The sequence below is a fragment of the Sminthopsis crassicaudata genome, chromosome 4, assembly GCF_048593235.1.
Source record: "Sminthopsis crassicaudata isolate SCR6 chromosome 4, ASM4859323v1, whole genome shotgun sequence".
NCBI lineage: Eukaryota > Metazoa > Chordata > Mammalia > Dasyuromorphia > Dasyuridae > Sminthopsis > Sminthopsis crassicaudata.
Window position 1 is genome coordinate 357,493,947 of NC_133620.1, and position 144,179 is coordinate 357,638,125.

The following is a 144,179-nucleotide window of genomic DNA, read 5'->3' on the forward strand; positions in this document are numbered from 1 at the left end:
ACTTTGCTGTGATTATCCTCAATTTTAATAGTACTTTTCATCCCCCCCACCCTACTGACCAATCTAATAATATTATTCATATTGCTTTATAGTTCTTTCAGATTAAGTCATACTGCATTTATGCCACTTGATATAGTTAGAATAGGAAGAGATCTCTGATTTCATTGGTATAAAGAGAATAAAGGGAAACTCCCTCTATCAATTAATTTATAGTCTTAGAGAATCCCTTAGAGCATTGTAGGTATAAATGACTTGTCTGGGGTCACATAGCCAATATGTGGCAAAGGCAAATTTGAATCCTTGCTTGCTTGCTTCAAGGACTACTCTTCAACCACTATACCCCACTGTCTCCAAATATAGATAACTTAGTGGAAAAAAAAAAGAATATAACTTTACCTATTTCATTTTTGATCATTAGCAAACTGGATAACCTCTTTATACATTATCAATAATCTTTGCACTGGAGGAGATTTAAAGAGGTTTAAAATTTATCATTTGAAGATCACTTATTTAAAAAATAAAGATACCTTTTGGTATAAAAGTATCTTAGTACAACTGAAAGTGCACAGATTCTAGAAATTAAGTTCTTGGTTCAAAGGCCATCTATGACATTACTATTTGTAATAATGTTGTATGATTTTAGTTTATAGTTTTCTCATCTGCAAAATTGAGGCCATTAGATTAAGTAGCCTCTGAGTTCCATTCATGCTCTCAAGCTACGATCCTTGAACAATAGGATCATCTGCCATTTAACTGTTCAGGAGTAGTCCATAATCGGGAGAAGTTCAAGACAACTAGAGACAGACATATATATATATATATATATATATATATATGTATGTATGTATGTATATAGATAGATAGATAGATATATTGATATAGATATAGATATAGATATATAAAAATAATTTAACAATAAATGCATCACTGAGCAAGGGGAGACACATTCATAATAATGATGCCATGGTCTTTTTTAAGTTTATTCAAGAAGTATGAGCATAGAGTTATCTATCCTCAGGGATTATGCAAAGGAAGTATTCTTCATTGAAGCCAAAAACATAATCCCTAATTAGGCCACTGGGTGGTGGCTGAGTTGTAGAGAACTTACTTTGGGCAAGAGCATAAAACTGTAATCAACTATGGTGACTCCAATTCAACTCAATTCATTTCATTTCAATGCAGTTAGCTTTTAGAGGTTACTTAGTTTATTCATAGAGAATTCTCTTGTTATATAGATGCCCTCCTTACAACAATAGTAGGAAACACAAATTTTATTATCATCAGTTTTTAGATAAGGAAATTGAGGTTCAGAAAGGTGTCAATTTCACATTGAGAATAAACATCAACACCACAACCACAAATCTATATTGTAGCAGAGCTAGAGAGATAAGAAAGAAATATAAGACATACTTTTTACCCTCAAAGAGTTTCTAATCTATCTAGGGAGATAAAATGCATAAAGTTTGAAAACAGAAGAATATGAAGTCAATACATAAGCAAATGGATAATTACGTCAAGTTTCTAGAACTTGGAGTTAGAATCAATAACTTATATATCTTGAAATCTCCCATAGTGCGTGGTTAATAATACAATCTTAATAAATTGTTGATTGATCTATAACATGTAGGAATTGAACTAAATGAACTTTCCTCCATAATTATTTTCATCTCTAAATTTATAATTTCATCTCTCTCTCTCTCTCTCTCTCTCTCTCTCTCTCTCTCTATACACACACACACATACACACACACACACACACACACACACACACACACACACACACACATATATATATATAATTTATATTCTTATGTTCTTTTTATTATTTATATTCTTTATTGGTCATTACAAATAACACTTGGGTTTGGGATTAGTTTCTCTGTCTTGGGGGAAAATCTGACATTTGGGTGGGCTGGGTAGATTGAGCAGAAGGAAATACTTGCTTCTTCCAAATTTCACATAGTTTTTAATTTTTGTTTTCTGAAAGGAGAAGATGATGGAGATGGAATGAATTTATCTCCATAATTACTTTTACTGTGTGGGGGCAGCTAGGTGGTGCAGTGGATAGAGCACCAGCCCTAAATTCAGGAGGACCCAAGTTCAAATCTGGTCTCTGACACATAACACTTCCTAGCTGTGTGACCCTGGGCAAGTCATTTAACCCCAGCCTCAGAGAAAAAAAAAAAAAAAAAAAAAAAAAAAAAAACTTTTACTGTGTGAAGTGTCCTGACTTTCAGCATTTTCTGCACTCCAGCCCAATTGGTTACTTGTCTTAAACCCATTGTTCTGCTTTAATTCCTGCTGGTTTTCCAGTAAAAACAGTAAGGCATTCCTTAAATAGTTGGCTGCAAACTCTGTACTAACTACAGGAAGACTGTCTATTATTATATATGACATTCTGTATAGATTGGCATGCCAATGATAGTCTTGACCAACAATGGCTTTTACAATCCCCCTTTTGTTTGGAAGATCTAGAGTTTCCTGTTCAGTTACTTTGATGGCGATGCAGCATTGAACCAGCCTCCCCGCAAACATTGGAATGATAAACTTGGATGGCTTCAATCATATACTTGAAGACTTCCAGGAGCCAGTCAGTGTACAGCATTTGAATGCCACAATTGTACAGGAACTCAGTGCTTATTCATTAGCAGGGTATGTGTGGGCCTCCCCAAGAATGTCTTCCCCATGTTTTTGCTGTCTTCTCTAAGCTGGGCACAGATATTGTCATTTTCTTGGAAACCTTTCTTAAAATAAAAAAATTCCCAAATTTTGTTTGGTCATGAATAAATGAATGCAGCCTAAATTTTCCCATAACATGCATCTTAAACATTCATCTGTTTTTTGAGAATTCTGGGTGTTCAACAATGTTTTGATAATTGCTGCTTAAATATTCAAAATTGCATTTAAGAAACAAAGAAGGAACAGGATTTCCATGACAGGTTTGATTCTTTTTTTGCAAGTGTTCAGATACTTCATTTGGATATAGGTTCTCACTTTAAACTGATGAATCTTAGACTTGTCAGTTTCTATTAAGTCTCTACTTTCAGCTTTATTATTTGATTCCTCTTTGCTGGTTAGTGTTTCTTGACTCATTATTTTTCCTGTTTTTGTTTTTATTGCCTTGAAAAAACATTTTTTTCTCTAAAACAGCAAGGTAATACAGTGCTTCTCAGCTTGGTAAGTTAGAATAAGGAGATCCATAAGCAAGAAACACACAACCTGTGAAAATTACTCTTCAAAAAGGTTATATGACCTGATAAAGTTTTTCTCCAATTAATACTGCTTCCATATCCTGATAAAGAATAATTGCTTGAATATGGTAGAGCAAGATGTTTTCAATATTATCTAAATCATCAATTTCTTCAACAGCTGAATGGACCTGATTCTTGAGCTGGTTCAAGGTTTCTCTCTAATGATGGTTGGTCATTTTTTTCAAAATTTGGCCTCCACTGTGTTCAAAACAATCCTGTAGTCATCCTTGTATCTGATGTTCTGCAGGCAGATAAGGTGCTGGACGCATATAACATAATTTTCAACCATGAATGCTTGAAAAACATTACCTGATAATTCCTTCTCTTAATCAGTGATCCTGGAAAAAGAAACTGCTCTTTCATGCTAATCTGTTTCTTGAAGTGGATTTGAAACTGGTTGAATGGCTGGACAAAATAGATCATTAATGGAAAGATGTTGGAAGGAGATTGGTGGAGCATCCCAGGATCTGTCTTTGGCTCAAGGGGTGGTAGATTGGGAAAAGCTTCATGGAAGAAGTGCTATGTGAATCGGAATATAAAGGAGAACTTCAAAATTTGAAGACTGGAGGGAGAGCACTGCAGGTGTGGGAAATACTATTTTGAGAGTTGGGATTGTCTTACTTTTTCATTTGGACCCAAGTGCTCAGCATATAATTAAGTGCTCAAAAGAAGCTTCATTCATTCATCTTTGAGAATGAATGACACATGTCATTTTTATCATATTTGATAGAAGTGTATCACCAGTAATATAAGATGGAGCTAAAAAAAAAAAGTGAAGGTGGCACAAGGTTCCAGAGAACTTTGCACAGAGGAATGACAAAGTACCTGGAACATAGTGTGAGCTTAATAAAAGTTACTTACTTGATCAAAGTTAAGGCAGCCTTCAGAAGAATGAATTAGAGGGGAATGAGTGGAATTGAGGTGATGATAAACTGGATTGCATCAAATTCCAAAATATGTGAATTGATGAATAGAGGAGATATCACTTTGATTTAAAATGTTGCAGTAAAGGACCTTAAGACCCTCCCATTTGTTTCATAGAAGACTGAAACTGAGTCTCAGAGACATGTCCAAGTCCATACAAGTAGTGAATCTGTATTTGAGCCCAGGTTCTAGGAGCTGAGATGCAGTGCTGCTCCCCACCTCCCCGGACTTCCAAGAATGGGTGCTAGAGAGGTCACATAAGTCTCTCTACCTGAAATATTTGCTGCAAGGGTACTCCAGCTGCTTCCTTTTACAGAGGAAAAAACTGACAGTCTGGTAGTGACCAGGTAAGGCTGGGCATGAAGTTGAGGCAGTGAGTGCAACAGTAGCCTGATCTTATGACTTTAAATATGGTGTTTTAATCAACATTGCCAATTACCATTTCTTTTCCTCCTCTCCACTCCTTTCCCTTTCCCCCATCTCTTTCTCCTCTCTTTTCCTTCCCTCTTCCCATTTCCTCCCCCTCAGTACCTGGCAAGTAACTGATGTTTAGCAAATTCTTGGTGATTGATCTAGTTCAACCTCACTCTCTGTTTGTCCATCTCCCCCTCTCTTCCCTATTCTTTCTCTCTTTGCCCTCTTTCCTTTCTTTCTTCTCCTTCTCTTTTTCTCTCTCCTTTTTCTGTTTTTCTCTACTCCCCCTTCTTCTCTCCCCCTTCACTTTGTTTTTTTTCCTCCTCTCCTCTCTTCTCTTCTCTTTTCTGTTTTCTTCTTTTCTTCTCCTCCTTTCTTCTACCTCTCCTCTTCTTTTTTCTAATATTCTCCCTTCTCCTCTTGAAGAAAGAACCCCAAAACTCTAAAACTCCTTGAAGTAGAAAATCTTCAATTCTTCCTCTGTGAGGGATCCCACCTGAGGGATACAAGAACAATAGCTTCATTCTGTTGTTATCTAGGTGGGGTTGGTTCAGTCCTGAGCTAAAAGAATTCCAACCCTATTCAATTAAAGCTCCTCTATTCAATTTAATTCCACCCACCAGCTTCATTGGGAGGGGGAGCAGGCCTCCCTTGCAGCCAAAGTCCTTCTTATAAAAATGACAATTAAAAATTCACTTCTTTGCAGAAGTTCTAAACATGCCAGGTTATGCCATGCCATGCCATGTCATTCCAAGGAATCCTCTGCCCACTGGAATAATATTCTTTTCCAGTGCTACCCTCTCTCCCTTACCTATTTCTCTAATGAGACTTTATGCCTCTCTGTCAGAATTTTTAACCTTACTTCCCAATCCCTATAATAAACCTTTTTTTTTTTTAATGAATCTAGGTTTTGGGGTTTATAAATTCCTTTACAGAGAATCCCTACACTGCCAGAAGGGGGTTCCCCAAACTCCCTACCTTTGTGTGAATCTGAAGGCGTGTAGGGGAGCCATACTTCTCCATTTGGTTCTCTGAACCCTGAACCAGCCACTAGATCTTATCATTTAACTCCCTGACCACCAGAAACCCTAATCTCATTTTGGTTCCCTAAATCTAGATCTTATCATTTGGCTCCCTACAAAAGGGAACCCCAAAACCTAAACCTCATTATATTTTTGGTTCCCATACAGGGAGCCCTCAAAATTGGACTTCACCTCATCACTCTCACCTCCTCTTTTCTCTTCCCCTCTCTTACCTTCTGTTCTCTTTCTTTCTTTCTTCTTTCCTTTCTTTATTTCTCTCCTTTCCTCCCTCTCTTCCTCCATCCCTCTTTTTCTTCCTCCCTTCCTTCCTTTTTTTGCTATAGTCATCATGAGTATAATTTTCACATTTCTGTATATTTTATTCTATATAATTTCGTTAAAATCATCATGTGGATACCTTGATTCTTCATATTAATTGCCCCTTTTTGTTCAATAAATAATAATTATGCATCATCGGTATGCAACACTCTTTGTTTAGCCTTTCCCAGTTAATGATATGTACCTTAAGGTTCTTATTAATTGTGTGATCCTGAGTAAATCACTTAACTTCCCTGCTTCATACTTAAAATGGGGACAGTAATAGCACCTATCTCTTAATATTGTTGTGAAAGTATAATAAATAAAATTTGTAAGGACTTTGTAAACCTTAAAATACTATATAAATGCTAGGTAGCTATTATTGTTTTAATGTTGTTTCAAGTTCTGTGCTTCTGGCTTCTATGGATAGTCTAGTGTTTGTGAAACTTTTCTTTTTGTCATATGACTAGTAATGCAATATTTGTGTCAAAGAGTAGGCATTTTGGTCACTTTCTTAACATAGTCCCTAATTTCTTTTCTAAATGATTGGACTAATTCACAGCTACACTAACAGTGTATTTATTACTGTCTATCTTTTTGCAACCCCTTCAAAATTGATTATTCCCATCTTTTATCATCTTTGCCAATCCTATTACTATTTTCTTTTACCTTTTCTGAATACTGTTGTCTATGAAGTTAATACAAAGGACATCTTGTTACTTGACTTTGCTAAGACCATCTTATAATACAGCTTCTAGTAAATATAAAACATGAAGCCTTTATGAAAGATGTGAGCATTCAAATAAGAGCACTTCTCTATATATTGATTGTAAAAATATGAATAAGGGACAATCACTGGAATTAAGACTCTGAAGTTTCTCTATCTATATTAATTCTATATCTTCCACCTTTAAAAATACAGGACAATTCCTGAGAACAGTTCCTGAGAAAACACTACTTTTCATTGATTCACCTTTCTGAGACAATGGCTATATTGCATTTCAAAGAAGGCATGTGAATTTTCATGAGATATGGCTACTATAAGGAAATTGGATTTTATAAATGGGAGTTTATCAATGACCCACAAAACAAAAACTACCATTCCTCAGAGCTTATATGTCTGCTGGTGGTTTTGCATCTCTACCTCTTAGATCTTATTTTTTCCATTTATGAAAGAATATTCTTTAAGGGAGTCTGTTTTGGCTGTAATGTTCTCTCTAGATACTTCATTTCAGTCCATTTGCATCCTTTCTAAAATTTATTGTTGTGGAGTTTGGTGTATATTATTTTTATCAGCATTAAATTTACCTTAGTATATTAGAGCAGAGAGATTGGAAAAACTAGGTTTTAATTCTTAGCCCATTAAAATATCCTTAATAAACACAATTTTCATTATGTATTAGCACCAGATGGATAGCTATAGTCATATCTCTGCATAATAGACTTTTTAGAATTTGTTTTTCTTTAATTAAAAAAATAACATTTGGTTTCTTTACTCTAAATATCTGATTTTCCTAGAGTAGCAGAATATCTATGCAGTTTGATCCATTTTCATTGTTATTTTTAAATTTAAATTGGAGTTGAAAAAATCCATTTGCAGACAATGGCAAAATTCTGTTCAGCACAATTCAATTCATTTCAACATATTCAGTTTAGTTTAATTCAGTTCAATTTTATTCAATTCAATTCCATTCTATGGAATTCAATTCAATTAAACAAAACTTAATTGTCTGGTATCTCCAAGATTCTATATCAAGCTGGAGTCAGAACCAAGACAAAAATGAAATCTTTCTTATTCTTATGGATGTTATATTGGTGGGGGTTGAGGTCCCTTTCTAATTGCCCAACTCATGGCTGACCTTGATTCACAAATCCTGGTCAAAGGCACCCTTTGAATATCCAGGCCCAGCCCCACTATCAGTTCAGCTTCCCCCACCCCTCACCTGATCTGAGCTAACTTAAAAGCCCAACAAGAACTTGGAACTGCCCACAATCTTTTGGGTATAAAAGAGGTGAGCTGGAACTCCCTTTTCACAGGAGCCCTCCCAGCCAACACATGGTATCCTTCCAGCCATGTAGGGGTTCCTGCCCACCTAGCGGCCACCTCTGGCCCTGGCATCTTTCTAACTTAACTTTACTTCCAAATTCCTACCATAAACCTTTTATTTATCAATCTAGGTTTTCAGGTCTGTAAATTCATTTTACAGGGGACACTGTGCCTCATGGGATTATCTTACTATCTATGCACCAAGAAATGGGGTTCCCCCTTTCCTTTCCCTCATTAATATTATATTGGATTCCTGATTTTATCAGTGGGTTATTTCTAACACTGGGTTTAATGCAGGGGTGTATTCCAGACCCAGAAGAATTGTTGTCCTGAACACACTTCTTTACCTTACTTCTTTGATCTTCTCTCTAGTAATAATCAGATATTCCTATTTTTCCCTATTTCAAGGGAGGCATATTCTGAAACCATGAAGACTGAGTAGGATAGAAACCTGTAACTAACTATACATGCTTAGTTCTTACAATAAGTGACTGAAGGAAAAAAAAGAAAAAGAAAAAGAAAAAGAAATGGATGTTGCATATTGAAAAAAAGAAAATACACTCTGATTTTTTTAGATAAACCAGTATCTGCCACCAGAACATGTTCTTAGTGTAAAATCCACTTGTTCAGTGAAAACCTTGTTTTGTTTAGAAAAAATCTGAGCTTGAGGGCTGTCAGAAATAGTGCATCATCATCATCATTTGTCAAAAAACCCAGGAAGGAAGACAGACCTGTTGAAATCAAAAAAGGGGTATATGAAATTCTCTTAGATTTAATGTGGAGGGAAAAATAAAAAATGCAAAACTCAACAAAATATTCCTTAACTTCTTTTAGTAGTTATATTTGTAGCTACAACTTGGGGCAACTTAAGAGATAAGTGAAATCCTGCAACCTCTGTGTTAATGACTCCTCACCACAGGGCATTGAAACACTTCCTTATAGGTTCTCTCAATCACGTAAATTCTTCATATAACTCCCCTCTGGAATTTTATATTCTATTTAGCTTGCAACTAATGAACATCACTACTCTTTCATTTCATTTCTTCTCCTTTGAGATGTCATCTGGCCATGGTTTAGACATATTGTGTCTGCTTTGTAACAAGGGATTTTGTCAACTAGCAATTTTTTTGCTTGTTTTTGGATTCATGTTCATAGGTTCATAGAAGCATAGATTTCCAGCTGGCAGGGAGGAACCTTAGCAGTTAACTCATCCAAACCTCTCATTTTATAAATGAGGAAAATTGATGTCCAGAGGTTAAGAAATTCATTCAAGGTTACACTGATGTTAGTGCTAAGATAACACTCAGATGCTTAACTGTGGACAAAAAAAATTATAAGAAAATGATTGGAATAAAGATAACTTGGGTTGAACTTCAGTTATATCAGTGTTTTTCCCCTACAAGATATATAGGAGATATTATAGCTTTTGAAAATTTTCTTATAGTCATTCTGAATAGGAAATCAAAGTTATCCAAATAGTCTTGCTTATTAAAAATCATAGTACTATAAGTTGATAATATTGATATTAATTGATATTGAATATAAAATTCTAGGAGGGGAGTTATATGCAGAATTTGAATAATTGAAACAAGGTGTTTCAGTCCCCTGTGGTAAGGGATCATTAACACAGAGGCTGCAGAATTTCACATATCTCTTAATTTGTATTTAAAAAAAAAAAGGAAGCATGGCAAAGTAGTGCCAGAATCACAAAATTCTAGAATCACATCCTGCCTCTGACAACTACTGTTTGGGTCACCTTGGGCAAGTCACAACCTTTCAATACTCTGTGGAAAAAACAGGTATTGATCTGAATTGTAAATGGAAATTTGTTCATTGGATATTCCCTGTATCAAGGACAATGTAGATCTAATAACAACAATTACCATAGTAATGACAATAATGAGAATGATCATGGAGACATTTTCTGATAATCTCAAATGCTGTATTAACATTAAAATCTATTCAATATTTATTATTAAGCATTTACTTAATTTCAGGCACTATGTTAGGTTATTGGAATGCAAAGATAAGTTCTTTTGGAATTGAAGGCATCTATTAGATTTCAAATCTGAAATTGTCCATTTCTCTATTTTAACAAATCCTGAAAAGACTTCTAACAAGATACAACTGAACCAAGAGATGTATTTTATTATTAGGAGGAAACATGATATAGCAGGGAGAACATTAAATCTGAAATCACTGAACTTGGGCTGTAATACAGTCTCTGCCACTTGTTGATTTGGTTACCCTGAAAAGAACATTACTTAGTCTCTATTGATTTTAATTTCTTCTTTATAGAAATTTGTTGAGAGTGAAGTAGGACTCTTCCAAATATGCCCTTTTGACTCACTCCTCTACCCAGTATTAGCACTGGCTCCCCAGAGGGGGATCACTCACAGGGTTTAGAGGTAATCTTGTGGTTACAGTCTATCCTATATTTTCTTCTACTTAGGCTATTTATTTTAATACACATTGCTTTATGAATCATATTGGGATAGAAAAATCAGAACAAAAGAGAAAATCCATGGGAGAGGAAACAAACAAACAAACAAAAAAAAAAAAAACAGAAAAAAAGAAGTGAACATAGCATGTATTGATTTACATTCAATCTCCATAGTTCTTTTTCTGTATGCAAATGACATTTTCTGTTCAAAGTCTATTGTAATTCTTTGGATCACTGAACCATAGAAAAGAACCAAGTCTTTTATAGTTGATTGTTGCACATTCTTGCTATTTTTGTGTATAGTGTATTTCTGGTTCTGCTTATTTCGCTCAGCATCATTTCATGTAAATCTTTCCAAGACTTTTAAAAATCAACTTATTCATCATTTTTATAGAACAATAATTTTACATTATCTTCATATACCACGACTTATTAGTCATTCCCAAACTGATAGGCAATTACTCCCTTCTCCCTCCTCTTCCCCTCTTTGCTACCATAAAGAGCTGCTACAAAGTTTGTACTTGTAAATCCTTTCCCCTTCTTTATGATTTTCTTGAGATACAGACCTAGTAGTGGCCCTGCTAGGTAAAAGGATATGCACAGTTTGATAACTCTTTGAGCATAGTTCCAGATTGCTCTCCAGAATTTTTGGAAGGCTATCCTTCTAAGACTTAGTCCACAAACTCCCATCACTGCTCTTTCCTTTAATAATCAGACAGTAGAATTTTGTCAAAAAAAAAAAAAAACCCAAAAAACAAAAAACTATTTTTCTAAATACATCTTATTTAATGGCAAAGTAAGAGCAGTAGTTAAAAAGTTTTCCCCCTAAAACATGGGGCAAATTCTCTCATAAATACTCACAGAATCTGTAAAAGCCAGGGGAACATGTTAGAGTTAACATGAAGTTGAACATCCATGTTAGATAAATCTATAGGGAACTCAAAAGTCCATAATCACAGAGTCTTACTGGCCTTTATTTCATTGGACAATGCACTCCTCTGCTCAACTAGGTTGACTTCTTGCAAACTATAGTCTTTTCAATGGAATAGCATTTCAACAGAGCTTCTCTTTATGTATTTCAATGTCTTCTCTGGATAGGTCAACCCAAAGGATGTGTTGGGTATATAGGGTTGCTTAGCTACTAAACTACGTCCTCACTCCATTTGTTTGCTGCACTTGTTTCCCTCCAGAGATGGCTGCTGCTGTGTTTGACTAAGTATGTTGCTTAGATGTATGCTGAACATACTACTGCTGGTCAGAACAGGATTGGTTAGTTGAGTCTACTGCTGCTAAATTGGACCAAGCAAGTTACTATTCCACAAAGCTTCTGCTTCTGACTTAAAACAGGCAAGTCACTGGGCCAACAGACCACTGAGCTATTCTTAGGACAAAACATCTCTATTGATTGTTCTATTCAGTTCCCAGGGCTTTACTATTTCATGTGCAGATAGTCTTTTATCACCTTCAGCCACTGGCTTGACTAGATGCACTGTATTCTCTTTATTTGGAGTATACCAGGGCTCTTTTTATCTGTATGAAAAGTACATCTATATGATATTGTGTTCTTTCAATTAGGTCAGTAGTTTTAATCGTGGTTTCATATAAACTTATCTTTCTTAAATCTCAGAGCCTCATCACCAAAGTTTGTGAGTCCTATGTGACGAGGTGGAAGAAATTTATACTCTTCCAGTTGACCATTATTCTTGATTTAGCTTTGGACTCTACCTTTACTTATGGTGATCATTCAAATTACATTTCCCATAGTATGCTGGCTCTTATGCAGATGATTGACTACTGGTAAAAGTACTGAGTAGTGTGAACTTGAGGCAAGTTCATTTCCCATTGACTTCTTGATATACAAAAGAGCTATGCAAGCTTCAGATCCTTTCTAATGTATGGACTATTTCCTTTGAATCTGAAAAGGTTCCTTTTTATATTTTAATCTATTTTTAATGATTGTGACTTTTAACTTTGTTGATGTCTAAAAAGGGCACATTTGTTTAATTTTTAAAAATTCAACCTTTACATTAATTGAGTCTAATTTATTCTTATTTGGAATTAGTAAAGCTTCCCTATTTTATCTCAAAATCTCAGTTAATACTACAGATTTTATAGGTGGGATAGACAGGAGTTGTAGTAACAAATATTTCTAGAAGTAGAGATTTTAACAATAAGAATAAGGGGGGAAACCCCCAAAACATTTAACATTTTTTTTTTATTATATATATATATATATTTTATAATATTATCCCTTGTATTCATTTTTCCAATTTACCCCCCCTCCCTCTATTCCCTCCCCCCGACGACAGGCAATACCATACATTTTACATGTGTTACAATATAGTCTAGGTACAATACATGTGTGCGAATATCACTTTCTTGTTGCACAATAAACATTAGAATCCGAAGGTACATGCAACCTGGGCAGACAGATATTAGTGCTAACAATTTTCATTCCCCTCCCAGTGTTTCTTCTCTGGGTGCAGCTACCTCTGTCCATCATTGATCAACTGGAAGTGAGTTGGATCTTCTTTATGTTGAAGATTTCCACTTCCATCAGAATACATCCTCATACAGCATTGTTGTTGAAGTATACAGTGATCTTCTGGTTCTGCTCATTTCACTCAGCATCAGTTGATTTAAGTCTCTCCAGGCCTCTCTATATTCCTCCTGCTGGTCATTTCTTACCGAGCAATAATATTCCATAACCTTCATATACCACAATTTACCCAACCATTCTCCAACTGATGGACATCCATTCATCCTCCAGTTTCTAGCTACAACAAAAAGAGCTGCCACAAACATTTTGGCACATATATGTCTCTTTCCGCTCTTTAGTATTTCTTTGGGATATAATCCCAGTAGTAGCGCTGCTGGGTCAAAGGGTATGCACAGTTTGATAACTTTTTGGGCATAATTCCAGATTGCTCTCCAGAATGGCTGGATTCTTTCACAACTCCACCAGCAATGTATTAGTGTCCCAATTTCCCCACATCCCCTCCAACATTTGTCATTATTTGTTCCTGTCATCTTAGCCAATCTGACAGGTGTGTAGTGGTATCTCAGAGTGGTCTTAATTTGCATTTCTCTGATCAGTAGTGATTTGGAACACTCTTTCATGTGAGTGGATATAGTTTCAATTTCTTCCTCTGAGAATTGTCTGTTCATATCCTTTGACCATTTATCAATTGGAGAATGGTTCGGTTTCTTATAAATTATGGTCAGTTCTCTATATATTTTGGAAATGAGACCTTTGTCAGAACCTTTGTTTTTAAAAATATTTTCCCAATTTGTTACTTCCCTTCTAATCTTGTTTGCATTAGTATTATTTGTACAGAAACTTTTTAGTTTGATGTAATCAAAATCTTCTATTTTGTGATCAATAATGATCTCTAGTTCTCCTCTGGTCATAAATACCTTCCTCCTCCACAAGTCTGAGAGGTAGATTATCCTCTGTTCCTCTAATCTATTTATTATCTCCCTCTTTATGCCTAAATCATGGACCCATTTTGATCTTATCTTGGTATATGGTGTTAAGTGTGGATCCATATCTAATTTCTGCCATACTAATTTCCAGTTTTCCCAACAGTTTTTTCCGAATAATGAATTTTTATCCCTAATGTTGGAATCTTTGGGTTTGTCAAAGATTAGATTGCTATAGATGTACCCTTTTTTGTCCTTTGTATCTAATCTGTTCCACTGATCTACCGGTCTATTTTGTAGCCAATACCAAATGGTTTTGGTGACTGCTGCTATATAATATAGCTTTAGATCAGGTACACTTAGACCACCTTCCTCTGAGTTTTTTTTCATTAGTTCCCTTGCAATTCTTGACCTTTTATTCTTCCATATGAATTTTGTTGTTATTTTTTCTAGGTCATTAAAATAGTTTCTTGGGAGTCTGATTGGTATAGCACTAAATAAATAGATTAGTTTGGGGAGTATTGTCATCTTTATTATATTCGCTCGGCCTATCCAAGAGCACTGAATGTCTTTCCAATTATTTAAATCTGATTTTATTTTTGTGGCAAGTGTTTTGTAATTTTTCTCATATAATTCCTGACTTTTCTTTGGTAGATGGATTCCCAAATATTTTATACTCTCAACATTTGTTTGGAATGGAATTTCTCTTTGTATCTCTTGCTGTTGCATTTTGTTAGTGATATATAAAAATGCCGAGGATTTATGTGGATTTATTTTGTATCCTGCCACTTTGCTGAAATTTTGAATTATTTCTAGTAGCTTTTTAGCAGAGTCTTTGGGGTTCTCTAAGTATACCATCATGTCATCTGCAAAAAGTGATAGTTTGATTTCCTCATTTCCTACTCTAATTCCTTGAATCTCTTTCTCGGCTCTTATTGCCGAGGCTAGCGTTTCTAGTACTATATTGAATAGTAATGGTGATAGTGGGCAACCTTGTTTCACTCCTGATCTTACTGGGAAAGGTTGCAGTTTATTTCTATTGCATATTATGCTTACTGACGGTCTTAAATATATACTCCTGATTATTCTAAGGAATAATCCATTTATTCCTATACTCTCAAGAGTTTTTAGTAGGAATGGATGTTGGATTTTGTCAAATGCTTTTTCTGCATCTATTGAGATGATCATATGGTTCTTATTAATTTGATTATTAATATGGTCAATTATATTAATAGTTTTCCTAATATTAAACCAGCCCTGCATTCCTGGAATAAATCCTACTTGATCATAGTGTATTATCTTGGAGATGATTTTCTGAAGTCTTTTTGCTAATATCTTATTTAAGATTTTAGCATCAATATTCATTAAGGAGATTGGTCTATAATTTTCTTTCTCAGTTTTCGATCTACCAGGTTTAGGTATCAGTACCATGTCTGTGTCATAAAAGGAATTTGGTAGGACTCCTTCATCCCCTATTTTTTCAAATAATTTATATAACATTGGGGCTAATTGTTCTTTAAATGTTTGGTAGAATTCACATGTGAATCCATCTGGCCCTGGGGATTTTTTCCTGGGGAGTTGATTAATAGCTTGTTCTATTTCTTTTTCTGAAATGGGACTATTTAAGCAATTTATCTCCTCCTCTGTTAATCTAGGGAGCCTATATTTTTGGAGAAAGTCATCCATTTCACTTAAGTTATCAAATTTATTGGCATAAAGTTGGGCAAAGTAACTCCTTATTATTTCTCTAATTTCCTCTTCATTGGTGGAAAGATCCCCCTTTTCATTTGTAAGACTATCAATTTGATTTTCCTCTTTCTTTTTTTTGATCAAATTTACCAAAGGTTTATCTATTTTATTGGCTTTTTCATAAAACCAACTCTTGGTTTTATTTATTAATTCAATAGTTTTTTTACTTTCAATTTTATTGATTTCTCCTTTTAATTTTTGTATTTCGAGTTTAATTTTTGGTTGGGGGTTTATAATTTGGTCTTTTTCTAGCCTTTTAAGTTGTAAGCCCAATTCGTTAATCTTCTCTTTCTCAATTTTCTTCAAATAAGCCTCTAAAGATATAAAATTTCCCCTTATTACTGCTTTAGCTGCATCCCAAAGATTTTGATATGATGTCTCATCATTATCATTATCTTGGGTGAAATTGTTAATTGTTTCTATAATTTGCTCTTTCACCCAGTCATTCTTTAAGATGAGATTATTCAGTTTCCAATTACTTTTTGGTCTATTTACCCCTAACTTTTTACTGAATGTAGCTTTTATTGCATTGTGATCTGAGAAGAAGGCATTTATTATTTCTGCCTTCCTACATTTAATTTTGAGATCTTTATGTCCTAATATATGGTCAATTTTTGTATAGGATCCATGAACTGCTGAGAAGAAAGTATATTCCTTCCTATTGCCATTCAGTTTTCTCCAAAGGTCTATCATACCTAGTTTTTCTAATGTTCTATTTACTTTTTTAATTTCTTTCTTGTTTGTTTTGTGGTTTGATTTGTCTAAATCTGAGAGTGCAAGGTTGAGATCTCCCACTATTATAGTTTTACTGTCTATTTCTTCTTGCAGTTCTCTTAACTTTTCCTTTAGAAAGTTAGATGCTATACCACTTGGTGCATATATGTTTAGTATTGATATGGCTTCATTATTTATGCTACCTTTCAGCAGGATATAGTTTCCTTCCTTATCTTTTTTAACGAGATCTACTTCTGCTTTTGCTTGATCTGAGATAAGGACAGCTACCCCTGCTTTTTTGGCTTTACCTGAAGCATAATAAGCTCTGTTCCAACCTTTTACCTTTACTCTGTATGTATCTCCCTGCTTTAAGTGTGTTTCCTGTAGACAACATATTGTAGGGTTCTGCTTTTTGATCCAATCTGCTATCCGTCTCCGTTTGATGGGATCGTTCATCCCATTTACATTTACAGTTAAAATTACTAATTCTGTATTTCCTGCCATCGTATTATCCCCAGATTATACTTTTTTCCCTTGACCCCCCTGATCCTCCTCCCCGATATTTAATTTACAGACCCCCCTTGTGACGCGCAACCCTCCCTCTTTTTTTTTTTTTTTTTTTAGGATCCCTCCCCCCTCCCTCCAAGTCCCTTCACTTATTCTCCTTTTCCTTTCCCCTTTTCCTCTCCCCCCTTTTAATGAGGTGAGAGAAAATTCTCTGAAAAACAAATATGTTAATTATTTACTCTTTGAGCCTCTTCTGATGAGAGTAAGATTCACACAATGATTCTCCCCCTCAACTAAGTTCCCTCAGATATGGTGTATTTTCTATGTCTCTTCCTGGGATGTAGTTTCCCTCTTTTTATCACTCCTTCCCCTTTTTCTGAACCGACCTCCTTCCCTTTACCACACCCCCCTTTTTTTCTTTTATATCAGTAAAATCAAATTATCCTTGAGTATTTTTTATATACCCACAACAAAGTTACAGTTCTCAAGGGTTCTGTGTACCTTTTTCTGTTTCTCTTCAGTCTTGTGGATGTAGATCAAATTTTTTGTTTAAGTCTGGTTTTTTTCTTAGAAACATATAGAATTCCTCTGTTTCATTGAATGACCATCTTCTTCCATGGAAAAAGATGCTAAACTTAGCTGGGTAGTTCATTCTTGGTTGCAGTCCTTGATCTTTTGCCTTTCGGAATATCAGGTTCCAGGCCCTTCTATCTTTTAATGTGGAGGCAGCCAGATCTTGGGTGACCCTTATTGTGGCACCTTGGTATTTAAATTGTTTTTTTCTAGCTGCTTGCAGGATTTTCTCCTTTGTGTGGTAATTCTGCAGCTTAGCCACAATATTCCGTGGTGTTCTTTTTTTAGGGTCTATTTCAGAAGGGGTTCGATGAATTCTTTCCACATCTACTTTCCCTTCTGTTTCTATTATCTCTGGACAGTTCTCTTTGATAATTTCCTGTAAAATAGAATCTAGGCTCTTTTTTTGGTCATAGTTTTCTGGAAGTCCAATAATCCGCAGATTATCTCTCCTAGATCTATTTTCCAGGTCTATAGATTTTCCCAGTAAGTATTTGACGTTGTTCTCCAGCTTCTCATTTTTTTTGTTTTGTTTGACTGATTCTTGGGTTCTCTGTGAATCATTCATTTCTATTTGTTCCATCCTGACTTTTAAGGAGTTATTTTCTTCTTTCACAGTTTTTAGTTCTTTTTGTAAATGCCCAATTTCGTTTTTAAATGAATTATTTTGCTCTATTGAGTTTTTTTCCATTTCCCTAATTTTTTTTTTTTGAGAATTATTTTCTTTTTCCAATTCAGAAATTCTATTTTCTTGAGACTTTTTTATCTTTTCCAATTCAGAAATCCTACTTTCCTGTGTTTTTTTAACCTTTTCTAATTCACTAATTTTGTTTCCCTGCATCTCCTGTGAATTCTTTATTTTTTCCAACTCCAATTTCAGGACATTGTTATTCTCTATCATAACTTCCCTTTCCTTTCCCCATTTTTCTTCGATCTCCCTCAATTTCTTAAGAGCTTCTTCTAGGAGAGAGTTATGTGATGGGGGGCAGGAATCGTTCCCCTTTAGGTTGTTATCTGATTCTCTGCTGTCAACTTCCTCGGGGTTGGACACCCGCTCTTTCTCTGTATAGAAGGAATCTATGGTTTTTCTAGTTTTTTTTGCTCATACTTAAAAAATAATCTTTTGGGGTCTGTCTCTGGGGTAGGAAATTATTTACTTCTTTACCAGCTTCCTCCCAGACGGGATGGATGCAGCGGCTCCTGAGCCTGAGCTAAGAGAGAGCTCTGGGAGAGAGTTCCCCACCCCCTCCCTGGGAGTGCCTCAGAGGTGATTAGCACTACTGTGCTTCGAGGGCGTAGAATAGTGAAGACAGCAAGAAGCCCAGCCTATGTGTCCGGGTGGGGAGTGGGTGTCTGCAGCAGGTGACGTAAGAAGCCCCTGCGCTCAAACTGGAAGTGTCTGCCAGAAATCGTGGTCCCTAGTTCAAAGGTTCCGCTTCTCTGGGACTTCCTGGAGCTGAGTTCCACTCCCTCCAGCTAAGCTAGGCAGTGTGTGTTGCCTTGGGCCGTATCCACCCACTTGTCAGTCTCTTAACTATTCTCAGGAGGTAGCTGAGGCCACACCCCCTGGTGCCTGAGTCACCCCCAGGGTCCGGGGAAAATCTAATCTGAGTTTTAAAATATTTTGGCTTTCTCTTCTGAACTGCTAAATAATTAGCAGAGAAGAGCTAACAGCTTGTGCCAGATTCCTTTACCTCAGTGGCTTCTCTGATCCCAGAGCCCCTCCCAGCGCAATGGGCGCAGTGTGCCCCTACCCCACTGTCTGTGCTGGTCTTTCTTATTCCTCCCCTGAGAACTGACCTTTCCTGTTGAAACTCCAGATTCTCTTCAGCTGGTAAGTCGTGCTTCCAGTCCTTGTGGTATCTATCAGTCCTGAGCTAATTTTGAGACTTAATTTATCTAATTGGTTGTGAGGGAGTGAGGACGTTCACTGAGTCGTGTGTTTCCTCTCCGCCATCTTGGCTCCGCCCCAACATTTAACATTTTTAAGATGATATGTAAAATTATCCCTATGCATATCAAATGAGAAATAATTTGGTTCTTTGCCAATTATATATTATGTCATGTATCATATTGAAGTAGAAAAACACAATTTTTGTTATTTTTCTTTTAAGAACTTGAGTATTTTCAGTTTAGGCAAAAACCGATAAAATGTGTGTATCATCTTATACTTCTATAACAAAACAAAGAATAAATAATCTTCTCCAATGGGCTGACTGCATTTAAAAGAAATGCTTTTCTCCCTTCTGCACATGAATGAAGTGTCATCTCTCTCATAACTTAAATCATTGTCTTTAGGAGTTTGATCATCAGTCAGTTGCATTATTTTATACCCTTAAAATAATTTTTTGGCTGAAAACTAATACTGATGCTTTGGAAATAAACTTTTTAGCCTGTTCCCTCAGTCACATAGGCTTATAAATAATCATAATCTCAAAACATGATCATTTTAGAGACATGGAAAGTCAATAAGCTTATAAGGACTTTTATATTATGAATTTAGATTGATATATCAGTACTGTTTGACAGGAAGAAAGGGGAATTACATCTCATTCCACATGACTCATTTAATGTAGTGCTCCATTTGTACAAACTTTAAGTCATTTGTCAAGAATTCAGGTGTCAGACTTTATTAGGGCAAGGAAGCCAAGTTCTAGAGCTGCATTCTAGGTAGAAAGGCAAAAAGAAATCAGGCTACTTTTGAAATGGCAAATCCAGTCTCCATTTTATTGAAGCTAGAAGAAATCAGCCCTATACAGAGGTATGAGTAGGGCCAAGATGTTACATATGGTTTGCAATTTTCCTCCCTCTTAAAATTGATCATCTGCCTAAGTAGCATAATTATGGAACAAGTCTTGTAGGAGATAGGCAGCGACCTATGTGAGATTCCTCATCCTGAAAAATACAGCTCATTGATTTTCAGATGGCTGTTGACAATTCAGAAACAAATGCTTTAATAAAGCAAGTTGTTTTTGAATGTTAACATAATAAACATGATAGGCAGCTCTTTATAATCAGAGGCTAATCATTATTAATTCCTTTGACATTCAAGTTGCTGACATTAATTATAACAAATGCCTTCAGTAGATGTCTAATACAGTCCAGAACTCCACAGCAAACCCATTGTCATTTGGAACTCAAAGTGGTACATTTGCTGTCAAGTATTGCTCAAAGATCTAATTTCCTGCATCTTATTAATCAAAGTGAATATATGATTTTGAGGAGATAAAATCGGGAATGTTTTGAAATGTTTGATCATTTTGGCCTAAGCTATCCTTTTGATTTTTTTTCCTGAGTAGGGAAGAAAGCTATTTGAACTTCATAAAATTTTAGATTTGATTAGACTAGACTTTTTATCTATGAATCTAAAGTCCATTTACATGCATTTTAAAACACTTGTGTATTAGATAACTAAAGACTATTTTTTTTCATTTTGCACATAAAAATGGACAAAATGAGGTTTGAGAACATCTGCTCACCAATTTTCTTCTTTGCTTTTAGAAATAAGCAGAAATAAAGCTCATTTTTTTTCTAAAGAAAGAAAGAAGCAAGTATTTATTAGGTGGGCATTTATTAAGAGGGCAGGGTGGTAGAACCGTGGATAGAATGCTGGGCCTAGAATCAGAAAGACCTGAGTTCAAATCTAGATCCTGGGCAAGTCACTTAACCCTGTTTGCCTCAGTTTCTACATCTGTAAAATGAGCTGGAGAAGGAAATGGAAAATTTCTGCAGGGTCTTTGCCAAAGAACACCAAAAGGGCTCACAGAGAGTTGGACACCATTGAAAACTGACAATGTGTGCTTAGTCACTATGCTAAGCATTTCACAAATACTCTCAATCAACACAACTCTAAAAGGTAGGTGCTATTATTACTTCTACTTCATAGCCTAGGCAATGGAAGTGTCTTGCTGAGATAAAGTAAGAAAATTCTGAGGCAAGATTCAAATTTAGGTCTTTCTGACTCCAGATTTAGCACTCTATGAACTGAGTTACCTAAGATTCTTTATTGACCAAGCTCATCTTTTCTTAATTCTAAGGGTGTAGGTTATTGTTGTTGTTATTGTTTCTTTTCTTTTTTTTTTTTTTTACAATAATATGAATAACTTTTTTTTTCAGTTCAGTAACTATCCAAATCCAAAAATTTACATTTAAATCAAATTGCTTATATTTTCCTTGGAGGAACACATTATGTACACAGGTAAACCAATTACAAATATCTAAGAAAATCAATTCAAAGTTATTTTACTAGGGGAGCATTAAGAGCTAGAGAAATTAGGAAAGGATCAAGAGTCTAAGAAACAGAGATTAGTGGTTAGAGTATTCTAGATATAGGGTACAATGTATACAAGGATAGAGTGGGGGGATGGGTGGTCACTTGAGGGGGAACATCAAGTATGTTAGGTGGACTGGAACACAAAATGCTTAAGGAATGCTCACACTGCCTGGCTGTTTGTTGCATACAAGTTTTGTTTCTGACTAGATTATAAACTTCTTCAAGACAGTGGCTTTGAAAGGCAATATAGTATAGTAACAAGAATATTCTTGCTACTGAACATGAGGTCAGGACTATTCCCATATTTTCTATCTTTGGTAAACCACATGCAAACATTATATTGCTTCCATTCATCCAGTTAGCATTTGCCAGGTGCTATATTAAGCACTGGAACTACAAAATTAAAACTGAAACAAAATTACTCCCTCAAAGAGCTCTCATAATAATTTACCTCAGTTTCCTCATCTGTACACCTGAAATACTCATCTGAGGCAATATTTTAGTGGATAGAGTGCTGAATCTGGAGCCTGGAAGACCTGATTTTTAAATAAGGCCTCAGACACTCACTAGACATGGGATTCTGGGCAAGTCATTTAACTTCTGTTTATCTTTGTTTGCTGGAGAAGAAAATGGCAAACCATTGCATTACCTTTGCCAAGAAAACCTCTTATGTGATCAGGAGTTGGACACAACTGAACAACTAAACAATATTACTGACCTCATAGAATTCTTATGAGAATAAAATGAGTTGATGTGTTCTTACATGAAGATCCTTTTAAAAGCACTACTCATTTTCATAAATTAGAAGTTGTAGTCTTTTGTGTTTTACAGGTGAGGTCATTGAGACCCTGAAGAGCTTATGATTTGCCTGTAAGTCAGTTAAGCAACAAGTATTTACTATGTGCCAGCCAACTGTGCTAAGCACTGGGGATACACAGAAAGGTAAAAAACAACAACCACAAAAAAACCTATAGTTAATTTACTTTTTTTTCAATTAAAGCTTTTTATTTTTGTATGGCTAATTTTCAACATTCACCCTTGAAAAACCATATGTTCTAAACTTTCCCCTTTTCATCATATAATCTTGCTATTGCTATGTACAATGATCTCATTCTGCTTATTTCACTCAGCATCAGTTCATGTAAGTCTTTCTCAAGGCCTCTCTGAAATCATCCTGCTGATCATTTCTTACAGAACAATAATAATCCATAACATTCATATACTATAACTTATTCAATCATTCCCCAACTGATGTTCTCCAATCAGTTTCCAGTCTCTTGCCATCACAAAAAGGGCTGTCACAAACATTTTTGCACATCTCTTTGGGACACAAATCCAGTAGAGACACTGCTGCATCAAAGGGTAAGCACAATTTGTTAGCCGTTTGGGCATAGTTCCAAATTACTCTCCAGAATGATTGAATCACTTCACAACTCTACCAACAGTGTATTTAGTGTCCCAGTTTTTCCACATGCCCTCTAATATTTGTCATTAAAATTTCCTGTATATCTTAGCTAATGTGAGAGGTGAGTAGTGGTATTTCAGAGTTGTCTTAATTTGCATTTCTCTGATCAATAGTGATTTAGAGCACCCTTTCATACGATTAGAAATGGTTTGTTTCTTTATCTGAAAATTGTCTGTTCATAACCATTGACCATTTATCAATTGGAAAATGGCTTGAATTCTTATAAATTTGAGTCATTTTGATGGGGGTTGAGTTGCCTTTAAGATTCCTTTCTAATTGCCCAACCTATAGCTGACCTTGATTCACAAATCCTGGTCAAAGGCACCCTTTGAATATCCAGGCCCGCCCCATTATCAGCTCAGCTTCCCCCAGTCTTCACCTGATCTGAGCTAACTGAAAAGCCCTCTGAGAACTTAGGGGTACCACCCATCATCTTCTAGGTATAAAAAGGGCCAAGCCGGAGCCCTCTTAGCAGGATCCCTCCTAGCCAACACATAGTATCCTTCCAGCCATGTAAGGGTTCCTGCCTGCCCAGCAGCCACCTCTGGCCCTGGCATCTTTCTAACTGAGCTTTACTTCCAAACTTCTACAATAAACCTTTGATATATCAATCTAGGTTTTTGCGCCTGTAAATTCATTTACAGGGGACACTGCCCCTCATGGGATTATCTTACTATCTATGCGCAGAGAAATGGGGTTCCCCCTTTCCTTTCCCTCATTAAATACTCTACATATTTTAGTAATAGGGCCTTTATCAGAATCCTTGAATGTAAAATTTCCCCCAGTTTATTGCTTTCCTGTCTGCATTGGTTTTGTGTTCACAAAACTTTTTTTTTAACTTAATATAATCAAAATTATCCATTTTGTATTCAATAATTTACTTCATTTCTTCTTTGGCCACAAATTCCTTCCTCCTCCACAGATCTGAGAAGTAAATTATTCTTTGTTCTTCTAATTTTCTTATAGTATTATTCTTTATGTTAAAATCATGAACCTATTTTGACCTTATTTAGTATATGGTACATACAGTTAATTGCTTAAAAGAGTTTTCAGTCTAACAGGGATGATGACAGTCGTGACAATTCAAATAGCTATGTATATAGATGGTAACATTGAAAATAAAGTTAATCATATAGAGAAGTTACTATGCCTTGGGGGTAGGAAGGCAAAAAATTCCTGTAGAAGATATTATTTGATCTGATTATTGAGGAAAGCCAGGCAAGCAAAGAGACAGAGATGAACAGTAGAAGGAGAAGATTCTATGTATAAATGATAGCAAATACCAAGTCAGAATTTGTAGTATAGATTATAAGAAAAAGCAAGCAATGCAGTTTTGCTGAACTAAGGATTTTTTTCTTTTGGAATAAAGTGAAACTTAGAAAACTAAAAAGGTAGGAAGACGTCAGGTTGTAAAGGGCTTTAAATGGGAAAAATGACTTTATACTCAATCTTATAGGTAATAGGGAGCTACTGTAGTTTATTGAATAGGAGTGTGATGTGGTCAGGAAAATCACCTTTGTATCTGTATGGAGGATGGACTAGAACAGGGAGAGACCTCGGACATGAAGAGCAAGTAGAAGACTTGCAGTAGGCTAGGTGAATGAAAATAAAAACTAGGATAATGATTGTGTGAGTGAATAGAAGGAAAAACAAATGAAAGCTGTTACAAAGATAACCTTGACAACGGTATGTGAGAGTGCAAACAAGATATGGCTGAGAAACTGCTTGTACCTTTAATGGTAGTGGGAAAATTGGGAGGAAGAGAGGGTTTGGGGAAAAATGCAATGGATTATGTTGCCCGTGGGAAATGTAATTAAAGATGTCCAAAAGGCAGCTGATAAGGATATATAGGAATTCAAAGAGTAATTAGAGCTTAGTATATATACCAGTGAATCATTTGCAAGGAAATGATAATAGAATTGATGAAAGCAGATGAAGTCAAAATATAAAGAGTGAAGAGTAGATGGCTTAGGTTAGAGCTTTGTGGAGCATAGACAGTTGTTGATTAAGACCTAGATGAAGAGCCAGTAAAAGTTTAGAGAAGTAGAAGGAGAAACAGAACAGACTAGTGTCAAAGATGCCAAAGAAGAAGCATGTGTTTACCAAGAGATAGTGAAGTGAAGCCAAGATGGCAAAATAAAGGTGGGAACTTACATAACCTCTCCCCCAAATCATTCCAAATTCCTTTAAATAATGATATTAAACAAATTTTTGAGCATCAGAACATCCAAAAAGAAGTAGAATATTTTCCAGATGAAGGCAACCTTCAGAAGGTCAGCAGAAAAGGTCTATGGCAATAGGGTAGGAATCCAGCACACAGTCCCATTGTAATCCATGCCAGCACAGACCCAATCCTACCATCATCAAAGCAGGACCTCTGGGAATCTAGTGCACAATCCCAGCACAGGCTGGACCAGCATAGCTCCAGCTACAGCCCCATTGCCAAGAAAGCATGGTTTTGTTGTTTTAGTATACAATATCTTACAACTTCAGTGGGGTAGAAGAGTTTTAGGGCAGAAAGGAATGCTTGTGGTCAGCTTTCTAGAAGGATTTCTGAAAAAAGCTTTAAAAAACCCCTGAAGGTTGGGACAGTGAACCCTTCACCATGGAAATAGAGCCCTGCTTGCACAAAGAGTTAAAAACCAAGTAATAGACTAGAAAAATGAGCAGATAACAAAAAAAAAAAAAATTCTGACACAGATAATTACTATGGTGCAAGGAAGATCAAAACACACCTTTATAAGAAGATAACAAAAAAAGCAAAGCTCCTACATCCAAAGCCTGTAAGAAAAATAAGAATTGGACTCAAACCATGGAAGAGCTCAAAAGAGATTTTGAAAATCAAGAAAGGGAAATAGAGGAAAATTTAGGAAAAGAATGGAGGGTGGCACAAAAGGAAATACAAAACCCTAATGAGGAGAAGAATTCCTTAAAAAAGCAAAATTGGCCAAATGGCTAAGGAAATTAAAAAAGCTCATTGAGGAAAATAATTTCTTAAAAATTAGAATTGAGAAAATGGAAGCCAATGACTTTATAAAGACATCTAGATACAGTAAACCAAATCCCTTTCAAAAAATGAAATAACTGACTTGGAAAACAGATCTAGAAGAGATAACTTAAAAATTGTTGGTCTACCTGATCAGTCTTGATCAAAAAAAAGATCCTGAACATGATGTTTCAAGAAACTATCAAGGAAAACTGTCCTAATATTCTAGAAGCAAAGAGTAAAATAAAAATTAAAAGAATCAGCTGATTACTTCCTGAAAGACATTCAAGATGAAAACTCCCAGGAATATTATATTCAAAACCTGGAACTTCCAGATCACAGAGACAATATTTCAATCATACAGAAACAATTTAAGTATAGTGAAGCCACATTCAGGATAACACAAGTTTTAGCTTCTTCTACAATAAAGGACTGGAGGGCTTGGGACATGATATTTTAGAGAGTAATGGATTTAGGATTACAACCAAGGGTCACCTACCAGAAAAATTGACTATAATCCTTCAGGGGAAAAGGTGGTCAAGTCAATGAAATAGAAAATTTTCAAACATTTGTTATGAAAAGACCAGAGCCGAATGGAAAATTTGATTTTTATATACAGGACTCTGGAGAAGCATAAGGAGGTAATCAAGAAAGTGATACCATAAAGGATTTAATAAGATATATCCAGTTCCAGTCATACTAGGAGGATGATATGTGTAACTCCCAGAACGTTCTCATTATTATGACAGAAGGAGTATATAAACACACACACACATAGATATAGATATAGATATAGATATAGATATAGATATAGATATAGATATAGATATAGATATAGATATAGATATAGGTAGGTAGATAGATAGATAGATAGATAGATAGATAGATAGATAGATAGATGCACACACTAAGGGCACAGGTGTGAATTGAATATGAAGGGATAGGGATGAGAAGAATGTGCTGAGAGAAAAGGAAAGGGGAAAGTAGAATGGTGTGAATTATCTGCCATAAAAAAGGCCACAAAAAGCTTATTTTCCCAGACAATGATTACGAGGAGAACTGCTACTCAAGATCTAAGAATGAATATGCTGCGGCCAACCCTTGTGGTTTTTATGAATAAAAGCCCTGCCTTTGCCTAGAGAAGCTAGGTTTAGCTTCTTAGAAGAGAATCATTTTTCTCACCCTGGTAGTAATTAAACTTCTTTTTGATCCATGACTCTTCTTTCTCTAGCTTTCTCTGTTTGACATGTTAGAGGCTGATCCTGCTTCAGGCTGACACCTTATATAGAGAATTAAAAAGAATGAGTTTTAGAATAGATCATTGATGATGATGATGTTCAGGAATTCCAATCTTGTCTAATTCTTCATTACCTCATTTAAAAATTATTTTATTTTCCCCAGATACATGTCTTCTTAGTTCTTTTTTTCTGTATGCAGATGGCATTTTTTTGTCCTAAGTCTATTGGGATTGCTTTAAATCATTGAACCACTGAGAAGAACCAAATCTTTCATAGTTGATCATCACATATTCTTGTATTAGTACCATTTATTGCTGGATGTTTGTTTCATTCAGCATCAGTTCATATAAATCTTTCCAGACCTTTCTAAAATCATCTTGTTCATCATTTTTGTAGAACAATTATATTCCATTACCTGCATGTACCACAGTCATTCCCCAATTGGTGGGTATCTAATTATTTTCCAATTCTTTTCTGCCACAAAAAGAGCTATTATAAATCTTTTTGCACATGTGGTTCCTTTTCCCTCCTTTATGAATTTTTTTGGGATACAGACCCAGAAATAGCACTTCTGGGTCAAAGGGTATACACAGTTTTAGAACCCTTTGGGTATAGTTCCAGATTTTCTCCAGAATGTTTGGATTATTTCACAATGTATTTCACACAACAATGTATTAGTGTCCCAGTTTTTCCACATCCCGTCCAACATTTATCTTATCTATTCCTGTCATCTTAACCAATTTCAGAGGTGTGAGGTGATATCTCAGAGTTGTTTTAATTAGCATTTCTCTAATCAATAATTATTTAGAAAAATTTTATATAACTATAGATTACTTTAATTTCATCACCTGATAATTTTCTATTCATATCCTTTGACCATTTATCAATGGGGGAATGAATTGTATTTTTATAAATTTGACACAGTTCTTTATATATTTTTAAAATGAGCCCCTTATCAGAAAAATTAGCTGTAAAATTTTTCTTCCAACTTTGTACTTTCCTTTTAACCTTGTTTCTGTTGGTTTTGTTTATTCAAAAACTTTTTAATTTACTTTAATCAAAGTTGTTTTTTTGCCTTTCATAATGTTCTCTAGTTCTTCTTTGGTCATAAATTACTCCCTTCTGGAAAGATCTGACGAGTAAATTATCCCTTGTTCTCCTAATTTGTTTATGGCATCATTTTTTATACCCAAATTATATACTCGTTTTGACTTTATTTTGGTATGGGATGTAAGGTGTAGATCATGCCAAGTTTCCAAAATATTATTTTCTAGTTTTCCCAGCAATCTTTGTCAAATAGTAAGTTCTTATTCCAGAAGCTGGAATTTTGGGGTTTATCAAACATTAGATTGCTATGGGTCTTGATTATTGTATCTGTTCCACTGATCCACCAATATTATTTCTTAGCCAGTAACAAATGATTTTGATGCCTGCTGCTTTATAGTTTTAAGTTTTGTACTGCTAAGCCACCATCCTTTGATTTCTTTTTCATTAATTTCCTTAATATTGTTGACCTTTTCTTCTTTCAGATGAATTTTGTTAATATTTTTCTTGTTTAAAATAATGTTTTGGTAGGTTGGTTGATATGGCACTGAACAAGAAGACCAATGTAGGTAGAATTGTCATTTTTATTATATTAGTTTAGCCCAGCCACGAACAATTTTTATATTTTCAGTTGTTTAGATCTGACTTTATTTGTGTGAGAAGTGTTTTATAATTGTGTTCATAGAGTTCTTGAGTTTGTCTTGGCAGGTAGCCCCAAAATATTTTATTTTATTTTATTTACAGTAATTTTAAATGGAATTTCTCTTTCTATCTCTTGCTGATGGTCTTTGTTAGTAATATATAAAAGTATAAGTTACTCATTTTCTTTTTCTAAAATGGGACTATTTCAGTAATTTATTTCCTCTTTTGTTAACCTGGGCAATTTATGTTTTTGTAAATATTGATCCACTTTGGCTAGATGGTCAAACTTGCTGTCATACAAAATAGGTCCAAATTATGGCTTTAATTTCTTTTTCATTGGTGGTAAGTTCATCTTTTTCAGTTTTGATGCTTGTGATTTTTTTTTCCATTCACATTTCTGATCAAATTAATCAAAGGTTATCTACTTTGTTGTTTTTTTCATAAAACCTCCAATTAGTTTTATTTATTAGTTCAAGAGTTTTCTCAATTTCACTTTTATTAATCTCTCCTTTGAGTTTCAGAATTTCTAATTTGTATTTAATCTGAAGGGGTTTAATATGTTCTTTTTCTAGCTTTTTTAGTTGCATGCCCAATTCATTATTCTCCTCTTTCCGATTCATTGTTTTTCTCTTAGGGGAAATAAAGTTTCCCCTAAGAACTGCTTTGGCTGCATCCCAAAGAATTTGGTATGTTGTCTCATTATTGTCCTTCTCTTGAATGAAAGTATGGATTGTTGATGTGATTTGTTGTTTGAAGCACTCATTTTTTAGAATTAGATTATTTAATTTCCAATTGATTTTTAGTCTATTTTTATTTGGCCCCTTATTGTATATAATTTTTATTGCATTGTGATCTGAAAAGGAAGCATGTATTACTTCTGCCCTTTTGCAATTGATTGTGAAGTTTTTTATGCACTAATATATAGTCAATTTTTGTACAGGTGCCATGTACTGCTAAGAAAAAAGGTGTATTCCTTTCCATCCCTATGCAATTTTCTCTAGAAGTCTAACATGCATATCTTTTCTAAGATGCTATTAACCCCCCTGTTTTTTTTTTTCTTGTTTATTTTGTGGTTATATTTGTCTGATTCTGAGAGGGGAAGGTTGAGGTCCACTAGTAGAATAGTTTTGCTGTCTATTTTTTCCTGTAACTGGTTTAAAATTTTCTTTAGGAATTTGCCTGCTCTACCACTTTGTGCTTCATTATTTACAGTATACTTTATCAAGATGTACTTTCCTTGCTTATCTCTTTTAATAAGATCTATTTTTACTTTTGCTTTATCTGAGATCAGAATTGCTACCTCTGCTTTTTCACTTCAACTGAAGCATAATAAATTCAGTTCTTGCATTTTAATTTTATTCTGTATGTGTCTCTATGTCATATGTGTTTCTTGTAAACAGCATATTGTAGGATTCTGTTTTTTAATCTACTCTTTCCATTTTGAGAGAGTTCATCAAATTCCCATCCACAGTTATGATTACTAGCTTTGTATTTCTCTTCATCCTATTTCCCCCCTGTATATATTTTTGTCCTCTTTCCAATCAGTCCTTAGTCCTGTGTTTTTTATCCACCTCACCTACCACCTATCTACTATTAACTCCCCCACTCTTAGTAGTGTTTCTTTTAAACCCACATCACCCACTACCTTGTCTTTTTTCAACCCTTCTCCCCTTCTCTTACCTTTTTCCTTAAGGTTTCTGCCTTCCTTTTTATCCTGAACCTCCTTTTTCTTTTCCTCTTTCTTTTTTTTCCTACTTCTTTATAGGGATAGGTAAATTTCTATAACCAACTGAATGATTAAATTATTCCCTCTTAGAGCCAAAACTGATGGGATCAAACTTCAGACAATGATCATTCCCCTCCCTTCTTTCTTGCAATTATAATAGATCTTTTGCACCTATTTAAGTGATCTAATTTTCCCATTATATCCCTTAATATCTTTTTCTTTGATGTCATCACACCAGAGTTTATTCACAGCCATACCCTCTGTCCATGCCATGCCTCTCTCTGTCTGCCCCAGTGATAGATATACTTCTCAGGAATTATAGATATCATTTTTTCCATCTAGTTATGTCCACAGTTTAACCTTTAAATAATATATAAATTTCCCCTGTTTATCTTTCTATGCTTCTCTTTAGCACTGTATTTGTAGACTAAATTTTCTATTTAGTTCTATTTTTTTTTAAATAGAAATGATTGAAAGCTCTTACTTCATTGGAACTCCATCACCTTCCCTGAACGATTATGCTGAGTCTACCTGGGTAGTTAATTCTTGGTTGTAACTCGAGGTACTTTGCCTTCTCAAATATGGCATTCCAGGCCCTCCAATCCTGTATTGTAGAAGCTCCCAGATCCTGGATAATCCTATTTGTTTCTCCTTTATATTTGAATTGTTTTTGTCTGGAAGCTTGTAGTAGTTTTTCCCTTGAGATTGTAGTTTTGGAGTTTTGCAACAATGTGCTTTGGGGTTTTCTTTGTGGGATTTCTTTCCAAAGGTGATTGATGGATTTGTTCAATCAGTATTTCCCCTGTTTCTAGAATATTGTTCCCCAGATGCATGTAAACTTCTTTTTAGTTATATGTATGCATTAATTTTTAATATATTTCCATATGCTCATGATGGGAGAGAAAAATGAAAATAAAAGTGAAAAACCACAAGAAAAAAAAGAAGGAAAAAAAAGATGAAAATAATATTTGTTGATTTACATTCAATTGACCAGTTCTCTCTCTTTCTCTCTCTCTCTCTCTCTCTCTCTCTCTCTCTCTCTCTCTCTCTCTTTGAATGTGAATACCATTTTCCATACCAAGTTTATTGGTATTGCCTTGTATCACTGAACTTCTGAGAAGAATCAAGTCTATCAGAGTTGATTATTACACAATACAATGTTTCCCTGGTTCTGCCTATTTCTGTATCAGTGCAAGAAAATCTTTCCAGGCCTTTCTAAAATCATCCTTTTCATAATAGAACAATAATATTCCATTACTTTCACATACCATAACTTATTCAGTTATTCCCTAATTGATAGGTATCCACTCATTTCCCATTCCTTGACACTACAAAAAGAGCATTTGCACATCTTTGCACATTTGTGTGCCTTTTTCCTCTGGGATTTTCTAGGCAAATGATACTAGAGTAGTTTGTCATTTCCATCTCCAGCCCATTTTGTGGATAAGAAAATTACAGCAAAAAAGGTTAAGTAACTTGCCCAGAGTCATGCAGCTATTAAGTATCTGAAGCCATATTGGAACTCAGAAAAATGAATCTTCCTGATTCCAGGTCCAGAACTTTATGCACTGCATCAAAAAATCATTAAAATTGGCAGTTAAGGAACAGCTAAGGGGCACAATGTTTAGAGAACCAGTCCTGAAGTCGAGAGGCCTTGAGTCCAAATCTGACCTCAGACACTTAACACTTCCTAGCTGTGTGACCCTGGGAAAGTCACTTAACCCCAATTGTCTTTTCAGCAAAAAAAAAAAAAAAATGGTAATTAAGTGACGTAGGTAACTTGGGATAGAACATATTTAGTTGAAGCATGAGGACTGGAAACCAGATTTCAGGAATTCAGAAACTAGTGAGGGAGGATAGAAAAACACTGATAGTAAAGGGATTTTGATCATAAGAGGAAATAAGGTTATAGGATGATTAGTATTATGGTCTGATGAAATAAGTTTTATTTTAAGGGTAGAAATGTCATGAAGAATGAAAATTAGTGTGAAAGTAATATATTAGAAGAGAAAATTTTCTGGAGAAGATGGGAGGGGATGCAGCAAGAGAATATGTAGAGAAATTTGTCTTGGAAAGAAAAGAGATAACCTCTTTGTGTAAGATAAGTAGTGTAGGAAGAAATAGTGGAAATAGATGTCTGAGTGATTTAACATCAAGGGAAGGTGGAGCAGAGGTAAATGACCTCAATATGTGTGTGCATATTTAAGTATGTAGTATAAGACCTAGTATTCCATTAAGAGGATAAGGAAAAGCAATGCCATGGGAAGGTTGAGTAAAGATAAAAAAGTTTGTTTATATTTTATATACACTATATATACAATATACATTTTATATATACTATATATACACTATCTCCCTCAACTAATAGTGAATTGTGAATTAATTAGGGAAATTTTAAAGTTTGTCTAGCTGTATTGAGAGCCCTATTGCAATCATGTAACCAATTCATAGTGGATCCAATTGTGATTTCTTGATTTTATCACATTATATTAAGTAGCATGTGAAGAGAAAAGAAGGAAGGGAAGAGTGGACATAGTTCAAGGCTATGATCTGACAAGATGTGATGACCAATAGGATAATGGTAAAAAGAGATTCCTATGCAGACGACTATGAAGAATTGAACTTACTCAATATATGTTTTTTTTCCAATAGTATTTCCAAATATATACAAAGAAAGTTTTCAGTGTTCACCTTTGTAACATCTTGTGTTCCAAATTTTTGTCTCCTCCCTCCCTCTTTCCACCTCCCTGTGACAACAAGCAATCTGATACAGGTTAAACAGGTACAATTCTAAACATATATCCATATTTCTCATGCTTCATAAGAAAAATCAAATTAAAATAGAAAAAAAAAAACATGAGAAAAGAGTACATAAACAACAATAAAAAGATGAAGATAGCATGATTTGATTCACATTAAGTCTCCATAGTTCTCTCTTTGTATGGTGATGACACTTCCCAAATCTATTGGAATTGCCTTGAATAACCTCATTGTTGTAAAGAGACACATGCATTACAGTTGATCATCACATAATCTTGTTACTCTGTACAATATTCTCTTGATTCTACTCACTTCATGCAATATCAGTTTATGGAAGTCTTTCCAGACTTTTCTGAAATCAGCCTTCTCATCATTTCTTCTTTTTAATTGTTAAAGCTTTGTGTTTACAAAACATATACATGGGAAATTTTTTCAACATTAACCCGTGCAAAATCTTTTGTTCCAAATTTCCCCTCTTATCCCTCCCTCCCCCAGCTGGCAGGTAGTCCAAAACATACTACATATGTTGAAATATGTGTTAGATCCAATACATGTATACATATTTATACAATTATCTTGCTGCACAAGAAAAATCATATTAAGAAGGAAGAAAAAGAAAAACTGAAAAAGAAAACAAAATGAAACCAAATAACAAGAGAGAGTGAGAATGCTATATCTTCTTCACACTCAGTTCCCATGGTTCTCTCTCTGGGTATGGATGGTTCTCTTTATCACTGAACAAGTGGAACTGGTTTCAATCATCTTGTTGTTGAAGAGAGCCATATCCATTAGAATTAATAATTGTATAGTCTTGTTGTTGCCATGTATAATGATCTCCTGGTTCTGCTCATTTCACTTAGCATCAGTTCATATAGGTCTCTCCAAACCTCTGTGAAATCATCCTGCTGGTCGTTTTTTACAGAACAATAATATTCCTTAACATTCATATACCATAATGTATTCAGCCATTTTCCCATTGATGGACATCCACTCAATTTTGAGTGTCTTGCCAATACAAAAATGGCTGGCACCAACATTTTTGCACATGCAGGCCCCTTTCTCTCCTTTAAGATCTCTTTGGGATCCACTGCTGGATCAAAGGATATGCACAGTTTGATTTTGAGCATAGTTCCAAATTGCTCTCTAGAATGATTGAATCTGTTCATAGTTCCATCAACAATGTATCAGTGTCTCCATTTTCCCACATCCCCTCCAACATTGAACATTATCATTTCTTGTCATTTTAGCTAATCCGACAGGTGTGTAGTGGTACCTCAGAGTTCTCTTAATTTGCATTTCTCTGATCCATAGTGATTTGGAGTACCTTTTCATGTGAGTGCAAACAGTTTCAATTTCTTCATCTGAAAACTGTCTGTTCATTTCCTTTGACCATTTATCAGTTTGAGAATGGATTGATTTCTTATAAATTTGAGTCAATTCTATATATATTTTAGAAGTGAAGCCTTTATCAGAACCTTTGAATGTAAAAATGTTTTCTCAGCTTATTGCTTCACTTCTAATCTTGTCTGCATCTGTTTTGTTTGCACAAAACCTTTTTAATTTAATATAATCAAAATGATCTAATTTGTGATCAATAATGATCTCTAGTTCTTCTTTGGTCACAAATTCCTTCCTCTTCCACAAAACTGAGAAGTAAAATATCCTATATTCTTATAATCTGTTTATTATATTCTTTATGTCTAGATCATGAACCCATTTGTACCTTATCTTGGTATATGGTGTTAGGTGTGGGTCTATGCCTACTTTCTGCCATATTACTTTCCAATTTTCCCAGCTGTTTTTGCCAAATAGTGAAGTCTTATCCCCAAAGCTGGTGTCTTTGGGTTTGCCAAATACTCGATTGCTATAATGACTATTTTTTTTTGTGAACCTAACCTATTCCACTGATCAACTTCTCTATTTCTTAGCCAGTACTAAATGGTTTTGGTACTGCTGCTTTATAATATAGTTTTAGATCTGGTAAACTAGGCCACCTTCATTTGATTTTCTCTTCATTAATTCCCTAGAAATTCTTGAACGTTTGTTCTTCTAGAAGAATTTTGTTGCTAGTTTTTTCTAGTTCAGTAAAATAATTTCTTGAGAGTTTGATTGGGATAGCACAAAATAAATAGATTAGTTTAGGTAGTATTGTCATCTTTATTACATTCACTGAACCTATCCAAGAGCACTTGACATTTTTCCAATTGCTTAGATCTGACTTTATTTGTGTGGAAAGTGTTTTATAGTTTTGCTCATATAATTCCCAACTTTCCCTTGACATATAGATTCTCAAATATTTTATCCTATCAACAGTTATTTTAAATCGAATTTCTCTTTGTATGTCTTGCTGTTGGATTTTGTTAGTGATGACTAAGAATGCTGATGATTTATGTGGACTTATTTTGTATCCTGCAATTTTGCTTATTTGTGGATTACTTCTATAGTTTTTTAGTTGATTCTCTGGGGTTTTAGTTGATTCTCTAGGGTTATCATTTCTTATAGAATAACATTGTATCACTGAATTCATATGCTATAATTTATCCAGACATTCCCCAAATTATGAGTATACACTCAATAACCAGTTCATTGTCACTATAAAAGGGATGCTACAAACATTTTTGCACTTGTGGGTCAATTTAAGGGGATCAATATTTGGAATGGAGACAGTTTACTTAGCTTAGTGAGGAAAGTTCTGTGAAATAACTGAGGGGTGAAAGGACAGGAAATCAGGCTGGACAAGGATGAAGAACAGGTCTTGGCAGCTTTAGGCAGAGGGAAAGATGCAATGGTAAAAAAAATCTATATCTATAAATATAATCTGATAAAAGAATTTCAGAATTAATGAACATAGATGGGAATGATTGTTTTTTTCTTCTTTGTGTTTCTTCTCCTGAATCAATGAACATCATCCTTGTGATGGAATTATTTGGATTTGGAATCAATTCCAGGTACTGGAGAGGTCAAGACATCTGAAGACCAGTGAATAGAGTTGATTGGCTTAAGGGAACCTTCTGCTTTGGAGATCTGACTAGAAGGAACTTAGCTCGCTAGCTAGTCTAACCAGAATACATGAACTTTAACATGTAAATTTCTTTTGCTTATTATTTGTTTCAAGAGTCTGGTTTTTCTTTCCTATTTTTTCTGTTCAGATCAGAGGAGGAGATATGGAGGAAATAAATGCTTGATAATTGAAAGAAAACATGGATTTAAAAGGAGTTGATGCACAAGAGAAATGAAATGTAAAATATCTAATTAGCATACATGCAAACTGCTTCATGCCCTGATATTGTTAAATTTTTTTTTTCTGGATAGATTATGAAAGGAGTTATATATTAAGGTGCTAAATATTGTTTTCACAAACCCTAGTAGTACACGGTCTGAGTCTTTCATGACTTTTAGCTTTTCTTTGTGTATAAGGAGTAAATTTCTGTCCTATATGTAATTTTCATGGCAGAAAATATATGTTCCTTTTGGGGAGATCCTGGACCAGAGACTTCTACATTTCTTTTTGTTTCATAAACCCATTTGGCAGTCAGGTAAAGCCTGTGGACTCCTTCTCACAATAATAGTTTAAATACATAAAATAAAACATAAAGGAATATAAAGTCAATTATATTGAAATAGCAAAATTCCTTTTTGTAACCAAATTGAAAGGTTACTTGAATTCTATTCACAGACTCTTTGAGGATTCATTGGCCCCAGGTTTAGAATTCTCTCCTTACATAAAAGCTAAAATTTAATTTTTTCCAGGATTCCTGGTGAGGGAGCAAGATTTATTAGAGATATCATTAGATACTTGAGAAGATTGTTAACTTGTTCAGTGTGAGCATCTTATACCTCAGAAATCAACAAGTGCTATCATTTGATTAATTGTTTTATTGATTATTTAGACTTTAGAAAGTGATAGAGAAAATGCTAATAATGAAGATTCTTATTTAGGGATGTCATGGATACAAATTTTTTTTTCCCAGAGAGTCTATCACTTAATATTTAGCAGAACATTCTGGCTAACAGTATATGAAACAGAGTGTGAATCAAAAGGGGACCTATTCCATTGTCATTAGAGGTCAGGCTCTCCCAGAATTAATCTGGTCTGACCTGTGTATGGGGCCAGGGAAGAAGAGTACCTACTGGAAAAGTGGAGGGTACAGTACCTTTGCTTCTTAGGATCAGCATCAGTTCTTAAAGTCAAAATGCACATTTAAAATAATTTCCTACTCCTCTACAATTTTTGACTACTGACAGAAAGATATTATGTATGAGCTTGAAATGCTTTGTTGAGTATTATGTTATTCTATGACTGCAGAAGCTCCTCCTGGGAATTCTGCTAAGCACAATAGGGTCCTGCCAAATAAACCAATACTATAAGAAAAAACAAATTCTCTCTGACATTATAAAGTGGGAAAAAGTGACAGATTTGGCTAAGAATCCTTTTGAAGATAAATTTAAAGGCAAAATCCTGCACTATTCAACATTTGGCCCAGTCAATGCTATTAAAATAATATGCAAGGAATTCAAAGAAAAACTGCAACACTTGACAGATGACCGCTAAGAAAACACAAATTATGGGTGAGAATAAAAAACTGGATTTCTTTTCTGATTTCTTAAATGTACATCCCGGTTAAAACTGCCTCTAAGTCATGCAATTGGAATCTAATGGAAAACTTTTTCTTATTTTGCTGGCCTGGGAATGTTAACTTCAAAATGAATGAAAGTTTTTTGTGTCTTTATATAATTGCTATGAAAGCTATTAGAAACTTCAGATTGAACATTTTTGTACCTGTGCTCAGAATTTCAGAACTCTATATAACTTCCTTAGAGCAAGGCTTTTAGTTTTGTTGACATTCTCTTCATTCAACATTGAAAACAGAGACACTAATTGTAAGGTACTGTTCAAAATGCTAGAAGAACTAGGTTTGGAAGGAATGAAAAGACACAGTATCATTGCAAGAATGACTCTAGCCCTAGAACAAGGTCCTTAAGCTGGAGTTCATGGAAAAGGTCCAGCAAAAGAATCCAATCCTTTTGATGGCTTAAAAATATATATATTTTTTATTTTCAATAACATTTAATTGAAATTTAGCATTTCCTTCAATTATCAATGTAATAAATGAAAGTAGTATTAATTCAAAGCCAATTGAATGTCCAACATGGCATATATGTTGCTTTCTTTGAAAGCATCACAGTTTAATGATCTTGGACAATCTATGCAATCAAAGCTTCACACAGTATCATAAATAATAAATTTAGTTTTAGCTTACCTATTTAAATAAATATATATTTTTTGTTAAAACTCATTATTAGGCAACACATTTTAAAACTGTGTTTTGAAAATAATTTCAAAATAATTGGGTTTTTTGCAATCCTATTTATTTTATTTTATGCATTTAAAACATTATTCTGATAAGAAGTCCACAATCTTCACCAGACTGCCCAAGGGATCACACACACACACACACACACACACACACAGAGAGAGAGAGAGAGAGAGAGAGAGAGAGAGAGAGAGAGAGAGAGAGAGAGAGAGAGAGAGAGAGAGAGAGAGAGAGAAAGACAGAGAAAGACAGAGAGAGAGAGATGTAGAACATAAGAACTGTTCTAGATATATGAGTCTATGAACTCATAGCCTTTAAACTACTTATCTTCAAGTGTTCTCTCTATATATTTAAACTGGTTTCACTGGATGGTAAACTATGGCTGAGCTATACTAGAAGATACACATATTTATGGCCTTTAAGATGACAATAGCAATGTTAATAATAATAATAGTAATATCCATATAACACAAAGGTTTACAAATGACTTTATATTTTCCCCTTGATTTTCACATTACAAATCTGTGAAGTATTTGCTATTATTTTTCTTGTTTTACCAATCCTATTGGAATAGCACTAGCTTGTACCTTCATATAGAAGGTTGATTTGCTGCCAGGATCAAATGAAACCAATTAAACAATCAATATTTATTAAGTGCCTACCATGAACTACACACTGTATTATATAAAGCAAATCATATATAATTTAAATAAAAATAGTAAATAGAGGGAAGGCACTAGAATTAAAAGGGATTAGTAAAGGATTCCTGTAAAAATAAGACTTAACTGAGACTTAAAGGATGATAAGTTTTACGAAGTAATTTTTTTCAAAACTTTTGTTTTTTAGTTGTTTTAGTGTTGTCTGACTCTTTGTGAACCCCTTTGGAGTTTGAAAAACAAAACAAACAAACAAACAAAAAAAACAACAAAGATACTTGAATGATTTGTGATGTTCTTCTCCAGTCATTTTATGGTGATGAAACTGAGTTAAGTGAACTTCCCAGGGTTACACAGCTAATAAGTGTCTGTGGCCTGATTTGAACTCAAGTTCTCCTAACTCCAGACCTGACACTATAGTCATTGTTCCATCTATTTGTCCAATATTTATCTACCATCTTCATCTTTATTTGGCTTCACAAAACCATAGAAGTTGTCACATCTTAGATCTAACCATTACTAGAAAACCATTCCATTTCATGGAAGGATTAATTCATATATTTCTCTTTCTGAATGATAATTTATTGTAAAACCTTTAATTCCATCATTACTTCCCACTCCTCTCTCCTTGTTCTCTTAATCTGTAAACTATTCTTTTCATATCATTTTTCTCTCTTCACAGTCTTTATCCCATAATCTAAAATTTCAACAAAGAATTTCCCTCCACCCTTGAAATTCTTACCTTATTAACATTTAGTCCCTCTCTGATAATATCCTAACCCAGTCACTCCACCTATCTTTTCTTGCTGAAGTGCCTGCCTTGTTGATGGAGTCCACTACAGATTGTTTCCAAACTGCTTACTCTAGTCATCTCTGTTTTACAGTATTCACTATTGACATTCCTCACCATATTGGTTGGTCCACACTTTTATCTTTAAGTATTCAATTCCTCCCCTAAACAAATTTCTTTCATTTGATATCATCTCCTATTTTACTCATTAAATATGCAACACTGTTGATAAAGCACCAGAGTGGAATTAAGTAGACTAGAATATGATTTCTGTCTCAAATACCAGTTATGTGATCCTGGGCTCAGTTTCTTTGTCTGTAATATAATGACGATAAAAAGCACTTATCATTTAGAGCTGTTGTGAAAATAAATTTTGATAACATTTGTGAAGTGCCTGCAAACTCTAAAGTTTATTACAACGAAAACAACATTTACTATTATTGCTTTTGCTTCTTACTACTAAGACTGAGCCCATCATTCATAACCACTTTCATTCATATCATTTCTTCCATCTATATGCTTATTTACTGCAAATACCTCTCAAGATCCAGAGGATGAAAAGACTCCCTTTGCCCAGGATTGACTCTGTGTTATGTCCTCAGTCTCAGACCATCAAGGACTTTCTCCTTTATCTAGGCTTACATTGATCCAGGTGTTTTATGCAGCAGCATTCCTTCATTCTATTCATTATTCATTTGTACAAGCATAAGAATACTGACATGGTTCATGACTCTTGCCTTGTCCTCTGGATTTGTATTTATACAGGTGAAATTTTGGTTTGATCTCTGCATGACATTCTAACTTGTCCAAGCTTTTAGAACACTGATCTGACCTGTTTCATGACTCTTGCATTTTCCTCTAGATTTATTTATGTGGGTTATATCTTTATTTTAGGCTCTGCATGATATTCTGTTTTTTGTTGTTGTGTTATCTTTTTAAGTTTTCAACTTAAATCATGTTCTTTCTTTCCCATCCATATTCTCTTTATCTTTGAAATTTGGTTCATAGATATTTTCAAGTCATTTTCTCATGTCTTGGGCTTCCTTATTGTCATAATAACTCTTTATGCCATTTTGATTCTGCTTCATGTTCTTTTTCTCCAAGTAAATCATGAGCACCTATTAAGTCATCTAATCTAAGCACTCAATCTCCAAGTGTTTTTAAGTGCCCTTTATGTGTCAGGCACTAAATTAAGTGTAGGGAACAAAAGAAAATAGTGAAAATCCTTCCCTTTAAGGGAATTATAGTCTCTTAGGGAGATCATACACATACATACATACACAATTAGGTGTATAAAAATAGATATAGGGTGTGTTAAAATAAGACAGACTTGAGGATGGGCCAATATGAGGCCATGTCACTTTTGACACAAAATGAATAAGAAGTTTAAACTTTCAGTGTTCTAAGCAACTTTGTAAGACTAATTGAAAATTAGTTGAAAAATAATTGACAAAAGGTGTTTCTTCACAGAAAGCTCCAAATATTGATGAAACTGCAATTGTATCAAAAAAACAACAAAACAAAACAAAAAAAACTTATCTCCTCACAACCTTTCCATTATAGTTATTACTGTCTTTTGAATCTTTGCCAATTTTTCAGATATGCAGTGAAATTTTATGGTTATTTGTTGAGTTTTATTAAATTAAGAATTTATGTTCTTAAAGGAATCTAGAACAGTGCCATGGATACACCATTTTTGAATGAGTCATCTGAAATTTAATGAAGTAAGGCTTCACATATTGATATGTGTATCCTGTCATTTGCTATTGATCATTTTAAGGAATACTACATTTATTCCTATATTCTCTAGTATTTTTAATAGGAAGGGGTGTTGGGTTTTGTCAAATGCTTTTTCTACATCTATTGAAATAATCATGATTTCTTTTAGTTTGATTATTGATATAGTTAATTATGTGAATAGTTTTTCTCATATTTATCAGCTCTGTATTCCTGGTATAAGTCCTGCTTGCTTATGGTGTATTATCCTAGTGATAACTTACTGTCATCTCATTGTTAATATTTTATTTTTTGCATCAATAGTCAGTAGGGAAATTGGTTTATAATTTTCTTTCTCTGTTTTCAACCTACCTGATTTAAGTATCAGCACCACATTTGTGTCATAAAAGGAATTTGTAAGGACTCTTCTCCTTATTTTTCCAATTAGTTTGCATGGTACTAGAATTAATTATTCTTTGAATGTTTGGTAGAATTCACATGTTAAATCCATTTGACCCTGAAGATTTTTTTCTGAGGGAGCTGATTAACAGCTTGTTCAATTTCTTTTTATGAAATGGGATTATTAAAGTAATTTATTTTCTCCTCTGATAATCTGGGCAATCTATTTTTTTGCAAGTGTTTTTCAATTTCATTTAGATTATCAGATTTATTGGCATACTCTTGGGCAAAATAGCTCCTAATTATTGCTCTAATTTCCTCTTCATTGGTGGAAAGTTCACTTTTTTCATTTTTGATATTAGCAATTTGATTTTGTTCTTTCCTTTTTCTAATCAAATTACTAAAGTTATATCTACTTTGTTGATTTTTTCATAAAATCAATTATTAGTTTTGTTTAGTAGTTCAATTGTATTTTTACTTTCAATTTTATTCTTTTATTTTCAGAATTTCAAATTTGGTATTTAATTGGAGCTTTTAATTTTTTTTTACTAGCTTTTTTATTTGCATGCCCAATTCATTGATCTTCTCTTTCTCTATTTTATGTAAGGAAGCATCTAGAGATATAAAACTTCCCCTAAGAACTTCTCTGCCTGCATCCCATAAATTGTGGTATGTTTTCTAATTATTGTCAGTTTCCTGGATGAAATTATCGATTGTGTCAATAATTTATTATTTCACTCACTCATTCTTTAGGATTAGATTACTTAATTTCCAATTACCATTTGGTCTATTTTCCCCTGGCCCTTTATTACATGTAATTTTTATTGCATCATGATCTGAAAAAGATATATTTGCTATTTCTGCCTTTCAGCATTTGATTTTTAAGATTTTTATGCCTAATACATGGTAAATTTTTGTGGAGATTTCTTGTAATAAGAAGAAAAATGTATATTCTTTTCTGTTCCCATAAAATTTTTCTCCAAAGGTCTATCATTCCTAAATTTTCTAAAAATTCTACTTACCTCCTTAGCGTCTTATTTTGTGGTTTGATTTATATAGTTCTGATAAAGCAAGACTGAGATCTCTCACTAGTGTAATTTTGCTATTTGTTGCAGCTCTTGTAGCTTCTCCTTTAGGAACTTGGATGCTGTACCACTTCAATCATATATATATATATATATATATATATATATATATATATATACATATATATATTGTATTGATAGTACTATTTTATATATAGCACTTTGTAGCAGAATGCTGTTTCCTTCCTTATTTCTTTTGATTAGATCAATTTTGCTTTTGTTTTATGTGATATCAGGATTACCACCCTTGCTTTTTTTTTTTTTTTTACTTCAGCTGAAACATTAAAGATTCTGCTCTATTCTTTTATTCTGTATGTATCACTCTGCTTGAAATGGGTTTCTTGTAAACAACATATAGGATTTTGACTTTTAATGTAGTGAGAGTTCATTCTATTTACACTCAAAATTAAAATTTCTAACTCTGTGTCTCCTGCCTTCTTATTTTCCCCAAGTTATATTTTTCTCTTTTCTCCCCTCTACTTTCTCCCCAATATTTAACTTCTGACCACCACATCCTTCAGACATCCCATCCCTTTTACAGATCCTCCTTCTTTCTTACACCTTTCCTCTTCTAATTCTGTTCTTCCTTTTGTTACCCTCTCTTTTCCTTTTCCCTTTCTCCTTCTATTTCCCTATAAGATGAGACAAGTTTCTTAATTAAACTAAATATGTCTTATAAGTTCTCTTTGAGCCAAATCTGATTAGATTAAGGTTCACACAATGCTCTTCCACCTCTTTTCTTTTCTTGAACTATAATAGGTCTTTTTTGTTGTGATATAATTTGCCCCATTTTACCTCCTCTTCCATCTTCTTCCAGTAAAAACCCTTTCCCTATCCATAGTTTCTTTATTTATATAATTATGATACACTCAAATTATACACATATTCTCTAAGTATAGCCATAACAAAAATACTGTTCTCAAGAGTTAAAAATATCATCTTCCCCTTTGGGATGTAAACGTGTAAACCTTTAAAAAACATGTTTTTAAAAATTCCTTTCAAAGCGGCTTATGTTTCTTTTCAGTTCTGTACTTGAAGATTAAATTTTCTTTTCAGCTCTTTTTTAGTAAAAAAAAAAATTCAATGAAAACCCCTTATTTCATTGAATGTCCATCGTTTCCACTGAAAGATAATGCTTAATTTTTCTGGATATTTGATTCTTGGCTGCAGTCTAATTTCCTTTGCCCTCCAGAATATTATATATAATACTGATTGTCCTCAATATTTGTTTTATATCTTTCTGGATGCTTGAAGTATTTTCTCCTTGATCTGATAATTATGGAATTTAGCTACAAATTCCTTGGAGTTTTCATTTTGTGTCTCTTTCAGGAGGTAATCAGAGGATTCTTTCAGTAGCTATTTTACTCTCTAGTTTAGGATATTAAGGCAGTTTTCCTTGATGATTTATTGAAAGGTATTGCCTAAGCTTTTTTTTTTTTTTTTTTTTTTGTTCACCATGGATGGTTCAATAATTCTTAGATTATCTCTCCTAGATCTATTTTCCAGATCAGTTGTTTTTCAAATGAAATATTTTTATATTTTCTCCTATTTTTTCTTTTATTTTTTGTTTTATTTGACTGATTCTTAATGTCTCATTGAGGATTTTATTCCATTTGTTCAATTCTAGTTTTTAATGAATATTTTTTTTTTTCAGTTAGCTTTTTATCTCCTTTTGCATTTGGCCAACTGAACTTTTAAAAGAGTTGTTCATCATTGGATTTTTTTGTTTTCAAGTTGTTTGCTTTTTTCCATTTTGTCAAAATTATTCTTTAAGGAATGGTTTTCTTCAGAAAATTTCTTTGTTTCCTTTTCCAGAGCTCTGTTTTTTTTTTTTTTTCCCAATTTTTCTTTCAACTGTCTTTTAAGAACCTTTTAAAATGCTTTCAAGAGAGCCTTATGATATGGAGACCAACTTTTATCCCTCCTTGAGGCTTCATTTGGTGATGTTTTTGCCTTTAGTGTCCTCAGAACTTGAAGTCTGTTCTACCCTGTCCCCATAAAAGCTATTTATATTCAGAGTTCTTTTTGTATTTTTTGCTCATTTTTAAAGGTTAATGCTTGCTCTTAAGTCATAAGGGAGAATGCCCTAAGCTTCCTTTACACATGACAGTAGTTTCATGATGGCCTGGAGTTGTCCTGCAAGCTTCCTTCCTGTGCTGAATGAGGTGGCTAAGTCCTACATTATGCTGGGGTTCAGGGGCTCTCTATTTGCCTTCTGTAGTTGTATTGGATGTCTCATAGATAAGTTTGCTGATCCACTGGCTTCTGACCCAGGATAGAGTAGCAAATGCTGCTGTATTTAACTATGAACCTCCTAATATATTACTCCAGCATGAGAAAGCCTCTCCTTCCTAGGTCTCCCTGTACTGCACTGCACTGTGCTGTGCCTGTGCTGCCCTGCAACCCCTTCCCCTCACTGCCCGATTGGGACAGACCTTTCTTAAAGTTCTTCCAAAATATTTTCCACTGGAAATTTGTTACACTCCAAATATTTGTGGGTTCTGTCACTTCAAAAACCATTCAGAAACTTGATCTGCTGTGGGTTTGATGGAAACCAGGAAGAACTCAAAGACGTGCCTCCTCACCACCATCTTGACCCCTTATTACTTCATTTGTTAAGAAATTCATTATGTCTCCAAACTATATTGTTACTAATCTGATCTTGCTATGTGCTTGAAGGGTAACATTGATGAGATTGCTCAAGATGAATGAGTTTTATTCCTATATCAGTCTTTGCAAATCCATGAAGGGCTTTCTCCAGTGGTCCCAGATTGCTCAGAAGCAGAAAGTGAGGTTGGTGAAACTGGAGGACAAAGCACTGCCTCACTTAAATCTAATTCATTTACATGTCATGTCCTCACCTCTCTGATGTTGTGATTTTCTTCAAGAATAAAGGACAAACAACAACCTCTGCTAGTAGGAGGAGACTCTATCCCAATGGGTACCTATTTAGGCAACACTTTCTCTCCTTTCCTTTTATCTCCTCTCCTCTTCTCTCCTCCCCTCCCTTCCCCTTCCCTCCCTTCCTTACCCTACTTTCCCCTCCCCTCCTCTTCTCTCCTCTTCCCTCTCTTTCCTCAGCTCCCTTCCCCTCTCCTCTCCTCTCCTCTCCTCTCCTCTCCTCTCCTCTCCTCTCCTCTCCTCTCCTCTCTTCTCTTCTTCTCCCCTCCTCTCCCTTAGCTCCTCTCCTCTCTTGTCCTCTCTTCTCCTCTCCCCTCTTCTTCTCTTCTCTCCTCTCCCCTCTCCTCCCTCAGCTCCCCTCTCCTCTCCTCTCCTCTCCTCTCCTCTCCTCTCCTCTCCTCTCCTCTCTTCTCCTCTCTTTCCCTCTCCTCTTCTCTTCTCTTTTTTCTCTTTTTTCCCTTTTATTCCCTGTGTTCATATACAGTATCATACGCTTACAGGTGGATGCTCTACACAAAGGAATGTAAATTGTGATGGCTGAAACCTTGAGAGATAGCTAGGCCTTTATGGGCTAGGACCATGCCTGAAATCCAGATCACTCTAGTCTTCATTGTGACCAACAGTAAGTCTCAGCCCAAGCCCCAGTTGGTCATTGTTTGGGCCCTGATTGACCCAGAGTGAATTGATATAATAGTAATTGTTTCTGTTTTGGCCAGAAGCACTGAGAGTTTTTTCCTCCTAGATTATTATTATTTATTTTTTTTTGATTAGGTAAAAGAGACCACTCTCTATCTCATTTCTTACTTACAAAGGTAAAGTGCATATAGGGCCTTCCCCTCTCATCCTGATCATGAATCCTTGCCAAAGGGTTCAGGAGGAAAAAGTGAGGCAGGTGACTTTGCACAGCTTACTCTCACTCAAATTCAATTCACTTGCATGTCATTGTATCACCTCCTTGATGTCATGGTCCTCTTCGAGAATGAAGGGCTAGAAATAACAACAGCAAGTACACAGGACAGTTGATTTACAGAGCTAGGAAGGTCAACGAGCAAAATAGAAAAATCAAAAGACATTTTTTGTTTAGATTTCTATTGAAAAGAGTAATATTAAGAATAGTATCATAGATGTAGTACTAGAAAGGATCTTGCAGGTCATTTCTGACTTCCTACATTTTATGAAGAGGAATGAGGCAGAAAAAGAAACAAATAATAGAATTATTCAACTCCTGCAGAGCAGATGCTCACTGTAACCTCTACATTTGAGCATTTTCTTCTTTTTAGTGTTAATGTGTATGTGTGATTTCATTTGTGTGGGGATCTCTGGCCGAGAAATTTATTTGCCATTGCACTTCTTTATATTTTCTATGAAATGTAGAAAGTTGTCTGAGTCCACTGAGAAATTAAGTAGCTTAATTCCAATATATTTGTGATGGAGAGAACCATCCCAGAGAGAGGACTGTGGGAACTGAATGTGGATCACAACATAGTATTTTAACTCTTTTTGTTGTTTTGTTTGCTTACATTTTGTTTTCTTTATTATTTTTGTTCCTTTTTCATTTGATTTTTCTTGTGCAGCATGATATTTGTGGAAATATGTATAGAAGAATTGTACATGTTTAAAAAGTACTTGCCATCTAGGGGTGGGGGTAGGGGGAAGGAAGGAACATTTTGGAATAAAAAGTTTTGCAAGGTGAATGTTGAAAATTATCTATGCATATGTTGTTTTGAAAATCAAAAGCTTTAATAAAGTAATAATAATAAAGAAACTAAGTGATTTACACATGGTTATAAAACTCATGGTTTCTTTAACTTTTTCCACTCTCAACCACTTTTTGCCTGAGAAATTTTTGTATTACTAAGGGGAACTATTTAAAATAGACATATAAATCATATATTTACTACTAATGAATCAGAATGTCACACACCCCCATATTCAGTTATAAGACCCTATGTTGGGCTCACAACCCACAGTTTAAAAAGCTGGGACATAGCTAGTACCAGAAGAAAAATATGTAAACTCAAGTCTATACAGCTCTCTTTCATAAGACATCTACTATCAGCTCTGTAACACGTTTCCTCACATACATTCATACATACATGAATTAAAATATATACATACATATATGTTATATTATCAAATCCTGGCTCTGCAACTATACATATAAATACTGCAACATATTAACTATGATTTTGGGCAAATCACTTAAAATAGCTAGTTGGTGTGGTAGATAAATCACTGGACCTGGAATCAGGAAGATATAAGGTGGAATCTAACCTCAAATAATTATCAGCTGTGTGACCCTAAGTAAGTTCTCACTTAATCTCTACCTCAGCTTTTTCATTTGTTAAATGGAGATAATAATAACACCTATTTTATAGACTTCTGTGAAGTTCAAAGGACATATTTGTAAAGTATTTATCATAGTTCCTGGCACATAATAAATGCTTCTCTCCTTTAATTTCATATTTTACTCTTTGGGACCTAATATTTTCTGTAAAATGAGAGGAGTAAATTAGATAGCTTCTAGAGATAGCTGATAGGGCATTAGATAGAGTACTGGGTTTAGAGTCAGGAAAACACAAGTTCAACACAGAAACTTACTCTGTCATCCTGGGCAACTCACTTAACTTTTGTCTGCCTCAGATTCCTTAATTCTAAATAACACTAATACTAATCCTAATAATAATAATAATAATAATACTTATCTCACATGATTATTATGAGAATCAAATGAAATAATTTTTAAAAAGCACTTATCACAGTGTTTAGTACATAGTAGATGCCATATAAATATTTCTTTCCCCCTTCTAAGGTCATTTCTAGATCTATTATCTAATGATAACTGATTGCATTTCCTTTAGCAATATCCATAATAATAGTAAAAAACTAGAATTTAAATAGTTTATTGAAGTTACCAAAGTATTTACCTATAATATGCCATTGGACCTCCTAAGTTATATGAGTGTCCCAAATGTTTTGGTACAATTTTATGTATTCAAAGCTGAAAACTGCACCAAAAATCTTGGGACATCCTGATACACACATACATGTGTGTGTACATATATATGTATGTATATATAGTATAATGTATAATATTAAAACATTGATTTTTCTTTCAACAGCCCCACCCCATTTATAGCCAATTTCACTTTCCAAGCAAACACTAAATAATGATTTAGCTCTTGCAGATCAGCTCTCTGTAAAAGTTCTAACACTCTTTCTTCCTGTTAGTGTTAGCAAATCATGTTACAAAATCATCCCACCCTACCCTCCTCTTACTCTCACTGTAGTCCTAAATTCTTTGTAAATAAAGCAAACTCTCTAAGTCATCTTTTACTCCTTGAATTTCTCAGACTGGCCCTATGTTTCAGGGATGGATGGGCATATGCTTGATTACAAGACTGAATTCTTCCTTTATTGACTTCCAGCAGTCAAAGCTGACCTTCCCAATTTGGGAATGGTTATTAGTAAAGCTTACTTTATTTGCATGGGTAATAGGCTTCTAAAGAGTCCATTTTTTAAATAGAGAGCTTACTTGAAATCCTCTTGATATTTCCTTAGGCAGAAATCGACTGGTAAAAAACTTTAGTCATCCCTATGATACACTCTCCTTTTGTTGCTTGAAAGGTAGTGGCAGGACAGGCAAGGCTGAAGTGGGCATCCAATCTAAGCAAAGAAGTCCATTTATATAGTTGCTATGGTCCAGCTAGTTAGAGGGCAGGGAATATACAAGTGAGACAGCCCTCCTTTAGCTGTTTATAGGTGTTTAAAGACAGAAACATTTTGTCCTTGAGCAGAGATTTTCCTTCCCTTAAAACTAATAATTTTAGAATTTCATTTAATTCTAGTAACTGTAATATTTCTCAATCTTCAGGAAATCCAAAAAATCAACACAATTTAAGTAAAAACACACATATGTGTATGTATTCATATACATAAATCTCATATATTTATTCATTATAATATGGTTTTAGAGTCAAAAGATAAAGCCCTGCCTCTGATAGTTAGTACATATGTGACCTGGAAGTAATCATTTACTCTCCCTGTACTTTAAATCCTAATGTGTAAAAGAAGAGGTTTGAACTAGAAGACTTCTTAAAAAAAAAAAAGAAAAAAGAAAAGAAAAGAAAACTTCTAAGTTTTCCCCTCAAGGTAGATAGATACTTCTGTAGTATGGTCCTGGAATCAGGAAGATCTATCTGAGTTCAAATCCAGCCCCTAGATATCTACTAGCTTCATGACCCTACTTAAATCACCTGACTTCTGATTGGTCCAGTTTCCTCCATTTTAAATGTGGATAATAACAATACCAACTTAACAGAGATACTGTGAAGATCAAAAGAATTATATTTTCAAAGTGTTTAGAATACTATCTGACACATAGTAGGTACTATATAAATGCTTTTCCACTTTCCTTTTAGTTCTAAATTTCTGAATTCATGCGTAAGTTATTTATAAACAAAACTTGCTCCTAAAAAAATCATTCCTTACCTACATATATATTGTAATCATCCAGTAGAGACACACCAATCAAACAATTAGCATTTACTTAGCATATCCTACATGCCAGGGACTGGAGTTACAAAGACAAAAATGGATAGGTTATCATTCCTTCATCTTTGCCCCTGCGTTGTTGCTTTTTGTCAGAGGCAGCATCTCCCTTTTGATGTGATCACTATAATCTCTGAGATATGTCTTAGGTTCCTCTAAAGCTCATATTTGCTTCTGGATTTCATAGATCTTAAGACTCCTTTGCAACAATTTCATAAGTGCCCTGTTTAGAGTAATATTCCTAGATTAGGAACTAATGGAGGTGATTGGTAGCCCTAAATCCACCTACATTTTGAAAGACATATTCTTGTAACAACATGGAATGGAGTAGTGAATGATAGGGTCAGAATAAGCTTTGCAGAGGGAAGGACAAAGGGAGAGTTACAGGCAATATCAGAAGACTGAGGAAATGCTAACTTGTACAGAAATGTAATAACCGTGATCTTCTCTTCATCTCTTTTAAAATAAATTTTCCTCATTTTCCTTTGAAGAGAGCCACATTGACTTGATAATATCATTTTTTTCTCCTCACACAAAACTAACCAGCCCTTTTGAAGCAAGTTAATGGAAAGCAGATGATCTGTCCATTTTAATGGACCTTGAGCAAAGATTTTAGTGTTGCATTTTTAACACCACATGAATTTTTATGAGCATAGGACTTGCTGGTTGTTTGGAATACCTGAGTCACCTTCTCCAAAAGGCCAAAACACTGTCAGAAAATGTAAGAGGAGGTGAGAAAATTCAAACCAACTGATAAGGAGAAGATGTAACAAGTTATCCAAGTGGCAGTATTGCTAAATGAGACCATGTCAGTGGATACATCTGTTCAGAAAGTCCCACCTTGATATGTTTTGGCCACTGGGCTTATTGTTTTATTAAGTCATTTTCAGTAGTGTCTGCTTCTTAGTGACCCCTTTTGGAATTTTCCTGACAAAGATATTGAAATGTTTTGCCATTTCCGTCTGCAGCTCACTTTAAAGATGAGAAAACTAAGGCAAACAGGGTTAAGTAATTTGTCCAGGATCACAAAGCTAGTAAGTATTTAAGTCCAGATTAGAATTTAAGAAGACAGATCTTCCTAACTCCAGGTTTAGCACTCTCTGCCCCACAGTGCCATCTGCTTGGCCTCTGGGGAATATTCCTGTATTAGAAACTAATGGAGGTGATTGCTAGCTTAGAGATACTAATAAAAAGATTCTAAAAGCCTTACTTTCAAGGGATTTACATTCTAATGGGGAGAGAAAAATATCTATTTGTATAAATAGAAAAAAACATAGGAAAGAAATAGTTAATTAAAAATAAAGTTGTTTGATGAGAATATTAAAAGTTATGGAAATCAGGAAAGGTTTCGTGGAATAAATGAATAAATGGAAAAGCATGCATTCATTAAATTTATACTATGTGCCAAGCATAGTGCTAGGTTCTAGGGATACAAATAAAAATAATTAAACAATCACTCCTCTCAAGGAGATTACATTCTAATGAGAGGAAAACTTATGTAAGTATATACAGAATGTAATATACAGAATAGTGTATATAGTTTCTAATAGAATATACAAAAGATATAACAATAAAGAAGAAAGATGAAGTTAACTAAATAGAAGGTAGTCTTAGAGTGACAATTTTAATAGTTGAAAGATTCAGGAAAGACTTCATGGAATGATTAAATGATGAATAAAAAGTAAGAGTTTATTAAATGTGTACTATGTGACAAACTGTGCTATGTCCTGGAGATACAAACAGAAAAAATAAAACTGTCTTTGCTCTTGAAGAGCTCACATTCTAAGACACAAGTCAATATATATGGGAGATTCTAGCTGCAAAAAGAAGAAAAAGGCTTAGAGATAGTAGGGTACAGCTACAAGATAGCTGGTATCATATTCTAACATTATTTCCATGGATATAAATGTATTTCTGATATTGACCCATTTGTTAGTGTGAAGGATTTTTGGGGGGTATGGATTCTTTTTGGTGTTCTTTGTAACTATCACTGCAGTGACAGGTGGAGAACTTCAGAACTCTCAGAAACAGTTAATAGGTCAAAACTTTGCAAGGGTTTTTGTCTATGGGTTATGGATATGAGTCAAGGTGGTGGCTGAGTTGGTATTCTTGGGGACTCTGGGTCCAAAGGAGGGAGGTGATGGTTTGCCCTACATGGAATATGTTAGCTCTTTTCTCTGTTTTTCTTTGTCTGTCTTTTCCTGTTTCTGTCTGTCTTGATGTGTGCTTCAGGTAGGCTTGCTTGCTTGCATTGTTGGTTGCACATTCATTGCATCCTGTTACTTGTTATCACCAACTCATCTCATTTTTTTGATTTTAGCTGTGATACAATTTCACCTAAGTTTGCTGGTACAACCCTTTATTTAGATAGACCATCAAGCAGGCAGTCTAAATGTTTGGTGGTTACAAATAAGCACATTCCACAATGCACTGCACCTTAAAAAAATAATAAATAAAAAATACCCATGGATTATTCCTTGAGAGTGACATCTGTCCTGCCTTTGGCTTGATGTTTCATTGAATTTTGATGAAAAACACAATTTGATATCTGATTGGATCCCTCTCAGAAATCATTTCTTTAATGGGCTTTGCCTGAGGGCCTACCATGTAGGAACTAATGACAATGTAATTAACACTGTAAACGGGCATTCCAAGTCTCATCAAAGGAAGTGAAACATATGTAGATGGCAGTCATTGAATCAGCCTAGTCTCTGAGATCTGGGGATCTTGAAACTAAGACTTTGAGGATAAACTTCCTTAGAATATAGGGTTTGTACAATGGAATGTATTCTGGATGAAGATTCAGAAGACCCAAGATCAAATCCAGATTCTGTCATACACTCATAAATCAGGGCTTTTTAAACTTTTTCCATTCATATCCCCTTTTTCACCCAAGAATTTTTTATGTGCCCCCGGGTATAAAGGTATATAAAAAAGGCATGTAAATCAAACATTTACTGATAAAAAATCATAAAGAATTTTATTTTAAAAACATTTCTTTTTTATACATTTAATTTTGCCATTTATTAAAGATAAAGCAATTTGCATACTAATGAGATGAAAGTGCCTTTTTTTTTTTTTTTTACATAAAGAAATAAAACTTGACAGAATAGTTGATATCTTTACTTATGCTATATAAGGCCATGACTCACAGTTTCAAGAAATTTTGTTCTATATGACCTGGAGCAAATGACTTAACCTACTTAGATAAGTCACTTAATTTCTTTTTTCATCTTCTATATTTGCCAGAATTCAGGCTTGCATTTAATTGACCTGAAAAGTTCCTCCCAGTTCAAATCCCATGATATAATTCTAATAGGAACAAAGTTTGTTTAGTACATAGTTCAGGGATATGGACTAATGCTAACTTTTTTTTTTCAAAAAATTACTTATTATTCAGTTATTTCAGTTATGTCTAAATCTTAGTCATCCCATTTGTTGTTGTTGTTGTTGTTGTTGTTGTTGTTGTTGTTGTTGTTGTTGTTGTTGTTGTTTTGGTAAAGAGAGCATAGCATTAGCATATCTGCTCAGTGTTCAGGAAACAGAGAATCAATGTGACACAGTAGATAGAATGTTCTAACTGGATTCAGGAAGATCTAGGTATTTCTTCCTCTTGACAGTGGTTACAGGAAAGGCAGAGTGCAGAAAAAAATTTGGGAGGAATTTAAGTCAGAAAGCCCCACTTTACTCAAGTTTACATAGATAAAATAAAGCTGGGAAGGATAGGATCTGGTTTCCTCTGATTCCTAATTCTGTATCTTTTCATTAGCACCTGTTTCTGGATTCATATAAACACACAATCTAAAGATTGGAACACTTAAATTCCCTATTTTTTCTTATACCTAAAGAAAAAGAGAAAGATGGTATGTAGAAGAGTCAGCAATGCAGTATAATGGTTTGACCTTTGGACTTGGGGTCAAGAAACTCAAGAGTTTTTAAATCTGCCTCCAACATTTACTTGCTGAGAAGCTCTAAGCAATTTACTTAATCTTTCTGAGTCTTGATTTCTTCATCTGTTAAATGGGAATAACAATGCATTTTTTTCTAGAGTCATTGTCAGTATTAAATGAGATAACATATGCAAAGTATTTTATAAATCTTAAAATGATAAACAAGTTCTATTTTTATTTGATTTCAGTGCTGAATTCAAGGAAGCAGGAAAGAAATGAAGATAGAAACAAGCCAGCAAAGTATGAAACAGTGGAAAAAAGGAAACAAAGAAAAGAAGAAAGAATTAGACCATTTTTATTTTCTACTAGGTCATCTCCATGCCACTAGTCCTTACAGTGGTGAATGACGAAGCCCAAGATGACCTTCCTGATTTGATTTGTTCCAAATCGCTATTATGATGGTGGAGTACTGGGCTTGCTGACTGGACCCATATATACTAATTAGGGAGTCAGCCAGAGTAAACTAATTTTCATTAAATGTTTGGGTTTATCAACTTATCAGATTACATATGTGAATTTCCATGTTTAGCCCAATGCTTATTTGAATTGACAGGGATTGAGCCAAAGCTTGAGCAAATAATGAGCATTAGATATGGGAAAGAAAGCTTTGAATCTTGTAAGACATAGACATTTCTTAGATCTCTTGTATTTTCTGTCTTCTTTCTTTTCCCCTTCTCTTTCATAATGGCAAATTGCTGATAGTTCATGTGTGTTGGACTGGCCTATAAAATTTAACAAACTTGTCAGAACTCATCCCTTCTAACTACCAAAACCCTTGCACATTTATGAAGGGGAAGGCCTCATCTCTCATTCATGTTATGAGCTGGGAGATTATTCTATTCAATTCCCTGCAGCAAACATTTACTAATGGTTTTCTGTATAGGAAAGAATAACCATATTCTGGAATTATAAATGTGAAAAAGAAGATAGCCCATAATCACAAAGACTATACAATTTAATGGGAGGGGGAGGAAATAAGACATATACAAAATACATTTTTGCAAGGTTGGGTGTTAAGATCCAAAGTGATATTAAAACAAACAAAACGCAATGACTAGCGTGACAGATAGGTTTTATTTTTATTCTGCATTCATCTGATAAAATTTTATGGAATCTTGAAAAAAAGATAATTTCAACACATTCCAGTTATGATTATGTGTGCAAGGCAAAAGAAGGCAGGATATTATGAAAGAGTATTTAAGACTTCAGTAGAATCTGAGAAGAGAAAGAGAATCAAGATACTTTAGAAGATATACAGCAGATTGTCCCCTATCTATCGGATTGATTCCAGCTATCATGCCCCTCCCCACCAATCCTTAATGACTTATTTTATTCCTCTGTTCATGCCAGCTTTTTCCTCTAACTTTCAACCACTTCTTGTCTAAAATTATACACAGCTAATATCCCCCCCCCCCCATTTCCTTTCTTGTCAATGTCTTGAATATTTTTCAGTCTGGCTTCTAATATTTTCAATCTGGCAACTGAAACTATTCTTGAAAGCTATCCCATTTTCTTTTAATTATTGAATTTTTCTCTAAATCAGCATCCTTTTTAATGTTCCCTGAAACTTTTGGCACTGCTGATCACTCTTTTTTTCCTGGGTACTCTCTCTTTTTTATGTTTTCATATCACAGTTCTTTCTAGTTATCCTCCTATTATCACTCCACTTCTAAGTCTTCTTTGCTGGTTCTTCATCAAGATCATGCATATTAATCAAAGGTGTCCAACAAGAGTTTGTTCTTGGCATTCTTTCTTATTCCTCTCCAGTGTATTACCTGATGACTTCATCAGCTTCCATGAATCTAATGATCATTTCTATACAGATGATTTGTAGAACTACATATTTATCTCTAACTTTTCATGTAGTCTTACATCACTTGCTGTCTTTTGGACCTCACAAAGTGGATATTCCATAGAAAGCCTAAGTGTAGCATATGCAAAATATGTCATTAACTCTTTCTCTCCTAATCTTTCTTTTTACTGTCAAGGAATACATCATTTTCCTGGTCATTCAAGGTCAAAATCATATTGTTATCTTTAACTTCTCTCTTTCACTCTCTGCACATATACAATTGGTTGCCAAGGCATCTTTCTTCTCTCTTAACATTGTTTATATGGTTTCCCTTCTCTCCTTTCACATAAAAAAAAACAACTATATTAATTTAGTCATTTCAATGACCTTCTCCTTTCAATGTCTCTTCTCACTCAGATTAATCCTTCAGATAACTGCTTTCCAATATGATTTTCCTAAAGCACTGGGGATCACACTCAATAAAACTCAGTGGCTCCCTACTCCTTCAAAACTGAAATAGGGAATTTTGTTTTCTTTTTAAAATACTTCATAACCCAGCCTCTTTCAGTCTTTTTTTTTTTTTAACTTTGCTCCCTTTTATGTATTCTATTTTTATTTGGTATTTTATTCTTCCCAAGTTAAATGTAAAAACAAATTTTAATACTTATTTATAAAACTTTGTGTTCCGAATTCTTTCCCTTCCTTCCCCCCCTTCACTGAGAAGGCAAGCAATTCTAAGTTGTACATGTGTAATCATGCAAAACATTTCTATAATATTCATTTTTGTAAAAGAAAACATGGTCCAAAAAAACCCAATAAATATAAACCTCAAGCAAAATAAACAAAGTAAAATAAATGCATGTTTCAAGCTATATTCAGACATCACCAATTCTTTCTCTGGGGATAGACATTTTTCATCGTATTTATTCACAATTATCTTGGATTACTGTATTGATGAGAATAGCCAAATCATTTATAGCTGATCATTTTATAATATTTCTGTTTCCTTGTACATAATACATTTCATTTTGCATCAGCCCATACAAGTCTTTCCAACAAATCTTTCTAAGGGTATTCTGCTCATGATTTCTTATAATGCAGCAGTGCTCTATCACATCTGTACACCACAACTTGTTCAACCATTCTACAGTTCATGGGTATTCCCTCAATTTCTAACTCTTTGCCCCTAGAAAAGAGCTGCTATACATAATCTTTCTACATATAGATTCTTTTACTTTTTGTTTTTTCTTTTGAGATATAATACTAGTAGTAATATTGCTAAGTCAAAAGGTATGCACGCTTTTATAGACCTTTGGGTACAATTCCAAATTTGTCTACAAAATGGTTGGATTAGTTCACAACTCCACCAACAGTTCATTGATGTCTTCTTTTCCCCACATGTACTCCAACATTTACCATTTTCCTTTTCTGTTTCATTGGCCAAGCTAATAGGTATGGGTATCATCTCAGAATTGTTTTAATTTTCAATTCTTTAATCAATAGTTAACTAGAGCATTTTATTATGGGTATAGATAGTTTTTATTACTTCCTCCGAAAATTGTCCATTTTTAAAAATTAGTATCAGTTAGGGAATGGCTCTTTTTTTTATAAATTTTACTCAGTTTTCTGTATATTTGAGAAATGCGGCCTTTATCAGAGAAACTTGCTTCAATTTTTTCAGTTACTATTTCTAACTGCATTTCCCTCCATCCTATCCCCCTTCATTTATTCTATTTTCTTTCTCCATTCACCTTGTGCCTCTTTAAAAGCGTTTTTCTTCTTATTACTCCCTGCTCCATCTGATCTCCTTTCTATCACCTCCTTCCTTTCTCTTCCTATTTTCTTATAGGGTAAGATAGATTTCTATGTTAAATTAAATATCCTTTATCTCCTCTTTTAGTTGATTTTAATGAACGTAAAGTTCACTCACTTACTCTTATCTACCCCTTCTTTCCCTTTGTGTAAAAGCTTCTTCTTGTGATTTTTAAAGTGAGTTAATTCATCCCATCTACTTCTTTCTTTCTCTTTCTCTCAATATATTTTTCTCTCATCCTCAGCATTTTTATACATTACCAACACAATCCAACAGCAAGAGATACAAAGAGAAATTCCATTCAAAATAACAGTCGATAGTATAAAATATTTGGGAATATATCTACCAAAGGAGAGTCAGGAATTATATGAGCAAAATTACAAAACACTTGCCACAAAAATAAAGTCAGATTTAAATAATTGGAAAGACATTCAGTGTTCTTGGATAGGCCGAGCGAATATAATAAAGATGACAATCCTCCCCAAACTAATCTATTTATTTAGTGCTATACCAATCAGACTCCCAAGAAGCTATTTTTTTTAAATTCATTTTTCCAAATTATCCCCTCCCTCCCTCCACTCCCTCCCCCTGATGGCAGGTAATCCCATACATTTTACATGTATTACAATATAACCTAGATACAATATATGTGTGTAAATACCATTTTCTTGTTGCACATTAATTATTAGCTTCCGAAGGTATAAGTAACCTGGGTAGATAGACAGTAGTGCTAACAATTTACATTCACTTCCCAATGTTCCTTCTCTGGGTGTAGTTGTTTCTGTCCATCATTGATCAACTGGAAGTGAGTTGGATCTTATTTATGTTGAAGATTTCCACTTCCATCAGAATACATCCTCATACAGTATTGTTATTGAAGTGTATAGTGATCTTCTGGTTCTGCTCATTTCACTCAGCAACAGTTGATTTAAGTCTCTCCAGGCCTCTCTGTATTCCTCCTGCTGGTCATTTCTTACAGAGCAATAATATTCCATAACCTTCATATACCATAATTTACCCAACCATTCTCCAATTGATGGACATCCATTCAACTTCCAGTTTCTAGCTACAACAAAAAGAGCTGCCACAAACATTTTGGCACATACAGGTCCCTTTCCGCTCCAAGAAACTATTTTAATGACCTAGAAAAAATAACAACAAAATTCATATGGAAGAATAAAAGGTCGAGAATTGCAAGGGAACTAATGAAAAAAAAAAGTCAGAGGAAGGTGGTCTAAATGTACCTGATTTAAATCTATATTATAAAGCAACAGTCACCAAAACCATTTGGTATTGGCTAAGAAATAGACTAGTTGATCAGTGGCATAGGTTAGGTTCACAGGGCAAGATAGTGAATAAAAATAGCAATCTAAACTTTGAAAAACCCAAAGATCCCAAATTTTGGGATAAGAATTCATTATTTGACAAAAACTGCTGGGAAAATTAGAAATTAGTATGGCAGAAACTAGGCATGGACCCACATTTAACACCACATACTAAGATTAGATCAAAATGGGTCCAAGATTTAGGCATAAAGAACGAAATCATAAATAAATTGGAGGAACATGGGATGGTTTACCTCTCGCACTTGTGGAGGAGGAAGGAGTTTGTGTCCAAGGGAGAACTAGAGACCATTATTGATCACAAAATAGAACATTTTGATTACACCAAATTAAAAAGTTCCTGCACAAACAAAACTAATGCAAACAAGAAGGGAAGTAACAAATTGGGAAAACATTTTTACAGTTAAAGGTTCTGATAAAGGCCTCATCTCCAAAATATACAGAGAATTGACTTTAATTTATAAGAAATCAAGCCATTCTCCAATTGATAAATGGTCAAAGGATATGAACAGACAATTTTCAGATGATGAAATTAAAACTATTTTCACTCATATGAAAGAGTGTTCCAAATCACTATTGATCAGAGAAATGCAAATTAAGACAACTCTGAGGTATCATTACACACCTATCAGATTGGCTAAGATGACAGGAACAAATAACGATGAATGTTGGAGGGGCTGTGGAAAAATTGGGACACTGATGCATTGTTGGTGGAGTTGTGAAAGAATCCAACCATTCTGGAGAGCAATCTGGAATTATGCCCAAAAAGTTATCAAACTGTGCATACCCTTTGACCCAGCCATACTACTACTGGGCTTATATCCCAAGGAAATACTAAAGAAGGGAAAGGGACCTGTATGTGCCAAAATGTTTGTGGCAGCCCTTTTCATAGTGGCTAGAAACTGGAAAATGAATGGATGTCCATCAATTGAGAATGGTAGGGTAAATTATGGTATATGAATGTTATGGAATATTATTGTTCTGTAGGAAATGACCAACAGGAGAAATACAGAGAGGCTTGGAGAGACTTACATCAACTGATGCTAAGTGAAACGAGCAGAACCAGAAGATCATTATACACTTCAACAACAATACTGTATGAGGATGTATTCTGATGGAAGTGGATATCTTCAACATAGAGAAGAGCTAATCCAATTCCAATTGATTAATGATGGACAGAACCAGCTACATCCAGAAAAGGAACACTGGGAAATGAGTGTAAACTGTTATTTTTACCTTCTGAATCCAATTCTTCCTATGCAACAAGAAATTCGGTTCTACACACATATATTGTATCTAGAATATATTGTAATATATTTAACATGTATAAGACTGCCTGCCATCTGGGGGAGGGGGTTGGGGGAGGAAGGGAAAAATCTGAACAGAAGTAAGTGCAAGGGATAATGTTGTAAAAATTACCCATGCATATGTACTGTCAAAAAAAAGTTATAATTATAAAATAAAATAAAAATTAAATTAATTAAAAAAAAATAAGAACCACTCCTTGATGAGGCAGTGGCCAGAGACATCCTAAGGCCTAGAATTAGGCATGCTGTAATCTCTGAGGGAGAAGTTACAAGTGAGGATTGCCAGGCCCTACAAAGGTAGGTAGGAATGCATAATGGATCATGGTAGAAGTTTGCCCATGATCATGCCCAGTGAAACAGTTAGAGAGCCAGATGGGTGGATGTGGAAAAAGTCTTACAGGATAGAAAACTATATCCTATGAAAACAAGGCTTTAAGCATCAGAAAACATTCAAAAGGTCCTTTGAAAGGATGAGGAAGGGCATTGGCAAGGTCCAACCTTAGTACTTTGGAGAGGATCGGGATATTTATGCCTTCCAGGTCCTGATGGGGAAGGCCACTGGATTTAGAAGGATTCTAGAAATACCAACTACTTGGCCAACCTGAAATCACCTTAGACCTGATCTTGATATTTGGACCAGATACTGCTGCTGCTGCATACAAATCACTCATCTCCCCTCTTCAGTTTGGACACCATTGAATAGAGACAGCTATATGCCCCTTGTCAGCTTAAAGTAGTTCCAGAAGATGAGACCTTTGTCCCTTTGCCACAGATGAATCTGGGTCTGACTGCTTGAGGTGGTCCCTTATAGAAAACTTGGGGAAATTCTTCTATAACTCTGGTACCAAAACCTGGTTGAACATAACTACTCTTCTCATTCCCTTTATTGCATCTTTGTACTTTTTCTATTTTAAGCCTATGTTTTATATGTATATATACTTGCTCTTGCTTCCTGCTAACCCTGCTGAGATTAACAATAAAGAAAGGCTGTTTGGCACCTTAACATTGGCTTGTCTTCATGTCTATCCAGGAAAGATTGGTATGTATGGTCCTAGCAATTAGTAGTCTCGGTGGGAGGTTACACAGGTTAACCTTATTAAGTCTCTTATAGTTTCTCTTTTCTATTCTCCTTTTATTTTTCTTTTGAATCTTGTATTTGAAAGTCTTTTTTTTCTATTTAACTCTGGTTTTTTCATCAAGAATGATTGAGAGTCACAAGAACAATATATCATTGTATATATTACAATGAAGCACAATATATCTAGGCAAAGCAAATTGTCCTGATTTGAAGTCAAAGGACCTGGATTCAAATTTCATCAAATTTTATGTCACTTAGAACTGAAGTTGCTTTGAAGAAATGACTTAAAGCTTTATTTCCTCACCCAAAAATAAATGATGTGGGCTCATTGATTTCCAAAGTCTCTATTAGCTCTACATCAATAATGTGTAGGATCCCATATTGCAACATATACATGGGAAATTGCTCTTGTTCAGTCATTTCAGTCATGGCTGACTCTTGGTGAGTGTTTTCTCATAAAGACATTGGAGCTATTTGTTATTTCCTTCTCCAGCTAATTTTGCAGAAGAGGAAGCCAAGACAAACGGGGTTATGTGACTTGCCCAAAGTTACATAGTTATCTGAGGCCAGATTTGAATTCGGGTCTTCATGATGCCAGGCCCAGCACTCTATCTATCTACTGTACCACATAGATGTCAATAGCAGAAAATAGGAAATGTATACTTAAGTTCAATACTAACAGAGAAGATAGATAGTTACAACTGAATTTCATTTAGGTAGAGGTAACTATTGAGATAATCAGAAAAAATAAAAAGGAAAAAGAAGAGAGCTAAGGACATCTTGAAGATAGTAATATAAGTTCTACAGAAAAGTAAGCAACATGTATAATGCTCTCATGCCCAGCTCTGCTGTTCCCCAAAGACTTCTTTCCAAGTGAGTTAAGAGGCATGCCTTTGAAAATTGATAGCTTCTCAATTTAAAGGAACAAGGACAAAGAGGCCATCAAAAAGGGTGTAGTTGTAACCTCGCCTAACCAAAACACAAACACACACACACACACACACACACACACACACACATATGAAACATAACTGGACAGGTAGACATGTAGTATCCTGCTACTCAGTAATACCCCTCGATTTCCGTGGGGACTGCCCACTAACACTGGAAATACTATAACATAATTATGTAAAACAAAATTAAACAACAGAGTAAGAATTTCTATTTGACTGTAATCTTTCTTTCCACATTTATTTTAGGATTTATTCCCTGAGATGAGAATCTTCAAGGAAGTCAATGGTTCCCACATACATCATGTCTAACCCACTTAGTCCAGAGGCACAGGCATAAAAATATGGCATAGAACCTGCCTACTCTGAGCTTACTAAGGTCTAATTTAAAAAAAAAATCTATGGTATTGGTTTGTAGGATGGGTTCTATGCCATATCTTTATGATCCCTCCTTTAATGCAGGTTCTTTGCCTATAATGGGTTTAATAAGTACCTATTGAATTGATTGATTTTTTTTTTCCTAAAGCATAACTGATCTCTCTCTCTCTCTGTCTCTGTCTCTCTCTGTCTCTGTCTCTCTCTGTCTCTGTCTCTATTTCTGTTTCTCTCTGTCTCTGTCTCTGTCTCTGTCTCTCTCTCTCTCTCTGTCTCTCTCTTTCTCTGTCTCTGTCTCTCTCTCTCTCTGTCTCTGTCTGTCTCTGTCTCTTTCTGTCTCTCTCTCTCTCTCTTTCTCTCTCTCTCTCTCTGTCTCTCTCTGTCTCTCTCTCTCTCTCTCACACACACACACACACACACACACACACACACACACACACATATATATGTATATATATATATATTTTTTTCCTGAGGCTAAGTGTCATACAGCTAGAAAGGGCTAAGTATCTTGAGGTCATATTTGAACTCAGGTCCTCCTGACTTCAGGGCTGGTGCTCTATCCACTGCACTACCTAGTTGCCCCTTATATAACTTTTCAATCAAAAAAAAATCCTACATGTCTATGAAGAACATTTAGAACTAGAAAGAATTTTAAACATCTGGTTATTTTATCTCACAGATGAAGAGAACAAAGCCCAGAAAGTTGTTTAAGGATATATCGATTTTGAATGAAAGACCTGGAATTTGAAGTTAGGTAAGGAATTCTGATTTTAAATCCAGAATCTTTCTGTCTCTGTCTCTGTCTCCCTGGCTCTGTCTACCTGTCTATCTCTGGTTCTACCTTGTCTGTCTGTTTCCCCATCTTTAAAGTTGTACTATAAATCCCATTTCCTTCATAAAGCCTTCTCTGGCTACTTACAATCTACGCTTATCTTTGCTTCATGTAAACTACTATAGTTATTTACTGTTTGGAGCACTCATTAAATACTTGATCATGTTTTAGCTTATATTATTTTATGTCCCACAAAGCCCTACATCAGATTTTCCACATAATAGATATTCTCCTAATAGAAATTTCACTTTAATAGAAAATAACAAAATATACATATTATTTACTTTTGACATTCAGACAAATTGCTGCAAATAGCAGAAATAATATATATATATATGTGTATATATGGACATATATATATGTATATTTCATTTATTTGCTTAATATATATATATATACATATATGTGCATATGTATTCAATACAAATGTATCCAATAAATAAATAAATATATGTGTGTGTGTGTGTGTGTGTGTGTGAATACAGATAGTCGTTTACATATTTGGGGGGTTGGTATCTGCTAAATGAAAGAAGGAAGCCTAAGCCTTAGTTTTTCATTTGTAAAACAAGATATTAATAATACTTCTTCTGTAACGTGCTGTTGTCTCCAGAAGCTGCCGATCGCTCTCTGGGAGGAGATCTGCTGTGTCAACTCAAATCTTTCAGATGGATTCTTCTTCCTGTAGAGAACCGTGGTCTCCAGACAGTTGCTGTTAACTCTGGTCCAGAGAAGTGATTTCCCCTTCCTGCAGAGAGCCGTGTCAAGTCTGGTCCAGAAACAACTCCCTTTTTCCTCCAGAGCTGCCCTCTTAATCCTCCCAGAGAATGAGCGTGGGATAATGCAAGGGCTTCTGGGAAGAATTACTTCCACCAATGAACTTGAGAATTGTCAAGTACTGACTTAGCACTTAGTAAGAACCTAATATCTCATTATCTCATTAGCACTTAGTAAGAACCTAACATTATTCCCACTTTTTTGTGAAAAATCAAATATATGCAAATTAATATATGCAATGACTGCAAATATTGAAATACAACATAGATACTATTTTATTATTGTCACAATAACAATTATAATGATGATGGTGGTGGTAGTACCAATGAAATGATGATCTTCCTACTATTACTATTAATAATAATAATGCATTTCTATGATTTTGTTCATATGAGAACATTTAATTATGGAAGTTCCTTCTATTGGCCACTCATTTGTAATGTAGAGATTTTATAGAGATGCTTTGTTGTTATTTTGTTGTTCTTGTATTGTCCCCCCATTTTTCAGTCATATCCTATTCTTTATGACCCTTTTTGGGGTTTTCTTGACAAAGATGCTAGAGTGAATTTTCTTCTCCAGTTGGTTTTATAGATTACAAAACTAAAGCAAATAGAGTTGTGACTTCCCCAGATTTGCACAGCTAGTAAATGTCTGAAGCTTGATTTGAACTAAGGTCTTCTTGACTCTAGGCTTGGTGCTCTATTCACTATGCACTTAGTTGTTCACTGAAAGGTTAAGTGAACTGCTTATGGCCATACACTAATAATATATCATAAATGCAAGTCTTTCAGATTTAAGGCCAAACTACTATCTATTTTGCCATTCTTACATTCATAAGTCAAAAACAAATAATTATCTCATTTCCTCAGCAAGCCTGTAAGATTTTCAATGAGAAGAATCGTATGTCTTATCTCTTGGTAACTTCCCAATGTAGTGTTCAGCATGTAGTTGGTTCTCAGTAAATATTTGATGAAAAAAAAAAGTTACCATTAGATTATCACTTGTGATGAATTACTAATGGATTTTGCTTTTGGGGGTCAGAGGGACACTCTTTCCACTTTCTCCCATTTGTGTGTTCATAGTCATGTTCGTGCCCCAGATCACAAAGCTCTACTTAGCATGTATTGCTATTATCAATCAGTACTGCTAGAACACAATTCCACTGCATATAATTGAGCCAGATTAATTTTAATAACTGAAATTTGAACATTAGCATTCGTTGAAATGGGAATAAAATTGTTCCCATCACAAGTTAAATTACTGCCGCTGTTCATAAATTTTAAAAGAGCTGACTCTGTATTTCCACCTGCATCTTTTAAAATGATCCTACTCTGCTTCCATTCTTCCCTTAATAGGCGCTCATGCAGAATCCCATCAAGGTTTGGCACTGGAGTAGAGCATTAATGTAGTTGGAAATCTGTGAGCTGCACTCAACTGCTTATACTCTATTATTTCCTAATTTATAAACAAGAATCCAGAGGAAACATGAATTAGATGTGTCTTCTCCAAATGTTGTATTTAGCATTGTCTGCTTTCTGGTCATTTTTTGCTTAAATTCTTATCATTCTTTCATTCTTTTCCTCAGTTGGTCAGAATCAGTTCTACCAATTTCCATTTCATAGTGTTATGCTTTTTTCACCAACTGGTCTGTTGAAAATCTGGTTTCTGGGCAAAAATTTCCCAAGGAAGCCTTTTTATCCTTTGTTAATTATAATATAAACAGATTTCCATAGACATTGGCTGACACCAGGGAGTAATTTCAGAAAAGTTTTTCTCAGACTTTCCAACTTAGAGGAGAAATGGCTTCCATCATCAAGGAAGAGAAGAAACTAATCTTGTGGAGATAATCCTTTTTAATTCTCCTAACCAGAGTAGAATTATCTCAATTAAAGAGCAAATAATACATTGGCAATAAAATTTCTGGAAATACACTTAAATATGAACATATTAATTCTGTGAATTCCTCATCATGTGAACATGTCATTTGTATCACTCTAGTCTCAACACATTTCCAAATCTGAGTTAGTTGTTTTGTTTGGCCTCATAGCTTAAGTTAACAAATCCCTATATTTAAGGATTTCTAGAAAAAATGGTACCCGGGAAAATGATACAGTCATGACATTTATTGGAATAACTCATGACAAATAAGCAGACAAATACAATATAAACAAACAGAGGTTTGTTCCCTCATGTAAGAAATTCATCTGGAGTCTGAGGTAAGGCAGATATATTGGAGGGGAAATACACTCAAAATTGAGGTCCAATTGGCAAGGTATATTCCCTAAGAATAAACTTTGTTGAGAATAGGTAATCAGCACCAAATACAGGAGGGGACATTCTTAATCAGACTCAGATGTGGTAGAAAAGTTCCCAGGGTCTCTTATCAATGCCAAGTGTAGATGAAGCTCAGGTTTGAGGAATTTCTTTATTGAGAGAGAAAAAAAAAAAACTGGTGGAAAAATCTAGTTAATTGACTAAGGCAGCAGAAGGAGAAAGAAACCTCTACCAAATCAAGTTCATGCAACCAAAAAACTTAAATTTTATCTCCCTGACATAGAATTAACAGGGGAAAGGTATAAATTGCAAATTTTCTCTATTGGCATTATGCAAGTAGTCCAAGAGTTTCTGCAATGGAATCCTATCATTACAAAAATTAAGTAATAATTATAGCATCAAATAATATAAAGTTTATAATTTTACAATTTTGTTTTGTGGATTTAGGTGTCTTGTTTTGAATTCTTACTGATATTATTCCCATCTTTTCTGCCCTGCTCAAAGTCAATCTTATTATAGGTTTTTTTTTTGTATTTTTTAAAAATACCTAATAGAATTGCAGAATTTTAGAACTGAAATAGAGTTTAGCTATATAAGTAAAATAAATGCCAGACAAAATCCCCACAAAAATAAATCCCTAAAATAGGCATTTAGACTTTTTCTAAAAACCTAATTAATGGGCTTACCACCATCTTTTGAAGCCTTCCATTCCATTTTGGGATGAATCCAATTATTTGGAAGTTTCTCTCGACTTCAATAATTAAATTTGCCCTACCCAACTTTTCTCCCATTGCTTCCGGTTTCACCCTCTTATGCCAGTCAGAGTAAATTTAATCCATCTTACTTGTGACAGTCTGTTAAACACACTCAAAGAGTGCTATGAAATTGACTTTGTGTTTTCCATTCTACAAGCTGAACACCCTTAGTTTCTGGGGATTTTGCTATGATGGGGACTCAAGTCCCTTCATCATTATAGTTGCCTTCCTTTGGATGTCCTCCAGCTTTCCAATACCCTTCTAAACTGTGGCTCCCTAAACTGAACACAACCCTCCGTATGTGGTCTGTTCAGGGTTGAGTACAGAGATATTATTATCTCCTTATTCCTGGAAGCTAAATCCCTCTAGTTGAAGCCCAGAACTGCATTAGCTTTTTTGGCTGGTGCATCATATTGCTGACTCATAATAAGCTTGCAGTCCATTAACCTACCCAAAACATTTTCAGACAAACTGCTATCTAGCCATGTCTCCCCCATTTTATGCTTGTGAAAATGAAAAGCATACAATTTTGTATGTACCCCTATTGAATTTCATGATTATATTTTGGATCCTAATTCAGTCATCCAATATGTTAGCTATCCTCCTAGCTTTTTATCATCTGTAAATCTGATGAGCATACTTTCTATTCATTTTTCTAAGTCACTGATTTATATGCTAAACAACACAAGGTCAAACATGGATCCCTAGGGTAACTAACTGGAGACTTCCTGCCAATGTTAATATTGAAGAATGAATGAAAACTCTTTAAATTTAGCCATTTCTCTAGTTCTGAAGGCATATAATTGTATAGTTGTTTAGTTCATATCTCTCAACACAACTGTCATTCATGCCATTGCTGTACTTTTTGGAGTGATTCTATGCTGTGAATAGATATTCAACTGATAGGTCTTTCAGCATTTCTTTTTATGTATACAGAGCAATTATGTTCTCAAAATGATTTTAATTTAGTGAGGTCTCTGTACATTGAAATATTTTTATTCCATTTAATTTGGAGACTAAAAGTATTAGGTATAATAACATTTGTTTAAAATATCTTTCTTATCTTCTTATGGAATGGAATTTTGTGTTAGTGATGGGGACCATAGTTCTTTCTGTGACAATACTTTTATTCTATCATGGTTTAGTTGTTAAATTCTAAAGGCCATTTTCAGATGAATATATATGGTTCTAAGATTTGTTATGTTATTATATAGACTAGGGTAAATAAGTGATGCAGTGGATAGAACATTGGTCTCAGAGTCAGGAGGACCTGAGTTCCAAGTTGGCTTTTGATGTTTAGTAGCTGTGCAACTTGGGCAAGTCACTTAACCCAGTCTGACTCAGTTTCTCATTTATAAAATGAGCTTGAAAATAAAATTATAAACCATTCTAGTATCTTTGGCAAGAAAACCTCAAATAGAATCATGGAGAAGTGGATTCAACTGAAATGATTCAGTAACAAAAAGTACATGGACCATGACAAATTTGTGCTATGTAATCAATCATTCAATTGAATATAGCAACAATAACAACAACAACATTATTATCTAATTCATCTCTTTTTCAATGGCAGTTAGATAGAAGTGGTCGTGTGATAAATTACTTTTAAATTTATTGTCCTATAGACAGACTATTGTATAAGTGGACAAAATTATCATTGAATAATAAAACGTTTAGATTTAAGTTAATTCTCTCTAGGGTCACTGAAAGTAACTTTGGTATAACTCTAATTACTGACAAAAAAACAAAAAAACAAAAAAACATGGTATAGATCTTTTCCTAGTCGCACATAGTTTTGATATCCTTTAAGAGGTTTTTATTCCATGTAGCTTGGAGATTATAGATGACATATATAGTACACATATATGTATATGTATGCATGAATGTATGTACATATGCATGTATACTTGTTTGCTTTAGTGTGTTTATGTGTATGCATTTTTGTTTTTAGGATACTTCCAAATTGTTATGATCCTTTCTATAGGTCCAAAAGTATATAGTGACTCTCATATTGCATGGTTGCTAATTGCTTTATATATGTTCTTCCCATTCAGGTTTGGTTTCAGAATGTAAACAAGCCTCTTCATGTACTTAGCCCTTGACTATTCGTCAATATGATTTTTCTCAGTGTAACTTGTCTTGTGGAGACTATTAAAATTTGTCATTCTTATTAATATTAATATGATCACCAATAATTATGATGAAAATGGGTAATAATATTGGAGGAAAAAAAGCCAACAAGGAATTGCAAGACAAGAAGAAAAGGGTGAATGATAACATGACAAGAGCAAGTCATGGTACATAGACAACCTTAAAGATTCATGGATATTCTTGAAATGTCAGAGGACAAAGAAAATCTCCAGAACTTTTGATACAGTGATCTGAGGTGAATTTGTGGGAGAAAATAAGTAAGAGTTGTATATAATGACAAAGTATCTGTATCATTGATGGAAAGTTCTAAATTGATGAAATCCAAGATTCATTTATTCTTGAATAATGATGATGATTAAAAAAAATTCGAGTTCACATTTATGAAGCACTGCTAATTCATGAAGTATTTTTTTCCCACAACAATCTTGGAAGCCAGGCAGCATGGGTATAATTTAAAGATGACAAAAACTGCAGCTTAGTATGATGAAGAAACTAGCTGCTCATATATGGTATTCTAAGCATATCTTTAAATCCAATAACCTTTTGCCTATGTACAGACATGTCTACTAATTAACATGTATGTGTGTTTGTCACAAACATATTATTTACATTTTATGCTAGAATTTAGGTAGATAGTCAAATAACATCTAGCAACTCTGAGAGTGTATTAATCAGTCAAGAGAATTTCTAACCCTTTGGTGATATATTTGTCTTCTTTTGTACAGAGGGGCAAGAGAGCCTTTTCTCAAATATTTATTTGGAGTCCCAGAAAGTTGGAGTTTGAAAGCAGCAGAAACTGCAGTAAAGAAGCTACAAGTTGCATTTCATGATATTAGAAAGGAGAACAGGCATATCTACTCTTAAGATTAGGGCCTGCTTACCAGGAACTGTAGTCTCCACCTATGGGAATTTGCCTGTCAGGCATTTTAAGCAGAAAAACAATTTAAGATGAAATTTATATTAGTAAGTAAGCACAGTGCTCATAATTCATTGTGTTTTCCCTGTGCAGCCTTGTGGCGGGAGGCCCCACTCAACTTTTCACAGAACATTTACCTCCAGACTGCTAATTAAACCGACCTACTTATAAATTCTCACTCTGATATAGAACTTGTGTGTTGAGACAGCTTGAGAGGAATCATCTTCAAGAAATTGTCTCATAATTAAACTTTAATTTTCTTACATGCACTGAAAATTTACTTTCTGTTTCTGTTGCAATTTAGAAGTCTATTCTCCTTTTTTTATACTCATGTAACTCCTATTAGTGTTTGATATCACTATGATACTTAATGTTAAATATTCTCTGGGGTGAGGATTCCCTCTTCATTTATCTATAGTAACACTTTCTTTATTGTGATCTCTAAACTTACAGCTCATTTTTGTTCCAAACTAGTAGTCTCTAAATATTTAGTGCAGATCCTTGCCTTTGCTCTATAATAATGAGCTATATGATATACAAACAGAATATGTTATACACAATTTCTTTCAAGAACATATTCAGCTGATCAAGTGTTAATGAGCTAGTAACTCCCTACCTCCCTATGGGACAAACTCTTGGCAAAACTGAGAAGCAGTAACATTTGTTATTGGTATCCCAGACTTTCCTTGGGCAAATAGCTCCCATATCCCTATGGGACAAACTTTAAGTGAAAAGTAACACGTGTTAGTGTCCCAGATTTCCCTTTTTGAGTTATATCACTCTTCTATTTGGTGTCCTTTTCATGCCTCAACTCATACATACATTGCTTTATTATTTTTCATATTCAACCCTACAAACACTTTTTCTTAGTAAAGGATTACATTACAATGTTCACACTGATTCAATTTAATTAGAAATTAATAAGCATTTATTTATTTCTGCTACATGTACAGCACTGTGCTAGCCCTTTGGGGATATATAAACAAAACCTGTCCCTAGATTCAAGAATTTCCCCTCTGTTAGGAAACTACAAAACATAAACAGAAAAGTAAATAGCAGATAATTTTAGGAGAAGTAATTTACTAATAATGCAATTATATAACACATGCTATATAACTTGAAAGACCTAAGTTCAAATTCTGCCTCGGACACTTACTAGCTTTGTGACTCTGGGTAAGCAACACAAATTCACTTAGATTCTATTTCCTCATCTCTAAAATGGGGATATTAATAGCATTTATCTGATAGAGTTGTTGTGAGGGTCAGATAAGGTAATATGATTTGCAAATCATTACATCAAATTACATATTATATCATATAATAATCAAATTTACAAAAAAGCCCTATACAGATAATAGCTAACATTGTTAATAAAATCAATATATAATTGATATAAATATACAATTATATTATAATATATATTAATTTGGCATATCCATATGTTTATGGTATAATATTAATATGCAATCATGCTAAAAGTAATGATGATGATTAAAAATAGAAAAGATTTCTATTATAGTTGGTACTTGATTTGGATATTAAAGGAAGTTAAATATTCTAAAAGATAGAGAAGTGTAATTTATCTTAGAAACAATAGGAATACACTAGAGGTTTTGGATGATAGTAACATAATTAACCTGTCTTATAGAAAGGTCATTTTGTTAATAGTTAACAAAATAGCTTGGATAAGGAGACAAGAAGCATTGAGGTCAATTTAGGATGTTGTTGAAATAGTCCAGGACATAAGGGTCTTACCTAGAGCATTTTATTAAAGAGGATGACATAGGTAGGAAAGATCTGGAAACAGGAAAATAATGTAACTGATTTATATCTTGTAGCTTTCTCTCCCTCTCCCATCTCTTGTTAAACATCCCTCTTTTTGGTTCCTTCTAGAACCTAACCAAAGTATAAAAAATTGGATTTGATATTCATACACAAATACATACATTTTATGTACACAACTGTGTGTATGTGTGTGTGTGTGGGTAGACAGATGGATAGCTATGTGTGTTGTTTTCAAATGTCAACTTAAGACATTATACATACTTTATCAAAGAACCAGATTTATAACAACTAAACAATTAGTAAATGTTAAGGAAAATTTTAGACCATGAAGTACAGAGAATTAGTCTATCATATGAGCAAAATTCTCAGAATTTTGGGGACAGGATAAATTCACACACATATTCTTTGAATTTTGATAATAATAGCACTTTATTAGTACTTAAGTTTATTTCCCAACATTTGGAAAGTGAGGAAAATTTTCAAAATTTAAAATTTCATAATAGAATAATTCACTCTGATTCCTATAGTCTAAGTGAATTGGCAGAGAGCAACAAGAACTATTTACCCATTACTGAAATAACAGTGCAGACCATATAAAAGAAGAGTCTAGTTTATTTTTGGATCTTTGGCATTAGAAGAAGTCTGATTTGAGCTATTAGGATACAGTAGCAAGAAATAGAAGTTCAGACCAACCCTGTACCAAAGTAACTTTATCTTGGATAAGTCACTTAACTTTTCTGATTTTTAGTTTTTTCATCTGTGAGAAAGGAATGATAAGACCTGCCCTGCCTTTTCACTAGGTTGTTGTTGTGAAGGCCCATTAAGAATTTCTGTGAAAGGACCTTGAAAAGACTAAAGGACTCCATGAATATAAGTTATCACAACCACCAGCACCATCATCATTATCCTGTCTCAAGAAACCACAAATGAATGTAGAAGAATGACTTCAAATCTTCTCTTTTCTGGTGAGAGTAGATAAACTACCCAGTAGAGTATGTATAGAGATAACAGACCTAAGATGAGGACTCAGGGGACATTTATAATTATAGAGTGGCAGAAAGGGACCAGGAGGGAAAAGTACCTCTGAAGGTCACAGAGGCAAAACATGTCAAGAAAGGGTTCAGATGACAGATATCTATAAATGTAAGAGGAAAGTCAGAAGAGAGGAATAAGCTTCATCCATTTTGATGTGAGGCTTTTACAAATGAACATCCTGACTATTCTTTCTTTAGAGCAGTGGAATTTGAGTTATGGAAATTAGACGTAATGAATGAGCATGCATGTGTTTGTACATGTATGTACAAGTGTGTATCCTACACACGTATACGTATGTGTGCACATGTATTTCTAGTTAACAGAGAAAAGAAAATAAATTTTCTCAAAAGTACCTGATAAGGGTACAATACTCAAGATATATTCATAAGTAACAGAAATATTAAAATCAAAAATCACTTTTAAAGGACAAGTGAACTAAGGATATGAACTAAGAAATCTTAAAATAGAAATGCTCATATTATTAACAAAGAAATAAAGCTCCATATTACTAATAATAAGAGGAATACAAATCAGCTCTGAGATTTTGCTTCTCATTTAACAAATTGGGAAAGATACCAAAAAATGGAAATAGTAAAATGTGGATTCTAATATACCTGCTAATAGAATGCAGAATTGACCTAAACATTCTCAAAAAACAATTTGTAATAATGTTAAGGAAGCAATTAAAAGCCTAATATCTTTTAATCAAGAGATCTTTTTGTTAGACATATTTCCTACAGAAGTCAATCATAAAAAGAAAGTTCCTATATATACTTTGTGTGTTTTTCTTACAAAAACTTTTCAGTTTCATGTAATTAATAACCTTACACTTTATCCTCAATCATAGTTATGAAATTTATCTCCAACCACTTTCTCTCCCCCCCCTTTTTTTTTTACAGTAAACTTTCATATCTAAGCAAACTATTCATTTGGAGCTTAAGAGACAATATGGTATAATCACCAGGTACATGAGATTTATAGTCAAGAAGCCTCAGTCTGAACATTGGTTCTGCAATTTACTACATATAGAGATACACAAAGACACACACATACACAAAGTACAAATGGAAGCTTTCTTTTTAATGCACACACACAATAATTAATAAGGAACTGGAAACAAATTAAATGGTTGAATATTGAATCTAAAAAGTGAAGTTTAGTGAATATAAAGTATTAAAATTCAAAGGAATGTTGCTGCTTTTTAAAATTCAACAATCTGTAAAAAAAAGTTTATAAAACACCAAATATACTAAACACTAGGCTAAGCAATTTAATGTATAATAACGAATTTAATGAATACAGAGAAGCAAAGATGAGCTATATGATTTGATACAAAGTGGAGTCAGGAAAACCAATATACACACTGTATACATCAATTTAAAAGGGGAAAAAATCAACAATGAAACAATTCATACTGAATACTGGGAAATTGTACCTGACCAAATTAACTTAAAAAAAAGGATATGAACAGGTTCTTTCCCTTTTTATTTTCAGAGAGTGAGATGAGATTGGATATAAAATACTGTATATAATATTCGGTGTTTTCAATGTGTTGGATAGTTTTCTAAACTTTTGCTCCAGTTTTTTTTTTTTTTTTTTTTTTTTTGTTTATTTTTAATCTTTTGTTAAAATGATGACATGATTTCTTGGAATGCACTGGCAAGAAGAAATGTAGCAAATACAATACCAAAATATAATCTTTTTCTTTTAAGAGTAGATCACTTTCTACTTAGTGTGATTTAAAAGTCACTGATAAATACCCCCCTTCCTCCCACATTAACCAATGACATGATGCTAAAATGTCATAATTAGAAATTGATTGTTATTCGTTTTTGTTTTGCTTGAGATAATATTCCTCATGCAAATAACCTTTGAATTCGAGTTATTTTTTTGTTCATTACCATTCAGTTGTACTTTATAAATACTTCTTTTGAAAATAGTTGGAAAAAGTGGAAGAAAATTCATGCCCTGAATGTCAGAACTTCTACTCAAGCTAATGATGTGTGTACTGGGAAAATTAAAGTTAGAGGTCTTCTAACAAAAGGTCAAGATTTTCAAGGGAACTAATGAAGAAAAATCAAATGAAGTGGCCTAGCTGTACCAGATCTAAAACTATATTTTAAAGCAGCAGTCCCCAAAATCATTTGGTATTGGCTAAGAAACAGATTAGTTGATCAATGGAATAGGTTAGGTTGACAAATAGATTAATAGGTTAGGTTGGCAAAGAATTTAATAACTTTAATAAGCTAGTGTTTGACAAACTCCAAAACCCCAGCTTTTGGGACAAGAATTCACTATTTGACAAAAACTGCTGGGAAAACTGGAAATTATTATGGCAGAAATTAGGCATTGACCCACACTTAACACCCTACACTAAGATAGGTCAAAAACAAGTTCATGATCTAGGCATAAGAATGAGATATTAAATAAATTAGAAGAACATAGATCTGTGGAGGAGGAAGGAATTTGTGACCAAAGAAGAACTAGAGATCATTATTGATCACAAAATAGAAAATTTGATTATATCAAATTAAAAAGGTTTTGTACAAACAAAACTAATGCAAATAAGATCAGAAGGGATACAATAAATTGGGAAAACATTTTTATAGTGAAAGGTTCTGTTAAAGGCCTCATTTCCAAAATATATAGACAATTGACTCTAATTTATAAGAAATCAAGTCTGACTGGGCTTATATCCCAAAGAGATACTAAAGAGGGGAAAGGGACCTGTATGTGCCAAAATGTTTGTGGCAGCTCTTTTTGTGGTAGCTAGAAACTGGAAAATGAATGGATGTCCATCAATTGGAGAATGGTTGGGTAAATTGTGGTATAAGAATGTTATGGAATATTATTGCTCTGTAAGAAATGACCAGCAGGATGAATACAGAGAGGCTTGGAGAGACTTACATGAACTGATGCTGAGCAGAGCAGAACCAGGAGATCATTATACACTTCAACAATGATACTATATGAGGATGTATTCTGATGGAAGTGGATATTTTCGACAAAGAGAAGATCTAATTCAGTTCCAATTGTCCAATAGATGGACAGAATCAGCTACAACTAGAGAAGAAACACTGGGAAATGAGTGTAAACGGTTTCATTTTTGTTTTTCTTCCCAGGTTATTTTGACTTTCTGAATCCAATTCTTCTTGTACAACAAGAAATTTGATTCTGCACACTAAATATACTATAACATATCTAACATATATAGGACTGTCTGCCATCTAGGGGAGGTGGTGGAGGAAGGGAAGGGAAAAATCAGAACAGAAGTGAGTGTAAGGGATAAGGTTATAAAAAATTACCCATGGATATGTACTGTCAAAAAAAAGCTATAATTATAACATAAAAACACACACCAAAAAAAGAAAAAAAAGAAATCAAGTCTTTCTCCAAGTGATAAATGGTCAAAGGATACGAACAGACAATTTTCAGATGAAATTGAAACTATTTCTAGTCATATGAAAAGATGCTCCAAGTCATTATTTATCAGAGAAATGCAAATTAAGACAACTCTAAGATCCCACCACACACCTCTCAGATTGGCTACGATGACAGGAAAAAATAATTCTGAGTGTTGGAGGAAATGTGAGAAAACTGGGACACTGATACATTGTTGGTGGAATTGTGAACACATCCAGCCATTCTGAAGAGCGATTTGCAATTATGATCAAAAAGTTATCAAACTGTACATATCCTTTGATCCAGCAGTGTTACTACTGGGCTTATATCCCCAAAAGATCTTAAAGGAGGAAAAAGGACCTGTATGTGCAAAAATGTTTATGGCAGCCATTTTTGTAGTGGCTAGAAACTGGAAATTGAATGAATACCCATCAATTGGAGAATGGCTGAATAAATTGTGGTATATGAATGTTATGGAATATTATTGTTCTGTAAGAAATGGCCAGCAAGATGATTTCATAAAGGCCTAGAGAGACTTATATGAATTGATGCTGAATGAAATGAGCAGGACTAGGAGATTATGTATATACACTTCAACAATAATATTATATGATGATCAATTATGATGGACGTAGCTCTCTTCAACAATGAGATGAACCAAATCAGTTCCAATAGAGCAGTAATGAATTGAACCAGCTACACCCAGTGAAAGAACTCTGGGAAATGAGTGTGAACCATAACATAGCATTTCCAATCCCTCTCTCTCTGTTTGCTTGCGTTTTTTATTCCCTTCTGAGGTTAATTTTACCTTATTGCTAAATCCGATTTTTCTTATGCAGCAAAATAACTATGCATATGTGTACATATATTGTATTTAACATTATACTTTAACATATTTAACATGTATTGGTCTACCTGCCATTTGGGCGAGGGGGTGGAGGGAAGAACAGGAAAAGTTGGAACAGAAGGTTTAACAAAGATCAATGCTGAGAAATTACCCATGCATATATCTTGCAAATAAAAAGCTATAATAACAAAAAATAAGCTTTAGGAAAACAAAAATAAAATAAAATTGCTGAGTTAATAAAAAAGTTAGATGTCTTCTGAAAATCAGCAAGTTAATTATGTGACAACTTGACATCCAAAATGAATTTTCTTGGTGAATAATAGTGCCTGGATTCTTCAAACAGACTTTTTCCATAATTAAGCTCTTCCAGATTAGCAACATACTTCCAATACCAGTCTATATGAAAAGCAAATATGTTTGGAAGCCTAAACAAGTCTGTCATGACAACTTAGGTTATATTTTAATGAGGAAGGACAAACTTTGACTTCCCAAGATAGTATGGATACTTCCACATGTCATGAAAGATTCATTCAATCCAACACAAATTTATTAATTATCTCTTGTGGTGTTGTATTAGGCACACAGTAATAGTGAGGTAGAACAGGGACATGAGTTGAGCCATGAAGGAAGTTTTGGATTCTAAAGACTTGCAAGTGAGAAGGGAGTACATTCTAGGTAGTAGAGAATGCCTGTGAAAAAAACATGGAGGAAGGATTTAGAATGGTATGTTTTGGAAATTCAATTAAACTACTTTTGTTTGTTAGAATACAAAGTACATGAAATGGAATAAAATAAGTGTAGGCCTGCTTACATCACCTCTCAGGTGCATTTTTCTGCCTTATACTTAAAATTATATTATTAGGTACCAAAAAAGAAACTGGAATAAAAGGCAATTTTCTACCTAATAATTCTTGAGCTATGGTAGGCTTTTAAAAAGACAACATATAGTTATATGTGTTTCTCAGAGTTTCTTTCTTGAGGCATTCTATTTCTTTCTTTTTCTCATATTTGCACCTGCAGCATACATTTGTCAGCTGATCCCTTTTCTAGACCAATCAGGAGCAACAGAAGGAAATGATGGCAAGAGCATATCTGATTCCATGGGCAACTGGGTAAGCCAGGATTAGCCTGGCAGACAAATTTGAGAAGAAAATTAATTACAGGTGAAAGGAGCATTTTTAAAAAAAGGCAGCTTCTTTTTAATATGATTATGAAACTAATAATGCTTGGTCAAAAATGTTGTGTACATTTATGAAAACAGATACAGAAGGTTTTGTTATATATGTGTGGGAAGGTGTATTCAAAAATTCGGTCTTGATTAAAGAACAATAATCTTTATAATACTACTCTCACTCAGGAGTTCTTTTTTATGTATTTAAAACTTTTATTCTTACATCCCATTTATTCTGCAATCTATTGTAAAGATAGATTTATTCCAAAAAAGTTTACCTTATTAACAAAGAGCTAAAAAAGAAGAAAAAGAGTTTAGCACCATCAGTTTGACAGCATATGCAATATTTTGCAACCATAGTCTCCAACCTGTTCAAAGAATGGAGAAAGATATACTTTCCCTCTCTTCTTTGGGGACAAGTTTTCTTACTATACTAAAACAGTATTAAGTCTCACTTTTTGTTGTTCTTTTCATTTGTATAGGTAAAACCATTACATATTGGAGGCAGCTAGGTGGCTCAATAGATAAGAGCTCTTGACCTGGAGTCAGGAAAATTTGAGTTCAATCCAGCCTCAAAAACAGCACTGATCCTGGCCAATTATCTTAACTTCTGTTTATCTTAATGCACTGGAGAAGGAAATGGAAAACCATTCCAATATCTTTGCCAAGAAAATTCCATAGATATTATCATCCCCTCATATTAGTGATTTAATTTTTTCTTGTAGTTGTTAATAGTTAGTAATTCCATCAAAAAATGTTCACGTTAAGGATCACGCCTAAGTGTGAAGGGGCAGGTCAGTTCTCCAAAAGCCCCCACAGCTGTGAATCATAACATCCCTGAAGGAATTGCAAATTAGCCTTTACTGACACAGATGTTGTTTGTGGATTGGGAATGAAATAACTTGGAGGCAACAGGGAAGAGGAGAGAGGTCAGAGAATGAACCTGTCTCAGTCTCCTTGTATCATTATTATCCTCTCGCATGAAGGGATCCATTCTGTTGGTCTGAGTTGGGTACCCAGCAGCCACTAGCAGCTTGCTCCTGTAACATGTTCATATCCTTCAAATATGTCTATTAGAACTATAACTCTGATATATTTCTGTGAATTCTCAATAGAGTTTGACTATCAGATCCTTATTATAGTCATCTGTTTCAAAGATCTTTCCTATTTAGTTTTCCTTTATGTTAGGTGCATTGATTGTATTCTTCCCACAACCTTTTAATTTCATTTAATCAATGACAAGTAATTATGAAAGATATCTTCAACCATATTGTCACTCCACATTTTTGCAGTTACCTTTAATATGTAAGTTCTTTGGGTATGAGAGGTAATGTGAAATGACAAAAAGATGGTATATAGATTTGAGAATACTTTGTATTTGAATGTATGAATGATTGTTTTGAAATGTACTGTCTATATGATCATGGAAAAGTTGCTGTACACAATCCCAGAATTGGAGAAGTGAAATAGCATTCTTCTAAACCAACTTATATAATATGAAACTCATACTAGCCCATACAATACAATCATCATCCAATTTCTGCTGGAAGGATGAGAAGAATGGGGGTACCCAAGACTACTTCAGTATCCCATTGTGAGTGAGCTTTGGACTGATACTTTCTCTATGAGCACTAATAGTTAAGCAAATTATTGACTCTAGCATAGAACATCATGTGGTAGCTTTCTGGAATTAAAAAAAAAAATCAAGAAATCATCACATGCCTCTTGTACCAAGTAAAGCAATAGTCCTTTTAGTTGGATATGGGAAGAATGAGTGATTTATAAGTTTAGCTTAAACTATAAGTTAACTTCTTTTTTAAAAAATTATTAAAGTTTAAAGTTTACAAAACATATGCATGGGTAATTTTTTCAACACTGACCCTTGTAAAACTTTCTGTCCCAAAATTTTCCCTCCTTCCTCTAATCACCTCCCCTAGATGGCAGGTAGTGCAATACATGTTAAATATGTTGAAATATATGTTAAATCAAATATATGTATACATATTTATAGAGTTATCTTGTTGCATTGGATCAAGAGGAAAAAAAACCCTGAGAAAGAAAACAAAATGCAAGCAAATATCAACAGAAAGAGTGAAAATGCTATGTTGTAGTCCATACTCAGTTCTCACAGTACTCTCTCTGGGTGTAGATGGCTCTTTTCAAGAATGAATGATTGGAATTGGTTTGAATAGTTGGATCCATTCACATTTCCACCAACAATATATCAGTGTTCCAGGTTTCCCGCATTCCCTCCAACATTTGTCATTATCTTTTCCTGTCATCTTAGCCAATCTGACAGGTATATAGTGGTATCTCAGAATTGTCTTAATTTGCATTTCTATGATCAATAGTGATGATTTGGAACACCTTGTAATGTGACTACAAATAGTTTCAATTTCTTCATCTGAAAATTGTCTATTCATATCCTTTGACCATTTATCAATTGGAGAATGGCTCGGATTCTTATAAATTTAAGTTAATTCTCTATATATTTTAGAAACAAGGCCTTTATCAGAACCTTTGAATGTAAAAAAAAAAAAAAAAAAAAAAAAAAAAAAAAAAGTTTTCCCAGTTTATTGCTTCCTTTCTAATCTTATTTGCATTAGTTTTTTGTTTGTTTGTTTGTTTGTTTGTTTTTGTTGTTGTTGTTGTTTTTTGGTACAAAAACTTTTTAACTTAATATAATCAAAATTATCTATTTTGATCAGTAATCATCTTTAGTTCTTCTTTGGTTATAAATTCCTTCCTCTTCCATACATCTGAGAAGGGAACTATCCTATGATCTTCTAATTTGTTTACAATATCATTCTTTATGTTTAGATCATGAACGCATTTCGACCTTATTTTTGGTACACATTGTTAGGTGGGGCTCAATGCCTAGTTTTTTCTGTACTAGCTGCCAGTTTTCCTAGCAGTTTTCATCAAATAGTGAATTTTTATCCCAAAAGCTGGGGTCTTTGGATTTCTCAAATACTAGATTACTATAGTCATTGACTATTTTTCCCTATTCCACTGATCAACCATCATATTTCTTAATATCAAATGTTTTAATGAATAATTTAGCTTTAGAGCTGGTACTGTTAAGACACTTTCATTTGCTTTTTGAATTTTTTTTCATTAATTCCTTTGAAAAAAATTTTTTTTTCTGAAGCAATTGGGCTTGAGTGACTTGCCCAGGCTCACACAGATAGTAAGTATTAAGTGTCTGAGATCAAATTTGAACTCAGCTCCTCCTGACTTACTGGCTGGTGCTCTATCCACTGGACCACCTAGCTCTCCCTTTCCTTGAATACAGGGTTTACATTCTATAATTAGAGACATTAGGGAACCAAAAATGATTCCAAGCAGGGAAGCAACAGAATTATACTTTAGGTATGTATATATGTTTTGTTGTTCAGTTTTTTTGGTAGCTTTTTGGAGGTGGAATGAAGAAAAATCAATTAGGACAGTATTATGATAGCTCACTGGAAAATAGTGAAAGATAGAGATAAGGTGGCAGGAATGGAATGGCAAAGGGATGGATATGAGAATTGTGGAAATAAAATTGGAAGACTTGTTAGTTCATTATCAAAAGGGGGAAGGAAAAAAGGAAGAAGTATCAAGGATAGCTCCAAGATTGCAAATTTGATTGACTGGAAGGATGATAGTATTCTCAATACCAAAATGGTTCATTTAAAAAGAGATAATTTAAGAAAGTAAGAAACTTCTATCAGTCATTTGGTACTTCAGATGGATTTGATACTTCCAAATTAAGCTATCCAGCAGGAATCTGGAGGGGGGGTGTTCAAAGTTGGAACTCAGAAGAGAAATTTAGGCTGAAAATGAAGACACAGTGCCAGCTAGATGGCACCACAAATAGAGTCCTGGACTTTGCAGGGATATGTGAGTTTATATTCTGCCTCAGACACATACTAGCAGTGTGACCCTGGGCAAGAAACGACTCTGGTGTGATTCAGTTGGCTCATCTGCAAAATAAGTACAAATTGCACTTACCTCTCAGTCTTTTTGTGAGAACAGAATGAGTTAATGTTTGAAATAATAGTTATAAAGTGTTTACAAACTTTAAAATGCTATATAAATTTTATCTAAAGTTACGATTATATTATATGCAATATTATATTCCAATATTATTTATAATAATTATAATAAAATATGTTGTTCAGAGTAATCTACATAGAGAAGTGTAGCTTGCTGTCGTCTCCAGAAGCTGCCGGATTACTCTCTGGGAAGAGATCTGCTGTGTCTACTCAAATCTCTCAGACAGATTCTTCTTCCTGTAGTGAACCGTTGTCTCCAGGCAGTTGCTGTTAACTCTTGTCCAAAGAAGTGACTTCCCTTCCTGCAGAGAGCCCCGTCAAGCCTGATGCAATTCAGAGTCTTTTTTTTTCTCTGAGAGTCCTCTCTTTTATTCTCCCAGAGAATGGGCATGGGATAATGCAAGGGCTTCTGGGAAGAACCACCCCAGCCAATGAGCTTGCCCCCTCTATCAAGTCAACCTGAGTTCTCACCTTGTAATTGTCCAGAAAACCTGAATTCTCACCTTGTCACTGTCCAGACAACCTCAGTTCTCACTTAGTAATCCTAACATCTCCCCCTTTCTTTTGATTTAGAACATAGGACAGTCATGACCTTGAAACATAAATCCATCAATATGGGAAGTATTACAGATAATTACATAAATGACCTTGAAACATGGGAAGTATTACAGATAATTACATAAGCATATAGTAACATAGTAACATAACACATGCTAGAAGTATATAACATAATCAAATAATCATAAATTGAAAATTTATAAATGTCCATAAGTCCATTGTCCATTATTCTCATCTTGTGTGAGGAAGTCCAATGATTCCTGCTGGTTTTTAAAGTTCTTTAACAGTCTTCTTATTATCCATGCTCTTTCAGTGTCAGATGTTTCTTAGATCTTCTCCTTTATTTTGAGGTCTTTCTCTTTTTCTGTCTCTCTCTGGTGGACAAGGCGAATATGACTCGTTGGCACCCATCTGATTCCTTCTCCTGCTGAAGAAATACAAGCAAACCCTCTCCCCCAGGCAGTTAACCTATCTGGTCCCTTCCATTCACCACTTTCTGGATCTCTCCACATCACTTGGCGATTATCTAAGGACAGTGGAGATGCTCGCACTGGACACTGCCCTTCTGGTGGGTTATAAAACCTGTCTGCCGGAGCCAGTGCATCTTTGTCAAAAATTAGAAAATTAATGGTATAGAGAACTAAATTTAGAAGTTCCCTAGGGCTACCTGTGGCTCCCCCTTTCTTTTGTTTTTGGAGGAGTGTCTTAATATCTCTGTTTCTTCTCTCTACTATTGCCTGCCCTTGAGGATTAAAGGGTATACCCGTGGTATGTAAAATCTTATACTGTGCACAAAAGTGTGTAAAATGTTTGGACGTATATGCAGGTCCATTGTCTGTTTTTATTGCTTGTGGCACACCCATAATTGCAAAAGCTTGTATAAGGAATTCAGTGACCACTCGGGCTGTCTCTTTTGCTGCTGGCATTGCAAATGTGAATCCTGAAAAGGTGTCTACCACGACATGAATAAAAGATAGACGACCAAAAGATTTATAATGGGTCACATCCATTTGCCAGATTTCATTGGGTCTCAAACCACGAGGATTCTTCCCTGGAGGGAGTGTAGGAGCGTGGAAAGGAAGACAAGCTGTACAGCTTTTTACTATGCTCCTAGCTTCCTCTCTTGTGATTCCAAATTGTAAACGTAAAGCTCGAGCAGCCTGATGATATTTAGAATGAGATTCTTGTGCTTCCTGAAATAAAGGACTACTGGCTAACATGGTTAGAAGGCTATCTGCCTTTGAATTTCCATCAAAAATGGGACCTGGAAGTCCACTATGTGAGTGGACATGCAAGATATAAATCTTGCCTGGATGTTTTCTCACTTGCTCTTGAAGTTCCTTAAAGAGCTGATAAATATTGGAGGCTGCAAATTTTATTTGGGCTGTGGCAATTCTTTGTACTACACCTACTGAATAGGCTGAATCAGTAATTATATTTACGTCTCCTGGGTAATAAGTGAGAGCTAGCATGATAGCAAATAATTCATTCTGTTGAGTGGATTGAAAAGGAGTCCTGATTACTCTCTTTATGGTTAAATCATGAGAGTATATGGCACAAATATTTTCTTTGGAGGCATCTGTAAAGATTGTTGGTCCTTTAAGAGGAACCTTAGAAACCTTTTCTTCAAAAATCCATCGCCAATTATGTAGTAGCCGGGTAATCTTTAATGGAGATCCATGTGCAAAATTTGGAGCGGTAGCCAATAAAATTTGCCATTCTGGGATGGTCTCACAGCATACATTAATTTGTGCGTTAGTATAGAATGTGTATATTTTTTCAGGACTTATCCCAGATAATTGTGTTACTCTCTTAATAGCCTTTAATAAAATCCTAGCCACAAGCACTGGGTAAGGTGTAAGGCTTTGTTCTGGTTGTGCTGGGAGGTTCACCCACTCAATCACTCTGTCTCCTTGATGAAGGACTGCTGTGGGTGCCTCTTTTGTAGCAAAAACTGATATTTCCAAGGGTTTTTGAGTGACTCTTTCAACCACATTGGATAAAGCCAGTTCAACTTCTCTCAAAGCCTTTTGTGCTTCTTTTGTAAGCTGGCGTGGTGAATTTAAAGCACTGTCTCCCCTTAAAATATCATATAGAGGTTGTAGTTGATTGGTAGTTAAGCCTAACACTGGACGCATCCATTGGATATCTCCTATTAATTTTTGAAAGTCATTTAAGGTGTTCAACTTCTCTGTTCTTAAAGAAAGCTTTTGTACTGTGAGTGTCTTAGGATATACTTCATATCCTAAATATTGAAAAGGAGCATGTCTTTGAATTTTTTCTGTCGCTATATGCAGTTTGTAGTACTTTAATGTTTCCATGGTCCTTTGTAGACATGCCTCTAACATTTGTTCCTCAGGTGCACATCCCAAAATATCATCCATATAATGTAACAATATTACTTTTGGAAAGGCTTTTCTTACTGGAGCAAGAGCAGCTGCAACATACATTTGGCACATAGTAGGGCTGTTTTTCATTCCCTGTGGCAAAACTGTCCATTCATATCTTTTATAAGGCTCGGCCAAATTAACACTAGGCACTGAAAAAGCAAATCTTTTCATATCCTCCTTATCTAGAGGAATAGAATAGAAACAATCCTTAATGTCTATAACCCATAGAGGCCATTCTCTTGGCAACTGAGTAGGAGATGGAAGTCCAGGCTGAAGAGTTCCCATAGTTTCCATCTGTTCATTTACTCTTCTTAGATCAGTTATCATCCTCCATTTTCCAGATTTCTTTTTCACCACAAATACTGGGGAATTCCAAGGACTTAGAGAAGGCCGCAAGTGTCCTTGGTCAAGTTGTTCTTGCACTATGTCTAATAAGGCCTGAATTTTATCACTTCTTAAGGGCCACTGTTCTACCCACACTGGTGAATCAGTCTTCCACTGAATAGGAACTGGTGAAAGTGCAGGTAGGCCTTCAACAGCAGCCCTGCCTAAAAAGCCGAAGTGCTTATTTGTAATCCTATCTGCTGTAAAATGTCTCTTCCCCACAGATTGATGGGGATTTTTTCAACCACAAAAGGAGTAAAAGCTCCTGTTTCTCCTTCAAATACCCATCTCAAAGGCCTAGCACTAACTTCTGCTGCTATTGATCCTCCCACCCCAGACATATAGGTGTCTGCTTTAATCTTTGGCCAGTGACCGGGCCAATTGGCACCTCTAATAACTGTACGATCTGCACCCGTGTCTACCAATCCTTCAAATGGTATTCCGTTTATATAAATAGTAAGCATAGGTCGGTCAGCTGTCACAGCTGCTGTCCAATATATTCCTGGATTTTGTTCATTGGAGTCAAAATCTAGACGACTATCACTAGGTTGCTTATTAGGGGTCTGTAACAATAAGCCTGATGCTACTACTTCTCTTGGTTGATAAATCACACGTTGTCTGCCTGTGTTAGTGACTGGGATATTAGATACACGTTCTCCAGTCTCCCACATCAGTGTATGGATGGACACTGTTTTGTAGGCACTCTCAGAAGGTGAAATGGTCAAGCCTACTGTGCCTGGAGGCAAAGGATCCATAGGCTCAACAGGAACAGATTTCACTTCTCCAGGGAGTATCTCGGTAGTCTCTACTGCACACAACTCTATTTTTCCTAATTTCAATCCCTTTCTTCCATCTGATTGCCTTTTGGCTGATTGATCGTGTCGGAGAGATTTGAGATCTGGATGGGAGGCTTTTCCACTGGAATCAGGACCGTGTCTGTCCCTGTTCGGGCGCCAAATTGCGAAGGTCTGGTCTAGCTCCTCTTGTCAGGATAAGCAAAAGTCCTTGCCCCACGTTGGGCGCCAAATGTAGCTTGCTATCGTCTCCAGAAGCTGCCGGATTACTCTCTGGGAAGAGATCTGCTGTGTCTACTCAAATCTCTCAGACAGATTCTTCTTCCTGTAGTGAACCGTTGTCTCCAGGCAGTTGCTGTTAACTCTTGTCCAAAGAAGTGACTTCCCTTCCTGCAGAGAGCCCCGTCAAGCCTGATGCAATTCAGAGTCTTTTTTTTTTCTCTGAGAGTCCTCTCTTTTATTCTCCCAGAGAATGGGCATGGGATAATGCAAGGGCTTCTGGGAAGAACCACCCCAGCCAATGAGCTTGCCCCCTCTATCAAGTCAACCTGAGTTCTCACCTTGTCCACTGTCCAGACAACCCTCAGTTCTCACTTAGTAATCCTAACAGAGAAGATAATTAATTCATATCAGATGGATAATGAAATTACTAAGTGTGCTGATATATAGAAAAGAATATTGATATTAGAACAGTGTATTGGGGAAGTATAGTTAAATAGGGGATTCTTCTACTTATCCCTCATTCTTAAAGTCATTTGAAATTGCATTTTGTGTCTGAAGAAAAATGTTCGTTACTCTAATATATAATAGCCTTTGAAAGTGAATCTTCTATTATGTTCTCTTCAAGAAACTCACATTCTGGTGAATAGGGATGCCTTCTCCTATGGCTTGGAGATATCAGCTTCTATTAACTGCCCTTCATAATATACAGAATTGACATGTAGATCTGCCCTAGAGGCTGTTTCTGTAAGTTTCTTGAGGGAAGGGATTTTGTTATTTTCTTTATATCCTTCAGAGCTTCCAGCATAGTGTCTTGCACTAAATGGATTTTTTAAAGAGTCTGTTCATCTCCAACATCAATCCTTTTCTTCTGTTCAATAACACTCTGTATACATTTCTCTGATATACTCTTGATATATTAATGCATATGATATTTAATGATTTATGTCATTTCTCTATTAGAATATAAGTTGCTTGAGGGATGGTACTTTGTCATAAAAAACTTCAGATTTCCCCCTACTTCCTAGAATGGGGCTCTGTAAACAGTAGTTATTTAATTTATGCATATGGAATTGTATTATTGCTGTTTTACAGAAAAAGGAGCTGAGATTCAGAGACCGAGTGACCTTACCAAAGTCATATAGCAACTAGTATGGAATCAGTAGAAATATATCTTGTAGGTCTTTGTATAAAAGGTCACTAGTGAGGAAAATGTCAGAGGCATTAATATTAGTTTTTGAAATGACACAGAAATACTCTTCAAACTGACTCAGGAATAAAGTAATCCTGCCAAACACTGGAGGAAGGAGACACTTAGTGATACATATATATTTTGATATGATTATGAATCTTTATTTGTAATCACAATGGTTATGTGGTTTTAGAGTTCTATACCAAAGAGGGAGGCCTAAAGTAGGAAAAATGACTCATGATACTGAAACAGAAAAATGATCAGAATCCTGAATAAGAAATAAGCAAAAATGTCCAATTTATATTTATCTTTGGCTGTGCTTTAACAAGAAAAACAGTGTTATTTAATGGTAGCTCCACCTGAGAGGTCATTGATGTCTGAGATACCATCCAAATGAGGACATGCATTCTGATGATGAATGATCTCTAAGATTGACATATGAGGTTCAGATAAAAGAACTGAAGAAGAGAAGGTTTAGGATATCATGAGAGAGGATTACAGGTTTTCAAATACAGGTATATCATGTGAAAGGGGAATTAGATTTATTCTCATTGGCCATATTCTCAAGAGGGAATATGTAGGAACAAAGAGTGAAAGTTGTCAAGAAAGAAATTTTGAATTAATATTAGGAAAAGAGAAATAAACCATTCTGGGAAGCAATTGTTTCCATCTTTGATTCCTCTACCCTAAACCCAATCCATCTCCCAGCTTAAGTTTTTGAACAAATCTGGATAACTTACTTGTACAGGATGTTACAGCACACAGAATGGTCTCTCAGGTCCTTTTCAATTTTTGAATTCTGTGTGTGCATGAGACAACTAGTATAGGATGCAAAGCCATGAAGTAAGGACAAAAAAAAGATAGGAGTTTGCCAAGTGTTAAGTGTAATGGGCAATTTCTTTACATGTTCTCATTGAATTTTTTTCATAGATTATTGATACCCCTCTTATCATGATTTAATTTCCTAATTAGTACCTGAGATAAATGGTTTCTAAGAGAGTTTTCCCCAATGGGAAGAGAGTGCATCCCTTTCCTGTCATGAATAATTGATTGACTTTCAGTTCAGTTTATTACTATAATCTACTGGGTTTTAAGTACAAATAAGTCTTGTATTAATTCAGGTAGTATGAATCAGTTTTCTTAAGATTTAATCATTTATGAGTAAGATGACCATTAAAATCCCAAATCTGAGAGATAAAAGCTTCACCCAATAAGACTGTGCACTGAAATAAACTGATAACCTATTTTACTTTAAAATTTTTTCCCTAATTTACTTTTGTTTAATCATGTACCTATGCCAATATCATTCTTGGAATATGCTTTATAATTCTTCCTGTTCTCTGCCTTTCAGGAGCCTTCAGCTCAAGTTTCACTTGCTTTCACTGATTTTTACAATTTTCTCCTGATTCCCACTCAGGAAGTTGTAGAAGTTGTTTTTCCCTTGTATATAATAAGTACTAAATTAATGTTAGTTGGAAGAATAGATGGTTTTATCAGAAATTCCATTGATGCCCAGCTTAGCTGTATAAGACCTACCTTAAAAATTGAGAGAAAATGTTTGAATAGGAGAAAAGTGGAACCCATAAGTTGCCTGTTAGAGGCAACTGTCTCCTAGAAATCCCTCTGTCTGTCTGGATTATTTTTTTCTCTGGGCAACTCAATATAGGCTGATGCTTATCCTTGGCTTTCATCTTTGCAGTCTAGATTCTTAGCCCATGTCATTATTGGCATCATCAGCATCCTGCCTTCTTCCCTTTCCAACATCTTCATTTCTTGGCACTCTACTAAACAAGCAGATAATTGGTCTCTGACTTTTGTTTTTTCTTTGGGTGAACTTGGTAATCAACTTTTTTTGGGGAAAAAGTGGAAAGGATTTCCCTGAAATATACTAATTCATTGAACTCTCCTATCCCTACTTACTTACTTGCATAAGGTTTCTACTATTCATTTATTTACAAGCATATATTCAATACTTGCTATACATCAGGAATTGAGAATCATAAGGCAAAAATCATAACCTGCCAACAAGGATCTTAAATGAATCTAAAAATGAAATTTTCCTTTAATTCCCTCCAATTTCAATCTCTCCCCTCTCTGAATGTTCAATTATAAATCATTGATTTTGAAGTGAAAGGGACTTTGGGTATTATCTTTATTTTACAAATGAGACCTAGAGAGTTTATACAACATCCATCCATCTGCCATCTACTTTTATGCTGTCTATTCCACCATTCTGTAATATTTTCCCTTCTCCCTTCCACTTCCTAGGATCCCTTAATTCACTCATGATAGAGCATCTTCCCTGAACTAAGGAGGACCTAAGTTCAAATCCAACCTTGGACACTTAACACTGTCTGGGCAAGTAACTTAATTCCAATTGCCTAAAAAAAAAACCCTAAAAAACAACAAAAAAAATCTATTTAAAAGTTTGCTGAAGCCTATGAACCTCTCCTAAAGACAATGTTTTGAAATGAATACAATAAAATATATGATTACAAAGGAAACCAGTCATATTAAACTACAGTCATAAATTTTAAAAAGTATATTTCTTTTTTAAAGATTTTCTCTTGATTTTGGATATGCTATTTGGATATGTCTACCATTCTAGATATTAGTTTCTTCCTCTATAAATGAGGAGAGGGCTATTAGTGTCTCATCCATTTCTAATGCTTAATAATTTCAAAATCTAATGTGAAATGCTGGGCCGTGAGGTAAAACAATGGATAGAGTGCTGGGCCTGAATTTAGGATGGACCTGAATCCACATCCAGCCTCATATACTTGCTAGCTAGGTGACTCTGGGAAAGTAATTTCACTCTTTCCTTCTCAATTTCCTCATATGTAAAGAGAGTTGAAGAAGGAAATGGCCAACCATTGTATTACCTTTGCCAAGAAAAGCTCAAAAAGGGTCATGAAAAATTGGTTAGAAATGAAAATAGCTAAACAACAATGTAAAATATAATAAAATACTGCCATGCTTTAAACTCATATACAAAGCAGTCACAACCACTTCAGATCAAGTTTTCTTTAGTCTCATTTCTCTAACTCAATATTTTAGTCAAATTTTAAAGAATTATAATGTTTCCCCTGAAGTCATTTTTTCTTCCTAACATTATTAAAGAAAACAACTTAAAAGAGATATTCCAAATCAAAATTCACCCATTTTTGTTGGACATTTTATAAATAATATTTATTATATAAAATTAAATATAAATATATATGCACATATATATTTATATATAAATAATATTTATTAAATGATTGATTTTAAAGTTTTTCAGCCTCGGATTAATAAGATAACATGAGCAAGCTCACTCTCCCTGCTCTAGTTCTAAATTTGTGTCTAATGTTGACCAGGATCAGTTTAGGTGGATTCTAATTGTAAAAGTAAGGAAGATAGTAGAACATGTGTATAACAGTGGAAGACTTTGACTTCTCCATAAGGAACTTTCAGGAGAAAAATTGTTGAGTTTCCAGTCTATATAATCTTAGTTCTGGAGATGTTGTGGGGAGTGAGGTAGTTGAGACACATTGTTGAACCCAGAAAGAGGGGGGCAGCTAGGTGGCACAGTGGATAGAGCACCAGCCCTGAATTCAGGAGGACCAGAGTTCAAATCTGGTCTCAGACACTTAACACTTCCTAGCTGTGTGACCCTGGGCAAGTCACTTAACCCCAGCCTCAAAAAAAAAAAAAAAAAAAAAAGAAAGAAACTGAAAAGAAGTTCAGAAAGCCTCTGTGGATTAATGAAGAGTGCGAAAAAACTTTATACAATAATACAATAGCATTATAAATTAAAATAACTATGACATACTTCAGGACTCTAATCAATGAAATCATAAATCATGTGTCCAGTGGACCAAAGAAGAAATTTGCTGCTTACCTTGTTATTGAGATTATGGACTTTAAGAAATGATTTTTAGATATGACCAGTGCAGAATTATTATGCATCTTGTACAGGATGTTTTCTTCTTTTCTTTAAAAAAAAATCAAGGGGAGTTTGGAATGGACAAATTATAAATGCTTATAAAAATTATATATATATATATATATAAAGATAATTGGAAGGAAAGTCCAGGGCTCACCATTTTCATTGTTTACATTGCCATCTCAATTATTCATTCTCATATTATTCTATTTTAGAGCCTTTGCCATTTTTAGGCTTGCTTACCGTATGTCTCTATTATTCTGGTGTCAAAAGTATCTTTGGGAAGTTATTGAGCTCAGAAATATGAGTAATTCATCATCTCTTAAACTTAATATGTATTGTTACCATTGCTGAATCACACTGTAAGAAAGATGGGATTGCTCCCCTTTAAACTCATTTGATTGCTATTAGATTTTAATTTTTTGGTCATAGCCATTGACATCATAAGAACTATCTATAGTTCCATTCCCCACAATCTGCCCCAATGTGTTTTCTTCCCTCCTTCCCCTTCATTATTCATTGAAACAAAGGAAAGATACAAACTATGTGATTTATATTTGTCTTGTTTGGCTTTAGAGTAAATTTAGAGTAAATTTCTAAATGCTGTCTTATAAGATAGTTAAAACTCTAAAGCCGTACCAATCCATCCTTCTTTTCTGCTTTTAGCAAAATGACAAAAAAAAGCATTTCTTCCTTTGTTTCAAGCTAAGGTTAAAAGTTAAAAGAACTTTCTTTTAAATATCTCACCTAATACAGTATACCTAGGTATCACACTGCCAGGTCCCTTGATGAATGTCTTGAACTACAAAAACTAGCCACTTCTCATTTAACATGATCTCTTGGAAATAGATATTCTCAAATACAAACCACCACAAGCCTTGTTTCTTTCTAAGTCCCCCTTGATTTAATTTCTCTTTAAAATTTTGAAATGGTCTGTGCTATATTTATGAACATGTGAGAATGTAAGTTTGTGGCACTCTGGGAAATCTAATTTTTCAGAAAAAGTCTATCTTTATCCATTGCACTATGTATTCCTTTGTCATCTCTTTCTGGCCCTCTCCCCTTTCCTACCCTTACTGTTCATTTTTGATACCTCCTTACTCTTACACTGTCCTTTTTCTGGAACACCTTTTATTTTGTTCTATTTCTGGGAGTTTTCAGCTTAGGAACTCCTAATTTCCTAGCTGATTATTACCTCCCTGCCAGTGACCCCAGGAGTTGAAAACATAATAGACCTACCTGGACCATACCTCTTTCCTCTTAAAAAAACATCTGAGAAACTCTGATCTGGGGTTTTTTGAAACCTTTCATCCCAGCTGAGCAAGTTGCCATAATGTACAACTTGAAAGAGCTTCCATGACCTCCAAGTTGAGATAATTTGTAAGTTATTCTGAAACAATGGACTTAGGACTATGATGGAACTCTTCTATACCATAGTTTCTTAACTTCTTTGATGATTCATGTGAAGTCTATGGATTCCTTTTTAGAAAAATGTTTCTAAATACACAAAATAAAATATCTATGTATTACTAAGAAAACCAATGATATTGAAACAGTAAACAATCAGTCAAAACAACAACAACAACAACAACAACAACAACAACAACAAAAACCCTCCACCTCATCTTGCCATGAGGTGGAGACTTTACCTCTAGTCTTTTTTATCAACATCTTTGATTATATCCCTTCCAAACTCCTTCCCAGTTCCTAGTGTATAAAGGTTAGCCATGCCTCCCTCAACCCAATTTATGGTTTTGAAGGGGTTACTTTAGAAGTATCAATTCCTCCCTTAGTGTTATAAGACTGATTATGGAATTTTTAAAAATCACAGATTGAGAGGAGGAAGGAAATTTAGAAATTTAATATTAAATCTCTATTTTATGGTTGAAGAAACTGGGGTATAGGGAAGTTAAGTAATTTATCCAAGGTCACACTGATTCTCCACCCACTCTGTTTTGGGCCATGACTAACTCAAACCAGTTAAAGCACAGATTTGAAGCCAAATGCATCACTGAACTTTAAGTATTTAACTTTTATGAAAAGTTTAATTAACAAGAACATGGCCAGAGTGTGCAACAAAGATACAGTTATGATTAAGTTGAGTAAAGTTCTTCTGTTTGTTTGCTCATTTGTTGAGTTGGAATACCTGGTTAACTAGAAAATAATCCTAAAGATCATTCAGTACCTCTCACACTACTATTTTATATTTAGATGTTCAGGAAACTATGCCAGTGGTTCAAACCTCACTGCATTATTGTTTTTGAAGGAAAAACTAACTTCACCTATATGGAGTAGACATCCTGTTGAGGATATCCCTAAATTAGTTGCTATTGGTCCTTCCATGATGAGTAAGTTTCTTTTGGAGGGAATAAAAATTCAAGAACACCAGTAGAAAGGTTAGTACTTGAAAGAAGAAGGAGTTTCTCTGAATAGGAGAGAATAAGGCATACTCTTATATTTCAGAGTGAACAACTGGAAATGATCAGAGATTCTCTCTGGAGAGATTGCCTTATTTTTTTTTTTTCAGTAAAGTATTTGGCAAAGTTTTCTGCTGAGAAGGAAATGATCAGAACAGAAGAAAAGATTTGGAACATAAACTTTAGGAAGTGGGATAGTGATTCAGTCAGGGAAGACAAAAAGGATTGTCATATGGTAATAATGGCCCAAATGAGGTAATTCCCTAATGGGAATCTGTAATGGATTTAGTCATCTCAGATGTGTGACTTCCTTTATCTGTGTTCAGATACACACTTGTAGGAGCAGAGAAAGGGAATGGTGATAATCCAGGGTTAGGGTTTAGAAAGGTATGAAAAGTGCTGAGGAAAAGACTCAGGAATAAAGAATAGTTTAAAATGAATCTGCATAACAAGATTTGAAGATCAGAGTAGGATTGAAGGATGAATGACTTGGAAAAGCAGATAGGAGTGTACCAACAGTGGATTATGGTTGTTATCTTGAATCCTTTGCCTTCTTTATATGAATATATTGATTGAGAGTCAGTCTCAGGGAAATTCAACATGAGGAAATACTTCAACATATTTAAACTTCTAACATACTCCCATAGTTTAAACAAGTTATTGTTATTTTTATCATAGTCAGGCACTGATATCTATAGTGAAATCATAAGGTAAGTCATTAAGTCATTAGGTTAGATTAAATCATTAGAGTTAACAAGATCCTAAACAAAATGCTAATTAATAACAAATTAATTCATTGGCTTTTCCTGCTGTCTGATTCTTAACATTAGACTGTCCTAAAATTCATTTGTATTGTTCTCTATGAAAAGAGAGATTATACTGTCATTTGATCTTATATCTCAGGTAACTAACAAAGAAATTACTTTCTGGAGTAAATGCTTACTTTACTTGTGAGTACCTATTATTTTGTGATATGATTTTATATAAAGAATATGTGCATTACATATAAAAGGTAGCATGGGGTAATAAAGAATTTACTTGGAATAAGAAAAACTTGAATTCATATTGAAATTTAGCTTATATTAAAAGGCTGTTTATCTGAAGAAAAGTCAGTTAACTTTGCATGTCTCAGTGCTTTGGATCAATGACCAATTGTCTCCAAATTTTTTCTTGGTTTGCACCCAACATATGTAAATTGCATGCCACTATAGTCTTGGTGTGAAAGCTAGAGGAAGGATTTTCTTAGGGGTATCTGTTCAGTTTTGCTGGGATAAATTCCTGAGGCTCAAAAGGAGGAAGTTTGTGAGTTTTAACATTGATGAGAGGAAATATAATGTGAGGGTATTGAGACCTCATGAGTGAATGGTAGTTGTGACTATAGGTCTATAATTGATTATCTCTAAAACAGGAAGATTCTATTTATCTTCTCACCTTCTGACTGAGTGCTCACACCACGTATAGGGTCATGCCACAGCCACATCTACTTTGTAGATCAATGCTTTAGAAAACACTGTAAAATAGAGGTTCTTAACCTTTTTTTTTTTTAATGTTATGGACTTCTTTGGCAGTTTGGTAAAAAGCGGATCTCTTTTGAGGATAATATTTTTAAATGCATAATGTAAAATAAATTAGGATTACAAAGGGAACCAATTATGTAGAAATAGCTATCAAAAAGAAATAATATCTATAAATATATCTATATCTATATATATCCATACATATATGTGTGTTTGTGTGTATCAATTCTGTGATGTGTCTATAGTGAGCCGATGAGTATAAGAGATATATCATGTACATAAACATGCAAACATACATGTAAATATACCCACAAATACATATATATATATATATACATGTATGTATATACATAGAAAAATGGATAGATAGATGATAGATAGAAATGTTAGCTATATAAATGGATAGAAATACAGATATATAATAAATCCAGAGACTCAAGATTAAAACCTCTATCAGTCTAATACTAAAAATTATAACTGGATTTACTATTTGCATAATTGAAAGAGTTTTTATGAGTTTTCTGACCATAATGAAATCATACATTTGAAATAATGCATATGTACACATACATATACATGCATATGCATATATACACACATCCATATATACACACACACATTAAACTTTCTATGCCTTGGTCTTTATCTGTTAACTCTATATCTGTAAACTGGGTTTGAGTCTAGAGATCCTCTGAGGCTCATTTCACTTCTAGATCGTTATGATCCTATGATTTTACAGATGATATCTTTTTAAGAGGAACTCACTACTGAAAACTGATTCATTTAAAGTTCAGAATGAGCCAAATATATTTTTGTATAGAGACATAGAGGAATTTTTTTCTTCCTCCTTCTCCTCCTTCTGCTCCTCTTTCTCTTCCCCTTTTTCTTCCCTATGCATATGTGTTATAAGAAATTTCCTTTCCTCCCCCCACTGTTCCTTTCTTCTTTCCTCTTTTTCTCCTCTCCCCTCCTCTTCTCTCCTCTCCTCTCTTTTCCTCTTCTTTGTTCTCCTCTCCTCTCCTTCATTTTTTCAATGAAGTCTAAGGGACTTAGGGACTAAGGGAAAGAAAACTGATATCTTTTTAAAAACTGGAGAAGTGAAAAGGTACTAAAGAAGGGAATTGTAGATGAGTCCCTACATTATTAACATTACTTAAATATTTTACTTTTGTATTAGGGACTTCCCACAAAGTGAAATTAATCTGAAAATATTTGAAATGTAAAAACAAAACATATTGAAGAAAAACTAGACCTAGCTGGGACTAGAGGACCTGGGTTCAAGTACTGCTTCTGCTGCCTGACATACTACCATGTGATTTTATATAAATACTTAATCTCAAATCAAAGAAAACAACATAATCCATGGTCTTCTTTCAGATTTTTAAAAGAACCAGAAAAAAATATTGTCAATAATTTCCATTTCAATCTCCTTTTAAAGTTGTAACCTGGAAAAATTTCAATGGATAACATTTCTAAGAGACTAGCTGGGTGCCCAGGTTATCACTTACATTGACAGAGCTGGAGCACAGCTTGTTTTTTTTTCATTCTGCCTTCAAAGCATCATCTTTCCTTGCCAACAGATTTCTGATAGCAGCATCCTTTACTCCTGGAAATACCTCATTTCAGTGATGTTGACCCTCCATCTGGAGGTATCAGGAGGTTTATGTTATTCACGTATTCTATTGCTCTCATAAATTGAGGACTAACAAGTTTTACTGGTGCTGTCACTGTAGCTGTTTCCCTTGGCTTTTTTTGTAATTGAATTTTTTATTTTCTGAAACTCACATGCCTTTCTGAATAGAAGGCTGCTTCTGAGCTGTGGCTGTCTTGGGGGTGGGTGGGTGGATTGTCATCATCTTCAGGAAGGCAAGAGAAGACTGAGATCACTCCTGGCTCAAGATTTCTCTTTCTGAAAGATTTCCTGATTGTGTGTTCACCTTGCACTCAGTAGCATCTCATAATTTCTTTAGCATCAGCTTTAAACAAGATAGAAAATATTTGCCTGAAAGTCTATTCTATTTGCTACATTGAAGAGCATTTCCTGGAAAAGATCAAGTGGGTAGCCGTTTCCTCTTGCTTATAAGGTCCTTGTACCCAGTGCTCTTCAGGTATTGAGGTATGTATGCCAGTGACACTAATCCTATAAGCAAAAATCTTACCCAAAAAGCCCTCCAAAATAGAAAGATAAAAGAGAAGAATGACTCATGAAAATATTTGTTTTGTATCATCTTGGTATACCTAGGAACTAAATATACATGTCATTTCCTACTCAATAAACTCCTACAGCTTCCTTTTGCCTCTAAAATAAAATGCACATTTCTTTGTTTTAGCTTTTAAAACCCTACACATCCTGGTTTCAAGCCATCTTTCCAGCCTTGTTGGATATTATCGCTCCTCCCATATATTATGATTAAGCCAAACTGACCTTTTCTTTGTTTCTTTTATGTTTGGGTTTTTTCATAGGAGACCCTCCCCTCTACTCCAATTAGTGTAATAGATTTCCTCCTCATCTCTAGCCACAGAATCCTTATTTTCCTTTAAGACACAGATCTACATGATGAATATAGAAATATGGTTAGAGGTATTGCACAAGTTTAATCTGTATAAGATTTCTTGTTGTCTTGGATGGGGAAAGGAGGGAGAAAGTGAGAAAAAATTGGAACACAAGGTTTTGCAAAGGTGAATGTTGAAAATCATCTTTGCATGTATTTGGAAAAATGAAATACTATTAATTAAAAAAAAAACTTTTAAAAAGGACACAACTCTAAGATCATCTACATGATGATCTTTCTTGATCCTTTCAAGGGTGAGAGCCTTTCCTCTTGTACTTCTTGAATTCAATTACTTTTAAAATTTTAGTTTTTTTTCTTTTTTATATTTATGCTATATATATGTATATTATATATATATATGTGTGTGTGTGTATACACACATATACACACATATATATATATATATATATATATATATATAATTTTTTTTTCACTTTTCCTGTTAGAACATAAGATCTTTTTTTTTTTTTTTTTTTTTTTTTTTTTTAACAGAACAGAGGTTATTAACCTGGTGTTCAAGACTAGATTTAAAAAAAAAATTTTGAAAATTGTATTTCAATATAATGTGTTTCTTTTGAAATCCCACTTAAAACATTTTGAAAAGATCTCCATAAGTTTCAGTAGATTTTCAGTGGGATCCATGGCACAAAAAGAGCCACTGGAATGGGGATTGTATTTGTATCTCCATTTATCTAGCATAGTTCTTGATAAATATTTTTTTGGTTGATTAATAAATTCTTTTTGAATGGCCTAATGTAAACTGGGCTGATTTCATTTTGAGTCTTAGCTTCTTACGACTTCTGTGCACTGTTTGAGTTACTTAACATCTGTTGGTTTTCTCATTTGTAAAGTAAAGGGTGGAGATAAATGGCCTCTAAGGTCCTAATTATTCCCATACTCTATGTAAATTTATGCTGCTATTGACTAGACTATTTTTTTTTTTTTGTATCCCTGTGCAGATCTAAGCAGTAGTAGCAACAACAATAACAACAACAATAATAATACAACAATAAGAGTTAGTATACAGTAGTGAATAGAAGACCAATCTTGAAATTAAAAAAAATCTAGATGGAGTTAGTTTTGTATAGCAAAATGAGGCAAGTACTGCTTCTGACAACTGCTAATAGTGGGCAAATCACTCTGCTTTGTGAGCTTCTAAAGGTTGGAAGAGCCACCAAAATCCAGGAACTGAAGTTTGTGGGAAGGTCTGTCAATAGTTTTAGTACTTGAGGCCAGTGGGCAGCCAGACCTGAGGATTGACTTGCTTGACCAACCCAGCAGCAGCTTGACCCAGAAATCTTAGCAGTATGTCTTACAAGCAGAAAGTTACTTGTGAGTGGCTATTTACAAATAAGATTTGAACTTGATGGGGACAATGTTGGTAATGAGCATTTTAAGTGTGAATCTACTCTTCAGGAATTGAGTTGGTAGAGTGTGAAGAACGAGTTAGCACCCTGGATGCCTTCAGCCGGAGTCAGGATTAGCAAAAGTCCTTGGTCTTTATTCTTGGTCTTTAGGGGTAGAAGTGAAGGAGATGGATGCAGGCTCTCCATGACCACCCTTCTCCTCCTCTACTGCCAAAGTGACTCTGGCTTGTCTTACTCCACCCCCTAATCCCTCCTACAATTCTCTGTATACACCAAAAGATGGAGCCAGCACAGAATAGAGGGAAGGACCATTTTCCAAGCATATGCTAATAGAGTATTGTCCAATAGGTAATTAGCCTTAAGTGCTCAATTGTCTGATTCCAGTGCATCAACTCAGAATTTCAGCCTTTTACAGTAGAGCAGTGTGTACTTTCTGCTTCAATGATTTTATACTTTCTCCTTTCTATGTGTTTTCAGCAAATATTCCTTTGTAAAAGTTGATTAACTGATGTAATTACAATTTAACTTCTATTGGGCATATTGTTGGTTAAAATTGGGAAGAGGTACACTGGATGGGTCTTGAAAACAGTAGCATAAGAGAACCCCTCCCACACCTTCTTTGGACCTTTGTTATTGGGATAACAATAGTTGAGCTCTTGAGACCTAACCTGGCAGTAGTGGGAAAGGGAGGGTTTGGAGAATATTTTTAGAGCCTACATATATTACAATAATACTAATTTTGAAGACTTCCAGAAAAGGTCTGGAGTCATTGTCTAAAAACTCTTTAAGTGTCAGTGGTAACTTGGATAATGCCTAGACTTTCTAAGAATGTGTCAGAGAGAAGTACTATCCTGATGATGAAAATGCTTGGTAGTCCATCAAAACTAGGGTGCTTTGTTTCCTATAGCTCCACTTTAGTCTTGCTTTGTTTTTTATGTGATGTTTGGTCTGTTTTATTAAGACTATGGATCCCTCCGACAGGTATATAGCAATAGGCTGAAATAAAAAAAAAAATTGCTACACAGCAGATAGAATAAAGAAAAGTAAGCTGTCTGCAAGGAGACTTTAAAACTCAATTCTGCATTTGTGTCTTAATTTTGTTTTTTTTATTCCTGGTGGCCCTGGTCTTCATCATTTATGGATTCTGGGTACCATAAGCTCGAGAAATAGGAGTTATAGTTAGAATTGCTATTCCAGAGGATAGAGAAAATATTAGATGACTATAGAAATAAAGAATTTTGATTGGATAACAGTCATATTAGGGAAATCTTATGATTTAGGGGTTCCAAGGCAAAAAAAGTCTTACTTTGTGTTGAATTTCGCAATCACTTGTCCATCAAGAACAGTTTGGCAAATAGTAATATTTTACTTTTTGTAGGAAAGGTATGCCAGAGAGGGAAATTACCTTTGACTGATTCTCTTACTTTGATAAAAATAAAATATCCAAGAAACATAATCTAAATTAGCCCTGATTTATCAGGTCCGATTTCCACTGACTTTTGAAAGTTTCTACAAATCAACTGCATGAACATTAAATAAAGATTATCCTCATTAAGGATATTCAAACTAATATATACCAGATTCTTATGGTAACTCTCAGAGAAAGAGTCTATAAATATTTTGAGTGATGATGAGATCATTGGAATAAATTATGGTCTTCCAGGTAAAAGAGCCAAATGAAGATATAATTTATTTGGATGTGGAAGTTCTGATATATTAAGAAATTGCTTATTGAATTTCATAGTCTTTCCTCATCAATGATTTTGTTTTTGTTTTTTCCTCCAATGTTATTCTTGATCCCACCTGCTTTTATAGTGGAAACCATTTGTTTTCATACACTTTCTGGCTGCTTGCCTGACTTCTGATGGGTGGTAGGGAATGCCTAAGACTGTAATCATTTAACACTACATCAACAGATTTGTCAGGAATATTCTGGTAAATGTATAACAATTGGCACTCCCCTTGCCTACTCCTCAAAAGTATGTATGGCACTTTTTAAAATTGTGTCTGTATCATGTTTTCCTATCACATTCTTACATCTAGATAATCAACACAGCAATAAATTCAGTCCTGATTTATAGCATTTGCTGATTTCTCAGCTATAAATACTTATACTGAAAATTTAATATTAGGTTTATGAGAGCTGCTTTTAGCTGACTTCAGCCAACATATCCCATAATGCAATGAAGTTTCTACAAGTCTCCTCCTTAGATTTTTTTCTTTTATACCATTTGGCCAACATTTTTCATTTCCCTCTTTCTCTTTCCTTACACCCTTCTTTTCTCCAAGGCAATTATATATCATTTATTCTTCTCTTTTCCCTCCATATAACCATTCTTTATCTTTATTCTATTCTTCTTCCTCTTCCCTTTTTCTTTTTCTGTTTTCTTTTTGTGTTTTTGTTTCATACTTTGTAAGTCAAATCTTACTTTTGAAGAAATATTGGACAAAGTCATTTGATTCAAAGCATATCTTTGTAGGACCAAATACATTAGCAGGATTCAAGTGCATCTAATGCAATCTTTGCCAATGGTTCTTAAGCTGTGTTCTACAAGCTAGGATTTCATGAGACTACCCTCATGATTTCAGGAACTAAATGATTGTGGGGGTCAACACTAAATAAACTATCTGATCTATAGCAGTTTGTCCCATAATTCAGGACTTCAGAATGAAAAGTGAATGAAAAATGAATCATTTCATACACATGCATATACACACACACATACACACACACTATGTACCATATTGAAATCAAACATGATTGATCGATGACTCCAAGAGCAAGGTAAATCTATAGTTTTATAAGCTCAAAGTCACTATCTAATTACACAAACACTATTCGTCATTATTCGTCATTATTCTAAGATCTACGTTCCTCTGAATTATAGCACTCAGGTCAATTTAGACTATATATCTTGGATAGTTTGTTTTCATGACAATAAGAGAATCAGTCAAAAATGCAATCTAGAAAAGGCATACCTTTTCTACAAAAGAGAAAAAAAAACTCTTCTGAGAAGACAGGTTGTTGCTATATTCAACACAAAGCAAGACACTTTTTGCCCTAAGTATATATTTCTGAGCATTTCACTGTGATGCATTTTCATTTATTGTGAATATAATCATAGATACTGCCAATTGGCTTGGGGGAGTCCCAAAAACTCAGATGTATTCCTTCTAGATCCCCTGGTATTTTTTGTTTGTTTGTTTTATTTTGTTTTGTTTTGTTTTGTTTTTTTTTTACTTTGAAACCTGTGTCCACTTCAAGGTCTCTGCACTAATCCTCATGCTTTGGATCTATTTCCCCACACAAATCAAAGACCTGCAGAAGTGTTTTGATCCTTTATGTTCTAGAAAAAGAATACCTTTCTGCCTGCTACTGGAGAGGTGCCCTCTGGAAACTCCTGGCTCTTTGTAGATTCATTAAATTTTAACTACAGAGCTCACTTCCATTGCCAGATATCCTCCTTCATCCAACCAAGTTTTTTCGTTACCCTAATACTAAGTTAAGTAACAAAAGAGTTTCAGAACATCAAATCAACGATTCTTTTCTGATCACACTTATCACCTATTCATTTTAAGTGCTACTCAGAAACTGTTCTTAAGTCCAGGGGAAGCATGAAAATTTCTTTAAAACACTGCTACTTTGGTGTCAACCATATTTAATTAATTAATTTAATATTTAGCTTAGATCTCTATTTTTATAATTATTTTGCATTTGATCATCTGCATTGATATTGTATTCTTAATAACTGCTTGACAATGGAGAATATTTCTACCTCAGTGTCCCCAAAGTCAATCCATTTCTTTTTTTGGTTTTGTTTTAATTTAGATGATCAGTTTCACAAATTTCAGGGAACTTCTAATGTGGAAAATTCTAAACAAATCCATAACTAGCCTATAAGTTATAGTTTTAGAAAATTGCCTTAGAGCAATGAGAAATTAACTGATGTGTTCCTGGTTACAAAATAAATATGTGTAATCAATCAATCAGCCAATAAATATTTATGAAATATCTATTATAAGCCAGACACTATGTTAGGAATGGGAGATAAAAACAAAAATGAAAATATTTCATCTCAAGGAGCTTAAATTTCATGGGGGGAAGAAATACCTAATTATATGCAAAATATATTAATGTAGTGGTGGTCTGCTGCATCGGTGATCAGGGTTGCTAAAGTATACCTATTAGATTCTCATTTACCCTACAAGTGACTCATTGCTTACATGTGTTTCCATTTGTAACATTTCTACCCAATATCAAAGAATTTCCTATATTTTTGTCCATAAGCTCCAAGCAATCAAAACATTTCAGTATTGGTTCATTCTTTCTTCTCTGGATTTCCCTTCAATCTCCCAGTTGATTCTTTCCTACATTCTATATAAGTAAAGCAAGACTAGCAAATATTAGTGGTTAACATTGTTTAGTAAAACAATATAAACATTTAAAACAAACAGTTATTTGCTAACTTTCTTCATGTTTATCCCATGTAGGTATCCCAGGAGAAAAAGAAGTATAAGACTAATTTCCTGGCATCGAGTAGGTATATGAGAGAAAGATGTTTTGGCAATCTGGCATCTATACCAACACTCCCCATCTTAAACATCATTAAATTAAATAATCATCTTAAACATCATTAAATTAAATAATCATCTTAAACAGCCTCATTCCTAGTGTTCTCATGCTGCTTCTTTTGTATCTAGGCTTCCTCTCTCCTAGCTCCACAGGGCTTTTTGTATTTTTTAGCTTCCAATTCATTAGAAGCTGGGTTCACCTTAGACAATGACTTTCAAATGGACAGTCTTTTAAAAGTCAAGTGGTGGGTATGGTATATCATTGTTATTTCTATGATGCCATTTAATGATCATATTTCATAAAGATCTCACATGGCATGACAACATGCTTAAAGTTTAATGCATTATAATTAGCCCTTTTTACTGATTAGATTATGGTATACCATAACAGAAATAATATAATACAAAAAACATCATAACAACTCTGGGAAGTGGAAAGTACCAATATTATATCTAATTTACAGATTTGGACACTGAGCCTTAGAGAGATTAGCTTAGTTGTCCGTTTAGAGCACAAATTTGAATCTTTTAAATCCAAGTCCAATGTTCTTTCTCCCATTATACCACAGAAAATATTCTATGAATTATTTGGTTTAAATTTACCAGTTAGGATATTACTTAACCCAATATAATTCAAGTCACTAGCTCAGTTATGCCACTGGGAACGTTCAGCACAATCCCATAATAGTGTGCGTCTCTTAATTGGATGACAGTCTTGATCTGAAGTATGAATCTCTCATCTCAGCAACTAAGTTCATAGTCCAACAGTTTTTGGAATGAGGCACACAATTTTGACAAATGGGTAACCCTTCTTTTAGTAGCTGACTTTGAAGAAAATATGCTATTAACATCAATGAGTGATGATGAACTTGTTCAGTTATAATGAATATTTTTTCATCCTCCTCCTATATTCAAGACTTATTTGCACATTTTAATCACCAAATGAGAGTCAGAGATACACCTCGTAGACCCAATTTCATTTTTACTTCTAAAAATGTATAGATTTCAGGATTTTCAGATATCAGTGTAATCAATAGAACTTCATAACTATCTCTTGTCAAATAAATTGAAAACTCAGTTTCATTAATGTAAGATTATTGCTGGCAAGCATTTACCCAATGTTTATTATGAAAGTGGTCCTTTTCTGTGGAAACCCATTCTTCTTTGCTTTAAAATCTATCATTATGGCAAAAACCAAAGATATATAATTCTAAGGGAATATAATTTAGACTTTAGTCTTTGAAATAATGTGTGGATAAATATGATTTCTTGTGGATCTCTTTGGATACAATTTGTCATGGTTTCTTCACACAACTGAAGAGGGTGTTTTTCTTTCTTTGAAGGTATTAAAAGTTACTGATCAATTGACAAAAATGTCCCACTACAATTAGCAATTCTATAAGGCACTACTACATATCATCTAATTAATTACAGCCTTTGATATTACTTTTGACCTAAAGTTAAGGGCACTTTTACAATTTGAGAAGTGTTGATTTTTATCTTTTCAAACTGTCTTTTCACATGTTATGTGTATGTGTGGTATGTGTGTTTAAGTGTGTGTATGTATGTATCTACATATCTTTCTTAATTGTAGTTTGGGAAGGCAGAGAGGTTGAAAGGGGGAAAATGAATAAAGTAAATAAGATGCATGGCAGAGAACCAAAGAAAAATTTACAAGAAAGTAAAGAAAAAAAATGTACAATCATGAATATAATTTCTTATATATATATATATATATATATATATATATACATATATATGTGTGTGTGTGTATATATATATATATATATATATATATATATATATTCTTGATCTAGTAATTTGTTGTTACATATTTTTAATCCTCCCTAATGTTCTGCTGAGCATATGACATTATTGTCTTTTGTTTTGCTTTATTTTGTATTATTTTCCTATTTTTCTTTTTTTTAACTGTTTTTTTTTTCAAATAAAATAAATTAAAAAGAAAAGATCTGAGGGAATGGAATAATGCATTTTAAAAAGCAATAAAACTCAGGACACAACCTAGGGTAACCTGTCCTGCAAACCTGAGCTTAACGATATGTGGACATTCAGTAATAATAAAAAGGCACCTGAAACATTCTTAAAAATAATAAAGTCTTTTCTTTTAAAATTTCTTATTTTAAAATGTTCCCCAATTTTCTCCTCTTCCCACTTCTCCCATCCACTAAGACAAGTAAAATTACATCAGTTATCATAAATGTGAAATCATGCAAAACATATTTATACATTCACCATATCACAAAAAGGGGTAAATATATAAAAAACAGGAAAATTGTACTTCAGTTTTGTCTTAGAGTTCATCAGTTCTCTTCCTGGAGGCGATTAGCATTTTTTCATTATGAATTATTTACAATTGTTTTGGATTATTGTAGTGATCAGAATAGTCAAGTCTTTCACATTTCATCATCATTACAATATCAATGATCTCTTGTTTCTTCTCACTTTACTATGTATTATCACGTGTTTTTTTTTTTCCTGCTGAAACCACTCTTCTCATCATTTCTTATGGGAAAATAATACTTAATTGTAATCATATGCCACAATTTGTTCAGTCATTTTCCAAGTGATGGGCATCCCCTCAATTTCCAATTCCTTGCCACTACAAAAAAGAGCACTATAAATGTTTTACTACATTTAAGTCTATTTTTTTCTCTTTGATCCATTGGGCTATAGACTTAGTAGTATTATTACTAGGTCAAAAATTATGCACAAGTTTATAGCTTTTGGAAAATCATTCCACAGAAGAGTTAGGTGAGTTTACAACTCTACCAAGAGTTCATTAGCATGGCTCTTCTTGCTCATCCTTCTAGCATTTGTCATTTGTGATACCTCAGAGTTACATTATTTTATATTTATTTTTCTAATCAATAACAATTTGTAGCATTTATTTCTATAATAGTTAGCTTTGATTTCTTCTTTTGAAAACTGTCCATTTTCTAAAGTTCCTTTTAGCAAATATTGTTTTCCTGATGATCTTTTTTAATTAGGTAAATTTTTACTTTTTCTTTTTCTGAGATTATCATTGTCTTTTTTTTTTTTAACCTTAGGTGAATCACAATAGATTCTGTTTTAGCCCTTTATTTGAGCTCTTTGTATGTCTCTTGTAAATAACATACTGTTGAATTCTGGTTTCTATTCCATTCTGCTTTCTACTTTCATTTTAGGAGTGAGTTTATCTAATTTACACTCACATTTATGATTTCTAACTAGAATTTCCATCCATTCTGGTTTTTTTTTCTGTTTATCCTTCTTTCTTTTTTTAACTTGTCACTCAAAAGTCTGTTTTGTTTCTAATTGCCTATCTTAACTGGCCTTTCCTTTTATCTCTCCCCCATATCATCTATCTCTTTTTTTCCCTCTTATTTCCCTTTTGGGTAAAATAGATTCCTATTTGGAATCTGGGTATTGGAATATATTCTTTCCTTTTTGAACCAGTCCCTATGAAAATGAGTTTCAGATGTTGCCAGTTATCTTTCTTCCCTTTCCATTTTTCTTCCCACTATAAAAACTCTTCTTTGCAAACCTCTTTGAGATTAGAAAATGTTCCATATTCTGCCTCTCCCTTTCCCCTTATTCCAATGCATTCAGTTTTTATCACTCCTTTGTTTTTGATTTTTGGAGCTGATCACATAATTAACGTACATTCATGTTCTTTGTGTTCATTTAGTTATGTATGACTATAATCTTATTTGGGGTTTTCTTGGCAAAGATCTTTGTCTAGTTTACCACTTCTTGCTCCAACTCATTTTAAAAGTGAATAAACTGAAGCAAACAGGTTTAAGTGACTTACACAGGATAAAACAGATAATAAGTGTCTGAGGCCAGATTTGAACTCAGGAAGATGAGTTTTCTTCAATGTAGGCCTGGTGATTTATCCACCAAGGCAACTAGCTGCATTGAAAAATTAAAATTACTTTACTAGTAATGATAAAGTTCTTAGAAGTTAAATGTATCATCTTCCTATATAGCAATGTAAAAAGTTTAACTTTATTGTGTTTCTTATGATTACATTTTCATGTTTACATATTTACGTTTCACTTATCACTTGTGTTTGAATGTAAAATTTTCTATTCAGTTTTGGTCTTTTCATCAGGAATACTTGAAAATGCTCTATTTCATTAAATAGTCATTTTATCCCCTGATATATTATACTTTTTAGCTTAGTAGGGGTGTTGAAATAACTGAATGAAGACACTATCATGGAAATACAGCCTTAAACTATGTTTTACTTGAGATTTTATAATAACAAGTAAAGCTATAGCTTTGCAGGTGTTTATCCCCTCCTGTTTTCCACCACCTCTTATTAATTAGCATTTAACTACCTCTATTAAAGGCAATTTATTCCTTTATTTCTGGGTTAGATTTCTAATGTAAACCTTGACTCCTCCAAACAGGCTTTTCCTTTCTGTCTGTGCTCTTTTTCACTCAGGAAGAGTACTCCTTCCCTGTAGCCATAACTGCTAATCATTCTCTTGATGCTGAAACTATGACTAGCCCCCTTGTTTCCCTGCAGCCATAAGTGCTAGCAATACTCTTTGTCTTGAAACTATGACAGGAACCCTTCCTCCCTTGTTTATTACCATAAGTGCTCCTTACTGCCCCAGTTCTGTGTCCCAGAATATTTCTGGACTCAAAGCTCCGGAACCTGTTTCTGCCACCACTCTCATGGTTGCCTGGATAGCTTGCGAGTGGCACTTCAACTGTGTGCATGCCTTTTGGGTTGCCTCCAAGGCCTGCTATTGGTTCTTTTGCAGATTTACACTGAGCCTGTGTCCCAGCCCAGTGTTACATATCTCTCCTGAAGATCTCCTAAGAGGTCTTAAGTTTGTTCTGCCACTCTAAAATTTGATTTGAGGAATCATTTTAAAGTTGTTTGGAAGGAAATGTTGGGATAGTTCAGCTAGGTTTGTTCCTATATTCTACCATCTTATTTCTGCACTCTGGTAAATGTTCTTTTTAAATACAGATGCATCCCAATTTCTTCTTTCTTTTATACATTTCTTTTCCCATAGGATTTAGTAGTGTATTGTGCTTACACACAAACACACACACAAAATCACTAATAATAGCTAAAAATTTAATCTCCTACCTGCTTTTCAGAAGTGGAGGAATATAGTGGTATAATTATATATATATATATATATATATATATATATATATATATATATATATATATATATATATATATATATACACAAATTTAATTGATATTGCATGGATTTATTGAGGTTTTTCCTGTTGTAAAATAAAAAGTTTACATAGTTCGCCAGTAGGAAAGGGGGAAGATTGATGGTACAAATTCTATATCTACATCTATCTTTTTATCCATCCACATGCAAACTTTTTTTAAAAAAATGATTATAATAATATTTTTGTATTTATTTTTTATGTTTTCTATGTATTTTATCTATGAGCCTGAAATGAGACAAATCACAGTTCATTAATGCCTATTTATCCTGTGCCAGTGTTGTCTGTATACCTTACATGAGGTATCCACTCATTCTGCCTATGGCTAAACTGTATTTCTCTTAGCATTATTAGGAGAAAAATGGTTCTTCAGCTTGTAACTCTCACTCTCAATCTAGTAATCAATCCATCATTTCTTCTTATACATTTACCTAGTATCATCTCTTACTTTTTCTCTTTGGATTTCCTTATGTATGATATATTTTAGTATACTTTCATTCACTATGTAACTCTTCCCTGCCCTCTATATTCAGTCTTTCGAGTCTATTTTCTTCCATGCTTTCTACCATAAAGCAACATCAATAAAATGTTAATATTAAAAAGAGGCCCTTTTACTTTAATGAAAAGTTTAATATTATTAAAGAAGTTTTACAATTTCCTGGAGCTGGCTCTCTTTCCCTTCCCTATTCAGTCCTGAATCCCACTCGTTGTCTGGTTGTACTGTCTGTTCCAGATATGCTTATAGAATCACAGAAAGTGAGAACTGATAGGTACCTCAGTGGCCTTCTAGTTTAACTTGTATAACAAAAGATATGAGAGTTGCCAACCACTGAAACCATTTTGGAAAGCAGTTTGTCATGATGCAAATAAACTGACTGGAATAACCTTACTTTTTGACCTAGATTCCACTACTAGGCATATGCCCAAATGAGGTAATTGATAAAAAGAAAGTCCTCACACCCACTATATAATATAACATACTTGACAAGTAGTTATCAAATTTTGCTTGAAAACTTTTACAGAAGACCAATCCACCATCTCTGAGATTTCTCATCCCTCTTTTGGACAGCTCTATTTGTTAGTAAGTTGCCTTTATTGTGGTTTTCCTCTTGACATCAATTTGATTCTATCACTTTTCAATTTCCATTCATTGTTTTTGATTGTGCTTCATAAGGTCCAACAAAATATCTATAGTCTTTGTTCCACATATTGAAAGCCTCCATTTAAGAAAATATCTTATTTCCCCATTTAATCTTCCCTTTTTTCAGATGGGCATTTTCAGATTTATCAATAGATCCACATATAACATAGTTTAGGTCCTTTAATCACCTGCTTTATGGTTTATAAAGGTCCTACTTCAATTATAGTGTCTAGATCAGAACATTATTCTCAGAATGAAGTTTAATAAAACCAGGACACATTGAGGATATTGATTCCTTATTCCTGGAAGCTATTTTTTCTTTTAATGAAGTCCACCATTTAATGTGTATTTGATATTCCTAAGGCTCTATACCCTGGAGGATAGTATACGGATAGTATATACTAACTATCAAAGAGTGACATGGATTGCAATATTACAGATGTTCATAGGCTAGAATGACCAGTGAAATTACAGATTGTAATATTATCATGGTTCAGAGGTTGAAGACATCATTGTATTCTGGCATGGTTGGAGAAAGCTTCATCAGGGAGATAAGGATAGTCTTAGAGTATGAGTTGGACTTAGGAAAAAAACAAAACAAACAAACAAAAAAAAACATCCAAAATTACATATAGAGGTAGCAAAATAAAAAGAGAGGAAAGAATGTACAAAGAATCTTGGGATTCAGTGATTAGGTCAGTTTGGATGAAGTGGAAGATTCTATGTCAAATAGTGGAAGAATTTGCTAAGTGAAAGCCACTTTATGGAGAGCCTTGAATTCTATGATAAAAAATTAGAACTTTGTTCAATAAATATATAGCAGCAATGCTGTCTGGGCCATATATCTGGTTAAACTGTAAAAGGAATAGGTTGGATTAGATGGTTTTGGGGGCCCTTCCAATTTAAATATAGAATCCTGTAATATCATAAGAAGGAATAATGTGCAGAAAGGAGACATAAATATAAGTAGGGTGGATTTGGTATTGGTAATGGAAGGAAAAGATAGCTTACTTCTAATGAGTAGTATACATTCTATTCCCACTCTGAATTAATAAAAGTAATTTTTGGCAATGTTTTTGTCAATTTATATTAATTAGTAGGTTATATTCTCATTTGATTTTGACATTGAAGGCACAATTGCATGGATCCTTAAAGCTCCTATGTCATGTTATCATATAAATACTGTAATATTCTCTAATTGATGGATATCTTCAATTGTCATTTCAATTGTGTATTTTTGGATATGGAGGTAGATAGGGAAAGAAAGGATTGGAAGGTAATCAGATGGTTTGATTAGCCTTTGAAGACTATGAATGCCAGACCACTTCTACATGGCTTCAAAAAATTTTTGTTTTGATAGATAATCCGTCTAAAGACAATTAGGCAATTCAATAAGTGTGAATTAAGAGCATAACAGAGTAATACAAATCATTAATATTAAAATAAATGTACATCAAAACAACATAAGATTTTATCCAGAAAATTGATAAAATAAGAAAAGATGGGGATATTTGATTTTGGAAGGGTTATGAGAATATAGGCATATAAATCATTGTTGATGGGGTTGGGGATCAGTGCATACATTTTCAAAAGCAATTTAAAATTAAGCAAATAAGAAAAAATAAACAAATCTTTTGGCACAGAGATTCTACTACCAGGCATGCACCAAAAGAAAGTTACTAAAATAATTATAGCAGCACTTAAGAATGAGAAACAAAGTAGATGCCTATCAATCAGAGAGTAGTTAAACAAATTATAATATGTGGATATAATGAGATATTGCAAAACTATGAATGTGATGAATGAAAAGCATAGAAAGGATTAAATAACTTAATGCAAAATTAAGCAGACCCAAGAATATAATGTACCTGATGATGGTAAAATGACCATGGAAAGTATAAAAATAATAAAACAACCCAAAGCAAATGATGCAAAATTACAAAGGATAAGTATTTCCCCAAAGAAGAGTTATGAGAAAATAACCCCACTTAACTTCCCTGTAGAGGAGTGAAGTACTTGAATGTGAAACATTACCTATATTTTCAAAATCTCTTAATACATCATTGTATAGTTTTTTTTTTCTATATCTCCCCCCTCTTTTCTCTTTAAAAAAATGTTACATAAAATGGTTCCTTGGTATGGGGAAGGGTGTTGAAAGAAATTTCGATCAGATAAAAACAAACTATATCAGTGTTAAGAAATCTCTATTATGTGGGAAGCATTGTGTAAAGTGCCAATGACAAAAATGAAAATACTATTGCTCTCAACAAATTTAAATTCTAGACTTAAAAGTCAACTAAAGCAATAATCTCCATGAAAATACTACATCTTGTTGTCAGCTCTAGTAATATGACCAGATTGAGAGTCAGAGAGAGCTGAGATAACTATGGACTGCAACCCTTCCCAATTCCTGAGTGACAATATTCATGTCAACTAACTGTATGAGAAGGTAATACTGGAAGAAATATTTTGCATTCAACTGTGTGACAAAATCAAAAGTTGAGATATGAGAAACTGCCAAATAAATGGGAAGAGACATAATAATGGTTATTAACTCCTAATTTGAATGCCTTTTCAACAGTGGAATCAAAATGCATATTTAGTAGCTTGAGGACAGACTTTCTCCCTTAATGAGGATATTATTCCATTAATCTTTATTTTGATGCTTGCTCCTATGAGATTACAAAAATGTAGCTAACCTAGAATTGATGCATTTGTAGTTGTTACAAAATGCTTACCTGTTGAAGAGAGTCTACAATTTTAATCATTTGTTCTCCTTTGTCATCTGCTGACTGGAATTCAGTTTGAGTATTTGGACTTCTCTTTGCATCTCTCAATGATTGCACCCATAGATATAGAATGCCACATAATATTTCCAAAACACTACCTAACAATTTCTGTATCCAGGGCAATTGGCACAAAATATGTACTCAATTCAATGTTATTAGTGAAAAGGTGGAAGAATCTAATATACTGTGGGGGAAGTGAATTTAGGGAAGTGGAGAACAAGGAAGCATTAAACTGTGGAGGCCACAAAATAATTATTCCTAATTACATACTAAACTTAATAATTTCAATGCTGTTAAAGGATTGGAAGTGTAGTCGCTTCCCCTCTGAGTTTCAGTGCCCTAAGGAAAATCCTTGGTTAACCTACATTAGTTATTATTTTTTTCCTATTCTTAGGGCTTTTGGCAGCAAGAATGCAACAACTATTTAAATTATGCCCTACTATTAGAATTTAATGTGAGAATGACCAATTCCAGGCAAGCTTTATTTACAAAGATTGCTGTTTATCCTTCATTTTCAAAAGAGAGCCATATCATCAGGGAAGTGATGCCATGATGGCTCTGGAGGGGAAAGTGATGCAGGTGACCTTGCACAGCCCTCCCTAAGTTAAAATTCACTTATACATTAGGGGATCACCTCCCTGATGTCATGGTTCTCTTTAAGAACTGTGGCACATATTAAGTGCCTAATAAATTGCTTGTTTACCTGCAACTACTACATGAAGGACTAAAACGTTCAAGTTTAGAAACTTATATTGATACAACAGAAATTTAGAATTTAAAAGCAAATAGAGTTTTCTTTTCCAGTCAATGTCCAATTTGATTGTTATCTACAGAAAAGTAATTTTCTTGCCTCAGTTTTCATTGTCATTTGATCTGAGTGGCCTAATACATAGACCACTGTAATTAAAATGAGGAAGACCTGGTTACAATGGAAATATTGAATTCATTGGTGGATCCTAAAGTCATTTCTACCTTAAATGTATATGATGATGAAGAATATTTTGTGTGCAGTTAAACAATATTTTCTTAAATTTACAGGTTCTTTTTCTCAGATAGTGAGTTTAAGCTTTTAAAATTTTGGTATGTGTCAGGACTTTATAACCCCCCCTGTACTTGCTACACAATCTTGAGAGCACCACCTTATACTGAGTAAGGAAAAACATTAAAAAAAAAAAAAAAACTAACTGAGCTATAGAATTAAAAAAAAATCAGTGAGTTGCCTCAAGAGATAATCAACTCGCTGACATTGGAAGCCTTTGAACAAAGCTTTTTTAGCAGTTGTTGGACAATACTAAAGAGATTTTCATTTTGGTAGGGTTCCACCAGATGGCTGCTTAGCTGTCTTTCTATCCATTTTCTACTGTTGGACTCCATTTCTAAGAAATGGCAGTCTTACTAGAATTAGTGGGGAGAATAGGATGAGAAGACCTCAAATGATAGGAAACATAAAAAAACCCTACTTTTTAAGTATCATAAGTGTGAGTCCTAAGGGTGTAGGTACATTCTACACCTTGTCTATAATATCAGACTTTTTTCAATATTTTGGTTAACTTTGCTAAAATTTCCCCTTTTTTATTTAAAAAATTTAAGGGATACCTCCCTTATGAAAAAGTAAGTTTGAAGGGAAGGATATAATGGAAAATACAGATGATACATAATTAGATTTAAAGAAATTAATATAGATAATAAAATGAGTTCTTGTCATGTTATGACATTAATTCTCCTGTTGATCACCTGGAAAAGCCTCACAGGCACAGCACAATTAGCAAATTATGGGCCTTGTATCTCACAGGAGAAAATTATTGGGAATGATACATGTAAGCTTCGAAATTTTACACCTCTTATTCAAGCTTTAGACAACCTTTCCTCACTTATTCTGTTCCTATCCATCCTTTAAGACCCTACTAAAATTCAACCTAGTTTAATAAGCATTTATTAAGGATTTTCTGGGTGCATGATATTTAAATTCATGAAGTCTATGAGATAGAAATAATTTCTTTTTCTAAATTCCTATAGTAATTTTGTTTGGGCTACATATTTAGTAGTTGGCACAACAGTCTTATCTTTCTTGTAACATTTCTGGGAACTCTGACTCTTGCTATTTTACCCCAGGTTAACATGGTTGTTTTGGGTAATCAGTTACGCAAATCAAGATCCAAGCCTCCTCTCCATAAAATAATATAATGCCAAGACCTAAAACATGATTGAAATGTAAATCACTGTAAGTAAAAGAAAGAAAACTCACATAGTAAAGGCATTCCCTGTGCCCATTCATAATTTTTTTATTTTTATAAAAAATTTAAGCATAGGTAATTTTCCAGCATTGACAATTGCAAAACCTTGCCCATTCATATTTGATGTCACCTCTCCTACTTCCTTAGAGTAGGCTTGGTTTCTAGATACTTTGCAGGGGAAACATCTCTGGGAATCAGATCTTAAAATTATGGAATTATGCCTGCTGCTACAGGGTAAGAAAAACTTTCTTTCCATCACTTAAGTATAGGCTGATTGAAAACTATAGCAATCTACTTAAATAGTCTCTTTTTAGAAAAAAAAAGACATTGAACAAGCTATTAGTGAAATCCCTAAGAAAAAATCCCCCAGAAAACTGGAAATTAATATGGCAGAAATTAGATATGGATCCACACTTAACACCATATACCAAGATAAGATCAAAATGGGTCCATGATTTAGGCATAAAGAGGGAGATAATAAATAGATTAGAGGAACAGAGGATAATCTACCTCTCAGACTTGTGGAGGAGGAAGGAATTTATGACCAGAGGAGAACTAGAGATCATTATTGATCACAAAATAGAAGATTTTGATTACATCAAACTAAAAAGTTTCTGTACAAACAATACTAATGCAAACAAGATTAGAAGGGAAGTAACAAATTGGGAAAATATTTTTAAAAGCAAAGGTTCTGACAAAGGTCTCATTTCCAAAATATATAGAGAACTGACCCTGATTTATAAGAAATCAAACCATTCTCCAATTGATAAATGGTCAAAGGATATGAACAGACAATTCTCAGATGAAGAAATTGAAACTATATCCACTCATATGAAAGAGTGTTCCAAATCACTACTGATCAGAGAAATGCAAATTAAGACAACTCTGAGATACCACTACACACCTGTCAGATTGGCTAAGATGACAGGAACAAATAATGATGAATGTTGGAGGGGATGTGTGAAAACTGGGACACTAATACATTGCTGGTGGAGTTGTGAAAGAATCCAGCCATTCTGGAGAGCAATTTGAAACTATGCCCCAAAAGTGATCAAACTGTGCATACCCTTTGACAGCAGTACTACTACTGGGCTTATATCCCAAAGAAATACTAAAGAGCTGAAAGGGACCTGTATGTGCCAAAATGTTTGTGGCAGCTCTTTTTGTTGTAGCTAGAAACTGGAAGATGAATGGATGTCCATCAGTTGGAGAATGGTTGGGTAAATTGTGGTATATGAAGGTTATGGAATATTATTGCTCTGTAAGAAATGACCAGCAGGAGGAATACAGAGAGGCTTGGAGAGACTTGGGTCAACTGTTGCTGAGTGAAATGAACCAGAAGATCATTGTACACTTCAACAACAACACTGTATGAGGATGTATTCTGATGGAAGTGGAAATCTTCAACATAAAGAAGATCCAACTCACTTCCAGTTGATCAATGATGGACAGAGGTAGCTACACCCAGAGAAGAAATAATGGGAAGTGAATGTAAATTGTTAGCACTAATATCTGTCTGCCCAGGTTACGTGTACCTTCGGAATCTAATGCTTATTGTGCAACAAGAAAATGGTATTTACACACATGTATTGTATCTAGGTTATATTGTAACACATGTAAAATGTATGGGATTGCCTGTCATCGGGGGGAGGGAGTAGAGGGAGGGGGGGATAATTTGGAAAAAAATGAATATAAGGGATAATATTATAAAAAATATATATATAATAAAAAAAAGAAAAAGAAAAAATCCCCCAGAACCATATGGATTCAAAAGAGAATTCTACAAAATATTAAAAAAAAACAATTCCAAAATTATGTAAACTATTTGGAAAAATAGGTACAGAAGGAGTCCTGCCAAATTCCTTCTGTGACACAAATATAGTATTAAAACCTAAGCAAGGAAGAGGCAAAACAAAAAAGAAAATTATAGACCAATCTTCCTAGTGAACATTGATGCAAAAATTTTAAATAAAATATCAGCAAAGGGATTATAGGAACTTATCAGCAAGATAATATACTATGACCAAGTGAAATTTACAACAAGAATTCAGGGCTGGGTCAATATTAGGAAAACTTAACATAATTGACTACATTAGTAACCAAACTAACAAAAATCATATGATAATCTCACTAAATGCAGATAAAGCATTTGACAAAATCCAATATCCACTCTTATCAAAAACAAAATACTAGAGAGCATAGGGATAAAGGGAGTTTTCCTTAAAATAATAAACAGTATCTATATAAAATCAACAGCAAGCATTATTTGTAATAGAGAGAACCTGGATATATCCCCAACAAGATCAGAGGTGAAACAAAAACACCCATTATCACCACTATTACTCAACATTGTGCTAGAAATGTTACTTTGATGAAAAGAAGAAGAAGAAGAAGAAGAAGAAGAAGAAGAAGAAGAAGAAGAAGAAGAAGAAGAAGAAGAAGAAGAAGAAGAAGAAGAAGAATTTAAAGGAATCAGAATAGATAATGAGGAAATAAAATTATCACTCCTTGCAGATGATATACTTAGAGAATCAGCAAGAGATGAAAAGAGAAATTTCATTTAAAATTACTGTAGATGATATAAAATATTTGGGAGTTTACCTGCCAAAGCAAACCCAAGAACTATATGATCATAATTATAAAACACTTCTCACATAAAGTCAGATCTAAGAAATTGGAAAAATATCAATTGCTCATGGGGAGGATGAGCTAACAATAAAAATGAAATTCTACCTAAATTGGTTTACTTCTTTAGTGCCATACCAATCAAATTGCCAAAAAAAATTATAGAACTAGAAAAAATAAAAACAAAATTTATTTAGTAGAACAAAAAGTCAAGAACATCAAAGGGAATTAATTTAAAAAATACAAAGGATGATGGCTTAGCAATATCAAACCTGAAATTGTATTATAAAGTAGTAGTCATCAAAACCATTTGGTACTGGCTAAAAAAAAATAAATGGCGAATCAGTGGAATAGGTTAGATACACAAGACACAATAATCAAAACCTATAGTAATGTAGTATTTGATTAACATTCAAAATCCAACTTCTGAAATAAGAACTCAATATTTGAGGAAAAAATGGTGGGAAAACTGGAACTTAATATATCAGAAACTTGGCATAGATATAAATCTCATAAGCCATACCAAAATAAGGTAAAAACAGGTATATGATTTTAGCATAAAGGATAACACCATAAACAAATTAAGAGAAAAAGGAATAATTTACCTATCAAATCTTTGGAGAAGGGAAGAATTTATAAGAAAGAACTAGGAAACATTATGAAAAGCAAAATGAACAACTCTGATTACATTAAATTTAAAAATTTTGCATAAACTTAAGCAACAGAAAGAAACAAGATTAAAAGGGAAGTACAAAGTTGGGGGGAAATCTTTACAGCCATTGTTTATGATAAAGGTCTTATTTCTAAAATATTTAAAGAATCGTGTCAAATTTATAAGAATAAATGTAATTCTTGTATTCTTATTGATAACTGATCAAATGATATGAACAATTTTCAGATAAAGAAATTAAAGCCATCTATAGTCATATGAAAAAATTCTCCAAATCACTATAGATTAGAGAAGTGCAAATTAAAACAACTCTGAGATAACACCTCATATCTCTCAGATTGGTTAAGAGGACAGGGAAAGATAATGATAAATGTTGGAGGAGGTGTGGAAAACTGGGACACTAATGCACTGGTGGAGTTGTGAAATGATCCAATAATTCTGGACAGCAATCTGGAACTATGTCCAAAGGGTTATCAAATTGTGCATACACTTTGATCCAGCAGTGCCACTACTGGTCTGTATCCCAAGAAAATCATCAAGATGAAAAAGGAACTCATAAATTCAAAAAATGTTATAGCATCTCTTTTTGTGATAGAAAAAATATTGGAAAATGAGTAAATGCCCATCAACTGGGGAATGGTTGAACAAGTTGTGGTCTATGAAGGTAATGGAGTATGATTGTTCTATAAAAAATGATTAACAACCTGATTTTAGAAAGGCCTGGACATATTTACACGAACAGATGCTGAGAAAAACAAACAGAAGCAAGAATACATTGTACACAATATCAGCAAGAATGAGTGATGATTAATATGAAAGACTTGGTTCTTCTTGGTGGTTCTGTGATCCAAAGAAATTCCAATAGACTTTGGATAGAAAGTGTTATTTGCATCCAGAGGAAGAACTATGGATATTGAATGTAAATTAATACATGATATGTTCACTTATTTTTTTCTGTATTTTTTCTCTACCAGAATTTTTCACTTTTGCTCTGATTTTTCTTTCCCAACATAATTCATAAAGCAATGTATATTAAAAGCAAAAATAGAAAAAAAGAAAGAAAAGAAAAAAAGTTAAGGCACACAATTAAAGTAGAAGATTTAGCAGGGATAGGAAATAAGAGATACACAAACACTGTAAAAAGAATCAGGAGTAGAATTTATTTAAAAAAAAATAAAAGCCAGGCTAGACTCATTGATTTTAGATATAGTCAAACTTAAAGATTGAATCAAGAGAGAAATCTACATTATATCTCAGCCATATTAATATTATTTTAGATACATGTTTACATTTGAGTAAATGCATGTGTGTATATGTGTGTGTGTCTGAGTATACATAGATATGTATGCATGTAGCTCTAAAGCATATGTATATTTAAATATATGTATTGTGTGGGTCTGAATTTGTTTGTGAATGTGTATCTACATATCTATCTATATATGTGTTTATGTATATATCTATATCTATAACTGTGTTTAACTGTAGTGTGCTTGGGGGAGGTGGAGGGATGAAAGGATAAAAAAAGAAAAAAGTGCCCAGCAGAGGAAAAAAAATAACCTACAAGAAAGCAAAAGAAAAGATGGACAGTCATGGATATAATTTATTCTATTATTATATGTTTTCTTGAAATAAAAAAATATTGTTATATATTTTGAATCCCCCCCAATGTTCTGCTGGGCACATGACACAATGTTCTGCTGGGCACATGACACAATGTTCTTTTGTGTTGTGTTTTGTTTTGTTTTTCTGTCATTCTTTGTTCAATTCTGTTTTGTTTTCTTATTTTCTACTTAGTGCAATAAATATATTTAAAATTTTCACAAATGAATATGGATTTAAGTAGATAACTAATTGGAAAAAGAGAGAAATATGGAAATATATTTGGAAGAACTGCACATAGTTGACCTATATTAGAACAGTTTCTGTCTAGGGGAGAGGGATGGTGGGGAGGGAGTGAGAAAAATTTGGAACACAAGGTTTTGCAAGGTGAAGGTTGAAAACTATCTTTGCATGTATTTAGAAAAATAAAAGATTATTATTATTTAAAAAAATAACTGCAGCAATTAAGTGGGAAACTCCCAACTCACTAAGCACTTCCTAAGACCTATCTGAACTATAACAATGTGGTGACATGGTCAATCAATTAACTGATAAATATTTGTTAAAAACCTACTCTGTAGGCATTGCACTTCATGCTGGGAATACAAAAATAAAATAAAGCAATTTCTGTTCCTAGAGAGACAACTTGTACCTACAGACTTACGTAAGTATAATTTTATATGCACAAATCTTGTATTTATCATATATGCATTTATGTTAAATACAGGTTTTTCTATTTGTTTGTTTGTTTTGCTGGAAGGGCACTAACGGAATCTAAAGGGTGAAGGAGAGGATACATACGGAAAGCCTTAATATAGAAAATAGTTTTGTACAGATTTTGGAAGTAATAAAGGGATTTAAAGAAATTAAGATGAAGATGGAGTATATTCCAGGCACTGAGAAACAGTCTATACAAAGGCATGGGAACGGGAGATGAAAGGTACTGAATAAGTAAATGTTTTGGTAAGAAGATCAGTCTGTCTGAATTTTAGAACATATAGAGGAGAATTATATAAAATAGATTGGAAGCTGGTTTTGAAGATTTTTTAAATGCCAAAAAAAAGGTTATATTTTGTCCTAGAAGAAAGAAGGAACCCCTGTTATTTATTGAATAAGGGAATAAAATATTTAGAAAATGGGAATGGTTGAGGGGCAATTGACTTGAGAAAATGAAGTCTAAGACATATTTAGGGAGGATTGACCTTAATCAGGAAAAGAGCCATAGTTATCAGAGAATGGAGTATTAGAGGGGAAAGTGAGATATTTTTATAAACTGGTTTTGAGGTAAAGGGAAAGAAAGAAGTTCAGAACAAAGGATTTTTACACAAAGGATCTTTACTATGGTATAAATTAACAGATTGAAAGCTAGAAAACATCTTAGATATCATTGGATATCTTCCTTTTGATTTGTTAGTTGTTATCTTTCATCTGGAAGGGGGATAACATGACATTATATTTGAGTTGTTACAGTATGTTCGAGTGGCTGATCAGACCAATATAAATTTGGAGACAAGCTTGGACAAATTAGACACAAATAATCCCTATAAACATTTGGTTTGTATTCTCTAACTTTTGTACTTCTCATGTTTCTTCTGCATTAATTGACTTCTGCTTTGCTCATAGATATTGGTACCTTCTTTGACTAGGCAGTCCTGTGCCACTGTGAACCATGTAATGAATCAATTCTAAAATTCTTAAGACAGACCTTGAAAGTGTCCTTGTATTGCTTTTTCTGATCATCTAGTGAGCACTTACCATGTGTGAATTCTCCATAAAATAATATTTTTTTTAACAAGTGTACATTTGGCATTCAAACAATGTGCTAGCCCAGTGGAGTTGCACTTTGCATTAGAATTGGAATGTTTTGCAGTTTAGTTTGAGAAAGGATCTCAGTGTCTAGTGTCTTATCCTGCCAGGTGATCTTCAGAACCTTCCTAAGACATTCAAATGGAAGTGAATTAGTTTTCTGGCATGGTGCTTGGTATACTATCCAAGTTTCACAGATATACAACAATAGGATAGCACAATGGCTTTGCAGCCCTTCAGTTTGATAGTCATTCTAATATCTCTCCTGTCCTTTCCTTCAGAACCTTCCAAATACTAAGCTAACTTTGACAAAAAGTGTGTAAATCTCATCATTGTGGACATGGCCTGTGAACCATCAAAATAAATGAATTTATCCACAGTATTCAAAACTTCACCATTTGCTATAAGTGATGGTTCCACATATGGCTGATGTGGTGCTGGCTGATGTAGGACCTATGTTTTTTCAGTATTAAATGTTAAGCCAAAATTAGCACAATCAGCAGAGAATCAATCCACATTTTGTTTCATCTCAGCCTCAGAGGAACACCTTCCTTTTCCACATAACAAAACTGAGATTTGGAGAATTTAAGGGACTTGCCAAGGATCATACAATTTTAAGTTTCTTAGATAGAATTTGAACCTAATTTTTCCTGCCTCCAAGTCAACTGTTCCATCCGCAATATTACAGTGCCTCAATAAAGCCTGAGAGTCACTATTCCCAATAGCAGTTGCTAGTCACCCACATGGCAGTAAGACATTTGGCATCAGCCAGAGACAGATAAATATACCCCTATCCTGCAGAGTGAGAAAGGAAATTTCAAGAATAAGCATGGAAGGATGACTATCTAATTTGGTATTCTCACTTATCACTTTTCTGTCTTCCCCCAGATGGGTATGCTACTTCCCCAGAACTCGCTAAGGGGCAGAAAATGATGACATCCAATTGGAGAGAGGAATGGGAAATCTTGAATGGCTTTCTTTCTCCTTTGTCAGTTCCCTTCCTGTCACCTAGGTCCTGGGTGAATAGGGAATAAACCAATTAGAGAGCACTGCAATGTAGCATCTCTGGTATGGGTATTAGTTACATAGTCTCTCTCATTACAAAGATGAAAAAAAAAATGAGACTGAGCAACATCTTGTGGGTTTTCTAAGCTCACATAGCTAATCAGTGGCACCTACTCAAGTAACCTGCAGAAACCAGCGTAGGTACCATGCAGTTTCTTTTGTGGGCATCAACTATCTACAGAGATTTTGTTTGCCTTGAGTTAAGCCACTTTCTTTGTGGGTAATGTTTATTCTAATGCCCCCACTATCAATAGATCAAGTGGAATGTTGATAACTCAATGAAGCTCTGGGCATGCTGCCCATCACAGCATCTGCATGATGTATTTTCATGTACAGGAAGATTTACAGCTGGAAGCTAAGCAAACAGAAATTCCTGACTTTGGTCCAGAATGAATATTAGTGTTGCCCACTCCTGTCTCTGCCAGAACAGTAAGGAAGATATGCAAACTTCTATCTTGGATCTAATTTCTTGTTCTTATAAGCCTCCAAAGGGTTTTTAATAAGTACAAACTCATAGCTCATAGTCAATGCAATGGAAATTCAAAAGGAAAGCTAGAACAAGGAAGCAGATTCTGTTTCCTACTAAGTCTCCACTACTGGGACATGTTTTTGGGGAGGAACCAGGAGTGGGTAGGTGGGGGCATTGTAAGTCTGATCTCTTTGCATCTCAAGGAAAATACTTACAAATACCATCTCAAAAATACACCCAAATGATACTATACAAGTAGATACTGGTTAGTGGTAGTTTCTGGTTTCAGAATGTTCCAACATCTAGATGAACAATTAGAATCTGGGATAAATCCCATCATGTTGTTTTCTGTTGGTTAATTTTCTACTGAATTAAGGATAAATGTTTTAATATCATTAAGTAATGACATTTATTTATCAATTATTAATTGATGACATGCCACAGGCACTCTTTTAGATACTGGTGATACAAAGACAAAAATGAAAACATTCTTCCTTTCAAGGACTTACATTCTAGCATGTATCACAGTTTTCCTTGAATCTAAGTAGGCCTGTGTTCAAATCTTACATCTGACACATACAGACTGTAATCTTGGGCAAATCATTTAACCTCAATTATGCTCTAGATAATTCTCTAAGATTTCAAACTGAGGAGAAAGTGTCCACCTACATCATTAGAGCATGCTTTCTCACCTGGAAGTTCCCTATAACAATTAATTCACAGGTCTTGTTCTTATTCCTATTATGTGAACTCAGTATAATCTGGGAGCTCCCTCATGTGTCCCCAGTCATTTCCTCCTTTGCACCACCAAACGTCTTCTTGCCAAACCCTCTCTTAACTTCAAAAAAGTGTCCTTGTTCCCATGAATCCTGTCTGCCTCCTTTCTTAGTGAAAATAATCCTTTCTCCTAAGGTTGCTCCACTTTGCTCTTGATACTACTCCTAAGTATTTTGTTATAGTAATACTTCTCTCTCTCTCTCTCTCTCTCTCTCTCTCTCTCTCTCTCTCTCTCTCTCTCTGTCTGTCTCTCTCTCTCTCTCTCCCCCCAATTTTCCTCTTCCATTCTCTCTCTGTCATATCATATTAACATTGTCAGTATCACTGTTTCACTACTCTCTCATCTCTTTGTCTTTGTATCTCTGTTGCCTCTCTGACTCTGTTCCATTATATCTTTCTCTGTTTCTCAGTCTGTTTCTCTGTGACTCTCTTTCTCTCTCCCTTTTTTAGCTCTCCACAAGATCTAGCTCCTTCCCCTTTACTTACGAGCCTATCAAAATTCAAGTATTGCCAATATTTCAAATAGCCAATGACTGCATCATTGTGAGTTCTCCCTCTAGTTGTTGCAGAATTATAACTGAATAACACCATTTTTCCCTTTCTGTACTTCTTTATTCATATACTTTTGTAAATTGTCTATGTTGTATTTGTCCACTTTACTGGATATCTTTCTCTGGAGTCCTTTAATTTTTCATAGCTGTTGGTGCTCACTCATACTATCCATTTGTTAACACTTACTTTTATTACCTTACAACAATCATACTTCCATTACCAATTTTTACCTCTCCTAGATAATATATTTTATAACAGACCCTCTGTGAAAGTCCTCATTAGTAATAGGGTGTAGCTTTTTAATGTATAGCATACATTTCCATTCTGCCCTTTGGACCAACTATAATTTTGATCGTTAGGCAATTGTGGTATTCTGTAATTTATATGGGTTCAAAATGAAAATATCTTTAAAGGAGCAAAAGATTAAATGTTGTATAATTCAAGTATATGAGTAAATTTGATCAAAATGACTGGCTGGCATTACAAAGTTGGCTATTTGCAAATTAACTATGTAGAACTTTCAAAAATATTGCTGTGGAAAAAAAAAAGATTTTTTTATTTGTAAAAAAGAAAATATGAGGGATTTTTAAAATAAGAATCATTTCTGAAATGAAATCCAGTTCTATTTTCCCATCTTGTTCAAATCTGGGCACAGTCTACTGTGTCTCCAGAGTCTGTTCTATATGCATTGATAAGTCAGGTCAGTGAGCTGTTCATTCAGTTACATATATAATTGTCTAGAGAATAGGCCTTTGTCCATTTGGTTTTTACTTTGTCCATAAGACCCTACTCCCCTCTCTTCCCACCCCTCCCAGAAAAAAATAGTAATTGATTTTATTTTGGAGTCTCTGTTATCATTCCATAGCTACAGAATATGCAGCTATTGTATATAGTGTACACAATAGCATTATAAATAAAACTTATGGTCATCATCATCTATACATAATTTTTCTTTAATTTGGATTCTGATCTAAGAATCCTTTATGAAAGTAGTAAGTGATCTTTACCCATTGCATTGGCCAAATATACTAGGAGCTTTTTCTAATGTCCATTAGAACATTTTTCTGAATTCATAATATTAGACTAAATTTCTTCTCTTTCTCTCTACCTTAGGGAGAGGAAAGCACAAATTTTCATTTATAGATTCATTGTTCTTCAAAGTTCAAGTTGAAGATCAGTGTTGAACATTCAATTGAACATTCAATTACATACACCTTTATGAAAGTCCTACACTTATGTTTATTTTTGGCATGGGGGTGACTCTGAGTTCACAAATATTATATCATTAGGGAACTTTTTTTGTGGAAAATCCTAACATACAGAAAAGTATTTCAAAATGATAACACCAAAATCATGTGTTTGCTGTCATGAACTAGTCCCCAAGAAATGAGGTTGGAGAAGCTTATCACCAGTAGAATGTTCACTAGGTTAGGAATTCTTTGACCATTATTATTTGTGAAACAAACAAACAAAAATGTCTTTTATTCCCATGTTGACACCTTCAGTTTTCATACTGAGTATGGTAAAGTAGTGTGAAGGAGGTCAGAGGGTACTGATAATCTCAGCAAATCTATCTACAAATATTAATTTAACTTTTGGTATTCTATGCATGAGATTTTTGTTTGATGAATAATACACAACTAAAGGCACTATATTATGTATACATTGATGTTCTTAGTATAAAGAACACCAGAAAATACAATGGATAGACTAAAACACTTTTACCTTGAAGAGGAAATAAGGCATTGATAGAGTTGATTTTATCAAATGTTCAAAGGCAATGAAAAGCATCATTTCATGGAACATTGGTCATCTTGCTCACAATGAACATAAGCAAAAAAAGGACCATCATAAACGTAATTGCAGTCTATGTTCCAAGAAGTAGAGAAATATTTACATAAAGAATTCATAAAATCTCCTAAATTTAAACAATATATATTTTAATAATTAATGGCATCAAAACAAGAATGTTTCTAAGGGATGATGTTCAAAAGAAATTTTTAGAAGAAGTTCATTAGGAAAGGCCTGAATAGTTATTCACAAATCTGAATCTGTATATCATGAATACCTTATTCAAGAAAAAAAAAGTTGGAAGAAATTAGTTCGGCATGGTGGACCCTGAACTATATCACTAAAAAAAAATTCACTATATATTTACAAAGAATAAATTACTGATTACTAATGTGGGGATAATTCCTTTTTATTTTTAGTTTAATTTTCAACATTCATTTTCATGAGACTTTAAGTTTTTAATTTTTCCCCCTTCAACCCTTCCTTTCATCTCTCCTCCCCAGGACAGCAAGCAGTTTGTTATAGATTATATATGTGCTATTATGGAAACATATTTCTACAATAGTCATGTTGTTCAAGAAACATAATGAAAGACAAAGCACACACACACAACACAACACACACACACACACAATTGAAACGGGCAATTCAGACTATAGTTCTTTCTTTTTTATGGTCAAAATTTTCCATCGTGAGTCTTTTGAAATTGTCTTGGATCATCCCACAGTGTTGTCATTACTATGTATAATATTTTCCTAGTTCTCCTCACCTCATTTAGCATAAGTTCATGTAAATCTTTCCAGGTTTTTCTGAAATCTGCCCGTACATCATTCTTATAGAACAATAGTATTCCATTACACTCATATATGAGAATTTGTTCAACCATTCTCCAACTGATGGGCATCTCCTCAGTTTCCAAATCTTTGCCACTACATAAAAAGAGCTGCTATAAATATTTGTGTATATGTAAGTACTTTTTCTCTCTCTCTCTATGCTCTCTTTAGGATACAGACCTAGGTAATATTTCTGGCTCATAAGATATACACAATCTGGTTGCCCTTTGTACATAATTCCAAATTGTTCCAGAATGGTTAAATGAGTCACAACCATACCAACATGTTAATGTTCCAATTTCCTCACAGCTCCAACATTTATTGTTTTCCTTTTCTGTCATTTTAGCTAATCTAATAGCTATGATATGAAACCTTAAGAGTTATTTTAATTTCCATTCCATTAATCAATAATTATTAGAACATTTTATATGACTATAGATAGATATTTCTTCATCTGAAAATTTTCTGTTCACATCCTTTGACCATTTATCAGTTAGCAAATACCTATGCTAAATCATCAAAAAGACCAACTGCATTGAAGCCATCTCTGGTCATCTTGATCTATTTCTTGCCTCTAGATCCAGATGGCTCTGGAGGAGAAGGTGAGACATGATTTTGCACAGTTCTGCCTCACTTAAATCCAATTCCCTTGCAAGCCAAGATCTTCCTCGAATCTTTTAAAAAACAGAGAACAAACAATACTAAGTGGTGAAGATAGATTATAATCCTGCAAGGGAGACAATGAAGGAGTGGTCAGACAGGAAGGAAGAGAAAGAGAAAAGAAAAATGTCATTGAGATCAATGAGGAAGGTATAAAACAATAATGTAGTCAACAGTTTTAGGAAGATGATCATTTAAAGATAATGAGATTGAATTGCCAAACAACCTTCAAAAAGGATGGAAAAGGGTGTGTCCAGATTCAATAGACAATGCAAAAATCATTTAACTTCCATCTGTTTCTTCATCTATAAAATGAAAATAATAATATTATTTCCCAGAATTGTTGCAAAAATCTAATAAAATATTTGTGGTGTTTTATAAACATTAAAACACTATATAACTGTTATTATTGCTATTACTATTATTCCTACTTCTACTACTACTACTACTACAATTACTACTTTTGTAACCATCTCTTTCCAGTCAAAGTCTTCACTCTAGTTCAGTGTGAAATATAAAGTGTATTTTTAAAGATTTGTTTCCACAGGTAAAAAACTACAAATAAATCTTGACTAGTTATAATATTGAGCCAAATTTTATTAGATGCAATGGTAAAAACAACAACAACAAAAATGCATTAAGTCAACAGAAATCCTTCTGTTTCTATGGATGATGTTACTTTAGTATAAGTATACGGAATCAAGAGAGTCAACCCAGTGTACTATATTATCTTGGCCAGCAATAATTCAGAAACTACAAGACATGACAGACATTCAAACCCTCCAGATTCAAACTTTGGTCACATTGCTCCTGCTACTGCACATGATTAATTAGCCTTATTAATAATAACTTCTCCTTAGGAGGAGCTCAGACTTATTAACACAACATGTGACAGCATGTGACAAGTGATCAAACAGATGGGGCATATTAAATAGTGTATATAGTGATAGGGTAATGAAATATTAGACATATGAAGGTTCTTCTCCAATGAAAACTCTGAGGAGGAAGAGGAATTAAGGCAGGATTACAGAGTATAATTACTGGCTCTGGTATCTGTGAATTGTGTCTGAACTCATTTTGCCATTTTCACACTTGCTTCCTATAGGAACTTATTAAAAGTTTAAACTGCTTAACTTATCCTGAGTCTGTTCATTCACAGTGCCCTTTTGGGGATTCAGAATATTGTTTCTAATAAGAGGATATATCATTTAAATTATTATTAGGCTTTGGTTCAATTACTTTCTTAGCTTCCCTAGGGGGGGGAAATGGTATTAGTAGGATGGGGGGAGGGGAAAGGGATGGCAACAGCTTCTCTTAATAATCACCAAAAAAATACTCCCACATTGAAGTCTGAGATGGGTCTGTCCTTTTCCCCCTATTGACCTTCCTTCAAGCTTAGCTGAAAAATCTTCATTTTCTCACTACTATGATACTTTTTTTGATCTTCCTAATATTTTATGCTGCAATTTGCATTGTATGAAACTTTATTTTTTCATGATCATTTTGGAATTATTCTCCAATTAATTCATGCATGTTTCCCCCCATATCCTTTCCCTTTGTCTTTTCTAACTACACTCTATTTATAATAGGAAAAGTTTATTCATCTGTTCTCAAACCATCATGTGAAATCTTTCTGAAAGCTCTAATAAAAATTTAATAATATTTATTCACAAATAGTAACTGACAATTTTCCCAAACAAAAGATATCCCCTGCTCTTTCTATTTTCACCATTTTCTTTATTAAAAATAGTCAATTTGTTAACATTTAAAAGTTTTTGAGTCCCAAATTTTCTTCCTCCCTCTAGTCCTCTCCTTTCAACTGGAAAGATAAGAAATATGATATTCATCCTGCATTTGAAAAAAATTAAAAACTTATTTCCATGTTGTCTATATCACAAAAAGGCAAGAAAAACACAGTGAGGCAATTATACTTTAATTTGCACTCATTTCAACAGTTCTCCCTCTGGAAATGTATAGCAGTTTCCATCATGAATCCTTCTGAATTGTATTGAATCATTGTATTGATTATAGTAGCTAAGTTTTTCATAGTCAACTCATCATTATGATATTATACTTATATAAAGTAATCTTCTGGTTTTGCTTACTTCATATTGCATTTGTTTATATGTCTTTCCAGGTTTTTCTGAAATAGTCTGCCTCATTATTTCTTCAAGCACAACAACTATCATACATTACAACTCGTTCAGCCAATTTACAGTTATTCAGCTTTAATTTCCAATTCTTTTCCACTACAAAAAGAGATAGTATAAAGATGTTTACATATTTTTCTTTAATCTCATTGAAGTACAAATCTAGTAATGATATTTCTGGTTTAAAGTTATGCACAATTTTATAACCTTTTGAGCACAATTCCAAATTGTTTTCTAGAATGATTGGAACACTTCATTACTCTACCAGTAGTTCATTGGCATATTGATTTCCACCCCATCCATGTTAGGATTTGTTATTTTTGATCAGGTTGAGATGGATATCTCAGTGATGTTTTAATTTACATTTCTCTAATCATTAGGAGATTTAAAGCATTTTTATATGACTATATACAACTTTGTTTCTTTTCTGAAACCTGTTTGTTCATATCCCTTGGCCATTTATTAATTGGAGAATGACTCAGTTATTTTTAAATTTTGATTTAGTTACCCACATATTTGAAAAGAGACTTTGTCTGAGAATTTACTTTGTCTGAAATCATAATGGTTACTCCTGAATTTTTATATCAGCTGAAGCATAATTGATTCTGTTCCAGCCCCTTGTTTTAACTCTGTGTTTATAATACAGCATATTATTGAGTTCTGATTTCTAATCTGTTCTGCAATCTGCTTCCATTTTATAGTTAAATTCATCCCATTCACATTCACAATTATGAAAACTAACAGTCTATTTCCTTCTGTCCTATTTTCTTCCTTTTATTCTTCTTTTTCTGTTTTCACCCTGTCCTTCTTCAAAAGTTGTGCTTCTCATTACTTCCTCCCTTAATATGTCCTCTCTTTTAGCGCATCTTTTGCTAATTGCCTTTTTCCTCTTACTTCCCTATTGAGTAAGATGGATTTCCACACTGAGCTGAATGTGTATTTATTTCCTTCACTTTTTGAAGAAATTATCTGCTGCCTCCTATTATGTACCCTCCATTGTAAATACTCTTTTGTGAGCATCTCTTTTCTTTATTCTTCTTTTCTCTTCCTCCCTCTCCCAGAGTGATACATTTTCTCATGTCTTCATTTCTTAAAAAGATCATCCCAACATAATTAATTCATACCTATGTTTTCTCTCAATGTGCACTCCTTTAAAATGCCTTAATAATAATAAATATCTTAATGGTTATATGTATCATTTTCCCAAATAGAAATATAGATTATTTTTATTGAGTTCCATTTTATTTCTCTTTTCTGATTCTCTTAAAATTTGTGTTTGAATATCAAATTATCTAGTCAGCTCTAGTTTTTAATTAGGAATGCTGAAAAGTCCTCTATTTTATTAAATATTCATCATCCCCTAGATGGAACATGCTTAATTTTACTGAATAACTTATTCTTGGTTTAATACTAGCTCTTTTGCCTTCTGCACTATTGTAATCCAGGTCTTTCATGTCTTTAAGTGGAATCTGCCCCAAAAGTGTGTGACGAGCTGTCGTCTCTAGAAGCTGCCGGATCACTCTCTGGGAAGAGATCTGCTGTGTCTTCTACTCAAATCTCTCCAACAGATTCTTCTTCCTGTAACGAACCGTTGTCTCCAGGCAGTTGCTGTTAACTCTTGTCCAGAGAAGTGACTTCCCTTCCTGCAGAGAGCCCCGTCAAGCCTGATGCAATTCAGAGTCTTCTCCTTGAATCCTGGCTCTGAATCTCCTCCAGCTCTTATCCTTCTCCAGGCAGACTCACTTTCCAGGCCCACTGTTCTCTCTTTTATTCTCCCAGAGAATGGGCGTGGGATAATGCAAGGGCTTCTGGGAAGAACCACCTCAGCAATGAGCCTGCTCCTTCCATCAAGTCAACCTGAGTTCTCACCTTGTAATTGTCCAACCTGAGTTCTCACCTTGTAATTGTCCAACCTGAATTCTCACCTTGTCACTATCCAGACAACCTGAGTTCTCACTTAGTAATCCTAACAATTCTATCTATGGCTGATTATTTGAATTTTCTCTTTTTTTAAGCTTTTTGTTTTCAAAAAATATGCAAGGATAATTTTTCAACAATGGCTCGTACATAGCCTGTATTTCAGATTTTCTTCTCCCTTTCCCCCAGACCCTCCCCTAAATGGCAAGCAATCCAATATATGTAATACATGTTAAAATATATGTTAAATACAATATGTGTAAACATATTTCTATAATTCTCTTGTTGCACAAGAAAACTCAGATCAAAAAAGAAAGTAAATGAGTAAGAAAACAAAATGCAAATGAACAACAAGCAAAAGAGTGAGAATATGTTGTTATCCATTTTCAGTTCTCAAAATCCTCTCTCTGGGTGTAGATAGCTCTTCATCATAAGATCATTGGAACCGGCATCAGTCATCTCATTTGTGGAAAAAGTCATGTTTATGAGAATTGATCATTGTATAATATTTATGTTGCCATGTACAATGATCTCCTGGTTCTGCTCAGTTCACTTAGCATCAGTTCATGTAAGTCTCTTCAGGCCTCTCTCAAATCATCCTCCTGCTCATTTCTTATAGAACAATAATTTTGAATTTTTCTTTATATCTATTTGGAATAATTTCTCCTTGGCCTGGCAGCTCTGAAATGTAAGTGTAATATGCCTGAAAGTTTTCATTTTGGGATCTCTTTCAGGAAGTCATCAGTAGTTTTTATTTCACCTTCTATTTTACCTTCTGGACCTAAAATATTGTGAAAAAATTTCCTTCATCATTTCTTCAAATATAATATCTAGACTCTTTTTAGATCATTAATTTCATTTAGCCCATAATTTTAAAATTATCAATTCTTGATCTGTTTTCCAGCCCAATTGTTTTTCTGATGAAATAGATCACATTTTCTTCCATTTTTCATTGTTTTGACTTTGTATTATTGTCACTTTATATTTCATAGAGTCATCAGCTATAATATTTTTTTCATTATTTCAAAGTTGTTTAAAAAGGAATATTAGAAGTTTCAGATGGGTTGCTTCTTCTAGTCCATCATCCTGGATCCATTTCCCCATGCATGTATTTCTGATCTCCCCAACTAGATTTGAAGTTTATATCATATACTTTTTTTACCTTAACATATGCCCACCAAGTTGTCACAAATGAGAAAAACAATGAACAGAGTTTAAATAATTATCTCAGATTATCACAAATTGTAAATATCTGAAGTGGGAATTGAACTCAGTTTTCCTTGATTCCGAATACAGTACAGCACCTTACACAAACCAGGGTCTCAGCAAATGTTTCCTGAGAGAAATGTATACCTTTTTAGCTGTTACCTCCATTATGATACATCTGATCAAAACAATAAGATGGAGAATGATTTCCCTTCCTTTTTTTTCTATTTCTTATTTGCAAGTTTAAACATCAGAGGACATGAGAACTATCAAACTTATGAGAGGAAGAATGAGTTCTAGTAATTTATTTCTTCTTTATAGGCAGTATAAAGGGATATTACAATTATGAAAATTGAGCTTTACAATTTGCTTACCCTCAATTTTTCCATCAATAAAATGGGAATTTTTTAAATCCCCTTTATTATTTACTAGATGATTACAAATTTATTTTATAGGTCAATAAAGTCTAAATAAATATTCTCTTTTATTCATGTTCATTTCATTAATGTTCTGACATTTCTGGTTATAATTTCTTTCTCTCTTCTTTTTCTTCTATTTACATCTCTATCACTGATTGCTTCCCCAGTATTCCTTCTATATTTCTCCATTAATAATTAATCACTTACTAAATACAGGAGGTAACATTTTAGGATTATAGGTTTAAACAAGGGCTTTACTAAATAACTATAACACAGGAAGCCCAACAATTTATTTTATATTGGAGAGTTATGTTTTGAAAACACAGTGTACCTTTCAGGCTTCAAGATTTATATTATTTTGATGATTAAAGTTTAATCACTATTTTCAGCTTGTCATCAATAGAATGCATGATTACTTCCCTCTTACATAAATGGGAAAAAGAACGAAAATAAAACTATAGGTAAGCCTAGGGATAATTTTTGCAGCAAAATCTTCTCTATAAAATGAGGGAGTTGCATCACATGACTTCTAAAGCCCCTTCCAGCTCTAAAAATATTTCGTTTTATGGAATATTAACAGAAGTTACTGGAAAAGGTATTTTTCTTTAAATCTGAGATTAAGAGAAATGCATCGAGGAGGCATGAAGGAAGATAGGCTTGGGAAGCCTCAATTAAGACTGTACACGAAAGATAGGCATAATAGAAAGGGTAATGGATTTAGTATCAGGGAGTCAAGTTTAAATATTGCCTCAGACATTTTCTTTCTGTATGTTCTTAAGGCAAATTATTTAAAACTTCCAATGCCTCCATTTCCTCGATTTTAAATTAGAAATTGTTCTGGTGACTTTTCAGATCTTTTTTTTTTTTATCACTCAATCTATGATCCTATGAAAGTGCTCATCAAGCAGATTCATGGATTAGAAATTTAGGTAAGCAGCCAGGAATTTGGGGAGCCTAGAACAGTATGATTATATCTTGGGCTTCCTGCTGTGCTCATTCACTTAATGAAAGAAACAGTCTTTCTCTAACCTGTTATTTCTGAAATCAGTGCAACTACTGCTGTGACAGAGTGAAGATAGTCCTAGACATATTACAAGGGAGACAGTGGGCTAATTGGGACATATGGAATTTCAAGATTTGAAGGAATTAGGAAATGCTGCTGATCAGTAGCCCCTATCATATAAGAATTTAGAGTACTGGGTTTTTTGGTTTGTTTGTTTCAAGAATTAAGAAGACTGGACTGATGATTTTTCCTTCCTGTTTCATGGACACATAAAGCATTTAATTTGTTTGTGTGTGTGTATATGTGTGTTTGTGGAAGAAAGATGTATATCTGGACTTCCTCACTTCTCATATCTGACATATGTCCCTCAATCCATGTTGACAGGTCTATCCACCTTTCAGGGCACTGTACTTAGTATAGTACCTCACACAGGGTTCCCAATAAATGCTAGTTAATTGACAGAGTGTTTCCCTCCAGGAAAGGGAGATGAAAGGAAGGATATTTTACACACGAAGAAAGTAAATAGAGAGAAATTAAATGCCTTGTCTAAAGTTGCATAATAAGTGACAAAGGCAGGATTTGAATTCAGGACTTTCTATGTCCAAGCTCAGCACTCTTTCCACTATGTAGAGACATGACTTTGGTGGAGAGGTGATTATGTTTTTTGGAGGTGAGTTTAATAAGAGGACATTAAAGCAAGCTCTGGGGAAAAAATAAATATGAATAGAAAGAATTGCAATCAAATTTTTTTTTTATGATTCCTCTTCCCATTTAAAACAGGAAGTTTGCCTTCAGAGAATTATGTTATCAAAGGAAAGGGTTTTTTTTTAAATGTTAAAAATCAAAATACTTTTTTTTTTTTTTTTTTTTTAGTTGCTGACAGACCAGCTAGGTTGTCTAGTATACCACACAGGTGTTAAGGTCAGTAAAAGGGTCACTGAACATGGAAAGAATTCTAAGGGTATCATTACCACAATTATGGGGCACCTGCTTCTAAATATACGTGCTAATCTGATGTGGGCTGGATGGTCACTAGACTTAAAATTGTTCCTAAAACTAAATAGGCCCAAGTTAAAGAGAATGAATTTGATACTATTCTGAATTGAAGACATCTGGACTTCAACTCCTATAAAAATCAAACAAAATACCAATTGATCACTATAATTTTGTGGAAATTTAGCAATTATTTCTGCCACATGGGAAGAAGGTTCAATGAACTACATATGTGTGAAATTAATTTGAACCATGGGATAATCAGGGGATAATTTCATTACAGTATTTTAATTTTTGCCCTAATATTTGAGGTCTTCTTCTCCTCTGTTCTTCCTATTTTTTCTCATCCTCCTCCACTTCTTCCTTTTCCTCTTTCTTTTCTTCCTCTTTCCCTTCATCAAATAGCATTTGTGTACATATCCATATAGAATCCTGCCAGCAAACATTGAGAATTGTTTAATAAAATACACATATATTTATTTCATAATAATAAACATAATTTGTTATCTTAAATAGAAAAAAAATCAGTGGGGACAGGTGGGTTTCCATATATTTATTTGCTTTGCCATTAGCCACTCACTTACACATGATTTAAAGAGTGAGAGTGCTCTTGAATTGTATAGCATCAGATTCCAGAAATCTAAATTTCAAGCCTTAGTAGTGAAGACCAATGCAAGAGTTTTGTGGTAAGATATTTTACAAAGAAAAAACATTACAGTCAATAGAAATGAAATGACTTTCCCAAGAATACAAAGTGAGTTAAGGCAAGGGCAAAGATCAAACCCCCAGTTTCCTTATTCTTAGAACAGTGCTCTTTCCACAGAAAGTGCTCACTCTCCCTTAAAATCTGTATGTAGTTTCAAAGAAATTCAACTTGGGATTGTATTGAAGATGCATTATCAGTTCCTAGCTTATCATATATTTCCAAATATACTTCTGTTACTGAATTTAATGCAGAAACCATCAGATCCTCACCTGTTTCTAGAAGGAAATGTAGAAACATAGACAGACTCTTGGATCTTAGTGCAAAAGGGCAATAATGAAAGAATTAGAACGCTCCATCTCAAAAAACTATTTTCTTCATTTGGGTTCTGGCACTTCCTTACTTAAAAAAAGGGGGGGGCTTCTTCTTATTCAACTGCTTGTTCCTTACTATTATTACTACAACTATAACAAGAACAAGAACTACCACCACTACCACTGTGACCAATAATAATAAAAGGCAATAGGGAGCACAATGGCATGGTAGATAGAGAATCAATCAGTATCAGGAAGAATTGTACTCAAACTATATCTCTGACAACATACTGGCTAACTGATACTGGCAAGTCACTTAGTTGTTTAGACAACTTTTTAAAGTGATAGGATATACAGAAGATTCTGTGCTGCACTGCCAAAATTTTTCAGACTAGGGAATTAGTGAAATAACAGATCCAATTCATATCCCAATAATCATTATGAATTTAAATAGTACTGCAAGTTTAATTTATACTTTTCAAAATAATTTCATTCTCTTTCTCTCTCTCTCTCTCTCTCTCTCTATATATATATATATATATATATAAATAGATAGATAGATAGATATAGATATAGATATAGATATCGATGTCGATATCTATATCTATATCTATATATAATTTCAGTGGATTCTCACATAATTTTTCTGATGGAATATTTCTGTGTAATTCTTTTATTCTGCCACCAAACCAGCTAAAGTTCCATGAACATTGCATACCTATCTCATATATTTTTAAGTCATTCTGTGATTTAATTGGAGGAATTAATTCCCTGTGATGAAACGCTCACTGTTCATACAATTCTGTATCTATTCTTCAATTTATAATCTTAAGAGATTTGCCTAGGGTCATTGAGAGTATAAAATAATTTATCTAGCATCAAATAACTGTTATGTCAAAACAAAATTGAGAAATTCAACCTAAGTGTCCCTGACAACTCTCTATCCACTATGCCCCATTATCCTCTTCTCTTAAGATCCTAATCTATTCAAATAGTAAATGTTTCCTCTTCATCAAATTTGTTTCTTGTCCAGGAGGGAGTTTGTACTTCTGGTCATTTTTTTCTTGATTTTATTCATATATTTAGATTTTAGCACTTTTGTTACCTCAGGTAGTTTTTGTTTGTTTGTTTTTTGTTTTGTTTTGTTTTGTTTTGTTTTTTTATCTGAAGATAACAGTTCTTTGACTCAAGTATCTTTAGTCCAAAATAATTATTTTTCCTTCTTTTTTAGAATTAATATTGGGCAGCTAGATGGTGCAATGGATAGAGCACTGATTCTTAAGTAAAGAGGACCTCAGTTCAAATACACTCTCAGACACTTAGTACTGTGTGACCCTGGACAACTCATTTAACTCTAATTGCTTTATTTAAAAAAAAATAATAATAATAATCAGATTTTTAAAAAAGAATGATATTCCTGAAATTCTGGTATTTATGATTTTGTCTTATTTACTGTTTTGATCATCATTACCTCATTGAGCCACAGTTCTAATTTGAGTAATTCATTAACTATGTTTTCCTTTCTCTTTTATTGTTATTTTTTTTGTCTAGTGTCTTTCACTATTTTTTGAATAATTAATCTACAAGCAGTCTTAAATTAATGAAATGATAATATATATACAATGATTTATATATTTTACTTAAATAAGTTTCTGTAAAGTACAAACTAGCTCCCTGGAGTCCTCAGGATGAGCCAGAGTCAGGATAAGTAAAAGTCCTTGTTCTTTAGCAGGAGAAGCAGGTAAACTGCCAGGAATTTAGCCAAAGATCACTTCTTGATTCTGGAGTCCAGAATCTCCACCTTTCTCCTGGTATCCTGCTGTCAAGTGAGATATTACCTCTCTCATCCCACCTCTAATCCTTGCCTAAGATTATCTTAACCCCAAACATTGAGCCAGCATCAAACAGTGAGAAGGGCCATTTTTCCAAACATATGCTAATAGAGTCATTATCTTATATAGAATAGGTAATTAGCCTTAAATGCTTGGTTGTCTGATTCAAGTACACCTTTTTCAGGGTTTCAGCCCTTTACTTTTCCTGCTTTCTTTTGTTTTGGAACACAGGTGGTCACATCCTCCTTGACTTCTCAAGGAAATGAGAACCCCAAAAAGGAGGTGATCATGCCCCCCCAACTTCTCAGGAAGAGAGATGAAAACCACAAAAGGGAAGGGGGGAGTCAAGTCAAATATTGTTAGTGGGTTTCTGGGCTGAAGGGTCTTACTAGAAACAGATAGGCACAAACTCATCAGCTTGGGGAGTATTACACAAGCACATAGCAATAAAGCATAGGCTAGTAGTGATGACTCTCCCCACAGTCAGTGCAACCTTGATGTGGTGTAACAAACATGAATTGTACATGCAAGTAGTGATATAACAAACAATATGAATTAACATGGTGGTGTAAAAGATTTTCAGAAGTCCTAGAAGGAGGGTATGTAAACAAAAGTCACACATACACCTCCTTCAGCAGCCAAGAGATAGTCTGAAACCAATCTATTGTCCATTGCTTCACATGTCAGGGAATCCAATGATCCCTGGAAGTTTTTGAAGTCCTGCAACAGTCTTATCATGTTTCAGATTATCCAATGATGGCTGAGGGTCTTCAAGTCCTAGATCAATCTCATTAACAATTTTTGATGTCCATGAATCAATAGCCATAACTGCCATGGTCTTTCAGTGGTGGGCACAGTCAGAGATGGAACCACCTGATGTTTCTTGGGTCTTCTCCTGCGTTTCAAGGGTCTGCCCTGTATCTCTCTGATGGACAAGGCAAATATGGCTTGTTGGCACCCAGCTGATTCTTTCTCCATCTGTAGAGATATAAGCAAACCCTCCTCCCCAAGCAGTTAACCTATCTGGTCCCTTCCATCCACCACTTTCTGGGTCTCTCCATATCATCTGGCGATTATCTAAAGATAGCGGAGCTTCTCACACTGGACACTGCCCTTCTGGTGGGTTATAAAACCTGTTTGCCAGAGCCAGTGCATCTTTGTCAAAAATCGAGAAATTAATTGTATAAATAACTAAATTTAGAAATTTTCTAGGGTTACCTGTGTCTCCCCCTTTCTTTTGTTTTTGGAGGAGTGGCTTAATGTCTCTGTATTTCCTTTCTACTATCTCCTGTTCTTTGAGGATTAAAGGGTATGCCAGTGGTGTGTAAAATCTGCTACTGTACAGAAAAATGTGCAAAATGTTTAGAAGTATAGGCCTGTCTATTGTCTGTTTTTATTACTAGTGACACACTCATAATTGCAAATGCTTGTATAAGGTATTCAGTGACCACTTGAGTTTTCTCTTTTGCTGCTGGTATTGCAAAAGTAAATCCTGAAAAGGTGTCTACTACAAAATGGATAAAACACAAATGACCAAAAGATTTATAATGGGTTGCATCCATTTACCAAATTTCATTGGGTCTCAAACCACAAGAGTTCTTCCCTTGAGGGAGCATACTAGCATAAAAAGGTACAGTCTTTTACTATGCTCCTAGCTTCCTCTCATTATTCCAAACTGCAAATGTTTGAGCACTTGAGCAGCCTGATGATATTTAAAATGAGATTCTTGGGCCTCCTGAAATAAAGGAGTATCAGTAGTCATGTTTAGAAGGCTATCTGCCTTTGAATTACCATCAAAAATAGGACCTGAAAGTCCATTATAAGCGTGAACATGCAAGATATAAATCTTACCTGGATGCTTTCTCAATTGCTCTTGAAGTTCCTTAAAGAGCTGATACATATTAGAGGCTACAAAATTTATTTGGGCTGTGGCAATTCTTTGTACCACACCTACTGAATAGGCTGAATCAGATATTATATTTACATTTCCTGGCTAATAAGTAAGAGCTAGAATGACTGCATGCAATTCATTCCGCTGAGTGGAATGAAAAAGAGTTCTGACTAGTCTATAGTTAAGTCACGAGACTATACAGCACAAATATTATGTTTGGATACATCTGTAAAGATAGTTGGTCCTTTAAGAGGAACTTTAAAGACCTTTTCTTCAAGAAGCCATTGCCAATTATGTAATAGTCTGGTTATCTTTAATGGAGACCTGTGTGTGAAATCTGGTCCTGTGGCCAATAAAATTTGCCACTCTGGGATGGTTTCACAGCATATATTAATTTAGGCATTAGTATAAAAGGTTTTTATCTTGTCAGGTCTGATCCCAGATAATTATACTGCACACTTATTGGCTTTTAATAAAATTCTAGCCACAAGCACTAGGTAAGGAATAAGGCTTTGGTCTGGTTGTGCTAGAAGGTTCACCCACTCTATCACACTGTCTCCTTGATGAAGGACTGCTATGGGTGTTTCTTTTGTAGTACAAAGTAATGTTTCCAAGGGTTTTTGAGTAACTCTTTCAACCATATTGGATAAAGCCATTTCAACTTCTCCTAAAGCCTTTTTAGCTTCTTTTGTAAGCTGGCGTGGTGAGTTTAAAGCACTATATCCCCTTAAAATGTCATATAATGGTTGCAATTGATAGGTAGTCAAGCCTAACACTGGATGTATCCATTGGATATCTCCTATCAATTTCTGAAAGTCATTTAAGGTGTTTAGCTTCTCTGTTCTTAAGGAAAGTTTTGTACTATACCTTAGGGTACACTTCATATCCTAAATATTGAAAAGGAGCATGTTTTTGAATTTTTTCTGGAGCTATGTGCAATTTGTAGTTCCTTAGTGTTTCCATGGTCTTTTGTAGACATGCTTCTAACATTTGTTCCTCAGGTACACATCCCAATATATCATCCATGTAATGTAATAACATTACTTTTTAATGCTTTTCTTACTGGAGTAAGAGCAGCAGCAACATACGTTTGACACATAGTAGGGCTGTTTTTCATTCCCTGTGGCAAAACTGTCCATTCATATTTTTATAAGGCTCAGCTAAGTTAACTCTGGGCACTGAAAAGGCAAATCTTTTCATATCTTCCTTTTCTAGAGGTTTAGAATAGAAACAATCCTTAATGTCTATAACCCACAGATGGAAGTCCAGATTGAAGGTTCCCATAGTTTCCATCTGTTCATTTACGTTTCTTAAATCAGTCAACAGCCTCCATTTTCCAGATTTCTTTTTTACAACAAATACTGGAGAATTCCAAGGACTCAAGAGAAGGTTGTAAGTTTCCTTGGTCAATTTGCTCCTGTACTATATCTATTAAGGCCTGAATTTTATTGCTAGCTAAGGGATACTGTTCTACCCACACAGTTTTCCATTGAATGGGAACAGATGAGAGTGCAGGCAGGCCTTCAACAGAAGTCCTGCCTAAAAAACCGAAGTACTCATTTGTAATCTAATTGTTGTAAAATGACTCTTCCCCACAGATTGATGGGGATTTTTTCAACTATTAAAGAAGTAAAAAACTCATGTTTCACCTTTAAAAGTCCATCTCAAAGGGGTGGCACTAACTTCAGCTGCTATTGCTCCACCTACACCAGACATGTAGGTGTCTGCCTTAATCTTTGGCCAGTGACTGGGCCAGTTGGTACCTTTAATGACTGTATTATCTGCACCAGTGTCTACAAATCCTTCCAATGGTATGCCATTTATATAGATAGTGGATATAGGATGGTCAGCTGTAACTTTGCAGTCCAGAATATTCCTGGATTTCTAAGTACTCTCAGGAGGTGAAATGGTCAAGCCTACTGTGCCTAGAGGCAAGGATCCATAGGTTGGAAAGGAACAGATTTCACCTCTCCAGGGGGTATCTCAGTTTTCCCGGCTACATCCAACTCTATTCTCCCCAATTGTAATCCTTTTCTCCCATCAGGTTGCTTTTTGGCTGATTGGTCATGTCTGAGTACTGAACTTCTAAAGGCTTTCTGGGTGTAGCATTGGGTGCCATTATA

General features: G+C 34.2%; 1 pseudogene; it reads right to left on the minus strand.

The window, feature by feature from the left end:
• Positions 1-1,955: 1,955 nt before the first annotated feature.
• Positions 1,956-110,140, minus strand: LOC141540816 (CCR4-NOT transcription complex subunit 10-like; annotated as a pseudogene).
• Between the last annotated feature and the right edge of the window lie 34,039 nt (positions 110,141-144,179).